Genomic DNA, 137,281 nt, shown 5'->3' on the forward strand with positions numbered 1-137,281 from the left:
GTGAGGAGCCAGCGGCGGGGCTTGGCTGGCGACTGCTCTGTGCTGTGCAAGGTCTGCAGAGCACGGCCGTGCCGGCACGTGGCTGGGCGATTGCTGCTCAGAAGGAAATGGTCAGGAGGGAACCTGAAGTTAGATGAGATTTATCTTACGAGTTATGCATTATAAAGGGACTCTGAATGGATTCTTCACTGAGCCTTGAGGTATTTGAATAAGGGTGTGAAGCCAGATATGTGTGTGTTTGCATGGCCTTCCCCCAGCAGCATGAGAAAAGCTTGATTTTTTTAGAAAAACTAGAAAGGCTTGTGTCTTCTTCAGGGTGATAACAGCAGCCGGGGGTTATTGATGGTCCTAATAATAAACACGGAGCCTGCGCTTTGTGGCAATTCATCACTCTGACGTGTCTCTGGTGTGATCCCCGGGAGGGGGAGGCGTTTTGTGCCAAGGAAAGAAAAGTCTCCCCAATTACAGCAGCAAACAGAAATCCATAAACCCATCCCGAGGTCCTGGTTGGGGATCACACCTCTGAACCCTCTGCTCAGCAAAGCCCTGTCTGGAGTCTCGTTACCTGTACTGGGAAAAGCTGCAAGGCCGGGGGGGCCGGGAGCTGCGTGGGCTGGTTTGAGGGCGAACGAGGGGAAATCGCTGCAATAAAGCTCCCGTCTCGTTTGTGGGTAATGGATCGTCAGGGAAAAATCATCCTCAGGTTTACTTGATCTGAGCCCATAAAGCTGAGTACACAGCCGCGTTCCTGGTGTGTTTCTGTTGGCCAAGAGGGTTTTGCTGCTTGAAAGAAGGAGGATGGAGGGAAAACAGCGTCAGTAGTCCAGAAAGAGACTCACAGGGTGCCTGGATGCACTGGGCCGGGGGGGGAGGGGATTGCACACTGAAACACAAGAAACTTAAATTAATAGCTGGCATAGTTGGAAGTCATTAAATAGTATTATCAAATGTAAGCAAACTAGAAGCATCAGAGAAATAGCTACTTTAATATCACATAGTTAAGTACTGTTACCATGTAATACCAGGCATTAATAATTTCGGCTTTGATCCAGCAGAGTACTTAAGAGTGCATTACGTTTGGGTCCCAGATTAGCCTCCCTGGGTGAAATCCGGACTCCGCTGAAGCTGGCAAAAGCCTCCGCTGGTCTCGGCAGCAGCAGGAGTTTGGCCCCTGGTGTGGGCAGAGCTGGTTGTGCACTGCCCGCCGGGGAGCTGGTGCAGGGCACTGGTGGCTGGGTTCTCTGGGGGCTGTTGTGCCAGTCACCTTTAACTGGAGCTGCTGCTGAACCGATGGGTCAAAATTACTTGGGTTTTTTTTGCTTGGTTGTTTTTTTTACGGAGCTTATCTCCCGAGCAGGTGGACCACAATGGAAAGCGAGGGCTCCTTGGAGAAGCCTGTGGAGCAAAGCAGTGCGAGTGCATTCAGCTTCGCACGGGGCACTGCAAAGCTGGCTGCACCCTCTTTCCACTGTGAAACGCCCAGGGCTGAGGCTTCGGTGAAGGCTCGATGCCTGTGCCATTCATCGGCCCCACGCTCACTTTCTGCTCCTGTTGCACGTGCTTGATTTAAGCCTCTTTCTCTTCTAAATATAGCTTTGTGAAGCTGAGGAGGTTTGTGCCGCTGCAGAAGTACGCGTGCTGCTAAGAGGATAGCTTATTTATTTGCACTGTTACAAGTTGCTTTGTAAATATGCCATTTGGATTCTTGCCTTCCTCTTTGAGATGCAGGTGCTGCGTCCGCCTGCTCGTCTTTCCATTGACATCCCATTTTGTATTCACGGGACGCTGCTGGCTGTGGGGTACAGAGCTATCAAAGGCTTGGAGCAATTTAAGTCCTTCAACCAACAGATACGGATGGAAGGGTACGAAACACCATCTGCAACCTATCAAGAGGGGAAGAGGTTTTCATGTGTGGATGGTAGCTTGTGTGAAGATGGTAGGGCTGCTTCAGCTGGTCCCCAAGGGCTCCGTGACCTGAAGGAGCGAGTGATAGCCCCGGTTTACAGGAGGGGTTTGCTAATGGTCCTACTGCAGATAGTCAAGCTGGGGAGCAGAGCCAAGGCTGCTGCCTGCCAGCTCCCCGCGCTCACTGGCCTGGCGTAAAAATAGCACTTGGCGATGGTGAGAGCCGTGCCGTGAAAAGGACCTGAAGGAATTAACGTAAGAACAGCCATCAGCGCGCGGTGGTGCCTTCTCTCTGCTCGGCTGGTGGATGTTGAAGGAGAGACCAGAAACATCAGGGCGAGGATGGTGTGCTGCTGCTGCGGCCTCCCTGTGAGCAGTGCCGTGGGCACTCCTTGGGCTTGCATCTGACCCGTCATTTTTAATAATGATCAGCGAGCTCTTTCTGATGAGTCTGACTTTGTGCCTCCACCATCAGAGCACCTAGTGACGAGTTCTGCAAATCTGATCGTGCATGGCCTTGAAAAGCACTCCTCCTTTTGGTGTTAAACTTACTGCACTCTTCATGTAAACATCTGCCGTGATTTTGTAGCTCTCCATCACATCTAGGTTCTCTCCAGTCCTTCCTTTCCAGATCCAGGCTGGCCCCAGGCATGGAAACCTTCCTGTACCTCTAGCCTACCCTGCCCTTCGCAGTACCTCTTGCCATTCTTTATTCTTTCTTAGATGAGCTGGCTGGGTCTTGGGCGAAGTATTTGAAATGTGGGTGTAGGATGGATTTATTCAGTGGCACAATACTCTCGGGCCTTGTTCCCTCTTTCTTTACCAAAATATGTCGGAGGATTGTTAGCATGTGTATTAATACCCCTTTGCCTAAGCAGAGTCCTTTTTAGCACGGTGTGTCAGGCTTTTCTGTAGTCCCCTCAACTTGCTCCTGAGTGCACACTGCTTTCCAGGTGGGTGGGGAGAGCCCGTGCCGGGATGTGCTGCATCCCCGTGGATGCACGGCCCCTCGCAGGAGTCCCTGCCGAGGGAGGATGATAGCCTGTGGGGAGCAGAGCCCTTCCCCTGCCCGGCTCTCCAGAAATACCTGTGATCTTCAACAAGGAGGAAGGTCACAGCTGCTTTAAACGCTGCTGGGTAAAATGCAGGGTGTTAGCAGGATGCTGGTGGCTCTGGAGGGGCCAGGGGAGAGGGGGACAGAGGAGGCAGATCTGGGGAGGGGTCTGTGCCGGGCTGGGTTTCCACGGGGCTACAAGGGGGAGAGGGGAACAGGGATGATGCTGTCGCTCTGAGGCTCTTTCCAAGGCCATCACAGCATTTTAATCGGTCTGGAGCGAGTCCTTCTTGCAAACAGGAATGAGGAGCTGAACAGCTTTTTCCTGGGCTGCAATCGAAGCTGCCTCAGCCGGGAGCCAGTGCTGCTGAAATCGCTCCTGCCGCTCTAAAATTAGCTGCGGAGCAGAGAGGCTCCCACTGCCTCCCGGAGTGCGATGGCCAGGGGCTCCGGGCACCCCCGAGGAGGGTCCGAGGCCATGTCCTCGCCAGCCTCCCCCCTTCCCCACCACCTTTGGGCAGCGTGTTTCTGCAAGCAGCCTTCGGTCAGGCTCGGTCCAGCCTGGGCTCGCTTCCCGAAGACAGCAGATGCAGCGCAGCTCTCGAGGATGCGCTAACAGGGAAGCAGCAAGAAGCCAGCCTGCCATGGCGAGATATTTTGGGTAGCAAAGGAGGTGCCGGGGTTACCCGGGGGCCGGGCAGTGCCCAGGGCCAAGCCCAGCGCCTCGGCCCCGGCGTGCAGCGGGGTGAGAAATTTTGCAAGAGGAAGTGGCAGGGCTGCGCGGTGCGAGGCGAGCGCAGGAAGGGGAGGCGATGCTGCACGGGCGCCCGGGGGACCAGACCGCGGGCGGTGAGCGAACCCGGGTGCCAAGAGCGGGAGCAAACTCACGGCTCTGCCCCTTCCATGCTGCCCCAGCGCTGCTGCGCAGGGAGGCGGGTGGAGGAGGAGAGGGAAGGGTTACCCGGCACGGCTGCCTGTTAAAGAGAAATAGCTCCGCTGGCTCTGGAGGATGAGCAGAAGGAGCTATTGCAGATAAGCGCCGGCGAGCTGAGGATGTGAGAGCGGGCTCGCTGCTGGTGCGGGAGCCGGAGCGGGGACCGCCGATGGTCACCGGCCCCCCGAGCCCACCGGCGAGCCCTGTGCGCGCTCGGCCTCTCGCCTCTGCTGGGTTTCGATGACCATCGGCAGCAGCATGAGCAGCGGGTACTGTAGCTTGGATGAAGACCTTGAGGATTGCTTTTTCACAGCAAAAACCTCTTTCTTCCGGAGCACGCCGAACAAGGTCCCTGCCAAGGTAACAGCTTAAAAACTAGTGAGAAGGGCTGTGCTGGGTGGGAGGTGGGGGGGGTTGCTGGCGAGGGGAGACGTCGGTGTTCCTGCACGTTTGGCTGCAGGTGCTGCCAAAATTAGCTTGCAGCTGGAGTCAGGGCAGAGCTGCTGGCAGGGAAGAGGGCTCTATCTGCCTCTTGCAAGCTCCCCGCTCCTGTGCAGGGGGTCTGCGCTGCTGCAGATTTTTCTCAGCCATGTCTCAACCTTCTGCGTGCCGGCTCGGCCCCTTCCCGGGGGATCCACGGTGGAGGGGCTGACTCCAAATGTGGTTTTTCAGCTTTAGGGGGGCCGGCAGCAACCCTGCCAGCTGTCATCCACGGGTCAGGCTCCCGGCCAGGGACCTGTGGTTTGGCTTTGTGAAATATGCACCACTGGTGAAAATTGCACCTGTGGGGTGCATAGGGAGATGGGAAAGTTACACAACTAAATTAATCTGCAAACTTATTAACACAGTGATGAATCTGGTCCTTTTCCGGGCTCTTGGGTGCATGTGTACCTGCCTTGGAGAAGGAGAGAGCGCTTGGCTGGGCAGCGTTTCACCTCAGGATGAGATTTCTGTATCAGTAACACTGACAAGGTTGCTTCATGTTTTAAAGTGTTTATTTAAAAAAAAAAAAAAAACATTCCCATCATAAACTTTAGGGCCCCAACCAGAACTGAGCACAAAAGGAGAAGGCGAGAAGGCGCTGCTGCGGAAGTGGGGGTTTTGCTCAGGAACAAGAGCCCTGCAGCGTCGAGAGATGAGATCTGGCCCGGGGAGCAGCTTTTTCACTTAGAAATTCCCCTCTAAACCATCAGCACCAGCGTGCTCCTGTTTGGGCTCTGCTGTATTTGCACGCCTGGGGCTGTTGGGCTGCAATCCTCAGCAAGTGCTTGGGGGTTCGGCTTTCTGCAGCGTGGAGTTGGGAGGGCTCTCCCGGCGACCTGGGCTGTTCTCCCTGGGGGGGCTTGATCTGGGGGAGAGTTTAAATCAACGGGTAATTTTATTTTAATTTCTTTGAAGAAATGCTCCCTCGGGTTTAACATGGGGTATTCACTGTTAGCCAGCAGCTCCCTCTCGCTATGATTAACCGACACGTACTGCTGGTTTTTAAATGTCATTTGATGATTCATTTGTGTAGGAGATGTAAAAGATCAGGGTGTTAGTGCACTAGGCGCTGCACCCTGCGCCGCTTTAACGCTGCTCTTTTTGAGCCAGGGCACTGCAGATCCTCGGCTACCTTTCAAAATCAGCCTGATTGCGTTCGTGCTCGGGAACTCTCCCTCGCAGAGGGGTCGGGGGCTGCTGCAGCCCCTTTTCGCCCGGCTCCTCGCCTGGATGCGGCTGGCGTGGGCGGCAGACCTCGCGGCTGCTGGAGAAGATGGAGCCTTTCGGGGGTTTGGTGTTACGGGGAGGAAATGGTTCCTGTGCATGAAAAACCACACACAAAATTTGCTGCTCAAGCAAATGATGTTGCCTAAGGGGTCTGTGTGCGGAGGTGGGTCCTCACGTTTGGCTGGCTGGAGGTGGAAACCATCCTCAGGCTTTGGTGGAAGAAGGTTTTGGGGGGTTCATGGCATGCTGGGGGTTGTTGGTGGTGCAGGTCCTGCAGAAGCATGAGGCTGGACCTCAGCTCTGGATGGAACTGGCCCTGGACCATGGTCAGGGGGAGGAGGAGGAGGAGGTGGTGGTGGTCTGGGGAGGCCGGGCAGGACGGCGGGTGGAGGGCAGCAAGGAGAGCGTGCGCCTGGGGAGCAGCCAGCAAAGCAGAGGGACAGGGGCCAGGCGCAGCCCAAGGTGGACATCTCCCTTGGATTCTGCTTCACTCCCTGTCCCCCTTTTTCACTTGGCATCTTAGTTCTCTTGAGCGATGTTGTTGAACGTGGAACATTTCCACCACTGCAAGAGCTGTGTGTGGCAGCAGCAGTGCTTTTCACCACCAAGTACGGTACCTGCTCCTGGCCATGGGCAGAAAACATCAGCTTGGACCCAAAAGTGAGCTAACCTGCTGGGCGTGCTTGGGAACAGCAACGTTTGTCCTTAGATGCCCAAGAATGATTCCCGAGCCCAGGACGCACGGTGTGGCCAGCACTGCGGCAGCCGCCAGCCCGTGGGCATGGCCTGCGCTGGGCAGGAATAAGCTAAGTACGGATGAGATAGGGAGGCAGGTCTTAAAAGACCTAGGAAGCAATCTCTGCAGAGGAAATGTGCTGTATGTGGGGTAGGAGGAGACAGACAGGCCTCCCACCATTTAAAAAAATAAAGAGTGGAATTTGATCACTATGATTAGAGAAACGATTTTTCTGATTGAAATAACTATTAGTCTGCAGAGCCTCTTTCTAGGAATTTTGTAATTCCTTTTTATTTTCAGAACCATCAGCACAATCACTCTTCATTATCAGAGAACTGGTTTAGATCCTGGATGTGACCTCATCCCTGGAGATCTATTCCTTGGCATTTTCATGACTCTTCAGCTGAATGGCTTCAGTGGCTTCTGCCTCAAGTGTGATTGCTTAAAACTCTGCAAAATTGCTCTTTGAGTCCTGCATCAGTGGCTGCCGGGAGAGCTGGCTTAGAGGAGGAAGGGGCAAGTTTCTGACCAAGAACAGAAAACAGAAGAGGGACAGAATGCAGTTTCACCTGCGCCAGGATCCAGGGGTGGGGGTGATGGGTCCAGTTCCGAGTTAGGGCTCCCTGAGTGATGTGAGCTGGGGTAACCCAGCAGGTAGAAGCCTTCACAGCTTCCCTCTTCTTCAGCAGAGCCATCGCAGAGGTGTTTGTGGTGGGATGCGCGGGCGGTGTTGCTGTGCTACCAGGGCTGAGAGCAGAGACCACTGCGGGGGGTGCGCTGTGCGGGAGGGGGCTCTGGAGCGGGCGGCCAGCGGGGAGTTACGAGATCTTGGGCAAGAGCCAGAGGACAGAGCAGAGGTGGTTTTGGCCCTGTGTCTGTTTTCTCCCTCTCTTCAGTGTGCGGTGGTGCCTGCAATGGGGGCTACATCCCTGGAGGTGCTTGAAACCCAAGCAGGGGCTGGATGAGGTGATCTCCAAGATCCTGCCCAGCCTTGGAGAAACCCCATAGTCCCAGAATTGGCCGGCCATTGGTGCAGCATCTGTGCTGGTTCGTGGGTTGCAGGTAACCAGCAGGCGTTTGTTGCCGGTGCTGGGTGGGCGAAGTGGGCATCGCTCTGCCTGGTGCAGCCCGTGGTGCAATGCAGAAGGAGCCGGAGCCGAGGGACCAGCGCAGGGTCCTGTCCTTGGCCCCTTGTCTCTGCCCTCCAAAGGACTGTCGGAGCACGGCGTGATTTCCAGAGGGGAGGCAGGTCTGCAGGGGGTCTGGCGCAGCTTGGGGTGCAGGAGTGGCCCTGGGGCACCTCTCCTGGGGGCAAGGGGCTCCTCCTGGCCCTGCGAGGCTGCGATCAGTTCCCAGATGTCTGCTCCTGAGGATCAGTGGATCTCTCTGATCCACCCAGCCTCCCTGATCCGGGCCGGGGTCTCGCCAGGCTGGTCTCTGCACACAGACGGTAGCGTGGGCAGGCGCCCATGGGGTCTCGTCCAGCCCAGACCCCCCTGAGATGGAGCTCCCTGGGAGGACCTGCTCAGTTCTTGCTGCTGAGCGGGGATGTGGCAGGAAAAACGGTTTCTAAGTGAAATCTCCATGGCAATCAAAACACCAAGCCTGTCTTCACTTGCCTTTAACCTCTCTGAAATGCAGCAACGGTCCCTCTCCCCTTCTCTAGAGATGCACTGCTCTCCTATCTTTTGCCTTTTCCTCTGAACCCCAAAGTAAACCACAGCATCTCATTTGAACTTCTCACAGGGACTGAAATATGTATTTTTATTTTTTTTTTCCAAATCTGTTGTATCATTCTTCCTGCTGCCCGTCCATGCTCGAGCAGTCGATCCTTTCCCCATATAGTGCTGTGAACCATGGGAGCGTGCGGTGAAGGGGGAGGCATCGGGTGTTTGGCAGGGATGGAGAGCTGTGCAAGAGCAGAGGTGTCCCAGCTCTCCGGTGACTCTGATCGGGCTGTGCGGTGCTGCCCTGGCCCCACTGCCCCCCAGCCGTCACCGCTCCCTGCTGCAGCTGGATTTACAGTTCTGAGCTGCCGGTTCTCATGTTTCTGGCTCAAATTTGAAGTGTTCACATTTCTCGCCAGTCTTCCGTGCTGCGGTGTGATGGTGGTTGCATGGCGTGAGTTCATGATGCTCCTCTGAACCACAGCTCCCTGGCCAGCAGCGCTCAGACACGCTTCTCCGGGCTTTGTTTTCTGATGTTTTAAGGCAAATCTTTCCTTAATTAGCGGAAGAATTGAGGATTGATGCCCTGAGGCGTAAAATCCCTTTAGAAGAAGTCTTCGAAATACTCTTGCAGTCTGAACATGGGAGCCAAAGGGAGAGCTTGGGCTGCATTTTTGGGAATGCAAATTGTCACAGCGTTCCTGATGTAAATGGTGATGGACCTGTGCCCGAGCACACCAGGGAGGACTTGGCCACTCCTGCCTCTCGATAAGACGGTCGTTGCCAAGAATGTGGTGATGTTGGGCCAAATCTATCTCTACCGTTCTGCTTTTCAAATTCATTAACTAAATAGCTGGTGAGGAAACTTGGCTGGGAGCGAGGGGGCAGGGAGAGTGTCTCTGAGGCTGGCTTGTGGCCGCGGGGAGGCGGCCCGTGCTCCAAGGAGTGTCCTGCGGAAGTGCACGCTCAGCCTTTCTACCTACGGTGCCTTTCCATGTCTGGTTTTATGGCTAGCAAAGCTGCCTGTCTTCCACCTCCTGAGCTGTGCCTCCAAGCCGTAACCGTGTGCCGGTTCCTTGGTGCCGACTGGGGCTGTGGTGGGACGGGGAGCCATGGGAGAGGGCACCATCCCCTCTGCACTGCTGCAGCAGCATCGGAAAGCTCCCGGGTCCTGCCAAGAGCTGTTATTCCCAGCAGAGAGGTCCGGCATGGTGCAGAGCTGCTGCCTTTGCTTGCTTTAAAAAGGTTTTTAAAAGTTGGGGGTTGACTTCTGCAAGGTGAGAGGCTGTAGGAAGGATGCTCTTCAGCTGGACATGAAGTGTGTCTCTCCTGGCATCCTTGCAAACCGATAAATAGAAAAATCTGTCACGGAGGCTTCGTTGTTGCCGTTCTTGGCTTAGAATCGCTCTTTTGAGAGTATGTCACCATAATCATGATCGCCCATGGGTGTTCTGCCTCCCCCATAATAGCCTGTCGCAAGCTCACGGCTCATTAGATGAGTGGTAGATTGCAAAGAGGAGGCCGGTGTGGCTAACGCGCCGGGGCCGCGGCTGCCCCAGCCCCGGGCCAAGGGCTTTGTGTGTTGTGGCCGCCTGCCTCTTCCCAGGGCACTTGTTCTGGGCAGCTTTTATCCTGCTGAGCATTAGCCCCAGTGCCAGATGAGGCTCAAGCCCTTTCTTACAATTGGTGTTTCTTATAATTGAGAAATAATGTAGGTTACGGAAGGGGAGCCCGTTTGCAGCAGGCTGCGCTGGGCAGGGGGAGGACACGGGCAGGTTCACCTCTCTGTGAGCCCATGGGTGCCTACGTCTTGCTGCAGGCCACGACTGCAAGTTACTTTATGGCAGTTTTGTAGGGGATTGTAAACCCCTCGCCTGCTGAATTTAAATGATGCCAGCAAGCTGACAGCGGTCGTTAAACTCTGGCATCCATAGCCATGCAATGTTCTGCATCAGGTTTTTAACAGGGTGGGAGTGGAAGCACCCTGGCACCTCCAGTCTCGCCATCGCTTTCCTTCCAGTTGCACGTGAGGGTGGAGGGCTGGAGGCGATGGGAACGTGCTGGTTTTGCAGGCTGGCACGCAGCCCTCGTGGTGTGCTGCCACTTGGCCAGGCCATCCCCGAGGGGGGCTGACGTGGCTCTTTCCCGGTGTCCAGCCAGGAGAGCCGTGGGTCCAGCAGCGACTGCCAGGGTTCAGGCGCAGGCAGAGGTACCGAGCTGTTTTGTTAACAGCTTGTTTCATCCTGTCCCGGTACAACAGGAAATGTGGCAACGGTTTATGGTTAATAGCTTCTGTTTTTCTTCCTTCAGCCAGAATTGCATATTCTGCACCAGAAACTTTGCAAAACCGGAGGTCCGGGTAGATTTGTGAAGAGCACGAAATAGCTGATCTAATCGTACATGACGGAAGGAGCAGCCCTTCTCTTTCCAGGTTGTGGCCGCCCTTCCCAGGGCTCCCCCCGCCGTGGTGCTGGTGCTGCTGGGCCGGTTCGGGTCCTGCTCGCAGGCGGGTTTGGGTCTGTGAAACAAAAAAGCAGAGCCTCCGACCGTGGGGCGTGCAGGGGGTTGGGGATGGCGTGGTTGCCGCTGCTGGCGGCTTGCAGCACAGCTCTGCCTGAGCGTCACTGCTATGAGCAGCAAGAAGAGGTGAAGGGGTGAGCCCTTGGAGCCCCAGTGCCCTTTACGGTGGCTCCCCCAGCCCTAAATAGCTGCCGGAGCCGGGACGGCACCGCACTGGGTCCCACGGGAGAGCCAGCCTGGGTGTGCGTTAGCTCTGCTCCAGCGGCCTCGCCGCTCGGCCATGGGTGGAGCGTGTCCCTTGGGTTTTATCTGGGCGCTGTCCTGTGTGCTGTGCTCGTCAGCCCCGTGCTGGGTTTGCTGCATAGAAAGAGATTAGTAAAACTTTCTCTCCCTTGAGTCTGAGGATTTAGGAGGAAGGTGAGCTGGCGGAGGCTGGTGCGGTAGGATTGCTCCCGTGCTGCCCCTGGGGTGGAAGTGATGAGCTTTTTTGCAATGCTGGCAGTGTTTTGTTGCAGTATTGGTCCAGCTGACTCTCATAACGTTGCAGTTTTCCTTTTAAAATCAAAGCTGCTGTAAGAACTGGCCTAGCTGCGTTTCAGGCCCACTGAGATGTTAGCACTGGGGAAGTGGTAACTTCTGGTTTGGTTTTTGCACCACGACTGATGTGTAAGGGCTGAGGGGCTTGGGAGTCCCATGCAGCTTTATGCCATACCCACAACCTGCTGTTTTGGAGACGCATCTTTAAATCCATGGCCGTGTTGCAGCTGCTGGCAGAGCTGGGAGCCCTGTGCAAGGTCGCTGGTTTTGTTTTCCAGTGCAGGTTGGTTGCTCTCTGCACACCTTAAATTGTGCTGCAATGGAAACAGTTAAACCATCTGTCACTGACACTGGGAGCTTAATAAAAGCAAATTAATTCCACACCAGGTGCAAGATGGCTTATAAAATAACCCTAAGAGAACATAATATGACCATTAAAACCTGTATTTGTCAAATTGCCATAATGCAGGGTTTCTTTTTCAATTACAATTGCTTGTGGAAGGGGAGAGAACAACCTGTTACCCGTAGCTGTGGCCGCACGATCACGTAAGTTGTCAGAGTTTTGACGGCCAAGGGTTGGAGTCCCGTTTGCTTGCGGCAATCCTGACATCAGGGTGTTCACTCCTCCAGCCGCAGACGAAGGCTCGGCATGGCGGAGGTGCTGTGCTGCTCTTGGGGCTGGGCCACGCTGGCTGAGCAGCGGGTGCAGGTACTGGTATGCTCCTGTGTGCGGTGGGATCCTGGGGTCTGTGGATGCTTTGGCTTACGTTTGGGTTAGGCAAAACAAATAGACGTGGGAAATAAATAAATTACGGGCAGCATTTCTTTCCTATGTGTTTTCCCGGACCAGGGTTTGAGCATCAAGAAGCTGCAGGATGGGCAGAGGAAGGCAGCGATTCGGGGAAAACCTTCGTGCAGGTGGGAGGTGAGCTGGCTCCTGCCTTCCCCAGCGCTGCCGGGGCAGGAGCAGCAGGCAAGAGAGGCAAAACTGCCCTCCTGCCAGAGCAGCGCATCCCACCCGCTGTCTGATTCCAGCTCCTGGGAGCAAGGTTTGATCTCTGCCAGCAGCAGCAGGGCAGCTTTGGGTGCCTCAGCAGGGTCACGCTGCCGTCGGAGCGCTGGGGAGGCTGCTCAGCAGAGCTCTGCAGCTGACCCTGTGCCCGACTGGAGGAGTACGAGCGTTTTGCGAGGATCGGGGTGTGCTGGGGGAGTCGGGGGGCTGAGCAAGCCGAGACAGCAGCAGGCACGGCCGATCCGTGCGGACACGCGGGTGGGGGAAGGCAGGGTGCTGGAGGCTGGGCAGGAGTTTGTTGATGGAGTTGTGTGGGGACGCGGTGCGAGACCTGTGACGTGGTGCCACCAGCACCGTGTTCCCAAGCCAGGCTTCCCGCTCCTCCTGCTGCGAGTGATTTAGGTTCCCTGGAGCATGAAGCAATTAGCGTCTGCCGTGTGCCTGCTGCGAAACCCCGGGGACCGGCACCGCTCCAGGCTGCTGTGGTCCTGGGTGCACCGTGCGTCCTCCATGGAAACCGGGCGGCATCAGCACGCGAGCTGCTCAGAAAGCTCTTAATTGCTGGCACACGCTGTTTTCTTCAGCTGGAAACATCACAAGAGGGGAGGGATTTTGCCCCGCTGGAGAGAAGCAAATTGCAGTGACAGGGACAGGCTGAGCCGCTCTGTTTGCTTTTGCCGTGTGTGTCTGGATGGATGCTGCTCTGCACCGGGTTGCGTTTGTGCCACGGATGAAGCGTAGCATCCGTGCACAGCATGCCTTAGCGCCGCAGCTGTGCCGTGCAGCTACCAGCCTCTTTGCGTGCAGGAGGGGACGGTCCCGGGGTCTCCTGGCGCTCGCTGGCTGGGTGACTGGGGTGGGGGCCGGCCCCGGTGGGTGGCAGCACGGCCGTGCCCATCTCCAGCGCTGTGAAATGGGTGCTGTGAGGAAGCAGAGGGTTTCTAAGTGCACATCTTTCACTAACTTGAAGTTTTTTGTTGGTTTTCTTTCTTCCCCCCCCCCCCCCCCCCCAGCGCTACTTTTGAAAATGTCTACCCCAGGCATTATTTTCAAAGACTCCCACACCAGCCCAGCACCTGTGTGCGGCCATGTAAGACCAATTGCAGTCAATAGATCGTAGTGAAGCATGTGCCTGAGGACTCTGACAAATTGTGGAGTTGAAATGGCCATTATAAGTTGATGTTTATGTGCAATGTTAAATACCCCAGGAAAGCTTTGCTTTTATTTTTTTAAGGCGCTGAACAAGGAGACTGTAATACCATGTCAGTGTTCCTCCACTGGGTCGCTGCTCCAGATCTGCGTTTTGAGAGGTCTGGTGCTGTTTGCCTGTCTCAAGCAGAAATTGTGAACTCTCACTTGGGAATTGCTTGAATGAATTTGGGGCTCTCCAACTCCCAGGACTGTAGCCAGGATTTCAGTTTGTCCTGTGCTTGATTCTGAAAACAGAATTTCCTAAAAGAAATACCAGGGGTAGCCGGGGCAATACTGGCTTATTTAGAGCTTGCTGCATCCTGGTCTCGTGTGCCGGGGGGCTGCCTGGGCAGAGATGGGCTTTGCTCCCAAAGTTGCCTTTTTTTCCAGTTTTCGTTCTGTACCGGCCTTGATAGCACATCCCTTCACGCTTTCTGCTCTCTGCTAATGCTAAATTCTGAGCAAGCCCACATAAAATATGGGAGCGCTGCTTGCAGTTTCAGGCAGCGCTGGTGAAATGTATTCACAGCCTGTCTCCGGGGAAGGTGGTGAGTTATGGAAAGGCAGCAGAGCGCTGCGCTGTGAAATACGGCCTGCTGAGCATAGTCCAAGACACATGCGGGCTTGTTTGCAGCAGGTCTGGATTTTGGGATGCTGAAGGCTGCGCTTTAGAGGAGACCTGCTCTCCTGGCTGGCTGGAAAGCCCCTCTGCTGAAGGGCTTTGGGTAACCCAGGCTAAAGTGGCGTCAAACCTTGAAGCACAAGATGAGCCTCATGTAGGGAATTTCCAATGGTCTTGTGGCAATGAAGTCATCGAGGCTTCTTGAATGCTGCTGTTGGCCCTGTGTCCCGCTGCCGGCGAGGCAAGTGGCTGAAGGAGCCGGTGAAGAGCTCCAGCAATCGTGCGAAGAAATGCACAGCACCTATTGCTGCAGGCTGTAATTCTTGCTGCTGGTTTGCATCTGGCGCCATGGTTTGACGTGATCAGCATCCCCGGGCTGGAGACGTGCTCGGGGCAGGAGTTCAGCTGCGGTACCTCGCAGGGAACGCTGCTCAGCCCTGTGTCCTCGCGAGCGGCCCGCAGACCCCTGGTGCAGTCGGCGCAGTCCTGTCCTTGCAGCAGGTTATTTCCCATGAGGAGACCCAAAGGTGGCTGCTGGGCTTTACCGTGCAGCCAGGGAACTCCTGGGTTAGTTTAGCTCCCTGTATTTCATTTTTTTTAATAGATTTTTTTCTTAGTTCACTTGTGAATTTGAATTCACTTCAGGGTCACACAAGTCCTTGCTTCCATCTCACTATTACAGGAGCCATTAACTCTGCAAAAGACTGCTCCAGATGGGGGCTGAAGGTGAGCGGGTGCTGTTGTCCTGAGTACGTGCTTTGGCCTTGGTGTCGCAGTGCCAGGGGATGGAGATGGGACACAGGGGGGGTGTCCCCAGCAGCGCTTGCTGCCTGCCTGGCCGTGGCTCGGTAGCTTTAGCTTTGTGCTCTGGGTTTCCCTCCCCTCCTTACTCTCCCTGCGTGGTGCAGGCAAAGCGCCAGCTCTGAGAGCCTCGAGGGGCTCTGCAGCTGCCGAGGCTGCACTTGAACTCTTAGGGTGGGAACACACAAAATCCCTGCCCTATATGCTGGCGCATCCTTTCCTGCCTTCCAGCAGGTTTTCGGAAAAGAGCTCACTGGTTCTTGTGTTCCCGCAGCGCCTGAGTGTGCCCGGGCTCTGCCGTCACGCTGGGCGCGATGGTGGAGGATCGCATCCTGACATTGCGTTTCCAGGGTGTCCGTGGGCCTTCGCAGCCTGTGCCATGGTACTCGGGCAGATGGGAGGTGGGAGCGTGGCTCAGGCGCTCGCTCGAGGCTGCTACAAACCTTCGTCTCTGCAGAAAACCATCTGCAACTGCAAGGTACCTTGTCAGAGCCTCCCTCCTGGCTCCCCTGGCACTGTTCTTGCTCTCTCTGTGTCTTGCGTGTCCCTGGAGAAAGGTGGCCAGCATCCCGTGAGCCTTGCTTGCCTGCCTTCGAGGCTGGGAGTGGGGAGGCTGCGTAGCCAGAGACGCCTCCCTGGGGCCAGGCGGGAGGAGGGGCAGGCAGGGCTCGGTGGTGGTTTGCATGTTTTCCCCTGGCGTACCCCAGAGATGCATGCTCTGGCCCTCTTCTGCAGAAAGCACCTTACTTTTCCCCTTTCAGATGGCCTATAGTGGGCACCGTGGTCCTGCTCCCCTCTAGCGCAGGTCTTGCAGCCGCTCCGACCCCATGGCAGCATCCTCCTGGCCTGGACTCTGCCCCCCGTCCCGAGTCGGCTCAGCCTGTCCTGCCGCTCCGGCACTTTGTCCAAACCCATTCATTACTTTTCTGGTTAAATGCTCTAAGCCCTGGGTTGCATTTGGGAAGCTCCTGTGAGCCGCCTCTCCGCGATGGGATCGTGTTTTCCCATTATTCATTAGCGACATTTCCACGTGTGACCTGCAGGTAAAGCCCACCTACGCGCCAAATCTGTCCTTTTGCCTCCTAAGAAGAAATTTCCCAAAACCTGGGCGAGCAGCAGCAGCCGTCGTCCTCCCGGCGAGCCCGCGCGTGGGCAGACGCTGAACGGTTTCCGACACGGGGTGGGATGCGTTGACTGGGATCGCAGTGACTGATTTATTAGTCATGCAGCCGGCTTGCTGCTTGTGTGATTTTACTTCTCTGAGCTATAATTTCCAAAGCTAAGGAGGAGCGAACCAGCAGAGATTCAACTTCAGGTTCTGCCTGGGTAAATGGGCTGGGAGCTGGTTGAGGAGCACCCCAGGTTTTTAAGGGGGTGCTTGGCTTTGGTAGGCAGAGACATGAATACTGGAAATAGGATGTGATTTTTTTTTTTTTTTTTTTTTTCCCCCCGACTGCATTGCAAGAAGCAAAGAAACGCTCAGCAGGTGCGGGTGGCTTTTTTTGAAAGCGGGTTTTAGAGGCTGGCTTCTTTGCCCAGCTTTGTATGGGGATGTCTTTACTGCTCTGTGCCTCAGTGTCCCAGTAACCGGTGGGTTTTGTGTTACCCTCCGCTGCCTGTTACTGGTGTACAGAGGTGGCTTGGGGCAGGGACGTGGCGTCCTGCACATTCAGCCTCTTGGCCGTAGGGCCCATCTCCGCCTGCGCCAGCGCTGCTGGCGGGAGCTCGGGATCCGCACAGCCTCTCTGTTCCTGCGTGTCCCAAGCAAAAGCAGAGCTGAACAGATGCGGTGGTACCCAACAGATAAAACAGCTAAAGCCTGTCTCTTCTGGTTTCAGAATGTAACGCAAACAGTCGAAGAAGAAAAACCCGAGCCTCCGACCATCCAGGAGATCAAAGAGAAAATCGAAAAATACAACGCAAAAGTGACAAACTGCCTGTTGATGAAGCTGGTACGTACTGGGCGCCGTTCGGGCAATACGCAGGAAGGCCGACGCTGGTTTCTCTGGGCTGTGAACGGAGCCGGGCTGTAGGAAGGCATCTCCGAGGCAGGAGGGCTTGTGGCTGTTGAGATGTTCTTGTCTTCCTTACCCGATCCGCTTTTTCTCCTGCTTGGGTTTCCTTAGCGTTAGTCACCGGCACTCGAGAGAACCCTTCCCTGCCTCCGTCCCCTCTCCACTGGGAGCACTGGCACAGTAATCTCTGGCCAGCCGGTGCTGCGAATGACTTGCCACAAATAGATGAGCCCACGTTGTGCTGGCGGGGATGAGTCACGGTAACGCCTGGGCTGCGGCACTGCAGCTCAGCAGCTGTCGCAAAGTGGATTTAGAAACACAGTGTATTTAGAAACACAAAGCCTTTCTAGAAAGAGATGCTTTTCTCCTCTCCACTGCCAGGCTTGCTTAAGCAGAGTCTAAGAACCACAGTGGGTGGCTTATATTTCGAAGCTTTGATTGCAAACTTGCTTATCACCACCTGTAAGTAAAGCCTTGATGATATGTGGTGAGAGGACAAGGAGATCGCCTCTTTTACAAACTGGAGTACTGCAAAGGTACAAACTTCACAGGATCTTACGCAGAGCGGGGAAAAGCTTCTTAAAGAGTGAGATAATTAAATTGTAGAACTTGGAGAACAGCAGCTGTGTAACTCCCTGGTGCTTGCTAACATCTGAAAATAAACCTGAAGTTTATTTAAAATGGTAGATCTTACAACAATTTGCTTTGTGAAGGCTGCACAGTAATTTCTGCCGGAATGTCTCGCCCATTGATTTTTATCAGCCCTTGACTTACAGGAGTCATTTGGGACCCAAGTGTTTAGTCTTGAGTTACTTTTCTTGAAGCTTAGTGAAAATACAATCTTGAGACTTGGTACAGCCCTGGGACTCGACTGGGCTCAGCCGCTGGTGGTGGCCCCTCGGTGGGACCACAGGCCAGCGCTCCTGGCCCCTGCGGTGGATCCCTTGGCTTGCTCCTGGCTGGCACCCACGGATGGATTGCGTGGAGCCAGGCTTTTCTCTTGATTTTTGCATTTTGGCAGAGCTGAGGGTAGGGTAAGGGACCCATTGTGAGACAGGCCGATCCTGAATGATGATTTATTACATGGAGATGTGAGAATCCCGTAAGCAGGTAATAAAATGTGGGGAATACGGTTGGGAGATCCTGCTGAACATGAGGGGTAGAGACCTTCCCAGAGGCTTCAAATTCTCACTTAAGTGCAACTACAAATAACGTGTCATGGTTTCCATAGCTGACTTGTAGCAGTTGGTTTTAAACAAGACAAGATCGCACAGACGCGAGGAAGGGATGAGTCATTACTGAGTGGAAGGAACAGGAGAAAATCAGTAGGGACTAACCCGTAATTACAGGTTACTTTTTACGTGATTAATAAGAAACCCTCAAACTTCTAGCCGTACCAAGGGGTGGAAAGTCCTGCAGTCCCCCTGCAGGCTGCAGCACTGTAGACCAGAAAGCCCCTCGCAGCGGGGGGAAGGACTGGAAAGGCTCCCTGGAGCCTGAACCCCTCTCCTTTGCTTTAGAACGACGATGGGACATACACGGGTTTCATTAAAGTGCATTTGAAGCTCTGCCGCCCGGTGACGGTGCCGGCGGGGATCCGGCCGCAGTCCATCTACGATGCCCTCAAGGAGGTGAACCTGGCCGATATGACGGACAAGAGAACCTCGTTCTACTTGCCGCTGGATGCCATCAAGCAGCTCCACATCAGCAGCACGACCACGGTGAGCGAGGTGATCCAGGGGCTCCTGAAGAAATTCATGGTGGTGGATAATCCTCAGAAGTTTGCACTTTTCAAGGAGATGCGGAAGGATGGGCAAGGTGAGTTGGTGCCCTCGGACTCGCCAGCTTTCCTGCGGCTGATCAGTTTGGCTTACAATTTTGTGTTGCAGAAACATACCCAAAGTATTCATCTAGCACTTGGTGGTGTGGCAGGCAGGCGATGTCTGAATTTCAGGTGAATAAATGGCCTGACCTCCACAAGAGGTGATGCAGCTTAAGTTAACGGAGAATTACTAGTTTTCAGAAAGGGGCTGAAGTCACCTAAGACCGAACAGAGATTGTTATGGTCTCTGACAGAGACTCAGCTACTTCCACCACGATCCTGAGCAGCATGAACCACTTTTATGTGCTCCAGTTGACCTCCTGAGCTTTCCTCTGCCCTGGCAGCCTTGGGCTGACTGCGGATCTCTGCTCTCCCCTTGCAGTGCTCTTCCAGAAGCTCCCTCTCACCGAGTACCCCCTGTACCTCCGGCTGCTGGCGGGCCCCGACACAGATGTGCTCAGTTTTGTGCTGAAGGAAAACGAAACAGGGGAGGTTGAGGTAGGTCGGTGACTCTTTCCCTTGGTTTGTACGTGAACGGTAACAGCGTTGCGGAGCACGTGGCAGCGTTGCAGAGCTGGGAGGTGTGTGGGAGAGGTGGCACGGGCTGAAGCGGCGCCGCGCAAGCAAGGCTGCTTCCCTCCGATGGGGCCGGGTTTACCATATGAAGTGTGATACCAGCTTTTCTCCAAACTTAAATTGTCAGCTCAATGGGCTGCTTGTACCTTGCTTTTCAACAAAACAAAACAAAAAATCATTTTTTGCTCCTCAAGTATGTTGATTTTTAAAAAATTTAAACTTGAGCTGTGAAAATGCTGAGGCCGGTTTTGATGGCCAAACCATGATCTGTTTACAGAACCAAGCAACGCCATCCCAGAGTTAACCCTCAATAATTAGATTAGCTCAACACTCTTATAAGTAATCCACTAATTTAAGTAGAAGCCAGGGAGACTCGGGTAGTAAAGTCGCAGTCAGTTTTTGGTCGCAATCTTGTTCCCCGCCACGACGAAGGCAAAGGCTGGGGGCCGCCGCATCCGGCGGGATTCTGCCTCCCGTGCCGGCAGCGGCTCCGCGCCGCGGGGTGGTTCAGGACGCGCCGTGCCGCCGGAGGAGCTGGGCTGCGGTTGGTGAGGACGCCGCAGGAATGCCGGCTTCCCGCGGCAGTGCTGAGCAGATGTAAAGTAATATTTATTAAGTGATCGCAGTCGTCAGCCCGTGGCCTGCCGGTTCCGCGCTGCCAGCCCGACGCTGCTGTAGGTGGCAGCCGGAGCAGCCAGCCTGCTGGCACCCCGTGCCAAGAGCTTTGCTGAAGCTCAAACAGTTTTGATAGCTTTGCAGTAAAATAAAGAGAACTGGCTGCTGCTGGGACCTCGCTCCCCCTTCGTAACGAGAAGTGCGGCTGAATGCTATGTCAAACATTTCCATATATATTTCAGTTCCTTAGGGAGCCGTGTCACCTCTTGCAGTGGGAGCTTCGATTCACCTGAGTAAAGATAATTTCTATTAAATCTGCCATCTCAGGGGCTGAGGACTGGGATAGTCCTTTATACTGTAGCCCGTTATCCCATCTCTCTCACAACATGACGCTGTGAGATTAAGCTACCTGGAGATCAGATATGTGTTTAAATGTCTTTTATTGTTCCTCTTCACAGATTCGGGGTGGGGGGGAACCCACAACAGCAATAAGGTGACTGGTGTGTGCTTACTTTCCCTCTGTTTCTGCTGTTTCTGCAGTGGGACGCATTCTCCATCCCAGAGCTACAGAACTTCTTGATGATACTGGACAAAGAAGAAAAGGACAAAATCCAGCAAGTGCAAAGGAAGTACGAGAAGTTTAAACAGAGACTGCAGCAGACCTTGAAAGAGGCCAGAGGCAAGCCTGGATAACTCCTCAGGGGGCACTGGGCATCAGACTAAGCTAGATATTATTTTTAAAATGAAAAGACACTTCTCAGGACACCTTATATTGGTCACTCTCCCTCTTCATCCTTCCATTAAGGACCGGCTCACAGCACCCATAAAATGAACATACGGCATTTTCTTCTTCTGAAACCTCTTATCCCAGGACCAGGGTCAGTGAAAGAATGGGAAGCCTGTTTTAAAACTGCGGCCGTCAGCACACCAAACACAGCCGCTGGTTCGCTTTTCAGCCATGCCATCAGATGGAGAAGCTTCGTGGAAAATGCTCCGCGTCAAACCCAACAGGAACATCTACTGGCTCATGTTTGAGCAGGGGAACGCTTGCTGTTCACACTCCTCTCAGCAGCTTGCTCGTTCTTGTTCGGAGGTGCTGCGGCTCGCTGCGTGTGCCCACGTGGCCGAGTCCTCATTTCGTAAGTAGAGCGCAGGAAGCAGCAGATAAAGCGGAGGAGGTTGTTGCACCAAACCACGTGGGCGTTGCAGCTGCATCCAGTGCCAGACGGCCTTGTTCAGGGCTAAGATGGCCAGGGAAATGTCAAGTTATGACACCGAGGCAGCTGCGACACCCAAACAGTCTGTTAGTAAGTGTTACTGAAACTTGGTAGTATTAATTCCAGGAAAAGTCATCCATTTTGATTCTAATTAACTTCCAGTTTTGGAAACAGATGTGAATTAAAGCAAATACCCCTGACGGTTAGCTAAGCTACCCAGTGTTTTACCAGCTTTCTACTCGGTAGGGACCTATGTTTTAACAAATTCTGCTTGAAAAGTGTAAAGATGATGGTTGAGGCATGGGCCGACGGTTCGATACTGAATGTTTAGCAATACATAGCCAACAAAGCTCAAAACCCCCTTTCACAAATCAAACCGCTTTTGAGCTACGAACAGGTCTGGCACCGAGGGAGAGCGCTCCGAGCGGGGCCGGGGGGTGGATGTAGCGCCAAGAGCACAGGCTGCCCCTGGGGTCGCCTTAGCAGCAGGAAGGGTAAGGGAACCGTTGGGCTCGGATGCTTCCCTCCCACCCCTCTCTCGTGCCGTGCTTCCTCCCGCTAACCCTCCTTGCACCGCTCTCCCTCCCGTGACGTGCCATCCTCTCCCTCCCTGTGCCACTCCGTACGGGTCGTGGTCTCCTTCCCTCCCCACTCGCAATCGGTGCTCTGCCTGCGTGCCCAGGAAGGTTACGAGGTTTTGCTCTCTATGTGGAGCTAGGAGAGGAGAGTAAATCTCTCTCTCCCTCTCTCAGGGCTCCCAGGGTCTCTGATGCACGCTCCGCACGTCCTTCAAACAAAATCCTTGAGCTGGAGCATCAGTTACTGCCATAACTCTAACCAGCGACCCTGATCTTGCTGAGGCCGCGCAGCGATGGCTGAAGGGCAAGGAAGGCTCCAGGGATGCCCAGCTGAGAGAGGATGGTCCCCACGTTTACTCTCGGTGCTTCGTACCGAGCACGCTGCACGCAGCCAGGTTCGGTCTTCCCTCTGTTTACACAGGACAGCGCAACAAAGCGTAAGGAGAAAGCGGAACGTTAACGGTAGCCGGATTCAGCCAGAGCGTGTGGAAGGGTTTATTATTGACTTGATGAACGAGCGTCCCTTTGAGCTCGCTGCAGACTGCTGTGACCCCACCTGCGCCAAGCGGGAAGGGAGGCAGCAGGTCACCGGGTAACAGTTAGCACGGAGACAACGCCGAAGAGTCCAAAATTTACCTCAGTGCCTTTTTTTTTTTTTCCTTAAGCGTGAAAACTTTGCATTTGGGCTAAGGAGCAAGTTGGAAGGGGCTTTTGTCAAGAGGCCTTGTCAGTCCTGCCCCCGTTTACCTAAAGTACTGTTGTGAGGAGGCTGCGTGCGTCTGTAGCGGGACAAGGACCTGTCTTGTTTCTCTCTTGAAGGCGACTGCGTGGTTCCCCCCCCCAGATTTATACTTGAGTATGTTTGTTTATAAACCGTAAGAGCGACTGCATCACTTAAAGCCCCTCGGTTTGTATCAACGCCACTTTCTGCAAGCTTAGTTCCAGCTCATGTTTTAGTCGGTAGTGTAAAGGGGTTGCTGCCAGGGCTGTGGCCGCTGGCAGGCGGTGCGGGACGGGCCTCCCAGCTGTACTGTACTCTACACCCAACGACCCTTAACAACATGGCAGCGGCCCAAATAGAGCAGCAGTTTTCATGCTCTGGGGCTGTTTGTTCATTTACAAGAATACTTGTTACTTCACTATGCACTTGTGAAGTAATTTAAATAACATTTATCTAGTGCTTTGAGTCTTGAAAGCACTGTATAAATACTTCTGTTCAGGCAAGAGAAAGAACACTGTAAAAACTGCCATTGGTTCTGAGTAAAATCCAGATGCTTGTTTTTAAATCCCTTATTTTTCTGGTTAAAAGTTGTAAAGATTCCTTTTTTTGTTGGTGTTGTTTTCTACGAGAGTTTCGGTGACTGTCTCCCTCCCCGCTCCTGGAACCCAGCATGTCTTTGACATTTTGTAGAAGGCATGGCTTCTTATGCAATTACCGTGAATGCTGCTGAAAACCTCCTGCAAAGGGGAGGGTACTTTCTTTTGGTTTTTCAAGATACGGGGCATTTGAGGAATTGGTAGGCCTTGAAACTCAAATTCTCAACGGTCAGTTGAGCTGTGTCTAGGATAGAAGTACTGGCCCCTTCCTTAAGCGCAAAATACTGTCGGCAGTGCCTTTGGTTAGTATGTTGTGTTGCCTAGTTCATGTGAATTTATTTTTCCAAGTCTATTGTAAAACATGTAAAGTGTATAGAATGGAGTAGTAGAGCTTCTATGGAAAAGTGAAATGCATTTTTGCAATGCTGTAATTTATTTTTACTACTCCCTAGTAACTCTATGGCATTTTTAAAAAGTGTCTCACTTCAGCTTTTCTGAAGGGTCTGAAATGACTTGTTCATATGCAGTGTAAAATACAATAATAAAACCATCACTAGTAAAAGAAATCTCTTCAACTTCTTTTTCTGGCGCCCTCCTATGGAACTTTCATTTATTAAGTCTAAAGGGAAAATGCAGGAATCCTTCCTAGAAGTGAATTTAAATTTCTTAGCCCTACTGTGAAGTGTTTAAGCTTCAGCTAAGTGGCACAGTACCTCTACCCCTGTGAAAGCTGACCAAAGTGTTCCATTTATCGTCTCTTAATGTTTTAGCTGGATTTGACAGAACTGCTACCCATGTCTGCCTGTGGTAAATTACAGTTAATGTCATATATTAAAATGTATTTATATATAAAAATAAAGCATAAAAATCCAGCTAATGGAGTTCATTCTCAGTGCTGAAACGTCTGATATTAATTCCTGGAAACGTTTAAAAGGATAAAATCTGAAACCAACTGGGTTTTACTTCTGACATACGCAATCTACGGCACCACATGCGGGCCCGCTCCAGGACAGTGTGTTCCAGTGTACTCTGCTTACATTTCCCTGAAGGTTCTATTACCACGCCTTTGCTAAAAGATGCAAAGCAAGAATGGTCAACTAGCTAAAAGCCACTGTAGCCAGAAAACGAGTGCACCATTAGGAACTTCTAGAAAAACAGATGGAAAAGGATAATGCTAGGGGGTTTATTCAGCTTTTTATTTTTATGAAAAACAAACAGCTGGAGCAATATTATTATTTGGGTGAATCCCAGACCTTGTAAACATCCAGGACTCATTTTTGAATGAACAGGGCCTGTACATTATCCTTGATTTGTTGGCAGAACACTTCTATAAATAATGAGATCTGAGTAATTCTTACAGTAGATTTTTGTCTTACTTCTTCCGGCCAAGCTTTGGAGCCTTCTCAAGGCCTTGGATGTATTTCCGAGGTAGCTGGTATTCTTCTGCAACATAACCAAGAGTCCACTTCAGGTAAGTATTCAGAGCTCAAGAGTTAAAATCTGTAGCTTGCTGTAACCAGTCCCGGACCAGTTCCGGAATAGACTTACCTAGCAGCATCTTGGCCAGATGATGGATTTGGTTGCCTTGGATCTGGACCTGAACTCTGTCTTTTGTTCCTGGTACTGGGGTGATGGTGGCACTGGCTTGTACTTTTTGTTGCAGAATGTTGGCCACGCACTGCGGGTCTAGACCATACAGCTCAAGGTTCTTGATAATTGTCACCTACAGGTTTTAATAAGTATTGAAAACATCGCTGCTGTAGGTATTAGCAAGTTACGTCCCATTCATCCCAGAAAAACGAGCTGCTAAAGCTGCTCAGAATCTGGGCTTCTGCTCAAACCTGATAATTTTAGTTCTCTTTTTACCTTCTTATTTGATGATCTCTGTGCTATGGTTATGTCGATGGGCTCAATGTTTCCTTTCCTCACAATAGGTTCTTGCCCAAAAAACGTCACCTGGTGTAAGGGCTGTAGTCGTTCAAGGCACCTGAACAAAGTTTATGTATCCAGTTAGTCTATGCAGTACAGCAAGGCTGATGTTAACTGTGCTTTTCCACTGCAGCCTCTCACAGGTTTTTGAGACTACGTGAAAGCCAAGATTCTATGTGTGAGAAGAATTTGTACCTTAAGACAATAATGCATGACGATCTCATGCAAAGATTTGCATACTAGCTATTATTTGAAGAAAGGGACTGACTTAAAATGAAAGCTAGTCTACTGATTCGCAAAAATTACAGCTTAGATTGGTACTGGTAAAATTGGTTCTTGTAGAGCAAAGCCTTCTTTAATTTTGCCTTTAAGCTATTATTCAGTTGTATTGTTCACAGATTGGTGAAGCAACTTCAGTTTAAAATTCAGCATAAACTGTGTTACTGTCCCAAGAGCAAAGGTGGCTTCAGAAATAAAGGAAGCTGCTGGAGGTGCCTCAGAAGCATTGTGTGATGAAGCAGCTCAAGGCAAAGTAAGACATTGGGGACATTTAAGCAAAGTTTTTCAGTATATGGAAACAATGGTCTGGTGTCAGATACTCAGGCATCTTGGATCTAAAAGGTGGGTTTAGGTTATAAATGCAGAAGTTGTGCTGCACATAACGAGCAGGATGACTACCATTGCGTAAAAAGGGCATGTTCAGCTACCTATTGCAAAGGACGGCTTTATAAATACGTACGCACAGATTACACACAGAACCAGGCACTGTTTAGGAAGCTTTCCCTGGTAAGTGGTTAGCACGTAAACAAAATAACCCAACAACAACAGTTAATGCTAGATGCTTGTTAATTGGTGAAGAACGAGAGATTCTTCAAGGGAAGGTCTCTGGATATATATTTTTTTTTTGTGTGTTACTAGTAGGAAGTTACAACTTGGGTAGCTCCAATAACAAGTGGCTTTGAGTTGCATGCAATAAATCTGTGTAATACTAAATACATTGGGAAAAGTCACCTGCTCAAGAGGTCATCCCATTTAAGGTTTGAGATTTCATCTTGTTCCGATTTATCTAACAGGCAGTCACACAGAATGGCATTCACCTTTACAAAGCTACAAAACAAAAACACGCCTTAGAAACAAACAAGTTCACTTTTTTCCTCTAACTTCAGCATCTCCTGTGGAAGCAGTGTAGGACAACTTCCATGTCTACTTACTTTTTGTTTGTTTCATCAACCAACTCATTAGTCTTCACATAGTTAATGATGATGTTTCTCACCTCACTGCTTGAGAGGATGCTGCCTTTTCTAAAGAGAAAGAAAACTTTTTAACTTACTACTTTAAGTAGTTCGGTGTTGGGTTCTGTCACTAAGAAAGAAGACAGCAAGTACCCTGACTACGTGTGATAGCAACAGCTCAATACTGAAATATATCTGCTAGGGAGTGATTTCTTGCTGCACCTCAGCTGCTGTATACCAGATAAAAGGCTCACAGCAGTAATTACAGACTCTAAAACCCTCGGTTTCGGGAGCCTAGTTTGGGAGAACGACCCCAGTGGCACCCTAACTTCAGGGAGCTGTGGATAACTTGTACAAAAGAGCTCAGCTGAAGGAAGGCTGCCACTGAGTGCTGTCTAAACTACATCAAGACAAGATGAGGGCACAAGGAGGCAAGTGAGTTCTTTAAATTACCTGGGCATCTTCTTTTCAGTAAACCATACTGTGGGTGGGCAGAATATGCCTTATCCAATGGCAAACTGAGACAATCCAAGTAAAATGCATCAGTTTTGACACTTGAGCTATCGCCTCCTTAGCTGTGGGAGAAGTGATGTGAGTACTTGCTGAACGCAGTTGTCACAGCCTCTTATCTTTCTTCCCTTTGTGAAGCAATTATATTCTTGATTCCCATCACCTTTCCTGACAGCATCGCAGGGCCCTCCCCATGAGGGCTAACAGAATGGTAGCAGCATAGGTTTAGTTAGTCTCTCTCGTCACCTAACAGTGGTTTTGTTGTACTTTTCTAGTGCTTACCTGTGTCCAGATTCCTGAAAGAGTGGGATCATTTTCGTTGAGACCCCGTAAAGCGGAATGATTTCAGGAGCGTGGTACACTTGTTCTCTGTCTTCACTCTTGCTGTCTTGGGCAGCAGAGCCTGAAGAAAATCCTTCGGGTACTGCAAACGCTCTAACGCTGAAACGAGAATTATTTGGTGTGAGTGAAAGGGATTGAAACGTATCACTCCCATTTCACTGAGAAACTAAAACCTAGCAGTCACGCACAAAGCTTTCTGGTCTGTTGTACAGTATGTGGGTTCCTCCAAATGCATTCCATTGCAGTGGGGGCCTGTGTCTGTGGGCTAAAGGACGGGATGAAAGAAGTATTTTGGAGCATTAGCTGCAATTGCTAAATTTGTCCTTGTACACGCTTCAAAGATACACATAAATAAGCACCTTAACTCAGGTGATAGTAAACACTTTTCACTCCGAGTAAAGCCCTATATGTTGGGGAAAAAGGAAGTCCCTCCAGCTATTCTAAGCATATTTGACTCTCGTAATTAGAGACAACTGCCATAATTCAAAGGATGCAGCCTCATTCCATAGAATCACTAGAATTAAATTAAAACAAAACACCAACTGCACACTCCACAAATGTACAGACATTTAAAAGCCAAAATGATTCTTTAGTGGTCACTGATAAAACACGGTTCTGGAAGAGAGGGTTAAGAACTGTTATCAGTGCAGGAGCTGGAGTCTCATTTCATTGACCAGAGCTGCAGATTCTATGCTTAAAGGTAAGAGAATTGATAAACTGAGTTTGAGTATGCCTGTCTCCTGATGATAAGGCCAAGTATAATGAGAGAAAAGTTAATGCAAGAAGTCAAAGTAATTCTGTTTCTTTCCAAGCGCAGAAGAGAAGATATGCTTGTATCTACAGAAATATTCTCCACGCCATTAGTTGCCAAGGAGATGTTATCTAACAGGAAGCCTCAGGCCCGCTGGGAAATTCCGAGAGAGCGCTAATGTGCCGATATGCAGCAGGAACGAGTAGGATGTTCTTTAAGCGAGGTAACTAATAATCTTTAGAAAGATAATGGAAACACTGATAGAAGAATCGAGGAATAAGTAACTGAAAGGGTAAGCGTATTTGTGCAAATCAATATGTGTAATGGTAAAGACAGCAATTTTTTTTTTTTTTTCATTTTTTTGAAATTATAACTTTTTGGCTTCTGATTTTTGCAAAGTGCTTGATTTGATCCTTTACGACATTCTGAGACTGTAGTTTCATGAGCATTTATTCAGTGGCAGTGTCATCTTTTTATTGGAGTTATTGTTTAGGCAGGTCTAAGTTCACTTCAAGGCTGAACAACAAGTTGTCCCAGCACACAGATAGAATGGAGAGGGGGAGACCTAGTTAAACTGGAAGGGCATAAAACAGACATACCATTATAGTCACTGATAAATAGATCTAAAACTGCCTGATGGGTTTCAAACCTTCTTGCCTCCCTTCCCCCAACAACAACAAAGAAACCCACACAAACTATCAAGACACTGTCAAAGGAATGTGCTTTTTAGTGACTGCTAACAGGCTTGATACTGTAACAACTCTTTTATTAGCATCCAAACTGGAAGCCAGAAATTTGTCATTGTAACACTACAACAAATTGCAATGAATTGAATCGTCCTTAACATTTTCAAAGCCGTTTCTCTGGAAAATTTGTACACCCACTACAAGGATAAAGAGCCATGCGCAGCTTTCAGATTACTTAACATTCCTTTCTGATCTTAAGTTCTATGGATGAACGCACAACTAACAAGAAATGAAAGGTGGAAATCACGACACTGTTATTAGACTTTCAGCCTGCGCAGTGCCACTGAGTAAAGAAGGAAGAGTATAGTTTACCTGGAAGAACTTTACAAGAGCAGGAAACATAAGCCGTGTTGTATAGAAGCAGGGCATAAAAACCCTCCACAGCATATTAAGATTAGGCAATTAGGGCTGCTACAGCTATTCAGAACAGGAATTCAAGCAGAGTGAAGGTAATAGAGCTGGAAGTAGCAGATTCCGCTCCCTTCTTTCAGAGACTACCCACTCTTTTAAAGACTGAAACATTCTACATACTCTGGATGTTTCCAGTCCACTTCCACGATGCTTTCCACACCTTTGTTCAGCTCCTTCACTTGTAAGATCTTCTGGTGCTGCATACATTGCAGGAATTTAGAGAACTGAAGGAAGCAACAATCAGAAACGTGGAGTCAAGCATTTTAAATTCCTGTTCATGTGTTTCTGACTGCCCCAAAGTTACTTGCCAAAAAAAAAAAAACAACCCACACGCCACACCTTTGCTTCTCTAAACACAGCAATTGTTAAGGAGCAGTGAGTGCCTCTGTCTGGCAACAGAGTAAGCAAGTGTTCCTTTGGCCACGTTTGCTCTGTGACCTTCTTAGCCAAATCACAGCACATCTCACATGGACTACTGCGAGATCTTTGGCAACGCACTTTGGTTTTGCTTGTCATCTACACAACAGGGACAATATCATCTCTCTTCTCTTCATTTTTGTTCGTTAACAGCTTTAGAAAAGGAATGGCCTCTCCTTGCAAGTAATTGCACTGTCCAACAAGATCAGAACCCTTTGACAGCTATCGCAGTATATAGTGGCAGATAGCATTAGCTGCGTTCAAAGCAGATCGATGCTTGTGCCTTCAGGACAATTACTTTTCTCCCTGGATCCCACAGGAGCAGAGAGTTGAGAAAAACAACTTGGCTTTTAAGAACAGCTTCTAGGTTTTTTTGTTTGTCTGTCTGTTTTACTAACACTTGAACAATTTTGACTTGGAACTTTTTCTCTCCTTCCATTTCTTATTTAAATTAATCCAAAAACCAATAGAAAAAAAAAAATCTCACCTTCTTATAGCTTGATTTCTTTATGTCCAGTTGTTGTCCAGCAGGGCTATAAATGGATTTTTTTAAAAGTCCTTTAGTTATAAGTCACCCTTCATTTCTTCTTAAATCTTGCTACTTATGCTAGAAGTTTCTTAACAGTGGACATATGAATCACACAGAGAAAGAATTACTTCGAACAAGCTAATAAATAGAACATGATGAGTGTCCTGTGGGTAGGCAAACAGCCATTTAAGTGACTAAGCAATCTTGAAACAAATGTCAGCCAACTCAAGTTAGCTACCAAGCGCATATCCTGATCGAGACAATCCTTACATCCAAGTATTTGATGTAAGAAGTGAGCATAAGCTTAGATAACCTTAGATAAGGACTGAATTCTATGTTTGCCTCAAAAACTTCATCCTAAATATCACACTTGATCTCCACAGTTTTCAAGCCAAAAACCCTGCATGCCAATCCAAAGACAATCTTCTTACCACATACCAGCATGAGAACATATGGCTGCGTAGAAATGTGCTGGTGAGCAGAGGGAGATCTGACTTCTTTACTTTGCATTTTAAGGCATGAAAAAAGCACTGATTAAATAATGCATCCATTTGCTCTGCAGGGAAAAAAAAAGGACAAGTAAGCCGTGAGCAGTCTGTCTTTCCGAGCACAGCACTCAGATCTTTCAGACCACAGGGAACTGCCTCTACCCCATTCTCGCAGTGAGCTGTCCAGAATGCACAGTAATCTAGGTCGTGGGTATGGGCTCCAACAAACCAAAGGGGCACAGTTTGGTTTCATTTCTATGCAAAAATACCTTGTGGAGTCCTACTGTCTTCAGCTTCCTGCTGAACCTCTGCGTTGGCATCTCCAGCTGTTTCTGCAGCTCTGTTCTCATTGAGTTCCTCCTTTCCCATCGGTATCACACAACTGTCTCGCTCCTTCAGGCTCAAGTCACCAACGTCCACGTGCTGCAATGGGTCAGTGGAGAAGCTGATAACAGGCTCTTTCCCCTCCATCTCTTCCTCATCTTCAGCACTCTCCTTTTCAGCAGAATCTGTTACCAAGGGAGCTAAGGTAGGAGGATAAGATTTGTCACCATATTCCCTATAAAAGGAAGAAAAAGCATAACATAGCTTTCTGTTTACTGCTTCGAAACCCATAGGACAATGAACAAATGTCACCCTGATAAAAGGCACCGGCAGCTGCATGGACCTTTTTGCGCATTCTCAAAACTATAAAATTTATTTTTAACTCATCTTCCTCTATAAACTCTGTGTTCCCCCCATGAATCTTAATTTAAAACTGAGCAGACCAGTTGGATCCAAATGCATAGCAACTCATTGATTTGGTTGAGACGGGTACAGTTGACCATTTTTAAGCAAAAATGATTCAAAGTTCACTTTTTATAGAACAAGAAGATTTTCTAAAATCAGAGTAACAGGGATGTTCTAGCTTCATTTCTGTAATAATTACTCTCGGGTTGAAGGAACTGAATCAAGTGAATAGTTTTATGTATCTATTTCCAATGCGTATATAATGGATAGATGTCAGGACAGACACCTGCTTCTGTCAGAAAAGGGTGGTCATCAAAAACATGTAGCTGAAACCTTAATAACGGTCATATCTAAACTGTACCCAAATAACGCAGTATGTTGAACTGACAGATTAAGCTTACTGGGGCACAGATCTTGATTTTAGTAAACATATGAGACTTGTTACACATTTTACCAAATGCCTGGCAATATACCCACCAGAGGTGATCCATGTAAGTATGCAACACAGCGAAGCCCTTCCCTTTCATTCCAGCAGCCAGCATCTCTGCAGTGGACATAGTGGCAACTGCAACTGCTACTGGAGCTCTGGGAAAAGAAGGGAATAGTACAGCAGGAGAGCACAAATACACTGTGCTACTTGGACAAAGACAGACTGTGCTGTTGTGATATGCTGAATTTCTTTTACGATGTCCTTGTTCTTTACAACCTGCTTTTTTAAAAGCATCTAGGTGTGATACTGAAGCGAAGGCTGTGCCAGTGACACATTCTTCTCTTTAATAAAGCACAAGAAGCATATGCACTGCCAAAAGAGACTGGCAGTGGGGGGAAAAAACCAACAGCTTTAGTGCTGCTCCCTCACCCTGAATTTCCTCATAGACAAAAAGACAGCTGTGTAGAATGCAATCTTTTGTTAAAAAAAATTATTCTGTTTCAAAACAAATCTACCAGTTGTGCCCCCACAGGCCCAAAAGAAGCAATTTGCAAAGCTGTCCACCTAATCTCAAACGCATCCTAACCCAGAAACTTAAGTGGATTTTTTTTTCCTGCTGTATTTTCCATTGTTTAGGTCCAGAGTGCACCAAATGCAGGAGAACAATTCTGCTTTTATTTCCTCAAAACTCCCAGAGTCTTCCTGTAAAAAATAGCTTCATTTCGTTTTTAGTTTCTAAGAAAAGATATGAATAAAGAGTCCCCCGTACCTGTTTCCCAAGAGGGTGACAGCACAGAGCGTGCCCCGCTCTACTTGAGGAAAGCCAGAAGATGGCACTACAACTCCTGGCAGCATCAGATCTGAAGAAAAGAATAAAGCACATCCATTTCTCAATGAAAGACTCACCCACTGCCTCCTCCACCCCCATCCCTCCTGTTACTCAGCAAAAACACAAGCCTGTTAATAGCTGAGCATGTGCCACATAAAACATGATTCTCTGTTTCTCCTAGTAAGGCAGCACTTCTTGCTCCCACCCTGTGGAGTAAGGGATCCAATTCACAAGGGTGCTGGGCACATCCCAAAAAATTGCAGAAGAGCTAAGCATGCTCAGCCCCTCACCCTGTCAGGCCCGAAGGGAGTACTGTTTGTAAGGGAAAGGTGTGAGCTCCCAGCCTAGAGAGCAAGACTCTTCATTAATGGCGTGGAAAGAGAAAGGAACAAGGAGATGTGTCTGGAACTACCCATTTGCTCTTCCCTGTCCCAAGGGGACATTATCCCAGCAGCTTTCTCCCTCAAGAGAGAATTGCCTAAAATTTGCCACTGCTGACCCAACCTTCCTGATCTGACACAAGAGCTGCGCTCAGCTGTGAGCTCTCCTCAGCATGAGGAAGCAGCCTTAACCGTCTCCTTGCTAATCTGGGCAGAGACAGTACCCCTTGTTGTGTCCTTCCTTCTGCTTTCCGTACCTGGGATGGACAGACTGGTACGTGAGTAAAGTTTTCCATGCCGCATGTATGGCATGATGTCATCACCAAATAATCTAAAGAGCATCTGCTCTCCCTCACAGCAGCTGTAATAGTCTAGAGCTTGCAGTCTCATGGACTGACCTGTGTTCCACAGTTTGGTTTTGAAGGCATCTCACTTTTTTCTCAGCATCATAGATTTAATGTGTATGCTGAAGAAGCCAACAATATTTTTTCCTCCCATTCACTGTCACAACTACTTTCAGCAAATCTAGAATGAACTCTGCAATTGCAACAAAGGCTCCACATCTCTGAGGACAGAAATCACATAAAGACCTTAACGCGACAAGGTAAGTAGCACGTGTATCTAAGTAGCATGTGTATATTACGTCAATAACCAGGGCAGATGGTAGACACTTGAATTCACAGAACAGATATCACAAACAGCACTACGTTGCTTCTCCTCTTTGTAACTGAATGCTCCCTAAACCTGCTCCCTCCCTCCACGTCTGCAGCACTGGATAGTCTCAAGCCTTTCCTCTTCTTTCTGAGACGTGGCTCTACCTCTCCCTCTGCCTTTGTTGGCCATTGTCTCAGTGGCCCCTTCTTATCTTTGGATCGTACCCAGAGGTAGCCTGGTTGCCATGGGAGATGAATGACCTGCAGCCCTCTTTCATCAACGTCCTTTCCCCATTAGCAAGACTTTTTTTTCCCAGAAACTAGGTCACTACAAGTCAGTAGCAAGGCTTGCTCAGATGTCTATCACAGCTACACATTCGAGCGCTTTATTCCCCCAAAAGCAAACAAAGCAAACAGAAGGACTTGAGTTCTACATTAGATACTGCGTAATGGAAAAAAGACATCTCTTCCTACACGTACACTTCCATTTACAGACTGAAGCCACAGTGGCTGCAATTGAATCTTTTTCTGGTTGAGCAGTTCTGCAATTTAAAGTTTATAAAGACCTGATTCTCCTGAGTCTGAACTGCATCCAAAGCAGGTGCCAGAAAATAGACTCCTTTCTTGTTACTCTTGATCCATAATTAGGTGGTAGAGCCAGTAATCCAGCAATTCAAATCCAACCTCACCTGCACAATCCACAATTTACTTGACAGCGATTCCAACTGTAGGTTCCAATATAAAGTCACTTATCCATAGGATAAATTAGTTCACCTCTGAAGTGACAGGAAGCAGGGTGGCAGCAAAGGAACTCAGCTGCCCAAGGAAAGTTATAAAAAAAACAGAGCAATGAAACGGGCAGTTCTGTGTCCCAATTCAGAGCTGCTGATCACCCTGAGAAGATAAAATCTGAGACTCCCACAAGGAAGGATTACTGCATTTAAACAGCTTAACCTACTTCATTTCATTCACAAACTTTTTCACAGCTAATTTATTTTCCTTTTTAGGACATGACCATGACTCACTTTGTGAGTACTTATTCTTTATACTTTTTGTTTGTTTCAGGTAATTTCAGGCCACTGGGAAAGATAACATCAAAAAAGTCCTGAAGGCAACTCCTCCTTGCCATGCAATGTGACAAAGTTGTAGTCCTCTTACCTGCTCCTCCTGCTAGTTTCTGTAGCACGGGGGGCCATGTTGAAAAAGCAGGGAGAAGATCTGGATAGACCCACAGTGTGTACACTGTCCCAAAACAGAAACAAATTTAAAGATGCATCATTAAAAACTTCCCTAGCTGTTGCTTCTTCCCATCTTTAAGACTAAGCAGTACAATACTAACCACAACTAAACACTCTCCTGTTACTCAGTAATCAAGAAATCCGAAGTCAGAACAATCCTACAATAATTAGTAGATGTGATGGAGAAAAATAAACTGCTAGTTAATTCAAGCTCCTGTGAATTGTTATAAAGGATACAGATAAATGTTTGCATTATTTTCCTTAAGTCAAGGACACCGAGCTAAAATGCTACTCCAATAGGGAAGAATTGCTGGGTATGGGAAAAATAAAAGCATAGAATATCAGAGCAACTCATAGCCTAATTCCAGGGTTGCCTGGAAGTGGCCATCGTGCTTCTTGGAATTACACCTTGCAGTGGACGAGAGAGAAAAGGGGCTAAGATGCTAAATTATGACTCAAAAGACTTGTTTCCTGGTTTCTAACCCCTCAGCACCTCAGTTTCATTTTTTGCAGAAGGAATCCAGAAATGCCACTGATTTCACAAAGATGTTGGCAGAATAAATGCATTCAAGATTATGACGTGTACCGATACTATAGTTATAGGATAAGTACTTAAGACAGACACAAGGAAATCTTTTGGGGAAAGGCTGGCGCCCAGTAAGTAAAGAGGGAGGATTATTCTAGTCCACTCCCCATACCTGTGGGATACAGAGCTTTCTCAATTTCAAACAGTATTGGGTTCCTGTTATTCACGTAAACAGTGACGGCCTCCCCTTTGTGAGAGTATATTTTGATGACATTAAGCTCTTCCTTGTTTGGAATAAACTCAGTCAATTGTTCAGCACTAAGGTTAGGAAAAGCTGCTGCAACATCAGTTCGTAGTTTTCTCCTGTAATGATAAAATCACAAACGTGTTACAAAGCTGTCTAGACCATCCTTCAAAATCATTCCTAGACCGGTAGTTACTATTTTGTTGGCTGTTCATGAGATTCCCGCTTTTTCACAGAAGATAATTTGAAGCATTTGTGTCCGGGTTTACAAATGAGATAGTGGCATGCTGGAAGAATACTGGGAGATAGGCCAAGCATGCTTGCCTGCTCGTATTCTTCCTTAAACAGGGGCTTACAGCTCTTGTTGCTGCCTTTGCCTCTGTTTCGCATTGGGATTTCATTACTGCTCTCAGCTCCTGAGCACAAATCTGGGAGCGTCAGACGTGCTCAGCCCAGCCTGTCACCTACAGACTCCTGCAGCTCCGGCACGGAGGAGCGGGGCTGCAGCCAGATTTCCCTCTCCCCCCAGTTTTAACCGATGTTTACGACATGGTGACCGGCACAAGGTGGGCTCGTCATTCAGAGACGTGTCAAGTGAATCTAAAAGATCAGCAAGTCAGCCTAGCATCCCTACACAAGAACAGAACAGTAACATCAGCTAGGCCTCGATATAATGATTCATTTAAGTCTAGTTTAATTGTGGCAGCACCTTCAAGCGAAAAGTGCGTTTCGTATTCAGACCGGTTGCTCACGTTTATCGCAAATCCAAGGCGCGGGCAGCCACCGCTCCCTGCCTGCCCCGAGGCCCCGCCGCTGCCCCCGCCGCCTCCTGCGCGGCACCGAGACCGACGCCGAACCGCGGCGACCTCCGGCCACGGCCGCGGGGACGCGGCGGGCCGGGCCCAGCGCGGGAGGCGGGACTGAGCCGCTCCCCGCAGCGGAGCGCGGCCTCCTGCCTCCGGGCCTCCGCCCTCGGCGCGGCGGGGGGCTCCGGCCCCGGCCCCGGCCCGGCACTCACCGATCGGACCCCTTGATGGCGGTGTTGGATCTCACCCGGAACGCCCTGGAGAACATGGCGGGCCCGCGCCCCGGCCGGCGCCGCGCTCCCCTCAGGCCGCGGCAGCCGCCATGGCGCCGTCCCGCGGTACAAAACCGTCCGGGTGGAAACCGCCTCCCCGCGGCCTCGCTCCGCCCGCCCGCTCCGCTCCCCCCGCGGGGCGAGGGCCGGGGTCCCCCGCGCCGTGCGCCTCCGCCTCCTCCGCAGGCGATGGCCGTGAGACCTCGGAGGCGCTGCGGGTTTTGCCCTAACGGAGCCCTTTTCTCTTCCCCAACGCTTGGGCTTTGTTCTCTGCGGGGTCCCCTGGGGCGGGAGAGGGAGGAGAAACGGGGCCGCGACACCCGAACGGCGTGGGTACGGATGTAAAAGCGCAGCGGCGCGCCGTGGGGAGGGGGCTCTCCCCGCTGCCGGCCGCCCCCCGGCCCGCGGAGGCCTGCGGGCGGCGAGCCCCGCTCCCCCGGCCCGGCCCGGCCCTCCCGCCTCTGCGCAGGCGCCGGCCGGCGGCGGGCGGGCCGTTCCCGTGGCAACGGCCGGGCCAGTGGCGGGCGGCCGCAGCCTGACCGGAGCCTCGCCGCCCGCCGCGGCAGCGCTGGACGGGGGAGCGCGGGCAGGCGGCGGAGCGGGGCCCGGCGGGGGATGGGGGCCGCCCCCCCCCGCCACGATGCTGCTGGGCAGGAAGCCGGAGGCGACCCTGGGTGCAGGTGAGGCCTCGGGCCGGGAGGGAGGGGGGCTGAGGCGGCCGCCGGCAGCCGCGGGGGTCCCGCGGGGAGGGCCCGGCGGAGGCCCGGGGATCCCGCCTCGCCTCGCCCCGCTCCCCCCTCGGTTTCTCCCCTTCGCAAAACCGCCGAGCCCCGGTGCGGAGCCGGGCTGCGCATTTTGAGTCCTTTAACAGCGTTTCCCAACACGCGCGGTGCAGACCGACGCGACCTTTTTTCCCCCCCCTTGCAGCCAATCTGCTAACTGTAATTCCCACATATCATTTTTAAAGGATAACCTACTTTAAAGGATAGTCCTATCAAGTATTTAAGTGTATGCTCGTTTTCTGTTGTTGTTCTCAATGAGGCTAGTTCGGGATTATCCTACTTAAGGGAAAATGGGGAGTATGTTGGTTAATGTCTCTTAAGGATATATTTGCAGTGCAAAAGTCGATCAACAAAAGAGAAGCTCTAAATTAAAAGAAAAGTATCACAAACTAAGATTTCCCAAGAGCTTTGCACTCTGTTGTGGTATTAAAATATAGTTAAACTCTAAAGATCACTTAATAAATGAACAAGAACTGATGATCTTACAGTCTAAAGTGTGCTGAGTGAGATACGTTTCAGCGTTTGTCTCTGTCTGTATCAGTGTGAATTGTTGTGACTAACTGGATTGTACGTGGGATGTTTCCAGCCAGGTTTGGAGATGGATTATATGACTCCTATATGAGGATAGATCAGATTAGGTACCAAGAGTCTACAAATGAAGAACACAGCCCCTCGGGACTTCCTTCGCTTGGAAGATCTAATGTGAGTATTGTAAAGTTGTCTGGGTCTTCACCGAGTTGTGTTGTGTGGCAGTGAAAACTGTCAAGGAGTTAGATATCTCACTATGGAGAATGAATTAAAGAAGCGGGATCTTGCAGCTTTGTAGTAGCTTATGAACGTTAATGCTTTTACTGTGCATAAAAATGATGTCGTATTGTGTAGAACTTGCTAGGCAGCCTCAGAAATCCTATCTTACTCTCCTCAGCTCCTGTTTTAATCAAGAAAGTTATTTTACAAATGCTTGAAGTGTTCTGCCGTGTCCCCTTGTATGTTGATAAGTATGTAAATCCGCACATGCTTTGCTTTAACTCTTGCACGTTTCCATTTTGGTTTCCCTCATGAAAATTCCAAGAGATAAGTACTTAGGAACAGCAGGAAGAGCAGTGTGGGTTTGCATGGCTGCCAAACATCTTACAAAAGTATCTTTCTCCTCTGAAAACTTTGGCATTATCTGCCACTACATTTGCTAGCAAAATAGCTCTTTATGGACTAAAGGTGTTAACGTGCTTCTTTATAAGTGCGGTGTTTCCTCAGCAGATGTGGAGTTATGAGATCTTTCCTTAACTTGGTTCAACTGGGCAGTAGTGAGTGGTCGTGTTTGGCTGTACAGTGATCTGACCTTTATATGGTTTTTAAATGCGTTTTGGCTCTTGTTGAATTCTGGCAGAAGTGAAGGAGCTTGAGCTTAAAAAAAACACTCTCTAGAATGTGAAAAAACACATTTCATTGAATAAGATGCATTTGAAAATCATCATCTTGTGGGAATTTATTGTAACAGATATTAGTCATTCATGTGGTCTGTGCCATTCACTGAGCAAACTCAGTAGCGTGGGTCATTTCCCTTTTTGGCAATATTGAGGGAGAGCGGAAGAAATGTTGAGATTTGTTGAGCAGTAGTGTTTGAAGAGTAGTGGGTTGGTTTTTTTGCAGGGGGTGGGAACTCTTAAACTGCAATGTTTAAGTCGTAGTGTAACTGCAGTTGTTCGTAACTGAACAGAAATCCATAGGATGGAACTATCCAGTTAAATACAAATATAACTCTATGAATATTTTGTTTCCCTGGTGTATCTTATTTTTCATCTGTATTTTGTCCATCAAGCCTGTTAACTACTTAAGACAAGATTTTATAAAATGCCTAGTTTCGCCGTAATAGCACATCAAAAAATACAACCTTAGTGGTATCTTGCGAGCAGGAACTGAGATGAAGCATGCAAGGATGAAAATCGAGATGCTCATTTTTAATGGGAAAGTGTCTGGAATTAAATGATATTTGGGTTCCTTCTTGCAAGATTTTTGTATTACGATGCAATGTTACACAAGAATTGAAAACTTCTGATGTCTGCAGCTGCTGTCCATTCTTTTCATTTTAGCTATACGAGAACATAAATATCTCTGCTTTGAGAGTTTGAATTTGGTTTGTTTGATTCAGTATTCAGAAAATAACTGATGCACTTTTGCAAAACCAATTGTGTAGGAACTGCGTTAACTGTTTCCTTCTCAATTCAAATGAAGTTTTGTAAGTATGTGAAAATATTCAACAGGGTGCCACTTGTGTTGTCCCTCTCATTTCGTGGCTGCTAATAGCACTTTATCAGTAAAACAAAACCTGTGCAGCCTGTGATTTGTAAAAGAAAGCCGTTGAAAGCAAGCTGATGTTACCCAGAAGTCATCTGACCTCAAGCGCAGCTCTTCTGAGTTCAAGTTAAGATTGATCTACGTTTGTGCCTGACCGTCACGGGGCCAGTGATTTTGGTAGTCCTCTGAGAATGAACATTTAGTCCTTACTGCTGAGTGGCTGTGGAGTTGGGCTTGAGATCTAAAGCTGTAGTTTCTTCACTAAGAAATAGTTCTAGGATAAATGGAATTATGAATTCCTTGTTTATTTAGGGGTTCAAAAGTACAGAATGTTTGCCACAAGCAGCATTAGCAGAGTTGCTGTTGCTCCTGAATAGGGAATATTTAGATGTAGCGCTGTTTGCAAGGCTTTCACACTTTATCACGCTGCTACAATTTATGACATTCAGACTGTTAACACCATTTGTTGAAAATCAAAGAGTGGAAAGAAATATGTGCGATACAGTAGCGCGTTTTGAAGTCTTGGGGCTTAATTCATTCACCCAGCCGGAGAAGGCTGCTCCGCGGAGCCTGCTGGCTCTGCGTCAGGGGGGTTGTCTGCAAAGGTGCAGTTGTGTCTATTCTGAACTCGCAGTGGTTTTATCACACTTTATTGTGCATACAATTGAAACCCATGCAGGAGGAGTATCGATTTTTGATTGCAAAGGTGAAACTAAGGCGTATACTGTAGAAGGACAGGCTTGTTTTGTTTTGTTTCCCCCCCTCTCTCCTGCCCCCCCCCCCCCCCCCCCGGAAAACTTCAGAAAACAAACAGGAGTGAACCTTGTTCTGTGCTTATGTTCTCTGTTTATTTGTAAACTTACTGTTTGAGTCTGCTGGGCCGAGTAGTCTTTTAGCCAGTTCTGAAAATATGTCATTCTTATCTCGGAGGTTCAGCCAGACTCAGAGAAAAAGGCATTTATTCCAAGTTACCAGGGCTGGGCTTTGTTTTTTTCGTTTAAGCCTTTCTGGAAAGGCGTGTCTCTTACAGTACACTGTATTTTTGGGCTGATAGGACTCAGAGTAGTGGAACTTAGTAGGGTATATCCGATGGCCCCTAGTCACCATTGATATGGGCATTTCCCGCAGAAGTCAGTCCTTTTTTTTTGGCTTGTGAGCAAGAGCTAACATTTCAAGGCAGCACCGACAAACAGACCCTTAAAAGAGACGTGTGTAGTTGTTTTTGGCGAGAACATTCACTTCCCTTATTTACTGACTGTGCTGAGATGTTGGATTGTATGTAACTAAAAAGGAATTTGGTTTTATTGCTGTGGATCTGCAGGTTTATTTATATTTTTTGTTTGATTCCTGTGTAGTTATTTTGGTTTTCAGGGATTCGGTTTGGCATGTGTCTCAAATCTTTATTTTTAGATTAAAGGACAAAATGGAAAACAGATGTTGCTACTCTGGTCATGGCTTCTTCAGTGTTGCACAGGATAAGACAACACTTCTCTGCTGTCTATCAGCATGGAGCAGCAGTGAGTAGAAAAGGGGAGTAACTGCTGTTCAAGTGAGGAACTGAACTCCAGGGAGTTGAGCATTTAATAATTTGCAAAATTGACAAGCTTGAAAAATTTCGCAGGGCTTTCCTCACCCTCTCTGCGTTCGTTTCAGATGTAAATATTTTAACATACGGCAATAAGAGGCAGTGGTTACAGACTACTGTCAACAAAGTCGCAGTGAGAGATATTCTTGATTATTCAAAGCTTCCAAGTCTGTCTTAAGATAGTTGTGCAGCTATCATGATTTCAAGGGGAGCTCTGGATATGATGGTATTTTCCCCTTCAAAGAAAAATAATAATTTTTTTTTTAAAGAAGTATGGTTTATCTTGTCTTGCTCTGTCACCCTCTTGCTCCTTGTTCAGCTTGGTTACGCCAGCCTTCTGTCACTTGCTGTCATTTCTTTGTCTGCCTTTGGCACACTCGCCTTTGCAATACTCCTAACACTTCTCTGCACGTTTTATGTTGCATGTTTCAGACAGGTGCACGTTGCATCTGTCGTTGCTTGTGTTTGCTGCACCCACGTTTAAAGCTAAACATAGCTGTTCCCCCGGCTGTTTGCTGACTACGTGCATGCTAGTAGAGATAGGTATTGTGTCCTTGTTTGAGCGTTTGGCTGTCTAGGGTTTACCCTTTATGGACTTAAAAATACACTACATTTGTGCAAGTGCATGTTTCGGTAAGTTCCGTTCTCTTTGTGTACCCTTCTATAACTATGCTTGTAACTTGCGTTAGTTTAGGTCCAGCATTTTATATCTGTTCCTAATAGAAATGCAAAACCTGGTGATGTCACTGGTTTTGTTTTATGTGGTATTGATTTTATTCTTAGTCTGTGCTTTAAAAGAGAAAATAAGGCTTATTTTTTTGTTTTTCCATCTGTAGGTTTCTAGCAACAAACTCACAATGAAGGATCACCCGCTGACTGGAAGTCAGGTCAAAGTGGAGCAATTATTTGAGGACTCTGGCAATAGAAGGAGTAGCGCTCTTCAGTCTGCAGGAATTACTGGCTCAGAACGCTCTCTTCCTTCCCTGACAAAAGATAAAAGTATAGAGAGCATAAGCACTTCTAAAGGTGGTGGTAGTTCCTCCAAAGCACACAAAGCCATTTCCCAAGCTCCAGAGCAAGCTGTCAAACAGTACAAACATCAGTTGTCTGCTTATGAGCAGCAAGAGATATTTAATTTTTCTGAAATTTACTTTGTGGGTCCAGCTGCAAAAAAGAGACAAGGAGTTATTGGTGGTCCCAACAATGGAGGTTATGATGACGACCAAGGCAGCTACATCCACGTGCCCCATGACCATCTTGCTTACCGGTACGAAGTACTCAAAATCATTGGCAAGGGCAGTTTTGGACAAGTTGCTAAAGTCTACGATCACAAACTCCACCAACACTTAGCCTTAAAGATGGTTCGCAATGAAAAGAGGTTCCATCGCCAAGCAGCAGAAGAAATCCGGATTCTGGAGCATCTGAAGAAGCAGGATAAAACGGGCAGTATGAATGTTATTCACATGCTGGAAAGCTTCACCTTTCGGAACCACATCTGTATGACCTTTGAACTCTTGAGTATGAACCTGTATGAGCTGATTAAAAGAAATAAGTTTCAGGGCTTCAGTATCCAACTGGTACGCAAGTTTGCTCACTCTATACTGCAGTGTTTGGATGCCCTTTATAGAAACAAAATTATACACTGTGACTTGAAGCCAGAAAATATCCTCCTAAAACAGCAAGGGAGGAGTGGAATCAAGGTTATAGATTTTGGGTCCAGCTGTTTTGAGCACCAAAGAGTCTACACATATATTCAGTCTCGATTTTATCGGGCGCCAGAGGTAATTCTGGGAAGTCGCTATGGGATGCCCATAGACATGTGGAGTTTTGGCTGTATTCTGGTGGAGCTATTGACTGGATATCCCCTTTTTCCTGGAGAGGATGAGGGAGACCAGCTGGCTTGTATGATGGAACTTCTTGGAATGCCACCTCAGAAGCTTTTGGATCAATCCAAGCGAGCCAAGAACTTCATCAACTCTAAGGGTCATCCTCGCTACTGCACCGTAACTACACATGCAGATGGAAGAGTGACCCTTAATGGGAGTCGATCGCGCCGGGGTAAAATACGAGGTGCTCCAGGGAACAAAGACTGGGTGACGGCACTGAAAGGCTGCGACGATCCCTTGTTCATAGAGTTCTTAAAAGAATGTCTCAGCTGGGACCCTTCCGCACGCATGACTCCGAGTCAAGCTTTAAGGCACCCCTGGATTTGTAAACGAACGCCCAAACCACCCAGCACTGATAAAACCTCCAGTAAACGGATTTCTAGCTATACAAGTTCTTTCACAGGAATAGGTTCCAAGTTGCCTCCTGTAGTTGGAGTAGCGAACAAGCTGAGGGCTAATTTAACATCCGACTCCAACGGCAGTATACCTCTATGTACTGTGCTACCCAAACTGGTCAGCTAATAGAGAATTATGTATTTCCAGAATACATACCTTGTATTTTAATTGTTTGTTAATAATGTGTAAGGAAGTTAAATGCAGAGGTTTTTAATGGATTTACTTTTTATTAGAGGCTAAATCTTGAATATAAAAACTTCAGTCAAAATGTACACATTTAAAGGGCTAACCCAGTTGTTTCACTCACAGTGTGGTGCATCTTACGTTACTGGGTAGGTCAGCTCAGCTGTTGAGTAAAATGACAGTTTGGCAGACGTGCTGTTTAATAATGCTGTTTTACAAATCAAGCTATTTCTTATCAGGACGGTTTAACAGATTCTTGCTTAAGAGAGCAAGGGAAATTGATTTAAAATACATATATTCAGTTAATCTCCAACTGAACTCTTTTTATTCTGGGGAGAGTTTTTACATCTGTTGTCAAAAGCACAAATGTGTTAATGTAATGCATTAGGAACTTACTGGCAAATTGCTAACGTGTGTTTGAAGAATTTTATTTCTCTGCACTGCTTTTCCCTTATCTATCCTGACTGAGAATTTTAAAAATACCGTGGGATGTAGACACCAAAGGAATTTGGTGTTGAAATTTTATCACCTGAATACTTTTTTTTTTTTTTTCCAAAGGAGCATAGAAATGCCACGAAACACAGGATATATCTAAATAAAACTACTAACTTCTGTACGCTTGCTATTTCCCTTAGAAGTCTGTGGAAAGCTGGTAGGGGAATTCAAGATCAGGACTGGTCACAAGTGTGGGCCAGTTTGTTCAGGGCTAATGAATCAATTATTTGTTTCTTTGGAGCTCAAATTCAAACCATCAGTTCTGCCAGGTGTGTGTGTGTTTGTTTTCCTGTGTTGTTCCCAAAACAAAAATGTTGAACTTAAAGAGCTGTTTTATATACATGTCATTTTCTGGTCATTTTAAAAATGTCTTTTTTTTGTGTGTAGAATGAATTCCATTGAATTACGTGGAGCTCTTTTAATAAAAAGCAAACATGCCACCCCTATCAGACAAGTAAAAGTTTTTAAGGCTCAGGACTGTAACTCGAAGATGGGGGCGGGGGCGCACACCTAATAATTGGAAGCGTGCTCTGAAATCTGAGCTTAATCTGTGAAATATCGGGGAAGATTGAAAAGGTGCGAGAACTGGTGCATCCCAATCAAAGTACGTTATGGGAAGAATTGCTTTATTTCTAATTGCATTCCTTCAGGTCTTTGAGAGAGAGATGCCTACGTTTTCTCATTCTTGAAATATATGAGCTTGTGTTTCCTCTTCCTTTATCTTCCAAGAACATGAAAAGGAGATGTGACCCGTAATGACAACAGCACGACTCGTTCGCGTTGTTACTTCTTGCAGCCACATGGCCCGAGTCCATTTACGAAACCATCTGATCTCTTGCCAGGTGCCTGACCACAATTTTAAATACAACTTAGAGCTTTTATGAACAGAAGGTTTTTCAATTTAATGAGTTTCTCTGTAGCAGGTTTTTAATGTTAAAACAAGGAGACGCTCAGTATACAAACCAGGGGATTATCGGGGTGGTTTTTAAGATAACGTGGCCGCCTGTTCAATACAAGACCCTCCCCCTGAGAAGATGGGGCTGCATTTTCTCCTCTGCTCTGTTTAATTACAGGACTGGGGAAATGCTGGGTGGAGGCCTGTATAAAAGTCGAAAAGACAGAGGCAAAGCTCCAGACTTTCCAGGACTGTTGTTTAAAGTGAGGTTCTCATGTACTTGCCTTTTCGGAGTTCTTTTGTTTTACAAGTGTAAATTCAATAAGCTTAGTAATAATATTAAAATAACAGTCTAGCCTTTATCTGTAAAGCTACAAGTAATACCAGCGTGTATGGTATGTTTATGGTTCACTTCATAATAATGCGTGACTGGTATTTTTTATTTTGCTCGGCTGAGTGAAGTTTTATTTGAATGGAGAATCAGGGAAGTGGATTTTGGGGGGAAGTGGCAGAAGATCCCATCGATTTTAGTAGGATCTCTAATAGATGTGGCATGTTTGGAGAGCCAGAAACATTCTTCTTCCTCCTCTGCCCTTTACTCTATGCATTTTTTTACAAAATATACCTGGTGAGTGAGGAGAAAGGAACCTTTCAGGAGCAATAGCTTGTTAGGAAAGATGCATAGAAAAGCACTTTATCTAGAGACTGTAAAATGATGGTGGTGGCCGGCGCCTGGCAGCAGACAGGAGTGTTGGTGTGCTAGGAGCTGTACAAACAGGTCTTCTCCTAGGAACACAGAGCGGAATCTTGGTTTGAAACCATTTTCATCTAGAAAATGCCAAACGTAGAATAATCATTCTCCTCTGACTGCTGGGAACTGGTTACTATGAGGTAACTTCTACTGTAACAGCCTCTGGCGTACACGCTAATCTCACTTAAGGCTGGTGTTGTAAAACGGCAGATAAAGTGATTAGCTGGCAAGAACATTGCTTTTTATCCAGCAAATGTGTTCAGTGTGACCTGACTGCACAGGGTGCCCGTTAGGAGTTGTGTATGTTTAAGACTGGATCTTACGTGGGCCTACTATATTTTGAAATCAAGTGCATAGTTAACTGCCTTGCTAATTTTGGGTCTCTTGTCCGTATAGCCACAGGAGGTGAGAAGGAAAAGCAAGCAGCCTCAGCAGATTTTTACTGTCTTGAAAAGGACTTTTTCATAACCCGGGAATACAGCTGAGAATATTTTGGTCTTGTTTCCAATTACTAAGCCCCATTTTCTTTACAAAATCTTTGCTTTCAGTGAGGAGCGTGACACAGTATTCCCAAACTGGGAGAGCCCTCCAAACGAGCTAATAAATCTGGGAGAGAGCTGAGGAATCGTCCCTGCAAGCGCTTGACTCGTCGAGTTGCCCGTGCCTCGGCAGCCCCGCGTGGAGGGGTGGGCCGCGGGCCGCCGCCGCGGGCCCGGTCGTTTCTAAAGGGTGGTCACGGTCCCCGGGGCCGTCTTCCCTGCGATACAGTCGAATCCCAAACTCACACCTTGTTCTGTGGAAAGCTAAACACGAGTGAGGTGTGAAATGGCCAGAAGTCCATCGTTTTCGTTAGTTGTGGTACTGGTTAGAATGTTAAAAGTAGCCTAAAACTAAACTTGTCTGAATAGATTAACCAAACAGCTTTTATTTTTGCGTAACTCTGCTTTGCAAGTTTGTTCGTCTGCCGGCCCCAGCAAGGTTCCACTGGAACTTCAGTCGGGTTCCTCTAGGAGAGAACAAATGCGAATTACTGGGGTTCACAGCAGAACAGACATCACGTTTGTCAAAGTCACTTAAACCTGTTTTAAAACGTTCCTTGTAACGTTCCCTCTGTTTTGCCACGCCGTTGGTCTCTGTGTTGTAAATAACATGCTCTGGTCCTTGTCTGCATTTTTACCTGTTTGGGTTAGCAATATTTTTATACAAACGAATGACCAGGCGGGAGCATCACACCTGACAGATACATGTTGCTTTTACACGGGGGTCCAAGCGTTATCTGCCTGTCCAAGTTGCAGGAAAAACGTGTTTTTATTTGAATTCAGTGGGGCGGTGCAGTATTCCTCCCTGCGGACCGTGGTGCCCCGGACAGACACCCACCCAGGCTGCCTTTAGTTCTTTACAGGTTTGATCTTACCAAGGCCAGCTGCTGAATGTGACGCTTGTTTTGCAGCAGTGACCCGATTAGAGATCTTCTGCGTCCAGCAGATAACCTTCACGAGAGTTTTCTATCCTTCCCACCCAGCTTGGATAGGAGCTCTGGTTGTCCGGTAAGCTGAGGGTTCCGCACAGCCTAACTGGGAAGCTTTAAGGTGACTTTTGTGGAAGAGCGAGTGTGTTGCTCAATCTGAAATTGTTTACAAGCGTTGTGACCTGTTAGGACTTTCACGCAGCTGAAAACTTTTAAAGCGGCAATTTATCAGCAGAGGTTCTTTGCGATGGTCATCCTCTTTAAAACTACCTCCGAAATAAACCTAGGGTCCTTTTTAAAGGGACATTCACTGCAGACTACAGCTGCTCTTTTTTTTTTTTTCTTGTTTAACGCTAATAGCTGTTTTGGCTGTGAAACGTATACGTGATGATCTCAGCAATGTCTTACTAATCCTAGCCATACAAGCAAAAGGCTGATTCTGCACCCGGAGATCTCTGCTGAAATGATTGATACAAATCCCCCGCCTGCCAAAGTTTAATACTGTTGTGGGAGCGGAGAGCCAAAATAGCATGGGAAGATCTGCAGCACCCAGCTGAGGCTCCAAACTGCGCCGACAGACTCGTCCTTAATGAAAAGCCTGCCGCTTGTGCAGGTGCTGAGCACTCGGGGCTGCGGGGACCTGGCGGTTTTGCAAACTGGACGTCATGTTTTTATATTTAGTGTTTATCACAGATACCGCCGGGGGGGGGGGTTGGAGGGTTTTTTGGTTTAATTCGGTAAGGGTTTGGGGCAGTGTATACACTTCATATTTGCCTTGTGTGTTCTAAAACTCCACGGATACCTTACAATTTTTTAACTCCCGCTGTAACACGTAAAATCCTTGGGTCATCAGAGCAGCCTTGGAGAGGTGCACATTGTCCCTGTACTCGGAGGGCGCAGTGACTCTAATCCAAATCCAGCCCTTGCAGATGGGCTAAGGAGGTCGGTAAGCCATCTCGCTCAAGGAAGACCCCGTGTTCCCTGTACATAGCGCTGTGCCTTATTATTTTACCAGCCTACATCTGTCTCGGTGCAATCAACTTACTCTTCAGGGTTTCTTATACATCGCAGATGTTCATACTAAATGTCGATGTCTAAAGGTTAGCCTTTTTATTATAAATATTGTGATGAGGTGTAATATGGTGGAGAATGTAGAAAGCATATAAGGTGCATGTGAATATAACTCTCTGTGAAGGAACGCTTTGGAAATAAGTCAGTCTCAAGCTATGTATCTAAATGTCATGAACAGATATTTCCTGAAGTTGTATTCTGGTTCATTTTTAAAAGAAAATAAATACATAATTTTCTTTAGCAACAGACTGTGCAAATTCCTAAGACACACTTGATTGATTAAAAAAAAAAAGCATTAATTATTTCCAGACGGTGTAACTTACCTTGTATTGCCAGGCGCTACCTGCTGTGGAATCTAACTAGAATCAGTAGAAAATTTTCAGGCTCAGTGTGACACTGATAGGTGATTTCAGTGTGTCCGTGCCAAACCTGATGAGTGCTCTGATCGGACAAATGTTCTTCTCGTTAGCGGTGCTGTGATTAGAACCTATCGAAGTTTTGCCGTGGCATTCTTCAGTTGTCACTTTCTTATTCAGGCCACTAGAGATCTTTTTAAAGCCCAGAATCCTGCTTATCCCTAGGCTGAAAGGAGAAATCCAGTAATAGCCACTTAAGGAAGATTTGCTTTTATTAGAAACCTATAAATGGATAACCTACTGTACACGAGTGGATATTGGAATAGTTTGAAGATGAAATCATGCTGCAATATAAAGGTCCCAGCGATGACCTATGCGATTAAACGATGCGTGTTACATGCAGAAAGTCTGCAGACGCCGAGTGAATTTTTACCTTGTTTTACTATGGGTGCGTGGCAAATGTTTGACTAAAAAAAGTTAACAATCTGAAAACAGTAACAAAGTTATGTACGTGCAGACATGTAAGTGTCCTCTGAATGTCCGTGTTTATGGTATATGTATATACGGACGTGTGGCTATGTAGCACAGTGCCTGCTCGCTCTGCCAGTTACTGATTTTCATGGGACAGTCTCTATATGAGGATTTTGTCTGAGTGGCGTTTTCTCAGGCACAGCGCCTCGTTTTGAAAAACCAGGCTTATATTGCCGTGCCGTAACGCCTGTTGATGTAATGCGATAAGGTACCGTATCGCAAATTCCGCCGTTCGGAGCGGCACCGTGCGCTGTAACGTGAGGCGCTGTTTAATGCCAGCCAAGGAGCTGGGGAATCCGACGCTAAAGCTGTATTCACAGAATTCTGCCTGTCTCAATGAGGGGTGTCGATATAAAATCTGCTTCTCTGCACAAAGAGCTGGGTTGAGGGGCAGAAGCCTGGAGTCTGGCCCGCTGGTGCTCATGTGGTACAGGCCATCCATTATTAATTATTGCCGTTCATTAATTAATGTGGTTTCTTGACGGAAAACTTAATCAGGAGATTCCTGAATCCTTTTGACAGGCAGAAGAAGAGGGTTACTTGCATTTAGCGATATTCCTTTCGGTTCGCTGGGTTTAACTTTTAAAGCTTTGCGTAGTAAGAGGGCGATGCCGTTCCACATAGCAGATTCATTTAGCACAAAGCACTTTAAAAAGCAGCTGCATCAGTCTAGCAAGTGAGTTGTGGCTTAGCACAAATTTGTCCGGTTTAATTTCTGCCTACTGACATTTTAAAGACACAGGCCGAGGGCTTTTTTTAAGCTGCCTATCTAATTTATACTTGTAAGCCAAGACTTTTCAGTGGTGGCTAGCTGTTTTGGAGCTTCTGATTTGGGTCTTCTGCTTGATATGTTTTAAAGGGAGCTGATTTTTCTGAAAATAAGAGCCAGGAACTTCCTAGAGCCATTCCAAAGGGCCTCAAAACTACCAGACAGAAAACTTCGGACATATCTTCTAGTAACAGTAATGGCATCAATGAGTAACGATGCCTGGACTCGCCACGTGCCCTCCCTTCCAGGGGAGTGCCGCGCTTGAACCTGCCGTGTACGCAGGGTTACGAGACGGTACTGAACACACCAGCGGCTGTGACGCTCAGTCTGCCAGTAGCCCTCCTGCTCACCGGGCTGGAACGAAGGGGAGGGATGTTCGGGAACTCTCCCTCGAAGCGGCGAGGCTGCTGCGTCTCCGGTGACGAGGAGCCGGTGGGAGCTCCTGGGGCTGGGCTGGGCTGCGCCTCCTGCTTGCGCCGCCGGGGCCGGGCTGCCCGGCGGCTCTTCGGGTAGCCCTCGGGTGAATTGGCTGCTGGAACGGGTGGTATCGATGAAACGTCCGTCTGTACGGGGAGTCTTTCTGAGCTCCGTCTTCGATTCTTACACACACACGCTGTTCTTACGGGTGTGGGTCAGCGTGTGGCTTAAGGCTGTGCGGACCGAAGAGGTGAATTTTGCCCATAATTAGGTTTTCTTTAAGCATCAGCTAGCAAGCTAGTGCTAGTCTTCGTATGATTCATCTAATCCTTTTTATAAACTAAGCTCTTGGCTGCACAGATGATGAATGAATGGTAGGCAGTGTTGGGTTTGTTTTCTTTCCTCTTGTCAAATTAGCCTAATGGGCTTTACAAACGCTTTTTAGGACAGCCACACGCACAGATGCTCAGAAATGTCTTTTCCTCTGAAGATTTTCTTCTCTTCACGTGAATGCCTGTTCTTTGAACACAGCACACATGATGTACACGAAATGTTTTTCTGTGGTACCATCCCTGTCTCTCCCCAGCGTTTATACAGACATAATAAATGTGCAGGGATCTGCTTGCTGCGGTTGCAGCCAGCAGCGGCAGACATCCGCGCCCCAAGCCATCGGGGAAGTCTGAACTTATAAGGAGTAGAAGGAGGGTTTGGGGTCTGGCTCTCGGCTTCAGTGCAGAATTGCAGGGAGATGGGGTCATCGGCAGGAGCGCTCCACGGCTTTTCCCTCGCCTCTTGCGACGAGGGTTTAAATGAACGGTCCCTTAAGTGTGCATCAGCTTGTTTGCTTTGTCTGCGGGGATGAAATAGTTGCCTGAATTAAGTCTGCCCATTCTTAAGTGCTGAGAGGAGCTTTCTAAAGATGACGGAGAGTCAGCCCCAGCCCCTTGCTGAGGAGCGGAGCCATGTAAGGATTTGCATTCCTCCCGCTAGCTCGGAGACTCTGCTGTTTGGCTTCACGAGCGGAGGAGAGGCGTATCGGAGAGAATTGTTTTCCTGGGCAAGTGGGCTGTAGGTAGGAAGGCAGAGGCCATGATTACAATAATTAAGTGTAATTTAGCATAGCTGAGAAGGGATTGAAAGAAATAAAGCACATGCCTGATTAGCCCACAGAATTTACTGTGGGAGGCTGTTGTAAAGACCAGTGACATTATTTTTAAAACAGGTTGAATTTAATATGAAGGTCTTCACGATTTTAATTGCATTCTGAGAATACCTTGGATGCGCTGCTTTAGAGAAGGATGCTGTTGAGCAAGGGGATCTCCAGGTGAGAAATGCAGCCAGTTCTTGCCCTGGGCGGTTTTCTGGCTGCGGGGAGGCTGCTGTGGACACGCGTCCCTGGAAATGCAAGAAGTCGTAACCAAGAAGGAGCTGGGAGAGCGGACTGTTGCGCTCGGCTGATGGCCTCCGAGGGCTGTGCAGTGGGCAGCCGTGTGGAAGAAGATCTTGTAGGGCAGGAAAAAGAATTGGAAAAATAGGATTTCCACCGTGCCACGCTCAGCGGGAGCCTCAGCAGCTCGTGCTGCTCATTCTGGCATGGGCAAAGGATGAGAAGGTGTGGACAAAAGAAGTATTTTGCTCAATGCTATCACAGGTCTGACCGATAACGCCCAAGGTCCTCATTCGTGTCCTGCACCGCCCAGGGCTGCGCAATGCAGTGATATCTTCCGAGCCTGCGTGCGTGCCCACCTTCTGCCCAGCCGCTGCCACGACGCTGGGTGACAGCAGCACCGCCAATGTCAATGACAGAAGCCGCCAGTCTCTCCAGCAGGGGTTGATGATGGATGGCATAAATGAAATTATATTTGAGGTGTGGGCAGCCAGCTGTAAAGTCATCAAACAGGAAAGGTCATGCAAGTCATTTACACCAGAAGTTCTCTGCTCTCAAAGCCATAAGCACATAATAAATATGTGCAAGCAAGCAGAGAGGGATATTTTTTCGTCTGAGGCTGAATCTCAGATGTGAGCTGTATATCCCCTGTATATCCCCTGTATATCCCCTTCACAATTCCCTTCATTGCTGTTGCCTTGTGCGGAGCTCGGGGAGCAATGAGCCTTTGGCATAGCTTGGGCTTGATGCTGCCAGGCCTCGTCGGCCATGGGATAGGAAGGGGCTGGAGCCGGGCAGCCCCCGGGGCTCGGGCAGCTCCTCGGCCGCTGCCTCCGGCCTTGGGCTTCTGAAGGTGCCCGAAGCAATGCTGCTCACCTTTTGCTCCATGCCAATAGGATTTAGGTGCTTGATTTCCTCTTTAGATGTAAATAAATGTGGAAATAACAGGGGTGGCTTAAGACGTTTTTGCCTCTTTGCTGGAGGTGCCCTGCAGCACAGCCTCCACACGGGACCCCAGGCACTGGGAGGGGGTAATTGCCTTTTCCAACACTTTCCAGATCCTTACACCCTGGTGATCTTCAAAAATGCCTCTTTAATCCGGTCCCTTCTAGGGGCATACTGGAGGACCGGGCTGGGCACGCTGGCTGTGCCAGCTCCCGCTGGTCACTGAGTTGCTGGGGAAGGTGGGAGCCTGTGTGCTTTGGGGGGATGAGTATAGGGAAGCCGCTGGTTCTTTTGGGAGGTGCAAAAGGGGAGCAAACAGCCCGGCTTTCATTTTCCAGCCAGCTGGTACTGATTCGAGATGTTTTTGCAGCGACAATTGCATGGAGCTGAGCCACTGCGGGCTTGGTTACACGTTTGGGCTGCAGTTACATGTGCAGCAGCATTTTACCTCCCTCATCGTCTTATTTCTCACTGCGTGGGACACTGGTGGTGCTTTTAGGAGAAGCAATAAGATGGCAGGAGGGTAAGAAAAAGCCAAGACCTCCAAATGGGATTTTCTTCTTCTTTTCCCCAGCCTAGTGGGATCACATGCTTTGCTATAACTATTTCCAGACCCCTCTTCAGCACTTGCAGGACTAAGCATGATCCGTTGACACATCCCCATGTGATGGGAAATGCACAAGAATGACACAAATGTTTATAAATATTCTTTGATGATTCTTTTTTTTTTTTCCATTGAACTAAAACCAGAGCTTCATGCGTCGTTCACACTGTTGGGTCTAATTACACACAGCAGATAAGATGGCCTTCATGAAACGCTTTCTCAGGTTCTGGTCTCGCTCCACGGCCCTTTCTGTGAGCTGGCAACCTTACAGAAAGATGCTTTACTTTCCCATAGGGCCACAACAAATGCAGCTTTTGGTGGACCCCATTTCGGGCGTGCTCCCCCCTTCCTTTTCCAGTCTCTAACCTCCTTGATGCCATTTGCAGAGCTCTCCCTGCGTGGCACTGCTGAGGGATGAAGCATCCCTGTGCAGCAGCAGGGATGGCAGGCGTGGGAGGTGGGCGGTTTGTCCCTGCTCTGCCCGCAGCTGCGCGGTGACCTCGTGCTCCGCTCGCCTGTCTGCAGCTCACGCAGGAAACCGCAGCCCTGGGAGAGCTGCCCGAGCAGCAGAGCAGAGGGGCCCTACGCTTGCAGGATGGTTATTTTCTTAGTTTGTATTCATTTATCAGATCATCTGCCTTATTTTCTGTCTGCCTGCTGTGGAGCTTGCTCCTTCCACCCGGATCCTGCCACCACAGGGAGTGCGTTGGCACAGTGCTCGGTCCCAAGTCCATCTGAAGAAGCCCAAGTCGCTTCTCTGACTCCCTTTCCCTGTCCGTAAGGTGGGGATAACAGCCAGGACGGGACTAGCACGCAGCAACGTAGGTGATGTCTTCCGAACACTGGGGTACAGCCTGGTTGAAGCCTGTATCTGCCTCCTGCTAGCTCTGGTTTGTGCTGTACCCAGCGTCTCTCAGTGTACGCCAGCGTCCAAAAGCCTGTGGTACACGAAAGGGCGATGCAGATGTTGCTGGGGCTGGCGAGTCCCGGACCTGCACGGAAACACCCGCGCTGCTGCTTGCAGCTCGGGGAGGCTCCGAGGCACAGCCTGGGGAGCTCACATCCCAAGCAAAACCCCTTTAAAATGCAAACTAAGCTCTTCCACCCAAATAAATAAATATTTCTGGCCTTAAAAAAAAAAAAAAAACAAAAACAACAAAAAAAGAGAGATACACCTCACCTAGCTCCTGTTGCTATTTTTTCAGTTGCTACACAAACAGTTTTATTTCTGGCTCGTACCGCATGCCAGGCCCCAGCCTGCTGCAATGTAATCTTGTGTTACTGGTTTAAGCGCGCTGGGGCGGATACGGCGCTCTCGGAGCAAAGCCCTTCCAGCGCGGCCCCCGGCAGCTGCTCCGCCTGACCCCGGGCACTTTTAGCCTGTTGCTCGGTGGCCCAAGTGTTTTTCCACCACGCACAGAAACCCAGATAAAGCCCCGTTAGCATCCCGCTGCCACCGGCACCCGTGCGAGGGCCGAGCCAGCGGGGTGGGAGGCTCAGGGTGAGCCACCGCCAGCCCCTTGTATCGGCCCCCCAGCCCTGACCCCGGCCGTGCCCAGAGCAGGGGCTGCGGGGTCCCTGCGCCAGTGCTGACCCTCAGTCTAACCAGCTCTCTGGCCGCTCTGTGTCTTACGCTGAGGCATCCCTCACAGCCTCTCTCAGCCACCTTTTTGTGGGGTTCAGGAGATCACACAATTTTTACCTTCTCATGGGTTGCACTCCCCTTTCCCCCCTCCCTGCAGGCAGCGCTCGTTGCTCCCACACCTGGGTGCCTGGGGTTCAATGAGGCCCAACTGCTGATTATTGGCAATTAATGCTGTTAATTGCTATGGGAGAGGCTTCCCTTCAGCAGTGCTGGTCCTCCCTCCTAGCAGGGAGTGACTGTGCTGCTGCGGAGGGGTGAGGATCGAGTCTCTGCGTGCTCTGCAGCCGATGCCTGTGAGCCCTTCAGCGCTTTGCTTTGGGCTCTGCTTGCAGGTAACTTGCGCTCCCAACCTCAAACCTTCTGCGGGTGAAAGTCAAGCAGTGGGGTGTAAAGAGCTGTTCAGTTTGGGATGCATAACTGCCCAGGTTTGCGTGGAAACCTGCAGAGAGCCATTGCTGTCGTGTATGTGGGGTGTTTTTAGGTTATAGCTAGCTAGCACTGCCTTTGTTTGCTGTACAAAGCACCTGGAGAGGCTGCATTGAAAAACGCGGAGGGCAAACTCTGCCCCGAGGACCATGTCCTCATGTTAGAGCAACCACTGGGCTGAGAGGCAGCAGTGGGAGCAGAAAGAGCCATCCCAGTGTGGCCATCCCGTTAGCAGGGGCTGGGCTGAACTGGGAGCCTTTGCGGGGTCCCTGCTGGCACGCAGTGCCCACTCTGACACAGAGACACTGGTGAAAATCGTCTCCTCCAGCTCACGCAGGTCCTTCAGGGAAGGCAGCGAGTGGTGGCGCATGGGCTACGTGTGTCCCTCTGGATTAGGGCCAGCCCAGGAGCTGCTTATGCTAACGGAGCTGATCTCCATAATCTTGTCACACAAATGCCTCCTCTCTGCTGGCAGACCAGCAGGGATTTGGGTTATATGTGGATGCCAGCGGATGTAAGTGCACTGGGAGGTGGCACAGAGAGCAGGCACATCTGGGGCTCGTGGGGGCCCTGCCAGGTTGGGTTCAGGCTGGGCTGGTGTGAAGACCCCTCCCCTACGCCCGGCTCCGGGGTCTCGCCCCGTCGTCCCTCTGCAGCATGGGGTGAGCTGCCGTCCAGGGGCAACGCGCCTCGGGATGCTCGGTTTAAAAGCAAGTCCCTTTGCCTGTAACCCCTGCGTGCTGCCGTTCCTCTGGCCTCGCATCCATCCCGTGTCCCTTTCCACTTTATGCCGCGTTTTTCACCTTTCCTGCTGGCACCCCAAGGTGGCCTCCAAATCCCTGCGTGATCCTGCAGCGCATCCTCCTGTGGCTCACCTGCCCTTGGCTGATGGGCTCAGGCTGGAGCAAGGCTGGGGAGGTTGTCAGTCCGTCTCTGGGTCTGATTTAGCTTATTTCCTTGTTTCAGGCCCCTGGCAACCTTTTCAGGTCACAAATATTGCTCACTGGGCCCCTGTGAGGGGTCTCTGTGCTGCACAGGAGTGCATGGTCCCTCCTGACCTTAAAAGTCTGACCCGCTCCAATGCCACCTCTTGCTGACGAGGAGCCGAGTCTGTTCAAGTTCATCTGAGTTATTTCACACTCAAAAAGAAGCCTCTGGGCTCCCTATCTCTGCTCCAGAGCTGCCTGTTAAATTGCACATAGCGATAGGTGATGTGGCGGCACGAGGCAGGATCTGCCTTCCTGCCTGTCATCGAGGCAGCGGGCAGCGAAGCAGACAGCTCCGTCCTACAAAATGTGACGCGTTTGGTTGGAGACCCCCAGGGACCACGGCGGCCACGTACGGGCCCAGGAGCCGCAGAGAACTGGGTGCCTCTCCGACGGGATCCATGGTGCACGAGGCACCCCTTTCTAGTCAAAAGCTGGGATGTTCTCAGTCTGATCGCTGAGCTGAAATCCCATTCCCTCTCCATAGTGGCATTGCTGTGGATTTTCTTAGAAAATAAATAAAATAAATTTGCATTTGGAAAAAGTGATGGGAGGGCTAAACATGAGATGCTGCTTGCTCCGAGGCCACGGGGCTGCTCTGCCGCTCAGATGTGCCCTAGGCAAGAACTAATATTTGCTTGCAAGCTCAGTTTTCCCTTGTGTGGGATCTGTGGTTTTGCTTGTCAGTTGGACTACATCCCTTTCAAAGCGAATTATTTTAGAAGATATGTATTTCTGCATTTCTGAGTAGCGGTTTTTGTGACTGTGAGTTCAGGAAGTACGTTTGGCATCATCTTGTGGGCAATGAATCAGGATACAGTTTCCAGGTGGAAAAATCACCCTGTGTTGAGAAAAGCAGCGTAATGGGGAAGTGCTGGGGGCTTCTGTGTGTTTTTAATGTGCTCTTTGCCTGGGCTGGACGCTCCCCAAGGCGGTGGGGATGCTGCCTGAGGTGGGAACATGTAAGATGCATCCACGGCACGATGGTCTGCCCCGTGCGTCTCGCTCAGTGCCGGTCCAGAGTCCAGCGACCATGCGGTGTGCATCTTCCCCTGCGCTCTGTGTAGGAAAATCCTCGTGCCCGTCAATCAGACAGATATAATCCTGACCAATATTTCCTGACATGTCTTGCAATTATGGGCTCTGTGTGTCAGCTAGAATATGTCCAGCGGGAAGGGTTTGCGGAGCCGTCCCGCTCCGGTATGTGAGCAATGCCGGAGCCTGCCGGGTGCTAATCTGCCAGGGGAAGCCCAGCCCTGGAGCTGCTGCCTCTTCCCACCGTGTGCCAAGGGGCATTTTTCCTTCTGCCACAGAAAGGTGGTGTGGGGGGAAGACCCTTGGCAAGGGACTGATATTGCCAGCTAGAAACATCCCCTGCTCTGGCAGGGTTAGGAGAGAGGGTCTCTAAATGCTATTGCTCAGGCTTGTCTCGAGACAGGCAAATGAAGGGTGAAGTGGAGAAAATTCGTGGTTACTTTTTGGGTAATAAGTCTAGGATATAATAGCCCCTTTCATCCTAAAGGATCCCACAGCGCTTTATAAATAGATACACGAACCATGCACAAGGATCACTTCCCAGCACTGAGACGCAGCCGCTTGCTGGGAGCGCGGAGCAGCTGGTGGGAGCAGAGCTGGAGCTCCCGGAGCGATGCAGCTCCGTGCGAAGCAGCCCAGGGAGCTGGGCTGGCCGCTCGGGCGGCAGCGGGGGGGCAGCTCCTTGTATCCCACCGGGATGGCTCATCTCCCTCGCCGACATGGAGAGCTGCGCTAGGCTCCCTTTGCGTGGAAAAAAACTTGCAGTGCTACCTCCCGACCTTATTCCAGTCCTCCCATTGCTTTACGAATGACATTAATGTCTGAAATGGGGATTAACAATATCTTGTCAATTCAATTACCCCTATCCTAAAAGCATGCAGGATTATTTAAAGGTATTATCATTTGTTAAGTGGGATAGCTTTTCACCAGCCTCATGCTCATACAAATCTACCCAGGGAGAGGAACAGGATGCATACAGCCTTAATGATCATTACCCCAATCTTCACGGTCTATTTTTCCTGGTAACTCTGCTATAATGAAATAACAATCATCTAGTTTATTACTTGCCAGGGAAAGCGGGTTAGCAGATCAGCTGCTTGTGTCACATAGATGCAAAGGCTGAGCCTGCCGCTGGCTGTTGCTTTTTTCCCTAATGGAGATGGGAGTGGAAGGAGGGAAAAATCGCTTCTCATTCACATCCGGAAGAATTTTCTTGTGGCCGAGGAATGGAGGTCACTGCTGCTGGGTTTGGTGTTCGAGGCAGGGTTTTTTTTGCTTTTTTTTTTTGTTTGTTTTTCTTTAAAATATTTATTTATTTATTTATTTACTTATTTAATAGCAAAGGCTGAAGCAGCCAGATCGGGCGGGCTGTGCAGAAGGGGTTGTTCCTGTGCTGGGTCCCCTGTGGTGGTTCTTCCTCCGCTGTGCAAAGCTGTGTGATGTGCGGGGAGGGGAGTGGGTAGGTGGGTGGCAGAGGATCTGGCTGTGCTCCATGCTCGCATCCCTCTGCCTCTGAAAGATCGCAGGGGAGATGGATATCTCGTTGCTTCTGGGCCAGATTGTAATCGGTTAATGGAGAACCTGGAAATAGGTCCCCAAATCTGAGGAGCAGCCTGTTTCCAGCCCGTCTGCAGGATTAGGAGAGAGGGTTTTGCTGTGAATATGTGTGCCAGCAGCTGGGTGCTGCTCACCTCGGTGCTTCCACGTCCAGCCCAGACGATCTGCAGAGCGTCTGGCAGGTCCTTGGCAGTAAATCACGGCGTTGGCCTCCTTCCGAGTAGGCCTGGGGAGCTGCCGTGGGAAGGGGTGCACAGGGCTGGTTTGCAGCACGTAGACACCTTCTCTTCTCCTGTGACCTGAGGAGAGCAACCGGCCACGCAGCCCACCGGGACAGGCCCCCTTTGGGGGGGGACGGGCCCCCTTTTGGGGAGGGGGATGGGTCGGGGGCAACATCTGGGTCCCACCCTGGACCGGGGCTGGGGACCCCAAACCTGCCGGCCGGCTCCACGGGGAGCCTCGGGGCTCCATCCAACGCCCCACGCACCCTGCCGAACCCCGTGTGCGGACCCGCGGGGCTGGCAGCAACCGGACCCCCCCGGGGCGGGGCGGGACGCGACGCGACGGGACGGGGCGAGCAGCGGCTGCGCAGGGACCGGGGGCCACCTCGTGGCGACTCGGCGGCGGCGGCCCCGGGACGGGGTTCGCCATGTGCTGGGTGCCCTCGCCGCCGAGCCCCGGCCCCGGGGGGGACTCGGCCCTCCCGGGCTGGGAAGCGGGCGGGAATGGGTCTTTCGGGGCCCGGGGAGCCCCGGCTCGGGGGGGCGGGCGGGGGGTGCCCTCTCCTGCCTCCGCCACAGCACCGGGCCCTCGCCCCGGGGAAATAATGGAGGAGTTTTCCATGGGAAAGCCGGGACACGGGGCTCCCAGACTGTGCCTCCTCCGGAGCCGTGTTTATCTTTGAAATAGCTGAAGGGTCGGGTTACAAAGCAAATATGAATGAAACTAAAGGAAACAGAGTAGCGAAGTGGGTCAATCGTTTTCCTTTGACCAGATTCCTCTGCAAAGAAAAAGCTTGGGCTTAAAGGCTCGTTTCCCCAGACGTGCTGAGACCAGCCCAAGCGAGGGGAGGCAAATGCTGGGAAAACCCCACAGAGCTGCTGGCAGCTTTAAAGCATCCGTGACCTGTTGTCGCAGGGTCTGCTGGCGCTAACTGACCCCCCGCAGCCCCTCGTTAATTGGGGCGAAGGACGCAGGCTCAGATTCTGGGAGATGCTGCAAGTCCCAGAATTAATCCGCTTTCCCAGTAGGAAATTTTCTCGCTGCGAAGGCTCAGGCGGCGATGTGCTGGGAGCAGGGGAAGGCCTCCTGAGGAAACTCGGGACCTGTGGTGAGAGGCACCGGCAACTCCGCGAGAGTTTTATTTATAAAGCTGCCAGCGCATGGTGTAGGTTTGCTCGCTCTCCCATCTGGTGCCTATCGCTGCCACCTCCTGACAGACGCTCCGTCTCTTGCCGCTAATGACGTACTTCGATTAGCTGGATCTGCTGCTTCCCTCAGCTATTGATCAGTCGCTGCTTAAAAACTGGTTTTTAAAAACATGAGCTGTTGTGTTTTTTTTTTTTTTTTAACGAGGGGGTGGTTTTATTGGCTTGACTAAAAAATCCGAGAGGATATTATTGATCACAGAAGGTGCTGGGATGGCAGACGTGGACCAGATGCCTCCTGCTCCGGTGCAAGCGGCCCTGCCTGTGTGTAGGGACCGGTAGAGGTTACGGCCTGCTCTTCTGGATGTTTGCTTTCTTCTGGAGGCAGCTATGTGGTGAGGACTTGGTGTGGTTCTTGTGTACTGTGGGCCTGGTGTTCCCTCTCCCGAACACTGCAGTCGCTTTCTTTTGCTATTGCTTTCCTTTAGTTGCAAATAGAAGAGGGAAGTCCCGCTTCCATGGCTTGCTCTGTCCTTGTGACACCAGCGAAACTGCTGACACCAGCGTGGGTGAATGGGGACGGCGGTTTCTGACCGGGGGTGCACCAGGACCCTCCATCATTTCAGAGGGGCTTCCAGAGCTGCTCGTGGTGAGACCGGAGCCCACGCGTGGCCTGGGGCTGGGGCTGCCTGTTGCATCGCAGCCCCGTGGACACGGCTGCCGGGTCGGTGGGGCCTGGGAGCACGTCCTGCCCCTCGCTGCCCCGGTGGCATGCCAGTCCCTCGGCTGTGCCACGCAGGGTGGGCTTGCGTGCATGGCTGGATGTGTACCAGCCTGCCAAAAAGCAGTGGCCGGGCCTCAGGAGATTGCTCCAGGCTCTGCCGTTTGCTCCTGATATGGCTTTGGGCACGTTTCTTCATCTCTCTTCCCCAGGGCACACTCACTGCTTTTTGTGGGACAGCTGGGTAAGAGAGGGATGAACGTCAAAAAAAACATGTGTCCTTTACTTAGGAAACAGGGATTATCAGTGACAAGCAGGCTGTGCTTTTTATGTCCATAAATGAAAAAAAATCTCGATTCCCCATTGAGCTCCAGCTAAAGAAATGTTCCTTGGATTTTCCTGGTCGCTGAGCAATTCAATGGCACATTGTACCTGGCACAGATCCCTTCCCCCTTAGCCTCGTCAGTGTCTTTGTGGGATTCTGGACTGAGCAGGGAAATGGGGGTTAATTCGTTACTGTCAGGACGGCCTTTATTCTTTTTGGACTGGTTTCGCATGCCCTGTCTTTGCCCTGATGCTCTGCGTGCTCGTGGTGGTGTTTCTGTCTCTCGTCTTCCTGGGAATTGGTTACAGACGGAGCGATCGGGGAACAGGGTGTTTGGGCTCCCGCAGTTACCGGCTCCAGAGCTGTCTATTGTCACGGCAGGGATGCTTTTGGGACGCCGGGAAGACGCCAGATGGGTTAGCTGGGTGTTACTGGGGGGCACTGGGAACGCCAGGACCTGCTGGTGTCCCGCGGAGGGTTTCACTAGAGCGGGCAAACGGCCGGTTCTGGGGCGGGGGGCTGAGACCCGCGGCCGGCCTCTGCCCCCCGCGGTGTCCCGCAGCCCCTCTCAAGCGCTAAGCCCCCCCCGGGGCAGCCCCCTCGGGAGCGCAGGAGCCCCCCAGCCGCCCCGGGGGAAGCGGCGGGGCCGGGCCGCGCCTCCTCCCCCGGCCCCGGCGGGCGCAGGCCCGGTGCCCGCCCCGCCCCGTCCCTCCCCCGGCGGCCGGGGCCGGCCGCGGCGAGGCGCTGACATCAGAGCCGGGCCGCGCCGCGCCGGGAGGAGGAGCCGCCGCCGCACCGGAGCGATCGCTCTTCTCGGGGCCGGGGCCGGGGCGCACCGGCGGGGGGCGGCGGCGGCGGCGCTGCTGCTTCACCCCCCCCGCCCCATCCCGCTCCCGCCGGGCTCCGCCGGCCGCCGCTCCCGCAGCCCGCCCGCCCGCCCGGCGCGGCCCGCCCGCCGCCCGCCATGCTCTCCGGAGCGCCGCCGCCGCCCGCCGCCTTCCCCAACCCGCCGCCGCCCCAGCCGCCGCCGCCCCCGCCGCCCGCCGCTCCCCCCCACGGGCCGCCGCCGTTCCCGGTGAAGGGCGGCCTGCAGATCCGGAAGAATGCCATCACGGACGACTACAAGGTCACCACGCAAGTGCTGGGGCTGGGCATCAACGGGAAAGTTTTGGAGATCTTCAGCAAGAAGAGCGGGGAGAAGTTCGCGCTCAAGGTGCGAAGGGGAGCGGGGCTCCCCCCGCCGGGGCTCCCCGCGGGGGGACGGGGAGCGGGCGGGCGGCTCCGGGCTGCCCCCGCCCCGCCGCCGGGCTGCCGAAGGGGCCGGGGGAGCGGGCAGGGAAGGCAGATGTCTGCTGGGGGGTCCCGGGGGCCGGGCACGGGAAAACGGGCAGCGGCAACCGGGAGCGGGGCGTGCGGCGGAGCCGGCCGGGACAATGGAGCCGGTTGCTGCCCGCCCGACCCGCCATTCTTTAATTTATTTTTTTCCCCATTAAGAGCAGCGAGGTGTGCGAGTGCGTTTGTTTTTTCCGGCTTTCTAATGTGGAAAGAAGCAACGTGACGTCTCGGTAGCCCACTCTGAGGGGTCCGGAGCGGAGAGGAGCCCTCGGCCTGGCCGCAGTCACCCCGCGGGGTTTGCATCTCAAAACGCGGGGTTCCCTGCGCGGAGCCGCTCGTAGCGCTTTGCGTAAAGGCGGGCGGCCGCCCGGGTGTCCCTGTTTGGTGGCAGGGCTCTCCTGGCTCCGGCCGTACCAAACGGCGCGTAACACCGGGCGGCTGTCGTCCCCCGCTTCAGACGGGGAGTATTTCAGAGTTGTTGTGTTTACCCCTTGCCCGTAACTTGCTTCTGTTTGAAAGACGCGTAGATAAATAGTGGCTGCAAAGGTGTATTTTAGCACGCACTAGGTGATGCGATGGTTTCCTTGTTTTCAAATGGGCTTTGCTGAGGGAAGGGGGGAGCGTGTCTCCCTGCCGGAGGGACTTGGGAAGTTTGAATGGATTCGCGACACGCCAAGCGCGGCGCTGGGTGACGTGGGTACAGGCAGTCTGCTCGGCGGGAGCGCCGTGTTCTCTAGCATCGATGCAATTTGCGCCCACACATGAGCTGTTCAAACCCTCAGCGTTACCCTGAGAACTGTGAAGGCTAAAAAACCCCCACCTCAATCCGGAACCCCCACCTCTTTTGTTTTTAGAGCTGCCCATCTGTTGGTATCTGGGATTCCAAACCTGAATGAATGAATGAACAAGTGGCTTCGGAGGCACAAGTCACGCCGCGGGGGTGGCGGGGTCGGCAAGGGATGGTGCGGAACCCCTGCGGTTAAGGAGGGGGGGTTCAGTTGAACCATAAAAGTTTGACTTTTCCTTCGGAAACGCAGGCATTTCTCATGAGCAGCGCCGCGTTGAACTCCGAGACGACATGTATTGTCATCTCGTTTGGTTGGAAATTAGTGAAATCCTCTTCTGTTTTGACAGACGGGCTCCTCCTCGCTTCTGCAGTTGACTCAAGTATTTAATGCTCAGATTCCAGCAGTTCCCTTTTGCAGCCCCGAAAGGGGAAGGATGGCAGAGAGACCGAACGCCGGTGGTTCCTCTCTGCCCCAGCACGGGTGGGATGGCGGGGGCCCGGGGTTCGTGCCGTTACCATGCCCGTACCAGAGCGCGGTGCAGCAGATGGGGTCGGGATTTACTGCCACGGGGCGCGTTGGTTCCTTGGCCGTGTTGAAAAGCCTCTTGGAGCAGAGGACTTCGCGTTATAATGTAGGAGGGTGGTGCAGAGCGTCTGCGCGGCTGTTGGAGGGTGAGGTATATTTGATGCTGAATCTCTGTTCTGGAAAAGCATTGGTAGTCTTCCCCGTCCCCTGCCCCGGCCTCTTCACACATCCCTGCCGGGGAGAGAGGAGTTCAGCTGAGCGGTTGGACGCGTCTCTGGCTTTTCAAAGAGCAGCACAGCTGCTACTGTAAGTGATTCCTTCCCGCCCCTTAAAAACTGCTACGCTGTGAGTTTGGGCCCTTGGACAAGCCGGCGTGTACCCGGCTTGCCCCGGTGAGGGTGACCGAGAGGCTTGGGTTATTTGATTATTATATTTGGACTGAACTGCCGAGCCCAAACTCGGCGGGGGTGACTGCCCTAGACGCAATGCGAGCTGACTTCATCCCCTCCTCTGGTACGCAGCCGGGATAACGTCTCTGTTAGAGACCTGCGGAGAGGTATTTGGATCTGAATTACTCATGGGCTGCATCAGCGTGGAAAGATGACCTAAAGCAGGATCCGCAGAAGTGATTGCATCGAGTTGTCATGCTTCAGATGATGCTTAAAAGAATCCTGATGGCCCATCGCCAGAAGCCACAGCTGAAATCTCTCTGTGCTGCCTGCTTTGGTCGTGGAGCAAACCTTTCCATTTGGAACATTGCTCTTTACATTTGCTATTCCAAAATCTTGTATAATAACGCAGTCCTCCACTGGAGGGAAACAGTTGTGTCTCTCCCTAATATTAATGGTGTCTCCTGGTTCTGTTGTGCGTCCTCTTGGATTATGAGCAGCTGTAATGGTGTTAAACCTCTTTCTCCCTAACAGGGAGGTGCATTTAGGTTCGGGTTTTGCTGAGAGTCACTTCGCTTAAGCGAACTTTTCAGTGCTCTGGGAGAGTGTGAGAGCTTGGAGACACCATTCCAGCAGCAGTGAAAATGTTACAGCCAATTTTCTTCTCCTTCCAATGCAATAGTCCATGGCAGAGACGCATCATTAAATAAAATGTGTGCAAGTTGATGGATGGTAATTTTATTTGCGGTGTAGTACCTAGATGAAAAGAGGAGATATTCTTTTACTTTTCGTTATTGTTTATTTTACTGATTTCCCACCCCCAATTTTATTTTATTTTTTGGTATCGAGCAGTACCTGAAGTGTGGCATCCCTGAATTATCTGGTGGGAAGCAGGCCACCGACGGTCCCAGTCACCCATGACTTGACCCTGTTTGATGCGCGGTGATTTACTGCAGGGTGGGAACATGGAAGTCCATGGAGAGATGATGAATGCGGTTGAAATGCAAGGTCTAGGTCATTTCTTACCCCTTTCTTCCTTGTACCTTAGTGTGATTTATTATTAGGCAAAATTAGGCTTGTAATTTCTGTAAAGCCTGCTGTATGTAGGTCACTGCTGACCTGACTTGGCGTTGTTCGTTGTGGTCAGGCTGTTGGCATTAGTGACGCAGGCTGTGACGGTGGGGCTGGGACGAGGTCTGTCTCGCCTGCTGCACATTCTACTTTTAAGAGTAATCTTTAGGCAAGCTACTGGGTTGGTGGCTGGCTCTCTTAATTTGGCGAGGAAATCGCAGGTAAGCCAGACCAGAGAGCGGGGGCCACTAATAGCGGGTGGCGAGTTTTTCTCTGTACGTGTTGCTTGATGGAGCTCTTTGTGGAGCAATTTTCCTTTAAAACAAATTAACAAACCTCACCCCTAACCCCAGCTTCAAAGCAGGAAATCCTCACCTGGACTGGTGAGCTTGGACGAGCTGGAAGAGCTTCGCAGGGCCGTGGAGACGGCTTGCAAACTGGCCCCCTCTCTGGCAGCCCTGTTTCTGGAGCATCCTTGGTGCTTCGGGGCATATTTGTGAAACACTCTCAGTCTCGCTCTCAGCCTCATCAGATAATCTGTGAGCAATGGTTCCTCTGATGGAGAAGGAGGAAGGAGCCCAGTACTTTTGTGGTTTATTATTCTTCTAAGATGGCTGTCGTGGAAATAGGGCAGGCGCCTCGTAGCTGATAACTGAGCAGCTCTGTGGATGAGCATGGTTGTGTAGCTGGTGGCCTCGTGCTCTCTCTACCGCCGTGGCTAGGGTTCTCTACCGAGGCGTTTAGAGGAGCAAAGCACCCAGTTTCCCCTGGCTTCCTGCAGCTTCATTTGAAATCAAATGCTTTGCTCCCCAGAAAATCCAGCTGGAAAAATAACCCCTAAATGATGGAGTAGATAAAGACCCTGGGCTCACGCTCCTGGGACAACTCGCTGTGTGTCTGCTGCACTTCTGCTGCTCTCTCAGTGGGGGGATTTTTTTTTTTTTTAAACTCTACTATGTTATTTTTTATAACCAGAAATGTCTTTGCTGTGGCGTTCTGTGCAAGCCGTGGCTGAAAAGCTGTGGAAAGTGTAGTGACATCACTGGGATTTTTCCAAGGCAGTGGTTTATTATCTCATTGACCAAAGGAGTCTACTGACTTGGGGTTTGAGTTTGTTTAAACAATTTAGGATTTGCCTTAATCTCTTCTAAATACATGACATGTTCTGAGCAGTCAAACCTACGACTGAGATGGGCTGATAACGGCCCGAGAGCAGGGGCTTGGTTTTTGCTTTGGCACATGCTCAGGAAGTGGTAGGGTTCTTCCTCTTAATAATAATCCAATGCCATCAGTCATAGGTCTTGCAAAAGACGACTGGTGTTTCCCCCGTCTTCAGAGGTGGGGAACTGAGATGCAGTGATTTACTGGAGGTCTTGCAGCCCATCAGAAGCGGGAGCGGGCTTAGGAGCTGAGCTGCTTGCTCCAGGATGAGTCCTTCACGGGCAGCCATCCCGCAGGATGGAAATACGGCCCCCGTGTGTGTGATTTAATAGCCAAATACAGGTAAAATGCTTAATTTATCATTCACACTGAGCTCCCGCTGGCCTTCAGCGAGGTTTCTGCCATCTGCCAGCGCACGCATCGGGAAAGCCCGATGTACAGGAGAGCGCTTGCCCGCTGGGCTGCGGAGGTGCTGGCTCTGCCTCCGGGTAGCGAGCGGTGGAGAGCGGGCGCTGAGCTTTGTCAGACATGTGTTGCCTATTCCAAAGCACTGTGTGTATTTAAAGCAGTGTATAAATAACAATTTGAAGCTGTGCAGCCTGAGAGCCGGGTCTCCTAGCGCGTTTGCTGGAGGATGGGTAGGTGCAGGTGATGAAAACTCCCAGAAGGCTCCTGCCTAGGAAGCCTGAAAGAGCAAATTGGTGGCTTCTCTCCTCTCGGAGCCCTCCAGGATGTGCTCTGGAATCTGATGGGATGAGCTCCTGACGGGCTGGCAGGGCGGTGCGGGGACGTGGGAGGCATCCGGAGGAGCGGCCGGGTTGGAAGCGGCCGTTCAGCCGTCCCTGTGGCATGGGGAGCAGCGTGGCTCTGGGTTTGGCATCTGGCATTTCCTGAGCCATCGTGGTGGGCTCACGTGCCCCGCGCCGGGGTGGTCCCAGGGCTTTGCAGCAGTGACAGTAGCTGATGCTATTTTAAAACCCATCCCTTTGCTGGGGTTTGCACTCTCTGCTGAGAGCCTGGGAGGAAAGAGCCTTCCTTCATTAAGAAATCCTTTCCTCCTGCTAGCCCCAAATGTAACTGGCTTCCCAACCCGCAGACGGCCCTCGCTCGGCCGCCCGCTGCAGAAGTCAGGCTCCTCTCCAAGCACAACTGGCCCCGTGCGTCTGGCCTCAAGTTGCAGCATTCAGGCAGCATGACCTCACCTCCTGGTTTCCAAGAATAACGCGCTGCCTCCCCTCCGCCGCGCCGGGGCTGTCTGCAGCAGGCGAGGGCGGCTGCCGCAGCCCGGCACGGGCCGGCTCTTGGGGCCCCGCTTTTGCCAGGTGCCCCCAGGCAGCCCCATGTCTGCCCCATGCCGTTCAGCTCCTCTCCCCTTTGCGGGCAGGGGTGCAGGCAGCAGAGGTGAGGCAGGAACTGGGACAGAGCCTTCAGGACCCGGCTGAGCTTGCAGGCTGGGTTTGGAGGAGGGAGGGTTTGGGGGGACGGATCCATGAGGACCAGGGCCATCCCTCCACCAGCTGCAGAGGCTGGCACGGGAACTCAGCTTTACCTGACTGCTCCACAAGAAACCTGTTTCAAGCCCAGGCAGTCATGTCGAGTCAGCATTTCAGCATGGTCCAGAGCTGTTGAGCATCATGGTCATCTCTGGTCGTGACATTGGTGTCGGATTTTAAAAGCCCCTGAGACCCATATCCCACTGAAGGTGGGTCCCATCCCCTCCGTGGATGCCCCTCATGTTTCATGGCTGCAGGATGCTAAAATATATTCTCCTTTCAGCTCTGGCTGGCACGAGGACTGCGTGCGTGACCGGTGCCTGGAGGCTCGTTTTGGAGAGGGCTCTCGTCTCTGCGGCTGGCTCCCCTACGGAGGAGGACGGGGAGCAGCGCGCGGGGGTTAGAGCAGGACACGCAAGAGCGAGTCTGAATGCAGGGAGCTTTAACAGCCTTTTAAGCTGTTGTTTCTTTGTACCTCATGGCTGAGTCATTTCAAAGATTTCAGCTTTTAAGATCTTACTAGTTTGAGGTAGGGATTATAGCAACTGGCAGGTTTAATAGTTGCATTAACTCGCTGTTTCCTTTGTGGATTCAGGAAGGGACTAATGGCCACGAGTCCGTGAGCGCTGGTAGATCCCCCTGACCTGAGAGGACCTGAAACAGGAGCTTTGCCGGAGATGCTGTCATTTGGAGGCTGTTGGGACGGTACCTGCCGTCGGGAGGGGGACCCAGGATGGGGTACCAGTGCGGCTGCTCTCTGAGCACTGCTGGGAGCACGCGGAGCTTCGCTGCGGCTCTGCCTTCAGGCTGATGCTGCTGGGGAGGACGGCAGCATCTTCCCGCGAAGTAGGGCGTTGCGTGGGTGCGCTGCTTTGCTGTGACAGCCTACGCTCTGCCAGCGGAGAGGGCAGGTGAGCACGTTGGCTCAAGCGGTCTGCAGCTGGCACGGTGTTTGCCGTCATATGTAATGAGATTATTTAAGCTGTTGGCGTCAGGGCTGCATGTGATTATGTGCCTGGCTGTCCAGCAAGCCATAGCCTAAACTAGAGATAAAGTTCAAAATGCAAACCCAGATCTGAATGTTCCTGGGGCGCCCAGCCAGGCTGGGACTTTGCAGCTCTGCTCTTGCTAGATATCCTCACCCGGTTTGGGCTCTAGATTTGGGGTCAGCGGAGGGATGGGCTCATTTCCTTCGTCGTCATGATTAACTTTGCTGCCTCACTTTGTGTGCCCCTGGCTGCAGCCAGCTCCCCTGAGTGCTCCTCTTGAATCCAACCTCTCCAGCTCTGCTGGCCCCAGAAGAGGGGGTTAAATTGGGCTCTGGGTCATCGTTGCCACACGCCTCTCGTGCTGGAACAGGCTAAATCTGAGTAACAGCAGGTCTGGACTCTGTGCTGTCCCTGTCCCAAGGGGTACGGCACCTCCTGGGTTTCTGTGGGGCAGACACGGGTGGGAGCATCTTCTGCTGAGCGTTCAGAAATGGCGCAGCAGTTCTGTCCGTCTGCTGTCCTCCCGGTGTCCTCTGGCCCTGGTACGCGGCACCGAGCTAGGGCAGCCTCTTGGAAGGCTCCTTGGTCCTCCTGCCAAATGTGTGTTTTCAGGGAAATGTGGCTGGAACACAAGCTGGGGCTGCTGTGGAAATTTGGCAGCGCGTCCCGTCAGCCTGCAATTCCAGTAGCCGCAGCTTGTCGCTTCTCGCACCCATAGGTGCGAGTGGGAGCCGGGTCCAAGCGGCGCTGCTCGGAAATGGGGATGGCATCCTGGGCATCTCCGCTGGGTTGGGGGGGAAAGCAGATGCAATTAGATCCAAACAAACCAGAAAGTATGCATGTTATGCTCAGCCTACTTTAAAAAAAATAAATAAAAAGCAGGGAGCTGGTCTGGTAACAGGGATATGTTTTTGTTTTCAGTAGTAATGATGGCCTCATTGCATCTACCAGCTCAATGTTTAAGACTGCTTCAGAACAGTTTTAACGTATTATATTTCCACTTGTTTTAGCAAAAAGGCAGGGGCTGTGCTCGCTCGCAGGCAGCCCCGCTGTGGGTGTCAGCGACCCGTCGCCCACAGAGCGCTGGCTCCCATGGCCCCGCAGCTCCCGTAGCGGCTGCTTTCGGATACAGCTGGGCTGCGGGAGCCATCGTCACCTGTAACAGCCTCCTCCGCCAGCCCGCTCCCCGCCGGGCTCTGGGGTGACTCTCTCTTCCTCTTCAGCCATTTCGCAACCTCGCTGCCCATTGCACTGGGCAGATTGCTAAGAAAACCCAGGTGGCTCTTGCATAAGTGGCTCTGCTGCGGTGCTGGGAAGGGCGGGCTTGCCAGGAAGTTTAGACCCGGGTTATCTCCTGGAAGTCATCAGAGCTGCGAATCCAGCGTTTTTGGGTGGGTGCCTCCCATGCCGCAGGCAGAGCAGCACCGGTGCGGGGGCACAGCTGTTTCGGGGAGCCTGAAGCCTGTTTTCGGCTCCTGGAGAGGACATCTTCCCCCTTGCTGGCCCAGGAGCTCAGCAGAAGCTTGCTGAGGCCTTTGCTTTTGTCCTCAGTGCTTTTCCATGCAAGGAAAGACCATATTCCCAGTGTGAGGGTCCGTGCGTTTGTGTCGGAGCAGGACTGCTGACGTTTCCCTCCCTGTCTGCCTTCCTGCCCTGCTTATTGCACTTTGGGGAAGAATCTCCAGTATCTTTTGTTGTGAGGAAGAGCGACTGATAAAGAGCAGGTCCCTGCCAGGATGAGAGGTGCTGTGTGGGTGGTGGGAGTCGGCAGGGAAATGCTCCAGGCCCTGGGGGGTTTGGAAGCGTCCTGGTACTCCCATTCCCCAGCTCCAGGCTGCTGGAGGAGATGACCAGCCTGGCCTCGTGTGCGTGTTGTTTGAGATGCAAATGCTGGGCTGATGAAGCCTGGGTGAGTAAGATGCTGAGGAGTTTATGAAGGGATTAAAATGTGGTCTTTGCAAGCTGCTGAGCAGCAACTCCGGCACCTCCCGGGTGGGAGGGCTGGGAGCTGGAGCTGCTCCCCGGGAGCTTCGGAGCAGGTCTACGGCTCGCGCCCTCCGCCATGGTCTGGAGGAGTTCACGGAAGATGATGTTCTCCGTGTGCCTCAGCGTGCAGTGCTTTTGGCTGCTATTCATTTCTGGGCTTCGCCTCAAGGAACTGAAGGGCAGGGAGGGCTCTAGACCTGCGGGGTCCAGCTAACGAGAGCGAGGAGAGTTTTCTGGCTGCTCTCGGTGTAGCCGGTTAACTCGGTTTTGCCGGGCCCTGGCAGTAAGGGCAGCCTGTGCTTGGCAGGTCAGGCACCTCTGGCTTTTGCCAAAACACCCCTTTCACAAGTCTTTCTCCCCAAAGACTGCACTGAAACAACCAGGCGAACGTCACTGGAAGGAGGATTCGGCTGGGACGTGGTGGTGATGCCTCGAGGGTTTTAGTGACTTACCTCCTAACCAGCGATGAACATCTGGATCTTGTACCCACCTCGAATCCAAACCCTCCCAGCAGCCTTGGAAAGAGCCTTAAACTTCATTGCGGGAGAGATGGGGGTAATGCAATGGGGTGATATTCATACGGGCTGTTGAAGACTTAATTTCTTTCTCTTGCTTAGGAAACGGAGGCTCTGCTGACTCGAGGCGTTGCTGCTGGCTTTGCAGGGGCAGCTGGAGGGGAGCGGGGCCACAGGGGCAGTGGCAATGCCAGCGCCACTGCTTACCAGCGTGCTCCAGTCTGCTGCAGGGGCTGCACGGGGAAACGTGGGGGCTGCTGGAGCCCTCGGGTGGGTGGCTGGCCGAGGCGCACAAAGGCTGGCCTGTCTGCTTGTTGGCTCCCCCCGGCCCTAAGCCCTTTTCGTGAATAAGTGGGATTGAAAAAGCTTAAATTCATACAAAGCAGGATCCGGGAGCCCCCGGCCAGCCCGGAGAGAGCAGCTTCCCCCTGCACACCCCGTGCCCCAGGGCTGCCTCTGCTCCCGGGGGGCCCCAGTTAACGTGGCCCCGGATGAGCTGGCCTCTGTCAGGCTGTCTGTGAGGTTTCTTTTTACAGGCTGGGTATGGGAATGCCCAAGATGAACAGCCCAGCCTGCCAGGGGAGCAGCAGGAGCTGCAGGAGTAGGCTTTTTTTGTTAGTTTGTTTAAAAGTCCTTGCTTTTATCCTTTTATTCCCTTTCCGTTCTAATCTAACAGGCAAAATGTGTCCAAAGCGCTTGCTCTCTGTTGTATTTGGTAAGAAATCAAGGAGCCTGCTGGTAAACACTGTCTAGCAGTGGGGTACTGGGCATCCGTGAGAAGATCGGTGAGGCTTTTCCAGAGTGCATGCGTTTTTTGTTCTGTATTGAAAATATGCAAGAGCATAAAACCTCTGCTATTGAGCCCTTGCTCTGTGCTGTTTTCTGTTGGGCAGGACTTCTTTGTGGGAGCAGCCTCTAAGACCGGCATTTCCCTCTCGGTAATGCCCAGGGGGAGGAGGTTTCTCCTCTGATGGTGTTTTTGGAGGTGTCTGCACCCAGGTGCTTTGTGATGAGTTTTGCACGCTTGTTGGCTGAGGTATTTTGAGGTTACGGTGCTGACCGGGATGCTGGTGGTCTGGGCTCCGTCTGGGCTTCACCAAACCTCCCGGGCTCTGCGGCCGCGCGGCTGCTGCCAACAGGTGCCGCGGAGGCTCTCGGGGCTGCCGAAAGCCTGGAGGGAGCTAATAATAGCCACCGTGTCCTGAGAGCTTTAATGAGGTGCCAGCAGGATGCAAAGAAGGGCTTTTTTTAAATAGAAACACAACTGTGTTTTCCTCCCGGCTGAAAGAGTTTAAGGGCGGCTGGTGCGGAGGGAAGAGGGGCTGGTGGAGGAAGAGCGCCCTGCTCGGCCCCTCGGGCTTGCGGGGTGGCAGGAGGCCCTCGGCCTTTCATGCATTGCTTCAAGGTCCAGGATTTCCCCTAAAATACTAACTGCCGTGGTGGGTAAAGTGGGAGCACGTGAGCATAGGTAGTGTTGGGTCTCAAGTCTGGAGTGTTGCTTGGCTCTTAACCCAGGTGGGTTCACTGCAAATGCGTGGTCCCACCAGCTCTTCTGCAGGTCCTGGTAGGCGCTGGGGATGCGCAACAGCCGTGCGGTGGGAGGAGGAGGAGGAGAGCAGCCTGGGGTGCAGGGACAGCCTCACCAGGGCAGGGTGGCTGTGGCGAGCAAGAGCCACAAGCGGCCCTGGTTCTTGGTGAGCAGCTCTGCCTGGGGGTGTTTGGGGAGACGGCAGAGGGGAGAGAGGGTGGTGGGTGATGCCTACCGCTGAACAGCTCTTCATCACCCGGTGGGTGCAATCCCTCCCCTTTCCCTCTGCGCTTTCATTAGTGTCGCTTCTCGTTACACGCCGTGCCGTGGGTCAGCTGCAGCAGCCCGTCTCCCTGCCGCGCGCGTGCCGGAGCACCGTCCGCCCTGTGCATCCCCGGAGGTGGGCTCCTGCACCCGACTGCGTCGGAGCTGATGGAGCTGGAGGCTTTGTATCTGTTTCGCTGTGTGAGAGGTGGAGAGAGGAGGGTGGTTGGCGGCCGCAGGGCCCCTGCCTCCACACGTGCCTGTGCAGACAAAGGTGTGTTACGAAATCCCCGTGTTGCTCTTGCCCTGGCCTTTCCCTGCACAAAACAAACCCCGCTGTTAACAAAAGCGGTAGCCACCCAGCACGGGTGCTGTTTGTCGCGTGCAGGGAAGAGCCACAGTCCCAGCCCCAAGGCCCTGGCAACCTCCAAACCGCTTTGGCCATCGCGTCTGGCGCAGGTTCCCCCTGTGGGTGCAAGCAATGCCATCCCCTTGGACTGGCACTGCTCAGGAGCCTCCAAGGTGTCATGTCCTGGGTCCTGGCTGTCGGGGGGATGCTCCTCTCTGCAGCCCTGCAGGGATCGCCCGGCGAAGGCAGAGCTGCCACCTCCGTGTCCTGCCCCTGCTTCCGGGGACTTGTCACCTCTGGGGTGACCTGGGGTGCATGGGGCACCCCTGTGCTGGGGTGTGCATCCCTGGCCTCATCCCAGGGAGGTGTTTGCTGTGCCCCGGTGGTGACAAAGCTCATGACGAGGGTGAAACTCTACTAAACAAACAGCCAAGGAAAGGGCAGAACGGTGCAAAACGTGCTGTTGTCACTGAGCTTCAAGGGCACGTAAATGAAACCCCCTTCAGGCTTGGCACTGGTGGAAGAAACGCGGCCCGAGGCCATACTGCTTCCAGTGCCGGGGGTGAATGGTGCTGCAAGAGTGGTTGGCCTCGATGCGGCTTTGTGTTTTGTTTTGGTTTGGTTTATTTTCTTCTTTAAATATATATTTTAATATGTGTTTACTTACACTGCTTTAAGATCTGTGTTGAAAGGCAGCAGGCGGAATCGTTGGGCTGGGAGGGGGTGGCAGCTGCCTGTCTGTCCCGCAGGGTCCTGCCCTTGGGCCCAGCCCTGAGAAACTTCATTTTTGGGCAAGCATGAGCCCAGGAGCGTGAGGCCGGGCTGTTGGGAAGCAGTGGGTGTTTGTGGGGCTTCTGGCAGGGCTTCATGGCTCCTCTGCTTGCAGGCGTGGGTCTGGGTGGTCCGAGCCTCTCCCCTAAATCACTTCCAGCTTATAAGCAAGCAGTTCTGGGATGTAGGTGTGGGCGATCCCCCGAAAGCTGTCCCTGGGGTTGGAGGTAATGGTGGGGTCGGGCAGGGTTGTCCCCAGGATTGCTGTGAGGCTGATGGAGCAAGGGACCCAAAAAGATGCTTTGAGTGCCTGGTGCTGTCTGTGGGCTGCATGGCAGAGGCTGAGCTGGTCCGTCTGTCCGATGTGCGAGGGAAGGCCCCCGGCCACGGTGCAGAGGGCTGGCCGAGGCGGCACCGTGCCGTGCCGGGGGAGCGAGGGTGCTGGCGTGGCGATAAGGGCTTTTTTCAAGCTGTGCCTGCGGGAGGGAAGTGCAAAGGACATAGGTCAGCGCTAAGTTAATGGTTTACATTAGTGTTTACTTCTGTATTAATCGTGCCTGCGACTATCAACCACTTCCTATCATAAAAGCACATATGTGCGCTTTTCCGTTCACGAGCTCAGCAGCTCCGGTAGGAAATCTGGCAAGGAATGGGGCTTGGGGAGGGGTTGGAAGGAGGAGCTGACCCCGGCCCTGACGCTTTGCAAGGAGGCGGCCGTAAAGGGGCTGTGCGTGGAGCAGATCCGCTGGCCGCAGCCATGTCTCACGTCAAGATATCCGCCCCTCCCATGGCTTCGTGTTTTCCTTTCGCTTTGTATTGTGCGGATAAAAGGCCGCGGCAGCTGCAGCGTGTCCTTGGCGGGGGATGCAGCGGAGGCATGGGGGGATGCAGTGGTTTGGTTTGCGGAGAGGGGTCCCTGAGCATCCCCCCGCCCCGGAGCAGCTGCCTCCCTTCCCCGCTCAGACCTCCCAGCCTCGCGTCGCGGTGGCTCCTGGTGGGAAGTGACATCTCGGATGCCTGTAGGAAGGGATGGGCTGGGTTGGGGCATTTTAGCCATTGTGACCCCCTTCATCCCCGTTGGATTCGCGGGGAGGTCCTGGAGGTCCTGGCCAGGATGGTGGCTCCATCACTCCAGCCAGGTCTGCTCCCTGGGACCTCCTGGGACATCCCCCTGCATGGCAGGACACGGGGGCCTTGCTAGCCACGGCTAATGCCTGGGCTGAGATCTTGGCTCCTAATGCCAGCCCCGGTGCCTCCTGGAGAGATGAGTATCGGGTGAGTCACCAAAACCCGGTGCTGCTTCTGATGTACGGGGAGAAGAGGGTGATCCCAAAACAAAAACCTGGGACCAAATGGGCCCCTAATTTTGTTTTTCTCAGATATGTGAAGCCGAAATGATTTATTTATGTTCATTAAACACCAGCTCCAGCCCGCTGCTGGTGCCGTGAGTCAGCGGGGATGCTTCGTGCTGCCGCCTTGTTGCCATTTACCTGCTTTGACTTTTCGCATGAGTTTTGCAGCCCCCTCCTGCCCGCCACCTCCCCGTCCCCTCCCTACGCCTTCGTCCCTGGTGTCCCCACCGTGCTGGTGGCCCTTCCCTCAGCATCCAGGGCACTGCTCCTGGACACCCACTTCAGAGCTTCATCTTCTTGAAATCAATGTGCCAAGAATATTTTTGCTGCTGGGAAATGGGCTCTGCAGAGCGGGGCTGGCTGGGGGGCAGCGCCCGGGTTGCAGGGGGGGCACGGGCCCATGGCAGGTGGCTCTTATTTAAGCCCAGGCCTCTCTTCTGCTCTTTGCCTTTGTGTGCCTGGAGAGGCTTTTGTTGCAGCCTGAAAAGGCTGAATAGCTGCTGCATCTGTCGTGGGGTGAGGAAATGCTCAGCAGATGCCCTAGAGAGGAGGGGGCTGCGGGTCGGGGGGTCCCGAGCATCCCCCCGCCATGGGCACGGTTTCCCCGCGGGAGCTGCGGGCAGGAGAGCTGGCAGCACATGGGGCCCGGAGGGTTGTGCAACCATTGCGGGCGAGCGGGGCCCCGGTGCGGTGCAGCGGGTCTCCTTGTGAAAGTGTAGTGCAATAGCTGCCTCTTCCCTCGCCCCGTTTCCATCCTCCGCCCCATTTCCATCCTCCACCCCGTTGCAAAATCGTCCGCAGGAGCAGGGACGAGGCCGCCCGCTCTGACATCTGCCTCTGTGAGCGCGCTGGCTCCTTCTGGAGGGGTTTTTAGCTCACCCGTCGTGCACACAGCCTCTTCGTGCCTGGCTTATTGCTTGTCTCTGGCCGCGCGGTGGGAAAGCTTTCCCTGCACTCGCCGCGATGGCTCCGGGTCTTCCTCCAAGCACTCCAATAATTCAGACTCGGAGAATGCGGCCGAGCAGCTTGAGCGTGTGTCAGTTTGTGTTTGCTTGGCCTGAATTGCATCTCCAGGCTTGCTCCCCGTTTGTAGCTTTGTCTAATCTGAATAATTCTCTCTCGCTGGGACGCTTTTTCCAACCTCTCCATCTTCCCTGAGGCACATGAATGTGGAGGATGACCTTTTGTTCATGGCGGTGAGGGATGAAGCCACTAATGCACGGAGCTGGCCGTGCTCGCGTCCTGCCTGAAGGGTCAAAGCCTCAGCATCCGCCCGGGCACTGATGGCACCAGCCACCATCCCTCTGGAAGGCAGGTAGCTGGTGGCTGGTACTGTCCTGCCTCGCAAACCGTGAGGCTCTGATGAAGCCATCTCCATCGGGGAGCAGCAGCCACCCTTCTAAATTGCCACTCCGGCGTGGCAGGCTGGGGCACGCTGGGGGCAGGACGCTGCGGGACCCATGCGCGGCTCCTCCTCCGGACACGTCACCTCTTCTCTCTGGCTTTCCCTGGGTAAAGTGAACATGAGGATGAGGTTTTTGGCTGGTCTATCGGGGCTTAAAGCTCTTCAGGCAGGGACTGTCTGTGGCTCCGTGTGCGTGGGCAGAACAGAAATGATCCCCAGTTGAGGAAAGCCCTGTTGCCTCTGTCTGAGCGCTGCTGGTCGTGGTGCATGTAAGTAGTGGGGATGGGTTAATGTAAAGGTTTGTAGAAGAGCCACGATGATGGAGGGGGAGCTGCATTTCATCGTTACTGCCTTGTGATTGAACCATGAATTTCCCTGTGTTTGGTAACATAATTCCTCTTATGGGCTTTGGGATTCATGATTTTATTTCTCTTCTGTAGTTCATAAACAGTGAAAGTGGAACAAAGCTTTGCTGCTTCCATGCCCTTCTGCTGCTTCCAGCAGAGGCTGGAGCAGCTTCAGGACTGTGGGGCGATTTACCTGTGGGCTCCCCACATGTGCTGGCATTAAAGGCAGAAAAAAGACCCACGGGAGATGATCAGCTTAATCCAGGTCCCCCAGCGCTGTGCCTGGTCGCGTGGATGCGGGGGGCGATGGGGTTTGCCTTCCCGGCGCTGCAAGGTGGGAACAGCATGTGCAAAGCATCCAGCACCGGCTCTACAAACGTGCTAAGCAGCTGACGCCAGTTGGCAACCAGTTCACATGGAAAGATTAGAAGAGGCAAATCCTTTGAAGAGAAACTCTTTTGCTTTATTAGGAAAAAGTGCTCCTTGCCGTGTGCTAGCCTGGTCAGGGGAGCTTGGAGCCTGTGCGTGCAGTCCAGGCAGGGAAACCTCTGCTCTGCTTCCCTGCTGATAACTCGGGAGGGTGACAGCCTGCCTTTCTTTACTGTAGGTTTATTTCTATTGCAATTGAAGAACAGTTTATTTTAACCCCTGTGGTGCAAACAGGTCCCGAGGGGAGCTCCTCGGGGCAGCGTGGGGCGTGGGCACGCTCCTGTGGGTCCTGTTGCAGGAGGCCGTCGGAGGGGTGGTTGCCGCAGAGGCAGGGCATGCGGTGTGTGCTGCTCTGCTGGGAGCCGAGGTGAATCGGGTGTGATCAAAATACACACGGAAATAAAAATACCCTGCCTGCAAGAGCAGCTGGAGTGCCTGGGGTGAGCATGGACCCAGAGCAAAGAGGGGCAGCCTTGGAAAATGAACAGCTTGGCATGTCGGCATGTGCCTGATCCTCAGTTTTCATGGAAATTTCCTGTGGGAGGTGAGTTTTCCCTTGCAAGCTCTCGGACAGGGCTGTCTTGCCAAGCCGAGCAAGCGCAGCGTGTTCTCGTGGCTCGCCGAGGGGCTGCGCTGGTACCCACGGGTGTCATTTGGGACCTCCTGCCGTGCCGGTGGAGTAGGGAGCTGCTTGGGCGAACCTGTGATTCATGGCCCATCATCCCAGGAGGAGGCGGTGAGACTGAATCAGTGAATCAGTGGTGCCTGAGGACACGTGCGGGTGAGGGAACGTGAGTGTGGGCGGCCCCTTGTTTTCTCTGGCGTCTTCCTTCCTTCCGCACACCCACCCGCCTTCGCTGCGCTTGGCGTGAGATGATGGGGGGGAACTTCAGCTCAACATGGTGCCGAGCGAACAGGACAGAGCCCCCAGCCCTTTCATTTGAAGCTCATTTTTGATGACCGTGGGGAGCGGCAGGGCTGGCTGGAGCCCGCTCGGTTTGCAGCCCCGTTTCTTGCACCGTGGAGGTGGCTTGCCCAGGTTTGGGTTTGCTGGGTGGGTGCCGTCCCCCTGCAGACACCCTGATGAGCTATTTTGTTTTCTGGAGCTGCTTCCAAGGTTTGTCTTTCAAAGGTGGTGAAAAACCTGGAGCTGCTGCGGGAGCCCGGGAGGAGCCTTTGCTGCCGGGGGGGTCCCAGGCGCGTAGGGGCAGGGGCCGGGCTGTGCCGACCGCTGCCGGGGCTGGCTTCGGAGCCCTCAGCTTGAGGGCTTTAGTGAAGCTAATGAGTGTGTTTAGCTTTGCACGTAACTAATTTCTCTCGCAGCGTGTAATGGCTCCTGGGGGAGCTGGGCTGAGCCAAGGCACAGGACGGCAGCAAGCGCCGTCTGCCGAAGTCTCGGAGGTGTCAAGCTGCTGCGAGGAGAGCTGAAATGCGACTGAAAGCTGAATTTCCTCCCTAACTGCGATGAGGGCGGAGTGGCCCTGTCCCTGCTCTCCCTCCTTTCCTGCGGGCAGGTGCCCCAGTGGGAAGCGGAGACGGGACGGTGCAGGGCTCCGGGGTGGCACAGCTCTCCCAGCTATGCCCTGTCCCACACAGTGTCAAAGGGACACCTGGACATGGAGATGGGCTCTCGCGATGAGAGGAGGTTCGGAGGCCCATGCCAGCTGCAAAGCTAACGTCTAAAGCACCTAACCTGTAAAGGGAAACGCACGCGGCTCCTCTGTGAGTGAAACCTTGTTTGGCTCAGAGGCGGTGGCTGAGCCCCCTCCGCGGCGCTGCCCTTGCCCCTTGTCCCGGGGACGCTTGTGTAACGCGGGGATCCGGTTACTGCCCGCCGCCGTGCCCGGGCTGCTGGGCTTGGCTGCCGCCCCGGTGCTGGAGCCCTCTGCTCCGGTGAGAGCCGAGCAGGTATTGCAACGCTTCCCATCTGAAATAATGCAGAGTTTGATCTCTAAGGAGCCTTCCCTTGGGAGGGGAACAGGAGATAACAGAGATGGAAAAGCTGAACTGAGAGCAGCTGTGGGCTGTTGGGGGTTTCCAGGGGATTGTCTGTCTGCTGCCATCTCCCCTCTGCAAAGAGTTAGCTCTGGGTTGTGCTCTGGATTACTGTGGTTGCAAAATCGCCTGCTTCTGAAGCTGCTCTGAAGCCAGTGGCAGGGCACAGTGTCCCCAGGCTGGTACCCTCAGCTGGGGTGGGATGGAGGCAGCTCACCCTTGCTGAACCTCAGGGAAACACGAGGTGCTTTTCCCATTCCAGCCTCCTCGTTACAAGCCAAGAAATATAAATCTTTCTGCCCTGGATACCAGAGCTAAATTAGGGACCTGGGCAGTGTTACCACACACACCCAAATACATTTGATGGAGTTCCCGTGACCGGAGCAACGCCTGTCACACCAGGATGTCACCCACCGGTGGTTTCAGTGCTGGCTGGGGCCGAGGAGCGGAGGAGGGAGCGGGAGGGAAAGTCATCGGCTGCGGGAGCTGTCGGCTGCTGCCTGAAGAGGAGAAACCGGTGGAAGCGCTGCCCTTGCCCTGCCTGCTCCAGGAGCAAACGGTGCTTTCCCACCCCTGCACCATGCTCGGCATGTCCCCAGCTGCATGGGGTGCAGGGAGCTGGTGCTTTGTGCCAAGGCAGGACAGAGGTTGTGTGGGTGCAGTGGGTGATGCTGGGCCCATGGTTTGCTTCTACCATGGTTTAGGCATCGCCATGTCCCTCCTGCATCCCCCTGCAGCAGTAATGGCCTTCCCCACACAGCCTCGTTGCATCTGGCCTTCACTCCCCATCATGCTGCTGTCACCTGCCACCGGGAACATTTCCTAAATAGACCAAATCATCCTCCTAACGAGGCTTAATCTGCTGCTCTCCCAGCCGGGCGAGCAGCCTCTCCATCGCCTCTGCATCCCGCGGCTGGCAGGGGAGCGGAGGGAGGCCGGCTGGTGGTGCGGCTGAATTGCAGCCAGGGCGTTTTGAGAGCGCCGGGGCAGCTGTTTGCTTGCCCGCAGGTGCCCGAGTACAAAAGCAAACGTCAGGGCTGTGCTGGTACAGGTAATGGAGGCTGCTGCCTCCTAGTTCATTACAAATACAATTAAGCTCCTTTAAAAGCGCTCTGAGTGACCTCTAAAAATTGGATATATATTTCTGTACATCTCCTGTTTGTCTTGTGCAGAATGATGTTAACAGTCTGCTTCCTGCTGTTCAATTTTCCCGGCGTGTAATTACAAATTGTTTTTTTTTTCCCTTCAGCTTCCTGGCTCCCCGCGCCGGGCTCTTCGGAGCAGAGCTGCAAGTAACCCAGCTTTTCTCCAGGCCCTTTCCCTGCATGTGCGGCTGCTGGGGGGGCTGGTGCGGCACTTGCTTACGGCTTTGGCGGGATCCGGTTTTTAGGGTAATTAAGCAATAGAGGAGAGAGGAGGGGCTGTCCAGCCTCCTGCCCTGTCTTCCTTTCGCCCTGAGGCTGTTGGTGCAAATGATGTCAAACGGTTGTGCAAGGGCAGCTTGGCCACTTTGGTCTTCACTGAGCTTCCAGATGGTTTGATGGCAGAAGCCACCCCGCGCCCCGTCCACCGGCACGAGTTTCCTGCGCCTCGGGAAGCAGGAGAGCTGAGGAGGTGGGAGAGGTGTGACCAGACACCCCAGTACTGGGGTTACGGGTGGGTGGCCGAAGGGCACGTCCTATTTGTCCCTTTCCCTGTGGCAAAGGGCAGGCGCTGTTGCAGGCAGGAATGCAAATTGCCGTTACTCTGCCAGGGCTCACGCGAGCGCCGTCAGCGAGCGTTTCCTTTATTAAAGGCAGTGTGCATCTCTTGGGGCTGCAGCAAGCATTAACCCTTGTTCCTGTGAAAGCCCCCCTGCAGCAGAGGGGTCCTTGCCATGCACTGGGCACCGTTTCGGGTCCTCCCAGGCCAGTGAAGCATCCCAGGGGCTGATGCTCCTCTACTTGCCAGCTGGGTGCTCTCCTTCACCGAGCAGCCCCAGGAGTTTGGCTGGGAGAGGGCAGAGGGGCAAGAAGTACATTTCTGTGTCTGTCTTGGTAAAATGACCAAACCTGCTGTTTCCTTCCGATGCACGGGGGAGTGGGGATGTGTTTCCACGTGCTCCTGCCCGCTGCCGCACCGAGGTGCAGACCTGCTCTGGGGTTCTGCCGAGCCCGGCCCCGAGAGCTGCCGGAGACAGGAAGGAAAATGAACTGTGCTCAAGATAGACATGTTTGTTGCTCTATATTTAGGAGTATAATAATTAAGGCTGGTTGTTTATCCTGACAAACATGGTAATTAATAGTCTGTGGCAGACGAGCAAATCCTTCCTGCACCTGGGAACTGTGAGTTGTCTCTGGGAAGGGCAAGGGCCTCATTAAAGAGCTGCTGCTGCTTGTGAGAAAAGCTGCTATTTAGGGAACATCTGGCTGTGTGCTTTGTCCCCTCCCCAGGCACGTGTGGCTGGGTGCTGGTGGCCTCTGAAGCTGCGGTGAGGGTGCTTTTGTGCTTGGCCCTTGTGTAAGGACACAGAGCAGGGGGGTCCTGCCAGTCCCACGGAGCAGAAGGCTGATGTACGGGAGGTGATGGGTGCGCAGCGCTGCCAGGGGTCGCACAGGGGAGAGCGAGCATGCCTTTTGGCACCCAGGGGTGCAGTGGTATAGGTGCCAGTGTGCAGAAGCTTGTTCATAAATGCAGTAGGAAGTCTTGTTGGTTGGTGGCACAAGCTGGCTGGGCACTGGCGAGGCATCTCAGAGGGCAGGGAGGTGGCAGGCGGCTGGGTTAAGCTTTTACCAGCCTTGGAAGGGAGGGCAAGAAGCTTATGAGGACGGGTGGCTTCACACTCTTCCCACTAGATGGGGATGGAGGCATTGCACAGAGCGCACCGGAGCTCGCCTCGATGCCGCCCACAGAGAGCACCCGCGCTCGGCCTTCGCCCCTGCGTCTTCTCCGGGTGGGCACCATGGCAGCAGCCCGGCTCTCCCGGGGGGCTCAGGGCTGACGGGGTCTCGCTTCTCTCGCAGATGCTGCAGGACTGCCCAAAGGCCCGCAGGGAAGTGGAGCTGCACTGGAGGGCATCACAGTGCGCGCACATTGTCCGCATCATGGACGTCTACGAGAACCTCTACCAGGGGAGGAAGTGTCTGCTCATCGTCATGGAGTGGTGAGTCCCCGGTGCCGCCGCTGCGAGTGGGCTCTCCTCGCCGGAGCGCCCGCAGCCCTGCGGGGCAGTGGGGTGATGCCAAAAGCAGGGTGAGCACCTTTCTGCACCCCTGCCGGGGTGCTGGGGACCCCAGGGAGATGCTGTGCTGGGAGAGGCAGCCTGTGAGCCGTAGGGATGCAAGCCCTGGAAGAGGTGCCACACCGCTGGCGTTGGAGGGACGGCGGGAGCTGCGCTGGCTCTGAGTCATTCTGAAAACTCGCTTGGCTGTTGGGAGGCTTCGGGCCTGTGGTTCTCACTGCAGATAGATCATAACCAAACTCGCTTTGGCCATTGAAAGTCGGGGTAGTCAGCGGGTTCCTGGCACCCCAGCAGCCTGTGGTGGGGACTGCTGGGCAGCACGCAGCCAAACCGAGCTGACACATCTATTAGCGCCGTTGCACCTCTTGCAGCAGCAGTTGAGCGGCTCTGATTCGGGTAGATGTTTGATATAACCTGGGGAGGAGGAGGAATGAAGGGGAAAGTATTGAAACCACATCCCAACCGCAGCTGTGATTTGATGCAGCTTCCTTGCCAAAACCTCTCCTCTGGCAAGCCGGTAGGTTGCCTGGGGGGGCAGTGGGTGCGAGGAGTGCCGCGAGCAGCGCCGGCGCAGGCGGCACGGCAGTTACCCGAGTGGCTCTTGTGTGGGAAGAGGCTTCTGAGAATGGTGCCAGAACGCTGGGCAGCCGGGGATGGGAAAGGTTCGTGCAGCGCATCTGCTTGTGTGGGAAGAAAGCAGTAGCTGAATGGTAGGAACCGAGTCCCCGGGGCAACGACAGCTCGCCGCAGCGTCTCTGCGATAGCTCCGCGCTGTCCGAGGGATGCGCTGGGTGTAACGCCTGTCAAGAGGCACCGTTTGACTTTCAGCGTGAGCGCGGTGTGTCTCTTTGTGCGCTCCGTGCAGCGGTCGGCCCCGGCAGCTGCGTGCTATCTGTATTGCAGGTGTCCAGCAAATGTCAAGGGCGCTGGCAGGAGATGTTATCTGCGCTGGGAAAGCCAGAAACCATTTCTGCTCAAGTTAGATAAGGCAGGGACAGGAAGCACCGTTATCCCTGTTCTCATGGAAAATTATCCCTGATCTCACTCCTGGTCTCTCTGGGAGCCGAGTTTTTCCTTAGGCTACCTGGGGAGCCTTTGGCTGGGGAGGGAACCACGCCAAGGTTTCTGTGGTCCTTCTCCAATGCCTTACATGAGAGCTTGCTCTGCTGCAGTGGGGTTCAGTCTCTGCCTCCCCCATCCCATCGTGAGCCCATGTCAGTGCTGCTGACACCGTGCCCGTGCCATGATCTTTGCTCAGCACTTCTGCACGGGGTTAGCACACCGGCAAGGTGGTTGGCTTGTGAGCTAAACAAGGTCAGGTGTGCCGGGAGCGCTCTCGTCACATTCGAGCCACGTTTGCTGTCTTTACTGTAAATGTGTTTCTGTGGGCTGGTGGGGAGACCACGTCCGCTTGCACCCGGCATCTCTGCTGCCAGCGCGAAGCCTCTGCCCTGCTCATTTCTGGAAGGAGGAGGCTCTGAGACACCCTGTGCCCAGATGCAAGGGCTTGGATGGAGAAGGGGTTCGTTTCTTGCTGAGCTTGTGCAGCTCCTGGCTGAGCATCAGAGGTTTTGGTACTGCTTGCGCCAGGGCGTGAGACGGGCGCCGCAGCACCTAATGCCGCCTGTTTCTCTTCCAGCTTGGACGGCGGGGAGCTCTTCAGCCGAATTCAAGACAGGGGAGACCAGGCCTTCACAGAACGGGGTACGGAGCCTGTGGGGACCTGGGGTTTTGTCTTTGGACCATTTCTTGCTGTTCATAGGAGTGTCTCTGGTCCAGCTCATTCCCTCAATCATTCTTCTGAATCTCCAGCAGGGTTTTGCTCTTGGGGAATGAGGAACGTGGGTGCAAGCAGCCCTGCTTTTCACGCTCACTTGAGAGCAGGGTTACGGGATGTTTTCTCAACTGCCCCTGCTCTTTGTCCATCCCACTCCAGCACAGGCAGGAGCTTCAGTGACCTACAGAAACACCCACCCCCCTCCAAAAAATGGAGACCAGGTCCTGTGGTTCTTACAGATCTCATTAATCTCATCCCCTCTGCTCCTGTGGCCAGGAAAAGTGTCCACACAACCCAAACCCCGAGCCTGTTGCCCCCACGTCCCCCAGGGGACAACTTTCCCAGCTGGTTTCCCTGCAGATCTGGGGTCCCTAGTGGTGCCAGCCACCGCAGAGCAAGCCCCTCTGTGGGGCTTGTGTGGATGGGTATTGGGATCAGCGGCTGGAGCCTGCTCCGTCCCTCCTCCTGGGAGTTTTTCTCCCATTTGCTGCAGGCTCCAACCCGGGGGTGGGTGCTGGGCAGGGGGGCTCCTGCTTGGAAAGGGGGCCTTCAGGTGGAGGGAACCCCTTTGGCCTCAGCTGTGCTCTTTGGCTTCTGGTCTGTAGAGTAACCCAGGGAGTGGTGCTCATTGTAACTTGCTTATAAAGGCTTCTGATGGTGGTTGTTTGGTTTTTTTTTTGTTTTGTTTTGGTTTTTTTTTTTATTTTTGCTGCTTCAGAGGCTTCAGAGATAATGAAGAGCATTGGGGAAGCCATCCAGTACCTACACTCAATCAACATAGCACACCGGGACGTGAAGGTACTGTGCTGCATGCTCGCCTGGTGGTGCCAAGCCCCACTTGGCTCGTGGCAATGCCGAGTCTGCTCTGGCTCTTCTGCTCACTACTTCTTCCCTGTGTTTTCACAGCCGGAAAACCTCTTGTACACCTCCAAAAGGCCCAACGCTGTGCTAAAGCTCACGGACTTTGGCTTTGCTAAAGAAACCACCACGCACAACTCCTTGGCCACTCCGTGCTACACGCCGTACTACGTGGGTAAGTGGCTGGGTGGTCTGAGCTTGCAGGTTTGCAGGGCTGGAGGGCAGAGCTGGGGAGGTTTGGACGGTGCCACGCGCAGCCCATCACCTCTGCATCCAGCCCGGAGCCTCAGTCTCAGCGTTGGGTGCGACTCCTGTCTGGGATGCTTGGGGCTGGGGGCTGCTTTGGGCGCAGGTGGGTGCTGTGTTTGCTGCTCAGTGGTGCATGCAGGACGGGCTGCTCTGAGCATGGTGTTGGTGTGTGCAGCCGATACGTTCATACCCGTGCTGCAGCCTCCCTTGTGCTGTGCTCGAGGCTGTGAGGTGGCACCACCCTGCACCGCTCCTGCCTCTGCTGCCTGCATGGCCACGCTGAAGCCTGTGCAGCAGCGCTCGCGCTGCTCTGCGCAGGGCTGCCGAGACGGCACGGAGCTGCAGGCAGCTCTTTGGCCGCTCCATGGGGTGGTCAGATCCTTCTCGCCTGGCCCTGCCACTTTGACTCAGGACTTTGTTTTTCTCTTTACCAGCCCCGGAGGTGCTGGGCCCAGAGAAGTACGACAAGTCCTGCGACATGTGGTCCCTTGGCGTCATCATGTACATTCTGTAAGTCTGTCGGGTCCCGCTCTGTCCTGCTGGGGTCAGAAGCGGGGATGCAGCTTTTGAGCTTGTCTGCTGGCTGGCGGGGCTGAGCCTTTCCCAGCTGCACTGCTCCTGGCACTGCCCCGTGCCCCGCAGGCGCTGCTGGGGAGGGTTTTGGGGTGACGCATTGACTCTGCTCCCTCCCCTGTGCAGGCTGTGCGGGTACCCCCCCTTCTACTCCAACCACGGCCTAGCCATCTCGCCCGGCATGAAGAAGCGAATCCGAATGGGCCAGTACGAGTTTCCCAACCCTGAATGGTCTGAAGTGTCGGAGGAAGGTAAATGCGGTCCCCGTGTTGGCTTGTCCCTGGGCTGAGGTCTCCCTTTGGGGTCAGCCCTGCATCCAGCAGCGCTGCAAAGGCTGGGGGAAGCCTGGGCACGTCCTGGGTCACCTCTCAGGGATGCAGCAGCTTCACCTCTTTGCTCAAGAGGGTTTTGCTGAGGGGTCTGACGAGGGTGAGGTCTGTGGCACAGAGGGGACGGGAGGCACGTGCAGGCATTTTGGGGCTGCTGGCTTGGGTCGGAGACTGGGGAGAGCCATCCTGGGACCTGCTAACGCCCAGTCCTGCACAAACCCTTCCAGTTAAGCAGCTGATCCGCAACCTGCTGAAGACGGATCCGACCCAGCGCATGACGATAACGGAGTTCATGAACCACCCCTGGATCATGGTGAGTGCAGGGTTGATGAAGCAGCGGGATGGGATGGGATGGGATGCCTGCAGCTCTCGGCCAACGCTCCTCCGCTCTCTTGGCAGCAATCCATGCAGGTGCCCCAGACCCCGCTGCACACCAGCCGCGTGCTGAAAGAGGAGAAGGATCTGTGGGAGGACGTGAAGGTAAAACCTCTCTCTGTTGCTGTCTGAAACGCTCTGTGCCCCGGGTGCCATCTGGGGACTGTCTGCTTCTGCCTTCTCACTGCAAACCGGGCTAATTCGGGCTCGGTGCGAGTGTGCTGGCTCCTGGGGAGATCTGGGAGGGGGCTGGAAAAATCGGTGGTGGGACCCTCAGCCCCTGCTGCAATTTTGTTCCCGCTGGGGGTTGGAGGGAGGCAGCTGCCCTGGGGGTCCTGGGGGGCTGCGGGCTGTGCCCACGCAGGGCTTTGCTGACGGTGCTGCCTGTGCCGCCTGCCTGCAGGAGGAGATGACGAGCGCGCTGGCCACCATGCGAGTGGACTACGAACAAATCAAGATCAAGAAAATCGAAGATTCCTCGAACCCTTTGCTGATGAAGAGGCGGAAGAAAGCAAACCCCACCGAGCCCGCCGCGCTCCCCCACTGAGGGTGCCCCGTGCCCACCGGCCCTTGAGAAAGCAATAACTATATATATATATTTTTTAAGAAAAAAGACAAAAAGAGACAGACTGTTATATCAAGCGCATGGAATTCAGACATTTATACCAGACTAGTTATTTTTAGCTACTCACCTGTGTTTCTGACCTTGCTGGAGCAGGCGGTAAGATCCCCCCATCAGATCCACATGCTGTGGCCGGGGGTTTGGTCCTGTAGGTGAACGCCGCTGATAATTGGATTTCTTTTCTTTTGTGAAACAGTTTTGATTTTTATTTTTTTTTCCTTCCTTCCAAAGACATGGAAATTCCTGTGGTGACCTTTTTAGGGTATATGACATATAAATATTTTTTAAAAACTACTGTAGAACTGAAACCGAGACAGTGTGTTTCCTGCGTGGATGCTGGCTAGAGATGGGCTTGGGAGCAGGTCAGGGGGACAGGGAGGGAGAGCTGCCTTTTCCTCCGTCCCGCTGTGCATGGCAGGGCTGGCGCGGGGGGTCCCTGTGGCCACCGTGCTTCTTCGCTGGCCTGGAAAACTGCTGCTTTTAAAGCACGGTAGCCAAAACCACCCCCAGTCCCTCCCTGACCTGGAAGCCTTGACTCTACCCGGTGGCACGCAGGGCTCCCCGCGGGCGCCGTCTGTGTCGCTGTCTGTCTGTGCGTGGGGTGTGTGTCGTGTCCGTGGGCGAGGAGCTGCTCGTGGCTCCCCCCTCGCCGTGGCCGCTGCAGCCTGTACCTGTGCCTGGAATCCAGTTCTGACCTCAGGGGTGCACGGGGGGGGCTGCGGTGCGAGCAGGAGGCCAGTGCCCCCCGCATCCCCCCGGCTCTGCGAGAACGTGGGGAAAAGATGCTTCCCGCCGCCTCCGCCCGCTCCCGCAGCCCCCAGCTCCAGGGAAGATGCTGTCCTGGGGGTCCCTGGGGAAAAGCGGGGGGCATGGGGCGGGGGTGGAGATGGCGCGGGGCCGTAGCTTGAGCTGGGACAGTAGCACTGCCCCCTCCCTGGCCGGGGCTGGGGGTCGTGCAGCCGCCCCTGTGTGGCTCCTGCCACCGGCTCCCCAGGGACTGGAAGCGATCCTCCGCTCCCACGAGCAGGATGGCTGTTCTGAAGTCTTTAGTCCATGAATTATTATTATTATTATTATTTGTCACAATGTTTCACTGCGTTAAATGTGTTTGAATGGGAAAAAAATTTTTTTAAAGCAATGTTTAGTTTTTAGGTGATCTTTTAGACACTGTATGGAAACTTAATTTGTTTTAAAAAACGGTTTTTATCTTTTTTTTTTTTTTTGTCTGTTGGCTTATACTAATCTTCCCAGTCTGCTCTTCAGTCCTTTGGATTAAAGACACTTAAGGCGTCACCTGGTCTCTCCTCCTTGCTTGCGTGGCTGCAAAGGAGCACGCTGGTGCTCCAGGCTGGGCGGCCGCTCTCCTGATGTCTTGAAATTGCTCCTTTTTTCCAGCAAGGAGGCTGAGCTCCCCCAGGTTGTTCTCTGGGGATGCAGCACTTCTGTCCTTGCAGAATCCCTTTGCTTGGGGACAGTCATTCGAGATCTTGTGGCCGGGTCTGTCCTGGCTGCTGCAAATAGGATTCCCTCCCTGGCATGTCTGCATCCTCCGGGGCTTGGGCTTTGGGGACGTGGGACATGGGACGTGGGTGCTGCGCCTGGGTGCCGGCAGGGGGAACTGCGCATCCGGCATCGCGGCCCGGCTGTGGGTGCTGGGGCACCTGTGGGACTGGGGCTGCCACCAGCCCTGCCTGGTCCCCGCTGTCACCTCCGCGATGGCAGCCCTGGGGTGTGCAGCGGGTGCTGCGCCGGGGTTTATGGCTGCGGGGCTGCTGGGAGCTGCTGCTGCTGCTCGTCCTCGCGCTGGGCTGCAGCATCTGTGGGAGAGGAGGAAGTGGTGAGATCCCCAGGTGCCTTCCTCCTCCTCCTCCTCCCGGGGGTGAAGAAGCAGCGGAGGGGCTGGGGGGGTGGGCAGCACAGGGGTGCGCAGGTACAGCAGCGGGGGCTGCAGAGGGACTTGATGGGTCCTGTTGGGCCATTTGACTCCAAAAGATCACTTTTCTGCTTCCGATATGCAGGGCTCTTCCTTTGGGGGGGCTCAGGCTGGGGACTCCCGAGCACCCCCCCGGGCGAGTTTGCAGCCCCTGAGCTGAGCACTGGGCAAGTGGGAGTACAGGAGCGCTGCCCATGAGCTTTGCCAAACCACAGAGCAGGAAGGCTCCGAGCGTGTGATACAAAGGGCTTTATCTGATTATTTGTTTCATTATTTCACACTTGGAGCTGGGTTACTTTTCTTTTCGCTCCTACCGATGGAGCTGCATTTTCCAACAGCACTGGCTGAACGAGCCTTGCGCTGCTGCTGCCAGAGCTGCCGAAACCTCTCCCCTGACCTGGCTGCAGGTTTTTGCTTCGCCTGTGGCACCTGGGTACCTTGGAACTGCACAAGATCCCTGGGCCGCAGCGGCTGGCGGTTCTGCCCTGGCACGTCCTGGGATGGGGCAGTAAGTGCTGGGGCTGGGGGTGTGGGGAGGGTAGAAGCGGGACCTCCCAGCCTTTCCTCCCCTTCTGGAAAGGGTGCCAGTGCCCAGGTGCCTCTGGGCCTTTTGGGGATACAGAAGTGTGGGGTGGGATGCACACCCTGTAATGCGGGTCAGCTGCAGCCGGGCTGCGGTGCAGATGGAGGTTTTGGAGCAGCTGGGGTCAGCTGGAGGGGGTGCCCTGATGCCCCCTCGGTTACGGGGGGCTGCTTTGCTCAAACTGCATCTTCAGCCCTGGCTCTCACCTAATGCTGGGTTTAATGGGATGGATGGGGTGCAATAGGCTTTCCTCTCCCCACCTGCAGGAGCACCCAGAGGTATTTTCAATCTACATTTGGGCGAAATTCAGCCTGAACCTGGTCCAAAGCTCACTCCCGTGCCGAAGGGTTTGGAGCGCTGCACCAGACCGGGGGCTGTGTCCGGCTGCTCGTGCGGGACCCCTACTGCTGGCAGCAGAGTGGGGCCGATCCCGGGGGCTTCCCCAGCATCTCCCCAGTTCTGAGCAGCTCATCGAAGCCATCACTTCGAGCATTTCTTGGCCTGGGAGGATCCTGTATTGGCCCAGGTAAGACCCGCTTGCCCTGCCAGACTGCCCGGGGAGCCGCGCGTCTGTGCAGCCCCTGTCCGTGGTGCAGGAGAGCTGCTTCAGACGGACAGACCTTTTCCGTAGGTCCTATTACATTTTCCTTCATGCCTTTGCTTTAAACGCCTGTCCACTGAAGTCAGCCTTGCGACCTCTTGCTGCTGCTGTTTAAAATGTTTCCCTCCAGCTTACGCAGGGCAGATTTGGGGCACAGGGACAGGAACCCATGTGCGGGTGGTGGGGAGGGGACAGCATCAGCTCCAAAATGGACCTGGAGCTTCGGCCTCATCCAGCTGCGAGTCCCAGGGCAGTACGTGACTCCACTCCTTTCTTGCAAGTCTTCTGGCCCTGGGAGCTCTGCGTTTCTCCATGTGCCTCAACTCCTGGTGGCCTTGAAAAGCTAGGTTTGCCAGGGGCTTGCTGTTTCTTGCTAAACTGGGTTGGTTTTAGTATTTTCTTTTCTTTCTTTCTTTTTTTTTTTTTTTTTTTTACCCCCTCCCTGCCGTGCGTGGGGTTTAGCTGAGCCCAGCGTAGGGTGCTGCCAGGAGGGATGCCGGCAGGAGCAGCGGCGGCTCAGAGGGAGAGTTGTTTCCCCGCGGCAGCTCTGCAGGTCCCGTGCGGCAGCTTCCAGCCGTGGCGGTGCGCCGGCAGCGCAGTAAACTGTCGGCACATGTTGTGGTTTGGAGATGCACTGACTGAAAAGCTTTTGTCTTTTCAAGAAGTTAGCAAAACGCTACCACCGTGCCGCGGCGTTTGCACAAAGCGTAACGTGAGAGGCTGAAAGTGGGAGCTGCCGGGGTCCCGAGCTGAGCTGCCTCTGCCTGATGCAAATGTGTCCCTTTGCACTTATAAGTGCTTAAACAAGCACTTTTTACACGCTAGTCTCTGGCAAATGGCTTGATGTTTTATCTGTCAGGAGGAAATGTTTGAGTTGTCTTAGAAAAAAGCCTGGCAGGCTGCATCTATTTATGGTGCTTTTAACACATTTGCAAAACCTGATGTCGTGCTGTCCTTGTGCAGGTTTGGAAGAGCTAGGGTTTAGTGCAAGTTTGCCTGTGTAATTGGTGGGACGTGGCGTGCACCGGTGGCCCCAGCCCTGTGGGACCCCTCGCCCCGAGCATCCCGTGTCACCTCTGGTGCTCTGTCCCCGAGATTTTTATGCTGTGACCCCCGCGATGGCCCCCAGTCGCTTGCAGGCAGGACAGGGCAGAACAAGCCCCACGATGGGTTTTCTGGCAGAGCAGCCTGGTCCCGGTTAGGCAGTGCCATGTCCGGCTCTGCGGCCGATGGGCCTCGGACCCGAATGCCTCCGGGTGCTCCCTCGCTGTCCAGCTGTCCAACGGGTGGGGGAAGAAATCGGGCTGGAATTGCGTGTCGCGTTTTACAAGGTGTAAATGATGCTGAGCTGCAGTTACAGGCTGGGGGCTGTAAACCGGGCTGGGCTGTTGAGGTGTCGCCTCCCCTCGCCCCTGCGGGTGTAAGGGAGGCGGGAGAGGCTGGAGCTGCGGGGTCTGCGTGCTGTGCCGAGCAGCTGGCGCAGCACCCCAAAACCAAAGTCCCATCTTTGCCTTAACTGCAAGGCTGCGCCTCATGGATGGAGGGTGCAGGATGGCACGTTGCCGCTTGTGCTGAAGAAGGGGTTTTAACGCCGGGGTGTGAGCAGCGGTGGCACCGAACGTGTGGCAGTCGAGCCGGGGAGGCTCAGGAGCGTTCGTCCTGTTCCTGGCAGGTACGCGGGCTGCTCCGAGAAGTGCCGCTGCGGGATGCTGCCGCGCAACTGGGCAGGAGGGAGCAAAGTCAGCTCCCACAAAGGTGCTCCGAGATGGGAGCTGGAGATGGACGAGAAGAGGAGCTTCGGCGACCTACTCCAATCCCGCTTGCAAAAGCCAAGCAGGGAGGAGTCATTTCTTTAGCTATCAAGTTCCAAAACAGTGAGCTAATACCCAAAACCCTAACAGTAAATCATGTCTGTTTGCGCCATGCTGTTTACTTTACCGAAGCGGAAACGCGGACTGTACAAACATGCACAGCACTGAGAGGTGTGAAGCACAAGGCAGATTTTTCCAGGGGCTCAGCCCGCAGCCACTGTCAGCTCTGATAGGCTTGCGCAGGTTCAGCGTTTTGGAAAAAGAGATTTTATAAACAAACGTAATCCTAGTAATAAAACCTCGAGGTTGTCTTGAGGGCAGGGGGCTGAGGTTTGGGTTTCCTTTATTACCGAGAGCCTGTTCTGGAAATCATGGTGCTTACTGACACAAATCTACACTCCGGTGGGAAGATCTGCGGCTTGAAGTGTTTTCTGTCTGTTTGGGGAGGGAAGAGCAGAGCGGAGCGGGCACCGATGGCCACCCAGCCGCCCGCGCTGCCCACCCGGGGCGGGGGGTTCCTCCCAGGGCTGCACAGCCCCCCCATCTCGGCGCTGGCATTGAAGCCAGCAGCGGAGAGCAGGCATCCCGGGGTGGCCCTGCCGCAGCTCCCGGGGCTCTCCCGCCTGTGCCCGCTCCCAGCTTTGGGAGAGAGAAGGGGTGGGCATGGGGTCACCCCCCTCCATCACCGCTTCTCCCTCCCTCCCCAGCAGAAATCTCTCTCACCACAGCACACCAGACTCTTTCTTTCTGTCACCACTTTCATAGTTTCTGTCTAGGTGGATAAAAACAGAGGTCTGTTTTCTGTAAAGCTGTTGATACTAAAAGGAATAGCTGGGTCAGTGTAGGCGTTGGGTGAGAACAGAGACTTACCCGTGCAGGGTGATATTTTGTTGCTTCAGGTTTGAAAGCAAAATTTTTAGACAGATTTGTTCAGAAAGCGCTGTAAATAAATAGGCTGAAGAAGAGAGGAGAGGGCAGCTGTGAGCTGGGGGAATGCTCAGTGCCGTTTGCTCACTGGTGTCAGGTAAGGATGAAAAAAGCAGCGTGAAGGAATCCAGCTTTGTTTGGAGGAGACAAGACTGATGCTGTGTATCATGCTTAGGAAAAACACTCAAAGAGGAGCCAGGATATAAAATCTTTGAATAAGGCACTGATCTGGGACAGGTGAGAGATGGCGGCCACGGCTCCTTGCGAGCCCTGCCAGCTGCGGGGGGAGCGGAGTATGGAAACCTGGGGCAGGGGCAGCACGGGGATGCTCTGGGCAGAGCTGGGCGCAGTGAAGCAGGTTTGGATTTACGAGCACCCGCTGCCCCCCCACGGGTGTGCGTGCCCCCCACAGCTCCCCATGCCCCCGATACAGGTATCCCGGGCTCTCCGGCGCTTTGCTGCAGGGTTAGGTGCTCACACAGGATCTGTCTGAGCCTTCTGATACGGGTGGATCCCTGTTACCTCGTGAGCCTGGTAAGTACTGCCACTGTTGCTGTTTCACAGCGATATTTCCAGTTCCCTTGGCCCTGTTTAGCAGATGGGGTTTTGCAGCCCCTGTGCTGCTCGTGCCAGCCCCAGCTCCGAGGCTCCGGTGCTGTGAGCAGCAGTCACTGCCGGGCTGGCAGAGAGGGTGCATCTGGATGGGGAAAAGCGGGTAAGCTGCTCTGCTTCCCCGGGCTTCACTGCATCAGAGCTTCCTCCCCTGGGGAGTCTGCGGTTTGTCTCTGCAGCAAGAGCTCCCTTGGGGAGGGAGGATGCTGCAGCGATGGGGTGGCCGATGGGAGGCCCAGGGCACCGGCTGCCGTGAGTCCGAGCGCCTCTGCCAGCTTGTGTGCCAGAGAGAGACTAGAGCTTTGACTAAGGCTTTTTTCTTTTCCCACTTTTTGCAGTGGAGATGCTCTGAAACTACAAGTTATTTGGAAAGAGGAAGGAAGTTGACAAGAACCAAATTTGTGAAGGTCTTAATTTCCTCCTCGGTAGCTCCAGCTGGTAAATAACACCACCGCAATCTCCATATACCTGCACTGATGTTGCCTGGTTCATCCTGACCTTTGCTTGGCCTTAAAAGAAGACATAGATGGCTGATTTCAACTAGAAGCTGAAGATGAGCCACCAAGATAAAGCGCAATGAGATAAGCATGCGAAAGTCTCTCTTGCTAACTCTTTTTGAAAATACTTCAAGCCTAACTGGAAACCAGGAGTGGTGGTGCAGACAGCAAAATCCTACACCCACCATCTGGAGCCTGGTGACAACTGTCAGTGCTTTTGGGTGACAATGATGAACAGAGGCTGCTCTGGCGTGCCAGTGCCTTGGCAGCGCAGGCACGCGTGCTCCTCCCCAGCCCAGAACGAGGGGCCAGCTGGCTCAGCTTCCACCAAAACGTGCCCCAGTGTCCCTTCTTTCGGCAGCAGCAGGCTCCTTGGCCATTGCTCTTACTCCTTCCCAGAACCCAAGAACCCAGACCCACAGCTGGACACCATCCCCAGTGGCTGCCCGTACAGTCCTCCTCCAAAGACTGCTCTCCCATCACCCTGGATTTGTCTTCAAAACAAAGAGAAATGTCACAGAGAGACTGCAAAGGGCGTCCCTGGGCTTTGAAGGCTGTATTTTGTAGCTCTAGACACAGAAGATGCCTGGGCCCAAGCAAAATGACAAAAACAGCATGCAGCATCCTTCCTTGAGGTTTCCCACCATCCAGGACTTGCCTCTGAACTTCATTTAAGGTCTTCTGGGATTGTTCAGGACTGTTGCCCTCTTACACATTTGGGTTATGACTGAGCTCCTTGATGCCTCTCTTGTTGTTATGCCCTGGGCTGTTGTGGGACCTCTGACTTTGCCCTCGCTCCTGGGATGCTGGCACTGGGCTGGCTTTGCTTTGGCCGCATCCTCGGGAGCCTCCTGCCGTGGCTTGGACCCAGGCTCGGAGAGTCTTTGGGCAGGTTCCTCTCCACACCTTGTGTCCAGGGCACGCTGAGCCAGAGCCGGTCAGGAGGGCTGACCTTCGCCTCCGGGCAGCCCCAGGTGAGCTGATGCTCACCAGCCCTCCCTTTCCCCTACGCCACAAGGCTGGATGCCCTGAACGAAACGCAGCCCTCCCGCCTGACGAGCATACTTTCACAATTACAAATGAAAGCTCTCAGGTATCCAACTGCATCCCGTGCTGCTGTAGACCCTGAAGGGATGTGGTTTGTGCCAATGGTTGTGTCTTGTTTTGGAGCTGAAGCTGCAGAATTCAGCTTGAAGTTAAATTTAATGTAACCTTTTAGCATCCTCATCCACCACGTAATCCATGTACGTATGTGCTATGACGTAGCCGCCCAACGCTTCACACAAAATCAAGGGACTGTACGTGTGACCTGCTGACTCTGAAGGAATATGTGAAAGATTCACCGCAGCATTTTTAATTTTCAGTAGTTAGTAGGAAAATAAACCCTCTCTCCTCACCCCACCGTCTTATTTTTAGTAGCAAACTTCCTGCTAATGAAAAAAAAAATATTTCCCACTATCAAAGGGATTAGTTTTGATCAAAAGTCTGGCTCTGCTCCAGGTAGATGATCAGTGTTTGCTACCACCTGAGAGATGAATCACAAAGATGTGTTTCCTAGCCTGTCAATGCGAGAAGCAGCCTCTGCTCTTGCAAGGAGGGAGGCGAGGCCTGGAGAGCTGACAGCGCTGCATCTCCTCCTCCTCGAGACGCGGCTGCAGCGGCGGTTTGCTGCACTCCCACAGTGTTGGTCAACCCTGGACAGCCCCAGGAGGACGAACTGTCCCCAGGGCCCCGGGGGTGTGTGGGACAGGAAGGCACGTTGTGCAACTGAGACCAGAGGAGCACTGAGCAGCCGTGCATCGTTGCTAGTTTGCTGGTGCCCTTAGTTTTCTAATGGCAGGGATTATAATTGAGAGTAGATGTTTTTCCAGGCATGGGCTATCAGTACTTGCAAGCCTTCTCTAAATCGAATGGAAGCTAACTGCAATCTTCTGTTGGCCAAGCAGGCTTTGACTTAGGTTGCATTTCTGTCCTAGGTCGGTTTGTACCCCAGGTACAGCTGATGGGAAGCTGTACAATTTAAAAAAGCAAAACTTTCTGTGAAAAATCAGACGATTGGTTGTATTTTTCTAAGAATTGGGATCAGGTGTATCAGAGGGTTGTCCGGATTTCCTGCTGCAGAGCTTGGGATGAAGCACGCTGGCACAGCTAAACTGCTTAAATGCTCAAAACCGCCAGATTAGTAAAGGACCTGTTAGCATCAGGCTTGCTTGAACCTGGGGTTAGAGGGATTCTGCTGAGGGGCTTGCTGGAGCTGACGGTAAAATGACAGGCGGTGATGACTGACAATTTAAACCCAGCTGTAAAAGTAAGGTGCCCAGGAACAAAATGTGTCTTTCACTAAGGTGCTCTCCAGAAATTGTCCTATGAGGTTAGAACAGGCCTATAGGAATCCTGCTCTAGACTTCTGCAGCACTTTTTCCAATGCGAAAGGCAAAGCTGATCCTTGCTGCTCTGAAAACCGGAGCAGCTCTGGCTGACCCAGCCGTGGGAAGCTGTGAGCAGGTTACGGAGGGGGTGTGCAGGATGTGCCGATCGCAGCAGCTGGGGTCAGCATTGCAACAGATTCAGGAAATGAAGTTTCAGCTCAGGGAAAAAGAAATTTGGCATTACTGCCAGGAAGGGAACCTCGTAGTCCAGCTCCATCGTCTGGAGCGAAGAAGAATATTTTGTTGCTTCAGGGTGTGATGAAATGGTGGAGAGACCCTGCCAAGAGGCAAAAGGCAACAGATCACAGAAGGCAGAGGTGGAAAATGAGAACTGGCTGGGTTAAACCACTGAATTGCCATCCCTATCCAACTGAGGATTTCTACCTACGTTGTAAGCTGGGATCTCCAGCTCCTCTTCCATCAGAAAGCCAGGGAAGCGCTCTGATTTAAGCATCTGAAGAGCTGGCATGAAAAGGAACCAATTCAACAAATTCCCTTCTTTCCTCTGCATCATCATCTAATTGCCCCAAGAGCGAGTCAGTGCATCTGAACCATGCTCTTTCACAAATTAATAGATTGCCAGTTGGGATAGGACCCAAAAATGTCACCGGGTTCGTGCATCTGTGTGGCATCGCATTGTCAGTCTGCTGCTTCATGCTCTGCAGGCGTCTTGTGAACCACTCTGGGGCTGAGTTTCAATATCAGGAGCTGAATCCTCCCCAAAGCCTCAGGATGTATCAGGATAAAGCGATTTAGCGCAAAGGGGAAAGCAAGCGGCTGCTGTTCCTGTTAGGTGGCTGCTTCTCCAGCCTGCCGCAGGTCTCTGTATTGCTGAGGGTAACCAGTCCTCAGTCATTGTGAAACCGCTCGCATGCGGAGGAGACGCAGGCAGGAGGTGCTCGGCTCGGCTCCCGGGCGGGCGGTGGTGCGCCGGGGCTCGGCGGGCGGCAGAGCCCAGCACGCTGCATGGGAAAGGAGCTTCGCTGAAACCAGGCACCTTTCTGAGAACCGGCCCGTTCCCTCCCAAATGTCTCCGCAGCCCCACACAACCCCCATTCACCGGCTGCAGGTGCAACTGGGGGAATTGCTTGGCTTTGCTTACTCCATAGCCCCTTTTATCAGTTTTGTTTGTAATTCGCTTTCTGCTCTAAACAGTGTCTGTGGCAGCAGCAGAAATGGTGCAATGCTTCCTCAGGGTTTGTGTGCCGGGGCTGAATCTCTTCCACCCACCTCGAACGCATCCCGCCGGGATGCCCGTCTCCACCGGCTGCGTGCATAACCCGGGGGATTCGGCGACGGGGAGCGTGGGGTGCAGCCGTGGGGCTGCTTGGCTCTGATTTCCCATCCCTGTCTTGCAGAGAGGGAGGTGGGTGGCTCCTGAAGCTCTGCACTGGAATGCTGGACTGTTACTGGTGAACAGCGATGGTGAAGCAGGGTGGAAATGACCAGGTACAGGGCCTTGCTGATGATCAGTGTGGTTGGTTGTTGTTAAGGGCTTTTTTGGGGGGGGACTGTTAACCTACACTTCTTTTTTCTACTGCCTTGCATCTTCCCATGCTGTTGGAGAGTAGATGAGTTTGTGACAGGACCCTGCAGAGCTCAGAAAAGGGCTAGGACAAAATCTACTGCACAGTGTTAGAGAAGAGAAGAAACGTTGATGTTGGGTCAGCTGGTGAAATCCTTTCTCCTGAATAATCTGCCCTCGAACTTTAAAGCCTGCGGAAAACTGATGGTTGGACTTATACAGGGGACAAAGTGACAGCAGAACAGTTGTTTGACTTCCTAGAGGAGCAAGGCCTGTTCCTGTATAACCTGTAGCTTTGCGGGGTTCCCACCCTGCAGCGTGCAGTGCTCTGGGCTCTGTCCCCAGAGAGGGGGCAGGCAGGACCAACGCTGCCAGCACCTGCCTGCCCTCGCTGGGCAGCTGTTGCTGCTCCTTGAAAGCAAGAGCACTTGCTCAGCAGCCTCATGTGCAATCTCTGTCAGAGCCCTGCTTGCCACCCCCACCGATGCTGAGACCGAAAAGGCTCCTGGCAATGCCGGGAGCGGGGCAGGGCAGCCCCCGCTGCCCCACGTGTGCCAGACCCCACGCCGTGGGGGGAACCACGCACGTCCCTGCGTGCCTCTCGCTATGAGACAGCTGGAGCTGCCGCTCCTCCACCTTACGGGTAAAGCCAGAGCACAGATGAATAGGTGTCGAGCTTAGATTTCACTTGCTGAAATACTGAAAGTGGAGCCCTGCAGGGAGGGGCGGGATCGCTGCCTGCGAGCGGGATGCGCTGGGTCCCCGGGCTCGAAGGGATGCTCAGGCTGGTGTCCTGCCCTGCGGCCATGCCCTGCTGGGTCCACGGGATGGAGATGGAGATGAGCCCTTCCCAGAAACCAAGCCCCTCAGCACCAAAAGCGCGGCTGTGGTGAGCGTGAATGCTCCCGGCTTTACTAATCCTGCGCTCTCCCACACCTGGTCTTAGTCAAGCTCTCGCCACCCAGTTGCAGCTGAGATAAGAAAGTGGCAGCCTGCGAAGCCGTGGCCGTGGCCGCTTTCCCCGGCTCCCCTTGGGTAACGCGTGCGCCCAGCCGGGGCACGCCACCCTGTTGTCGCTGCTCTACCTGACCTGTTTCATGACAAAAGTCCCAATTTCAGTCACGTGCTGCTAAAATCTAGGACACAGAGAGGCACGAGCTGCGTGGGGCTGAGTGGTACAGCCGGTTAAATAACAAGCATTAACTATAACCACAACTGAAATCAGGAAAGTTCTGAAAGCGTTTGCAATTTAAAAATGGTTAAAACAGAGTTTACTTGTTTTGATTTTGCCCCGTTAGTGCTTGAGGTCCCTTGTACCACTAAAAGCTGGGTCCCTGGTGCTCATGGCACCCAGGGAGGCTGAAGGGTCCCAGAGAAGGTGCTCGTCTTCCTTGTGCCAAGAGATGGATTTTGGGTTTTTTTGTTACAAGAAAGAGGCCAGTGGGGGTTTGTTCCTTGTGCCCAGCCCACGAGAGGAGACGTCTGTGTCTGCCCTGCTGTGTTCAGACACTTCCACGAGTTCAGCTGGGATCAGCTCATCTGCCCTCCCCGTGTTGGCCAACAGGAGATGACTAAGAAGTTTAATTGCTTTCTTGACAACCAGTACATACTGTCCAGCACCAGGGTGCTTATGGCTTTCAGGAAAGTTTCTAAAGAGAAAAAAGAAAAAGCAGAAACAGCTCTTTCAGGCAGCAGAGGCTCTCATGTGCTGCTGCTCTTGGCATGTTCCTTATTTGAAGTGAAACTTGCTTATGTACCAGGGAGCAGCTGATGCTCGGGCTCTTCTGGAGTCCTCAGGAGTTTTGGCCATGTGCACGTGTGCTTGTGCACAAGTTGCAGCAATTAAACTAAAGCACTTGTGAAACCACTAACTTTTTTCCTGTGCAAACCCAGCATCCACACTCTCTTTTTGTCTGGCTGGGTGTTGCATCTTCCCATGAGCCAGGATTCTCTCCGATGGAGGGGGAAAAAAAAAGTGGAAGGAGTGACTGCCTGCACCGCAGCACCTTGCGAACGCCATGCCACTGGCAGCAGGGCTGATCGCCAATGCGCCTGCTCCGGCACTCGCTGGCAGTGATTCATCCTCTGTGGCTCAGCCGGTTTCACCATGAAAACCCCTGCCTGCGTGGCGGGGCAGTTAGGCAAGCCCGGACTTTGCTGGCCGCAGTGGGTTGTCCCCGTCGGCCGGTCCTGTGCCACAGAGCCCACTCGGGGCTCGCTGCCCCACACCGGGCTGTCAGAAACGTGCGGCTTCAACCACAGACAGAGCTTCTGCCGAGTGAGCACCGACTGGACTTTCTAAAAAGGAAAATGAAAATCAGGCGGTGGTTCTTGGTGTTACTGTCCGTAGGCAGCAGCAGGGGCACTGACTGAAGGGGCGTGCTGGGACGCAGAAATGGGATTTTTATGTAGTGTTGGCTGCATTGTAATGGGCTGGACTGGCCACGCCGTTCCCAGTGGGTTTGTTTCTGGTCTGACGGTGATGCTGTGCTCTTCAAGAGCAGCGCAACAGCCCCTCGCGAACTGAAGGGCTGATAAACCTCCTCTTCCTCTGTGTTTAGACCAAATCTCCAATTCTTTTCCTCTAGGGTTTAATATTTAAGGTTTTTTTTTGTTTTTGTTTTTTTAGCTTAAAAAGCGGCTTAACCACATGCAGCCCATGCCACATGGAAATCTTTGCGGCACTAGCACCACCCGGTTGAGATGCAGCGTTTGGCCTGGTGAGAAGCTCAGCCTTGCTTAGGCAGGCAGCAGTGGCCGAGGCCGGGTGAATGACTCAGGCTCCCAGGTACCGGGGCTGCTGATAAGGCAGCGGGCTGAGCTCTCAGGAAGAAGATACCCAGTAAGGAAACCATTTGCTTCTGTGGGATAAAAAAACAGAAAACCACCATCTCTGATCTATGTGACAGTCTTGTGCTGTTACTGTAACACTTAGACTGACACTGAGATTGGCAAGAACTGCATCAGCACTAAGCGACGGGGGATAATGCACCGCGCCGGTGCATGCAGCCTCCCTTTGCAGCAGTTTTTGGCGTTGCGTGAGAAGCAGAAGGTTGCACACGGAAGAGGGGTGCAGGGGAGCACTGTCCCATTTTGTTTTGCAGAGGGGACGCTGTGCCTGGGGTCTCCTGTGGCTCGCACGGCCCCGGGGGGATCCAGCAGAGCAGAGGCAGGGCCGAGCCCCAGCCCAGCGCTCCGGCTCTCGACTCGGCTCACCTTGCCCACCGCCGCTTCAATCGGCACAGAGCTCACGCTGCGGTGGCATCACGCTACTGTAGTAAAAGACCTTTTTTTATTGTTTCCCCCCCCCCCCGAACACTGATGTTTTTGGCACATGGTAGTTGATGTTGGGACCCAAGGGGGTCTGCAGAGCTGCTGCCTGCACCCGACACGTGCAGCGGGCGTCAGGGCGCAGCCTGGCGAGACGCAGGGAGCTGGGTGATGCTGGTGCTGTGATTCTGGTTTGAGGTAGGTGTCACGAGTCACATGGGTGACCTGTAACGGTGCCTTGGGTCTCTCAGCTCTGCAGGCTGCCCTTTGGGTTTGGGTTTTTTTTTCCTTTTTTTCCCTTTTTTTTTTTTTTTTTTTTTTAAGCAGTGTGTCCTGGCAAGGAGGGACTGTTGTGGCCGGGACTGCTGTGGCCAGGACTGGCCTGGTAATGGGAAAAAGGCTGCATGAGGACATGGCCAGAAATGAATCATGGAGATTGCTCCTCTGGTGGAAATGTCATTTCTCCATGGTAGATGCTGCCTTTGGTTGCCCAGACGGCTTCTGCTGGGATTTCCAGAGCACCCTTCCTAAAACTTCTTGGAGATGATACGTATGTTTAGTCAGAGGCATGTTTGCATGCTTTTGCCCACCAGAGCTGCATCATGATACAAATATCCCCGTGTTTTGGTGACAAATGGCACAGATTTCTTTGCAGGTGGCTCATGTGGTGATCTAGCACGACATGTCCCCTGGCTCTTGCTTGTCTCTTCCTCGAGTGAACCTGTGCCCCTGGCCGGGAGCCCTGCAGCACCTTTCCGCTGTCCTTCCACCTTCTCAACCCAGTTTTGGAGGAGCGGAGCTGCATCTCCCCTCCGTGCCAGCTCCTTTCCCACGCTGATGGCCCTGCGAGCAGGCAGCCGTCCCGTCCAGATTGCTGACTTGCTCTGTCTCCATTTTCTTATGAATCAAACGACTCCCATAGCATCAGGTAACTGGAAACCTTCATTCTCCGTACAGCAAGAGGCATCCCATCTGCTTCCTTCCTGTGGTTACTTTAACCAGAGTGACTGAGCTTTACTGAAAAACTCACCACAGCTGAGCTGACGCTGCCCTTTTCTCCACGCAGGGCAGAGCCCAGGCACCGGTTTTGCTCACGAGGGTCCTTGGGCTCCTACCTCGAGCTGGCGACGCAGGCTCTGAGAGCTGTTTCTTGCCTCCCTATGGAAGAAAAGTTATATAAAAGGGATGAAAATAGGTGCAGAGGGGTCAGGGGAGCATGCGGACCAGATCTGCCTGGGGCGAAGCTTCCAGCGGTGCTCATAAGTGCAGGTTTTACTGAGAACACAAATAATCTCTTGGGGCAAATTCAGCAATTCTACTGACCGACACCAGGCTGAAGTCTGGGCAGAAACAGACTTAGAAATTGTCGTATTAACTGAAAAAAATTTTGTTTGTAATGCAGCGAGGAAAGAAACCCCAGCTGCCAATAAACACCCGGAGTCTGCTGGACTGGCAAAGAAAGGGCTCAGAGCGGTGAACACCAAAGAGGCTGAAAAGTGAAACAGAAACTTGGCCAGGTGGGTACTCCCCAGCAGCGGCCCCGGGCTGTCGGTGCGAGCTGGAGTTTGGGAATGGTTACACTGGTTGAATTCGGGGTTTATCAGTAACAGAGCTGTAGATTCCCACACGCACGCCTGCTCGGTTTTGTTCAGGATTCAACTGCTGGGCATACGGATCCATGTGCATAGATACATAATCCCCAGCCAGAGGAAAAGCAAGCAGTTGTTAATTTATATTAGTCTAGTTTTTAGCTAGTATCTACTATCTGATCTAGGATCAAGACCTCATCCTGACTGAGAACAAATGTGAAAAAACAACTCAATCGATAAACAGAGGCAGCAGTGTTATCTCCTGTAAATCAGGGGAAGGGAGGCGTAGGGATGTTAAAGCCCTGGTGATTAGCGTAACCAGTTTAACTATAAACGCTGCTCTGAGAAGGACGATGGCTGAAACGCTTGCTAGAGTTAGAGGCTGAAGAGGCTGGAGTAACCCATGAAGGACCTTGGGGCCAGTGTTTCTCTACTGTAAGAAATCACTGGCAGGTACTTTGTTCCAGCAAATTTTGTCAGAAATTTGCATTTAAATGTAAGGACCTCGGGTCTTCTCACTTCCCTGGCCATTAATGCATGCAGCACACTTTCGGGGGTCCTCCTCACCTGGATCCGTGCCTGCTGGGCTCTTCCCCAGCACAGTGACACTGGGCACAGCATCTATGCACTGGTGCTGATTTACAGACCTATTAACAGCTTGGAAGAACAGAACAGAGGCTTTATTCGTTAGGAGGTCTTTATTAGCAAAAATAAAAGACTTCTTTTCATACAGATAAACATGCAAAAGTTCACGCAGTGACAGAAGCTGTGGCCAAGGCACGGTGCCCCCACCAGCGCAAGCCGCCGGGAGCGGAGCCGCTGATGCTCTTGGCTCTCGCTGCAGCGCCGGGGCCGTCCTTGCTTCTCCTACAACTTTGAAGTCAAGATGTTTGGTGGAAAAATGAGTACAGAGCTGGCTCAACAGGAGCTCAGTGTGTCCTGGTAAGAAGCTTAGATTAAGTTTTACAGTGTTTGGCTCCCACGCTGCCCTTGAGTCGATGCCACCCGATTGAGCTCAGCGGAAGGAGCGACCCAGCGAGCAGCATTCCTGGGATAACCCGTTCCCGTGCGGGCAGGCTGCCAGCAGGAATGCCCTTCTGTCACCATAAATGTACAAATAGAATAAACCAAGTATAAATAGCCCCTCTTCAGTGGTAACTTACAAAGCCAACAACGAACTGACTGTGTTTCATCATATCGGTGCCCTAATACTTCTAAATATTAGAAGCAAATGCCTCTGGGTTATGGCATTTTCCTCTGGCTCGGCGTCCCGTAGCACTCATGGGGGCACACGGGAGACCGGGGCAAGGAGGAAGGGGAGCCTGAACGCCAGCAGCTCTTGGGGGCACCGAAGCTGCTCTCGCTGCAGCCTCCCCCCCGCAGCGCTCGGCTGCTGCAGCTCCCTGTCTGCAGGATTAGAAATAACACAAACCCGAATATTGTCCGTGCTGTGTGCAGCTTTATGGATTTGAATGCAAATTACCCAAGCCACCTTAAAATGGTGGTTAATTAAATATCCTCTAACTTCTGAAAGATAGAAAACCCCAACAAAACAGTGAGTAAAACCCAATCAAAGACTGGAAAATAGCAAGATTAACTTTCAAAAGTGCAGAGTGGCCGACCCAGCAGCTCTGGAAGTCAGTCGTTAGCAACATTTAAGTCAAGTTCTATTAGAACCAAACATTTTTTTCCTACTACTATTTTTTTCTTTAACCTGAACTAATATATAGGCTGAAGTCTAAAGGTGGGGTCAGCTGGTCTGTGGCTGTGGCACGATCGCATGCGGTTCAGTGGAGTGCGGGTCCTCCTCCACTTTGCTTTCCATGCACAGGAGAAAAAAATGCCCTTGGTTACATTTATAGTTATTTTGCTCAGTGCAAGGCCATGGAATAATTTTGAATATTTCAGTGCTTAATTCCAAGTGCAGAACGGTGACATGGTTATGCATAAAAACATTTGATTGCATAAATAAATAGAGGGATAGAACAGGAGGAGAATGCTCAGTTGCTTAAAATTAAATTTTGCTGAACTCAGAGCTGGAATTGCTCCTGATCAGGCAATGATGCTCAGTGAAATTGCACTTAGGATAAGCTCTGCTCATTATCTGCTCCCCAGAAGAATGCTGCTTTGGGTGTTTTGAAGCTATGAATAAAATAGCACTACCATAGAAAATATTAAAATATTGAACAATAAATAGTATTTTACAAGCTTGTCCCACTTTTCTTCAGAACATACTGTAAACATAAACACTGAGGTATTAGAAGTAATAAATATTAAATTCAGTTCTTAAAAAACCCACTTTTAAATACAATACTAAACTATGGACCTGTAATTCTTGACTTGAACCCTAAGATAACTTATCTCTTGTGTGCCCTTGCAGCCTAAAGTGATTTCTGAAAAAATAGGATTTTGTGCGAAAGATGCAGACCCGTGGGCGTTTTCACTTCCTTTTCATCAGCAAGTACTCTTCGATGTAGTTGATGAAAATGTCAAACTCTCCCATGGCCTTGTAGATTCCATTCTCATTCATCTGCAGGTGAAAGCCAAGTCTGTTTAAGACTGAATGTGATCATACACATGATGTACGATCGCTAGATATATTCTCTTTCCACCGACATCTCCAGCTTCTCTGCCCCACCCCTCAGGGGAACCCGCTGGCTGCTCCTTTGAGCATCGCTCTCTAGATTTTTCTGCCTTAGGTATTTATATTATTATAAATAATAATATAGCAGCGGGTTCCTCCCAACCTCAGTGCAGCCACGCGAGCGGGGACCTTACCTTATCAAACGTCTCCCTAATGTGCTTTATGGTTTTGCTCCTCTTTTCGCACGTGAAGAATCTGTGCTGCAAAGGGACAAGAACAACGGCTTCAACCACACGGGTTTCCTTCCCGGGGCGTGCGGCAGCGGATCTCCCTTCGTCACTGCCGCCCCGCCGTCACCTTCCCCTTTCCCGTGTGCGGCCATGGGGCTCCCGGGCAGCGGCTGTGGCTGCTCTGCACCGTGCACTGACGAAACGAGCAACGGCACGACCCCGAGCACGGACCCCAAGCACTTTCCCAGCCCCGTGCCCATTGCCACCGGCCCCGTGGTGCTCTCGGTCCGGGGCAGGGCTGGCCCCGTCTGAGTTAGCCTGCGGCAGGTGATGGGGTCACGGCCACACCAGGCGCGGTTTCGGGAGGCATCGTCGCAGAGCCACGCTGCTCCGGTGCCCAGGTAAGGGACGGCCCCTCTGCCCTCCTTCCCCTTATCTCTTCAGCTTGGGTGAGACTGGCTGCAAATAAGTGGTGCTCCTGAACAGACCCTCTGAATCATCAGTATTTAACTGATGAAAGCCTGGAGAGCAGGGGCTAGGAGAAACCCCATCCTTACGGGGTCTGCCTGCCCGGAGCCCTGCTCCTCTGCACCATCCCGACACCCATGTTCCTGCCCCCTGCTCCTGGGGAGACCCAGCACCCGCTCCCCACCCTGCTGCGGGTCTGGGACTGGCCCTGCCTTGCCGGAGCACTGATTTCATCCCCTGCTGTGATGCTGAGCCCCACTCACACAGCGCCTCATCGTTGCCTTCAGGCTCATCAGCAGGTTGCCCAGGTCGCCCATGCTCTGCTGGTGGTTCGTGCTGGTCCTCATGGCGCTGGGCAGGACCTCCTCCATGTAGAACCGCATCATCTCCGACACCGACTGGCAGCCGAAGCTCCCCTGGGGCGAGAGGAGGTAACCGTGTTGGGGCTGACCACCAGCACCGACATGCGTGGGTGTTTTTAAAAATCAAAATCGTGGTGGTGGTCAGAGCGCTTGCAGCATGTTAGGAGCGCTCGCTGTGGCTGCCGTGTGGGGGGAACCATGCGTCAGCCCTCCCGCAGACACCTGTGTTACTGCTTGGCTGGAGAACTGTCCTTGTCTGACACTGAAAATGCCCCAAATTACAATCTGCTTCCTTTCTTACAAAACACTGGCTGAAGGATAAGGATATAAGAATCATAATTCTTTCTTACCTTAAATTCATCCAGCAGTTCGGAGCTGAGCAACTGGATGCTAAGTTCATCATCTTTTGATTGCTGTAGAAAGATGCAATGGAAGCGTGAGCTTTACTTAGACAGGCAGTCAACACTATTTTTCCCTTTGCGCTACCGAACGATCCTTTTCCTTGTTTGCATTTATGGTCTCAGCGAAGCGAAGGCAAAGAGCACCCAGCACATTTGTGTGCACAGCACAGTAACACCAGATTCAGGAGTCACCCATTCTTTGATCCATAATCTTGCAGTGCAACTACCGTTAGGTCAAGACAGCAAGATAATGAAATCACAAACTTCAGTACCATCGATTTCGTTCATGTGAAACTCCTCCCGCCGCTGCCAGCGCTGCACGCTTGCTTCAGCTGCAGAGGGTGTTTATGTAAGAGTGCTGATGCAAACTGCACCGCTCTTCGGATGGGTGTCAAGGTCATGGCAGCCCCTGGAAGCCAGGCATCCACCCCAGCCCGTCTGCCCACGGGCTCGCCAGGGCAGGAGGGTTTAATCCCCCCGTTTTTGTTATCTCTGCAAGTCTCCAGTCAACAGGGGAAAAGGGATCTGCAGAGGGTGTTTGCTCTTGCGGTGCCTCTTGCACCGTCAGCTCTGGAAGACCAGAGAGCTGCAGCAGGTGAGCTGGCGCCAGCCGAAGCATCACCCCATGGCACCAAGGTACCAAAGCTTTCCTGAGAGGTCAAAAATATTCCTTCCCAACATTAACTGGGAGATTTACAGCAAGCTTTAAATCTAAAGTCTTGACTGTGTTCATTTGATAATAAATACAAGCCATGACGTTAGCCTGAGATTTAACCTGGAGATTTATCTTGTTTTATTGCTAAAACACAAACATTAACTGAAACAGTAACACAGATGCGACCAACCATCTCTGTCAGTACCGATGCAATGACAAATGCTCTGAGGATACCTTGGGCTGCTTTCTCAGCGACCCCGAGGCTCCTGTTAGCTGCGCGGCAAAGCGGTGACCTTTTCCAGGCACCACAGCCAGTGCTAGTTACTGTACCTTTTCTCAAGTCATAAAGTACCATGTTCAGGCTTTTGTGGTTCTGTCAAAGAAAAAGTCTGTAGCAAAAGATTTCCCTTTTCATCTAGCGTTGGTTTCAGCAAGGCTGGACCTCATTGCCCTGGAGAAGGGACTATTTCCTTCCTATTAATTCAGTGAATAATTTGGTCTGCAACATTTAGGGTGAAGTCTGGCTAGTAAGGGTCACAAAGATTCATTATGAAATCTCTTGAGTTCATTGTAACTAAAACTAGGAAGAAAACCCTTACGTGTTGTCTCTCAGCGAGCAATGAAACTGAACTTCTCTTGCTCACCCCCGTCAGCCCATAGCACAATACTCAACCAAATCATTTCTGCCGGGAGGAAGCTGTCTTCCCCCTCATCCAAATCACCGAACTTTGCAAAAAAAAAAAAGCAGAACGAGAAGCAGGAGAGACTAGCAGAATTATACTTACAAAATAATCCTTAATTTCCTCAAACTTGATCCTCAGCTCTTTGAGCTTTGCAGGCAGGAGCTCGGAGAAGTGAAGGCAGCCGGGCTCGGCGGGCGAGCACCTGGCAGGCAGGGTGCTGGCAGCCAGGAGCAGCAAGACCAGGGCTGAGCAGGTTTGCATGCTGTGAAAATGAGCTGCTTGCCTCTTGGTCCAGCTCTCGGTTGAATTTCACAGGAGGGTAAAAAGCAGATCTGCAGCCTTCACCTTGATGGAGCCCCTCATTTATACTCTCAAAACATCGCTCAATTTCCTCTCCCCCGTTTCCTGGCGAGCAATATTGGGGTTTTAAGTCATTCATTAAAACCAAATGTCACTTGGGTTTCCCGTCAACTTGGGTTTCCTGTTCTCTTGACCCCCCTCCGCTCCTCACACCCCATCAAATCTTTTGTGCTTAGACTCTGCATTTTTTTTTTTCTCATTGCTTGCTTCTTGTAAATTTAAATGTGGCTGAAGAGGAAAGCTTCAGATATAATGCGAAGAAGAAAAGATGCTGTGTAAGGTTACTTCTGCATTCTCACAGTTACTTTTTATTTTTAGATGAATGAGCTATTGTTAGGGGAAAAAAAAATATTTCTATTTTTAACCTCCGTATCAAACCTGCACTTAGGATCCCCAGCACCATGCATAATTCAGCAGCATTGCTTATAATGAACCTGCACAAATACACTGTCACCTCCTTTGGCATTCTAATGCTATCCTGCAAATCCACATACTAATCTTAAATCTTAAGTTTTAATTTTTTTTCTCAGTTACACGTACGTCTGCTGAAGTCGATGTGAATTTTCAGTGCCTTCAGCAAGCTCAAAGACTATGCTCCCAGACTTCAGCTGGTGTGTCTGAATGCCGACGGGATTCGACGTGTGATGTGCCGGGATGCGGTGGAGGAGGCCCAGCCGACCGGGACGCGCTGCTGCTCAGGTCCCCCGGGGCCTGGGCACGGCTGCCTGGCTGCCTGCCCCCGGCAGCCGGGTGGGAGCCGGGCTTGTGCCGTGGGAGCCACTACTTATTTTAACATTGGTGTGTGGTGTTAAAGTGTATAAGCAGGTCCCGAATAGTCATGTTTCCAGCTTTTTAATCCTATTTCGTTTCCTAGAAATGGACTTTAGCCCCATCCAAGCAACCCAGTGCTGGCTCTGCGAACTGGGTGTACTGTGTTAACTGAGACTTATTGTCCCAGCTCTGATAAAATTACCATTTCAGAGCTGAAGATAATTCCTCTGACGTCTCTCTTGTTTTCCGCTTTCCTCTCTTTCATGTTCTCTTTCTATATATACATTTGTACACACACACCCCCCGCCGGCTTCCTTGTGATAAAGATTTCACTGATGAACTTAGGAATCTGTTATCCAAGAAAGAGAAAGTGAAGATGAATTTGGCCTTCCTGAAATCAGAAGGTTTTCTTTGAAAGCTCCCATCTTATTTTGAAATGGTGCATTCTTCCCAGCCTGCCTCCAATACATTGCCTTGGCTAAATCACTTCAATTCTCATTTCCTTCACTGCACTGAACCTCTTTTAAGTTGAATTTGCAAACCTCTGTGAAGGAACTTGTTGCAAAAAAAATGCTGGAAAAATGCAAAGTATTGTTTGTTACCGTACATTTAGATTTTCTTGTTTTTATTATTTTTAGGAGCAAAAGAGAGGAATGTTTGGTTACGTATGTATGCGTAAGAGTAAAGGGGATGAAGTAACTGAAGGTGTTGGGGCAGAGGCAATGGGATTTTGTGTTCTGATTTGTTTTCCTTTTGTTGTTGATGTTGCCTCTTCCAGAGGAGATGAGGCAGCCTGCTCCCAGTGAATCACTGCGGGCACACTAGTGTCTCTGAATCACAGCGTGTGTCATGTATTTGGTGACCCATTTTTCTTCCCCTGCTCTATCGCAGCCATGCGGTTTCTTCTCTTGACCTCCAGCAGAAGCTATCAGAAAAGAGAAGAGCGAGCAGCAGCAGATCGCTCAGCCAAAACCGAGTAGTTTTAAACTCAATGCATTTCCATGAGTAGGATCCCAGCTTTCTCTGCTTTCCCCCTTGGCTCCCACCCTGGGAGATTTTTGCTTCTTTTGGGTTAACTCGAATCTGCCATGGGTCGATAAAGCTTCACTGCCAAGACCTGGATGGCTGCTTAAGTTTCATCAGGGCATTGAAACTGATGTGGTGAGGGCAGCGGGTGCGATGCTGTCAGGAGGCAGTGCCCCGGAGCGGGTCCGCAGGCAGCCTGGCCCTGGACCAAAGCCCGGAGCGAAACCCGCTCCCTTTGGTGAAGGATGCACTCCAGGCACTTCTCTGCAAATCGGGTCCCCTGCAGCGGAGGGGTCACTCTCAGCCTCAGCTTTAGGTTTAGGTACCGGTATTTTTGTGGGATGAAAAGCAAAGGGTCTTTGGGCACACGGGAACCTCCTGCGCCATCAGCGGGAGCCGGTGCAGCAGCGGCACGGTGCCAGGAGCCCTCCCTCCTTCCTGCCCAGGAGCTGAGCGCTCGTTTCCAAACTTCTCTTATTTTGAACAATCTGTGGTCTCCATGAAGTCATTTCAGTTTGACACCCAAAGCATGCAGAGTGGTTCTCAGTCTTGTGCAATTCCCTCCTCCCTGTTTTGGAACCTGGTTTGTATTTTTTTTGGTACGAGCGTAAGCCAGATGCATCCATTCCACAAAGGAAACTCTGGCCTGCGCACGGATGCTACGCCGCTGTGTTTACCTGTATTTCCTTTGCCGTGTCAGAGATCTTGACGGTGCAGTTTCGCTCTGACTCACTTTTGCTTACTGCTGTGGAAACGCATTGACTCTGCAGTACTACGGAGTGGTTGCATGAATGAATAAAGCACCTTTTCCTAAAGAGTGTCCAGGGGACGTGGGTGTATTTCTAAACCTTTAGGAAACAGCTTTCGTGTTTGCCAAGAAGATCATTTCAGGAAGGAAAGTGTGTTACTCAAAAGCTAATCATACACTTTTACCCCACCTCCCACAAATTTCTAAGAGCTGCACGTTCACAAGAAATACTCAGCAGGACAGCAGAACTGCGTTTCTGCAGTAAAACAGAGGCATTTAGGCAAATGCTTTTCCCCCACAGCGTGGCATGCCGAAAGGTTTTTCCTAGACATGGTCCTGGGCAACCTGCGCTGGCTGACCCTGCACAGGCAGGGCTCGGGCTCGGTGGTCTTCAGAGGTCCCATCCTCTGGAGCAGGGTGGCATCTCATCATTAAAGGGGCTGTGTATGTGTGTAGCTTTTCTTATGTTGGTAAGCTTTTATGTGGGCAAGTTTTTACATTTTTGTGCCTTCTTGGTCTCTGTCATCGCTTTCGGACAAAGGAACATTGTGTATTTTATGCACTGCCTATTCTAGATATAGCTTGGAGGATCCCCTAGATTTCCAGGCTATCATAAAGGTGTGTTTCTTTCTTTCCTTTTCAAAAATTCCCCATTTCTCATCCCTTCAGATTAGGGAGGTCTGCTGTCAGTGGTGCTCTGGGGGAAGCAGAGACTTGGTGGTCTTTCGTTCACCTTGGGTGAAGAGCAGTTTTGAAGCAATGGCATTTGTGCTCTCAGCAGCCCCATCGCTGATGACTAACAGTTCCTGATGGGTAAAGCATGAAGTGGACTGCCCTTTTTTTTTTTTTTTTTTTTTTGTCTTTCAAGAATTTTTTTTGCTGGCAAAGCATGACGTTGGATTTTTTCACTTCTGGAAATCCGCTTTATAGAACCCTTGTCAGAATTTTCAAATGTGACTCATATCGACCTCAACAGGTAAATCCCAAATTACTCTTTGGAAATTTAACCAATGTCATTATTTTGTCTTGTAACATCTCAGTGATCATGAATAGGTTACTAATCATGAACAGAAGACGTTATTGTGACCTCTAATGTGACTTCTAATATGACATAAGAGAGCCTTACATAAGAAGTTCTTAGCAGGTCCAGAACTTCCATTTGCTCTGAATCAAGCTGGAATCATCACTTAAAAGCATCAAGTAATGGAGAGTTCCTTCCATCTGTAGAGTCAATGTTTTGGTGATTAACTTAACGGAGAAATATTTGCACTTTTTTAATTGCATACATAAAACTCCCTATATTTGGAAGTCTGCTGCAGATCCCTATTTAATACCCTGCCCTGGGATTTCAGGGTGCCCTCTGCCAGCCTAGAAGAGCGAGCTGTGCTTTTTTTCCCCAGGTTGCATGTACTTTGCCGTTTTAAGCCACTCTGCGAGGGGTGTGCGGAGTCGTGCGTGAGGTCGGTGCTGCTGCAACACCCTCTTGTCACTGGGTCTTGTAAGGAGCCCATTGATGCAGCGTCAGGCCATCTGCCAGCTGAATGATGCTGCCCTCATCCATGTGAGGTTATTTGCCACTCCGCAGGGGAGCAGTTACAAACAGAGGGGTTATTACCTTTCTTTGCTTTTCTCCTGAAATAAGTCATTGGCAGGGATTTTCTGATGCTCACAGCAATGTCCTGTTTCTGTCCCTATAGAAACTGATGAGTTCTGGGTGCTGGCGTTTCAGGGAGCAGGGAGCGTGTGCTCCAAGTGAGCAGGGAGGATGAACGAGGTTTTCTCAGAAGAAAGCAGTATGTTTGCAGGTAAGCCAAGAAGGTAAAAGTATGCAAAATTGGTCAAATATATGTTCTGTCTTAGAATCATAGAATCGTTAAGGTTGGAAAAGACCCTTAAGATCATCAAGTCCAACCATTAACCCAGCACTGCCAAGCCCACCACTAAACCATGTCCTCAAGCACCACATCTATCCATCTTTTAAATACCTCCAGGGATGGGGACTCCGCCACTTCCCTGGGCAGCCTGGGCCAGGGCCTGACCGCCCTTTCGGTGAAGAAGTTTTTCCTAATATCCAACCTAAACCTCCCCTGGCGCAGCTTGAGGCCGTTCCCTCTCGTCCCATCGCTTGTTCCTGGGGAGCAGAGACCGACCCCCCCGGCTCCAGCCTCCTTTCAGGCCGTTGCAGAGAGCGATGAGGGCTCCCCTCAGCCTCCTCTTCTCCAGGCTGAGCCCCCCCAGCTCCCCCAGCCGCTCCTCCCCAGCCTTGTGCTCCAGCCCCTGCCCCAGCCTCGCTGCCCTGCTCTGGCCACGCTCCAGCCCCTCCATGGCCGCCTTGGGGTGCGGGGCCCAGCGCTGAGCACAGCATTCGAGGGGCGGCCTCACCAGTGCCCAGCGCAGGGGCACCATCACCTCCCTGCTCCTGCTGGCCACACCATTCCTGATACAAGCCAGGATGCCATTGGCCCTCTTGGCCACCTGAGCACACTGCTGGCTCATGTTCAGGCGGGTGGCAACCAACAGCCCCACGTCCTTTTCTGCCAGGCAGCTCCCAGCCGCTCCTCCCCAGCCTGTAGCGTTGCATGGGGTTGTTGTGACCCAAGTGCAGGACCCGGCACTGAGCCTTGTTGAACCTGATACAGTTGGCCCCAGCCCATTGATCCAGCCTGGCCAGGTCCCTCTGCAGGGCCTTCCTGCCCTCCAGCAGATCAACACTCCTGCCCAACGTGGTGTCATCTGCAAACTTACTAAGGGTGCTCTCGATCTCCTCGTCCAGATCTTTGATAAAGATATTAAACAGGACTATCCCCAGGACTGAGCCCTGGGGAACACCACTTGTGACCGGCCGCCAACTGGGTTTAACTCCATTCACCACAACTCTTTGGGCCGGCCATCCAGCCAGGTTTTTACCCAGAGAAGCATATGCCCATCCAAGCCATCAGCAGCCAGTTTCTCCAGGAGAACGCTATGGGAAATGGTGTCAAAGGCTTTATTAAAGTCCAGGGAAACAACATCCACAGCCTTTCCCTCATCCACTAAGTGGGTCACCTTGTCATAGAAGGAGATCGGGTTGGTCAAGCAGGACCTGCCTTTCATAAACCCATGCTGACTGGGCCTGATCCCCTGGTTGTTCCATATGTGCTGCGTGATGGCACTCAGGATGATCTGCTCCATAACCTTCCTCAGCACTGAGGTCAGGCTGACAGGCCTGTAGTTCCCCGGATCCTCCTTCTGGCCCTTCTTGTAGATGGGCATCACATTTGCTAACCTCCAGTCAACTGGGACCTCCTTGGTTAGCCAGGACTGCTGACAAATGGTTGAAAGTGGCTCGGTGAGCACCTCCGCCAGCTCCCTCAGTGCCCTTGGCTGGATCCCATCCGGCCCCAGAGACCTGTGTGTGTCCAGGTGGTGTAGCAGGTCGCTGACCATTTCCCCTTGGATTATGGGAGCTTCATTCTGCTCCCTGTCCCTGTATTCCAGCTCATGGGGCTTGGTACCCCAAAGACAACTGGTCTTACTATTAAAGACTGAGGCAAAGAAAGCATTAAGTGCCTCAGCCTTTTCCTCATCCTTTGTCACTATGTTTTCCCCCACATCCAATAAAGGATGGGGAGTCTCCTTAGCTCTCCTTTTGTTGTTAATGTATTTATAGGAACGTTTTTTTATTGTCTTTTATGGCAGTAGCCAGATTAGGTTCCAGTTGAGCTTTGGCCCTTCTACTTTTTTCCCTGCATAACCTCACGACATCTTCGTAGTCCTCCTGAGTTGCCTGCCCCTTTTTCCAAAGGTCATAAACTCTCTTTTTTTTCCTGAGTTCCAGCCAAAGCTCTCTGTTCAGCCAGGCCAGTCTTCTTTCCCGCCGGCTCGTCTTTCGGCACATGGGGATGGCTGCTCCTGTGCCTGTGAGATTCCCCTCTTGAAGAATGTCCAGCCTTCCTGGACTCCTTTGCCCTTCAGGGCTGCCTCCCAAGGGACTCTGTCAACCAGGCTCCTCAACAGGCCAAAGTCTGCCCTCCGACAGTCCAAGGAGGCCGTTCTGCTGACCCCCACTCCTTACTTCTCCAAGAATCGAAAACTCTATCATTTTGTGATTGCTGTGCCCAAGATGGCCTCCAACCATCTTGACTTACCCAAATATCTCTTGCACTGCCTTTTTTTTTTTTTTGAGCATCCTACAGGGGCAATTTTGAGCAACTCCTGTCTTGAACAGGTCATTTCACAAGTACTGTTTTGATGAGTCTCTTTTTTCTAGTTTTGATATTACTGGGATGTGTGGATCTGCTGGAGAATATTGTCTTTGTCATGATTTAGCATCAACACCCTGACCAATAATACAAATACAAACTATTTGTAGTTATGAATGGTCATAAGACAGAAACTAGATATGGTTTGGGAAATCAGATAATGCAAACCAGCTGCTCGGAAGCATAACGTGACCGTCGGGGTGAATTACAGAGCCAACTTCACTCACTTTCTACAGCAGCATCAGGCCCTTGGCCTGAAGCCAGACATCAGGCTGGGTCACTCACGTGGTGGAGTTTTGGGGTGGTTTTTTGCATGGCACAGAGCAGCTCACGCTGCACATTGAGAAATTCTGGGTTTTCTTTTCCACCCCCCAACACACAGATAAGCATGTGCCGCGGCTGGTGATGCCGCACGTGACGGTGGATCATCCCTGGTGCCGCGAGGGATGCTGCAGCATCCCTGGTGCTGCCAGGGGATTTCCCGCGTGCCCCTGCCACAGCTTTCCGCTCCAAAATCACTAGTGTGATAACTCCATGGTCCCTGGGACTCCCCTGCGGGCCATTCTGTACAGGGTGAAGGCTGGGGTCTGAGCCAGTGCGTTACTCAATCAGAAAAGAAATAGTGATGGCCATGCAAGGTTGTATTCAAATCTGACATTTCAGGGGCCCCTCTGAGAAGCCAGGGCAAGGGGAACAAATTTTGTGATGTGGATTCCCAGAATAATGAGCCCAAAGGCTGCTGCTGACACTGCTGCCCTTTCAGAGAAAAATGCAATAAATTAGAATTGCTAGAAGGTTTTTTTTTTTTCCATTGAATTTGTTTATTTTAAGTTGAGGAATTTCTAATTAACAGCCTCAGCACAGGGTGCGCGTCCGGCTGTGCCACGGGCAGGGGGAGGAAGAATAATCTTAGCTTGACCTCACCTATGTAAGCAGAGATTTTTTGATTAAAAAATGATCCATAAGATGTGCGTTTCAGAGGGTTTTAAATATTTTGTTTATAACTTTCTACCTCTGTGTGTTCAGATCCCCCTTCTGTTTTCTCTTTTTTTTTGTTTTAAACAGAGAGAGCAGGTGATGCAACCAGGCTGTTTCTGCTGCGAGGTTATCTTAATTACAGAGACCCAAAGAAAAAGCGAACTTGAGTTATGAAAGCAGTAGAGCTCAGCAATTGAAAAGCTATTACTGAAATCGCATTGCTGCCAGGGGTATGACCTGCTTCCCTCCGCGGGAGCTGGGCCGTCTGCTCCGCTTCTGCTCAGCACGGGTCTTGCTTGTGCTTCTTAGACAATTTTCTCAAGATTTATCTTTTCGTGGAAGTCTGAGGAAGGTTTACTTCAGTAATGGGAGCAGGCACTAAAGTCCCTTTTTGGTTATTGCTTTCCATGTAGGTTTTGAGGGCTATAACTAGGAAGTGGAAGATGAATCTGAATGGTGGAAAACCCCTATCACTGAAAATGGTGTTTAAAAAAGAGAAAAAAAAGAAAAAGGAAGAAGAAGAAAAAAGATCTGAAGCAAACTTCCTCTGCTAGCTGTCTCCTGCCTGTCGGGAATGGAGAGATCGGCAGTTCATCACCCGCTCCTCGGAAGAGGCTGGCAGTGTGTTTGCTGAAAATATAAAGTCAAATGTAAGAGCTGCAATCCTTCTAACGCCCCTGATTTATATTTATGGCTAAAAGGGGTTTTGCCAGTCGCTTTGTGCAGCAGGGAGATATGCTGCAAGCAACTGAGTCTTCAGTTTTCCACCGAGATCAGAGGACACTTTGGTTAGCAGAGGGCTGAGCCTGCCTGCGTGGGTCTGCCCGGGCTGCGGTGGGAAGGCTGACGTCCCGCGGCCAAGCCGGCGCTCCCGTGTGTGCTGGGGTCGGGGCAGAGCCGTACGGAGGGGGTTGATAACAGGATAAACCTCTGGAAGAATTAACCTTGCCTTGTAGCATGATTTTCCAAGAATTCATACCTAGAAGCAAATGGTGGTGGTAACGGATGGTGAAAGAGGTGGTTCTCCTGGTGCCGAGGACTGCACAAAGCTGCCGTTGGCTTGGGGTGGGACAAACTCTTTGGTGTTTTTGGGATGCACAGGTCTCAGTATGGGCCTTGCAATTGGGGGTCGTGTCCTCAGGGGCTGGCGGAGCCCTGGGGCAGCCGGCACGGCAGCTCCTGCTCATCCTGGGGCCAAAACCGCGTCTGTGGGAAATCCGGTGCTGTGCGTGGCCGCGTTGCAGGGTGAGTTCGCAGCGGTGGTGGCTCTGCCTGCATGCCTTCTGGAGAGCATCTTGAATTGAACAGGACTCTTCCCTTCCATCTCCTCAAGCCACCCTGCAGAGCTCAAAGGAGAAATCATCCTGATCGGTCCAGGGAAGACTGTGCTCTTACCCTGCAAGTACAGCTCATGGGGGCCAGCTTTCACCTCCCAAACCCTGCCCCTGGTGCCCCGATGGTTTTGCTCCCTGGGACATTTGCTTGGGGCACCGTTTGTTGTGCCTGAGCTCTGTGTTGGTCCTCGTTAGCTGAGCCATAGCTTCCTTCGTTAGCCGCCTTTCTGCATGAGGAGGGGAGGACGGCTGTGCAGCTCCAGCATGGGGAGGGATGCACGTCTGCCAGCCTGCATTAAAGGAATGATGCAAACAGGAGGTGGGAAAATGGCACAGGAGGCTTTCCAATGCGGGCTTGTCCTCATCCCTGTTCCCAGGGAATGTGGTGCTGATTTGCTTGTGTTCTCTCATTTCCACAGGACACGTATTATCAAATAAGGTAGGAAGGAAGGAAGCCAAGCGGCTGTGACTTGCCAGCAGGAGCTCTTTTTGCTGTCCTTACCCTCCCGTCTCTCTCTGCCCTCCCAGGCCTGCCCGCCACCGGGGTGCCTCTGCATGGGTTCGCATGCATCCAGCACCAACGAAACCAGCTTTGGCCCCTCAGGGTTGTGAAATTGAGGCTGATTCAAGTCCCGCGTTAATATGTACTCAAGGCAATATTAACCCAGACAAAACCGAAACCTGTGTTTAAGAGCTAGGTTATGTACAGAATCCACAGCTAATTTACTGAAACATAAGTTTCAGTTTTGGTGAAAGCTAAATCTATGAGTGCTATGACTGGCTATTGGGGTGATTCATTTTCTCCCCAGCTAATAAAAAATTGAGCTGATAGCAGTGCGCTCTCAGTTTCTCCTCTATTAGGCATCATTTATTGCCTGCACCATCAGCACATTTCACCCTCCTGGGCAAACCCAGGCGTTGTGTGGGACAGCCAGCTCGATTGCTTGCTCAAATCCCAGGCCAAGCTCAGTTTTCTAAAAAATGCCCTATGTGACTTTTGCTATCACATCATTTTTTAGTTCTTCCAAAAATAAGGATGGGAGGACCACGAGAGCTGGGTGATAGGCACAAGCATTTCAGCAGACCATGGTCTGGCATCTGCCATGCTGCTGCCTGGAGCCCGCTGCTGATGGATGTTTCTCTTCTCACCTGGGCATCACTGTGATTATTTGAAAAACCACGCCATTCAAAGCTCTGGCTGAAGCTTTGGAGGAGGAGGTGGGGGTGGTTTGATATTTCAACAAGAAACAGTCCCTCTGCCTAGCAGTGACCTTGCTAGCTGTGCCTGGTGTATCTTGAGGCTGTTGCTCTGCTATTGCTTACCTGGGAGTGCAGACGATTAGCCCTGATAACTCTGGGCACGTGCTGTTGTTCTATTTTGTGCGATTATTTTTCTTTTTCAATCTCTATGTGCTGCAGACAGCTCCTGATAACTGATGCCATTTTCTGTGACTGTTCATGTGAACTTTCAAAGTAAAGAACTTCAGCTTTGGTTTTCTAAACATTAATGAACCTTTCCTGAAGAAGAGCCTGTTGTTGGGACCACCCCAGAACCAGAACTGCCTGCACAAGCTCTTCTGTGAGGCATGGGAGCATCCACGGGCTTCAGCTGGGGATCCCCAGGCTCACTATGGAAAATCACTATCCTTGGAATGAGCTATTTTCTTCAATTTTGCCTAATTTTATTTTTGTCTCCTCTTTGCTTCTCTGTCTCACCTCTCTTTTAGGTTGCCCACTTTCCAAGGTGCAAACTTGCTCTGTCAACAGCATAACCCCGTCTCCATGGGAGGCCCCCAGGACTGCAGGAACAAGGGAAGGGTCGCGATGGCTGGTAATGCGAATTATGATTGTAGCGCTAATTGCAAGAGAGAAAAAAGTTTAAAATTAGAAGCAAGGATAGTAAACAAACCTAAATTCTGCAGGGAAGATGTGCATGGGGGCTTCTTGTGGGTTTTGAAAGTGGAAGTTTGATTTGCTTAGATCATTTTTCATGTTCACTGATCACAGCTCTCTCCCTCGGAAAGAACTTTCAAGAAAGTTTCGTTTCTCTGCGAGATATTGGTCCTCCCAGCAGCGCGCAGCCTTGCAGGCCAGCCAGAGCACTTAGGCAGCTCGAAATCTTGCCTGTACTTCAGCATTTTCTTTATCTATACATTGGCATTCCCATTTGCTTAGAGAAGCCCAATTGCTAATATGTCAGATGCCCACATCAAAAAGCTTCTGAAACCTCCTGGAAACTGAAAAAGCTTCATTTATTAAGCCTGTGTTTCACCTTGTTGGCAGATTTGAGTCTTTGAAATACATGCACATTTGGAGACCGGTGCTAATCTCAGCATGGGTGTTGGGCTTTACGCTGTTCTCTCGTGGCGCTTCTGTTCATCTTCAATGGCAGGGCAGTGCTTTTCAGGCCACTTTACCTCAATTTTTGCTGAAATAGCCCATTTCCTTAACATGGTGGGGAAAAAAAGAAAAAGAAAGAAAACAAACCATTGAAATTCACTCTCTGACCAGGAAATCTTGCTGAAATGATCACAAAAGAGTGACATGTACCCAAGCAGGGGGACTGCTAAGCCTTTCGCATAACTCCTGAGCTGTGGCAGTTTGGGGGTGAAAATTTCCCAAGAGGGAATTTGATTTTCCAGCCGGTTTCTGACATTAGCAGGAATGTGTTGGACTCCCCTGGGCTGGTCCCTAGCATCACACACAGCTCGTGCGCTTGCCTGATTTTGAGCACAGCAGCACTTTGGCCGGACTTGTGACGTTCTGAACCCGGGCTTTGCAGGGAGAGGTGGCTGCTGAAACCCAAGTGATGGACAGTTGAAGAAAAGCTAGCAGGAGCTGCTCTTTAGCTGTATTATTAAACTGTAAAGACCTGAAATATGCATTTCCCTTTGGGGAAGATGCCATTTATGATAACCAAAATATGAGTTCATATTTTATCAAAACAGGGGAAGCAAGTATCTAACCTTCAACACCCCCCACCCTGGTGACTAAAGTAATGGTTTTCTGCAGAACAGATATGTCAGTGTACAAGATCCTCCACCACGCTTTTCCCTTTCCACAAAGGTGAATCTTAGAGAAGGAGGGGGAAAAAAAAGCACTCTTTTTTGCATTTCTTTTTTTACCCTTTTGGGTGAAATCCTGGCTTGGCGGCAGCGCTTCCATTGGTGAGTCACGCAGATCGGTGTCACATCTACTCCGTGAAGGCGGTGGCTGAGGCAGTGTTATTTTCTGTGACGTGCAGCCCTGTGCAGCCGGGCAGCGATCGTGACCCGGCCGAGGACAGGCAGCGAGGACGGGGTGAGCCCGGAGCCACCCACAGCAACGGGGTGATGCTCCCCGGGGGAGGTGGCTCTGTCTCCTTTCTGATGAGACAAGCAGCTGGGGACACCCCGGGCTGCCTGCAGGTAACGGGACACGGCAGAAACAGCCCCAGAGGGACAGTTGTGGGTGATGCCCTAAATCAGGACGATTCAGACATCATCTTGGGGTTGGGGACACTCTCCAAGGCTCTCTGGAAGCCCTGAAGGCCCTCAGCACTGGGAAAGGAGCTGCTCTGCCCGTGAGGGGAGGTCCTAAAGCTGCTGAGAGCCCCCTGCACCATCAGCTGCTCGGGAAGAGAGCCTGGAAAACAGCCTGAAGTTTTGCTCCCTTGACTTTGGACATCTCCTGTGCTGGGCTGAATAAAAGTTGCTTTTCATTGAGCCGAGCCACGCTTAGCCTGTCACTCCCTAAAAGGCAGTACTCAGTGTTTGATTTTCAGAATTATTCAAGTGGTTATGGTTAGAAACGTGACCGAGAAGAGGGCACACAATGTACCACACCTATCAGCCAATAACTCCTTGCAGATTTTTTTCTGAGTCATTTGATGAGTTTACCGAGAAAAACAATTTTTTACTTTTGTCAGCAGCATTGCAGAGCTGGGGCTGAGCGAGCGGCAGGGCTGGCGACCCTGCAAGGTAACCGGCCCCTGGTTTCTATCGATAATGAACTGCACTAATTAAGAGGGAGAAGAGCAGCCAGATTTTTCGGAGGCTGGGAGAGGGTGCTGGCAGCCGTGGAGCACGTTTCCATCACAAAGAGCAAAGTGCGTCGGGTGCAGAAGCTAATGGAAAGAGTGACAACGGGGCGGGTGACACCCATCTGGGTGCTGGTGTGAATCCCTGGGTTTCAAGAAGACTGCGCCAAATTAGCACTTGTTCAAATGCGATTTGAACCGGCCCTGGACTGGAGGGCCAGGTGATTGCCTGACAATTAAACCTCTGCTTTTTAAGGCACTGAAAACTACTCAGAGCTGCAGCACAGCACCACTGCTACAGTTGATCTTCCCATTAGTGCCCAGCTATGATTAGGATAGGGTCTGACAATTTACACCACTGCAAATATGTAAGAGATTATTCTAGTGCATAAAAAACAAGGGGAAACATTTTCTTCTGCCTGTGGAAACAAAATTATGTTTCTTTGGCAAGGCGTTTGGTGAGCTACAGTATTACCAGGAGAGATGTAAAGTCCTACAAGCATTTTTTTTCCAGGTGGCCAAGTTGGTTTTTGATGGATCTTTTACTGAAGGGCCTTCCTGAGTTCAGATACTGTTGCTGGACTTTGTTATTAAGTCTTGATTTTTCTTTTATTAAAATTCCTGGAGGCATTTCTATCCTTCACATTGTCTAGTTCTGGGGATCTGTGTACAAACCATTATCAGCTTCATATCTGAAATGCTGGTGTACCTAAAGCTGCTGTAAAATATGAGTAATGACAAAGAATGGCAAACCAAGAGTGGTCTGTAAAGTATTATCAGATCTTCTTACAGCATGAAACTACACTGAAATGCACTGTTGAAACTGGTACCTTATGACTCTGAAACACTTTACTGGAAATCCAGTGTTAATGTGTGCCTGTGGTCAGTTCTTGACAGCATGGCTCCTGCAGATCAGAACAATACGATTTTTTTTTTTTTTTAAGGATTTTTTTTAGGATAAAACAAAAGCTTTTGGATATTTGAGGTGAATAAACGTGGAGTTGGGTCAGCAGTGGATCGGGTTGAGCAGGACTGCAGTAGCTCATGGTAAGTGGCATGCACAGGGCATGGCTCTCCAGCGACGAAGCTGGAGCAGGGCCAGGCGCTGCTGCTGAGTTTCCCCGACATACCCGGCCGTCGGTGAGTAGGTGTCTCATCTCCTGTCATGCTCCCGGGCTCTCCAGGCACGTCTGCTTCGTTAGTCATTTCAACAAGCCATTTGTCTGCAGCAGTCTGGTGCTTTCTGCTGTTATTGAGATGTTTCCATTACCATAGCAATGATGCCAGCTCTGCGGTGGTGTGAATGTGGCTGTCTGCATGGCAGGGTGAGGCTGAGCATCGGTGCCGGCAGCGGTTGGAGTCTGTATAAATGACAGGCTAATGATATGCAGGGCTTAGTTTTTAATTCCCTAGCATGGTGGCAGCCAGCTAACAACCTTCTATGCTGCCTTTGCTTGTTATTTGGCTTGTAACTACTTTTAGTGTGCCCTGTCACAACGTGCCTACCATAAAATCCCAAGGGAGGAGCCCTCCCGTTACCTGGGAGTTGCCTGGCAGGGCTCCTGGGGAGAGGACCGCTTCCCCGCTCCCAGCGCGCTCCCCGGCGCTGCAGGATGCAAAAGGCCTAATTACTCTGAGAGCGCCTGGGGGAGTCCGTTCCCATTTTACTGTCTGAGCTCATCTGCATCGTCACGCTGCTGTGTTTCAGAAATCCCTGTTTCTCCTTTTCCTCTTCCTTCCCAGAGCCTATGAGAGGCTTGCTGTTTTATTGAGGATACCCCCTTAGACAGGCTGCCTGGGGAAAGATGAGCCTGGGTGATTTGCTTCCTTCAGGACTCGGTCCAACGCATGCCGAGATCCCTGCTGATGCCATCCCACCTGCTCCGAAAAGCGAGGGTTTCGGACCTCCCCCGGGTCCAGCACTGGGGGTAATCAATCGCCATCACTGCACACATACTTAAAAACAAAAAATGAAAAACTATCTGGATTGTCTCCCCCCCTCTGCCACGGTTATTCTCCTCCCTGCCCTTGCGGTGAGGGTCACGCTATTGCCTCTGCTTTGCAAACGGTCAGTGAGAGGACAGAGAGGCCAAGGGACGCCCGCCCAGGACCATGCAGAGGTCCGTAACGGAGCAAGGCCCTGGACCCCGATACTACGACATTTCACTCCTGTTCCCGTATCAGCCCAGCAGCTTTCCTCCACCAGCCTGGCTGGCAATTTTTAATCCATGACTGTTTCTTGCCCGCTGGCATTTGGCTGACCTGTCTTGAGCGTCAGTTCAGTTACCAAAAGGAAAAAAAGAAATCCCTTCTCATCTGCAATTTACATAATTAAGTAAGAACTCATTGCCTTTTCCCTCGTTTCCTCACCAAGGCTGGGTGTGCACCGGGCTGCCTGGGAACGCTGCCGGTGCCGCTTCCTCTGCTCCAAGAGAAACTTTCGCTGCAATCACAGGCAGCAGCTGGGAATTGGGGGAGGAAGGCAGACACTATCAGCCATGGGCTGCTGAGGATCCTTCCAACACCTCAGCAAGGGCAAATGCAACCTGCTGCAGATTTGGACCTGCCTTTTTGGCTGTTTTACAGTGTGAAGGCACAGGGATGAGGGAGGCATGTTTGGTGCATTGGGGTAGTTTCAGCAATACTGTGTGCAATGCTATGACTAGCCTGGGCATAAAATCTATTTGCCTAGTCTTCCCCTGATGACGGATATACGCTTAAGATTGAGCTTGGTTATCAATAAATTACTCACCCAGCAAAACTTTATGTAACAGCCCTGGCCCACAGGCAGTGGCACACAAGAGCGTTGCAACAGGCACACGCTCAGGCTGCTGCTCTCACCCAGAGCATCGCGGCTGCTCCAGAGGCTGGCTGTGGGATTAGAGGGGTGTCTTTACCACCTCCATGCCCTCTAAGTCTATCTGACCTTCTCTATCGGGTACAGGTAGTCCAAGAAGTTTTTTTAACTGCTCATTTTTGTTTGTAGACTGAACTTAGCTAACTCCAGAGGGGTTACAGAAACAACCAAACTAGCCTTGGAGCCAACACCATGGTGAACCAGCCTGTGTTTTGCACCAGTACTGCCACGTTCACGTGATGGCATGCCCCAGCTGGCAAATCCTGGTTCCCTGGGGACAGTCTGGATCTGAAACCTTGCTATGAGAACGTGCCTGGTCTACTTGAGGACCTGCACCAGTTTTTCTCAGCAGCTAATGCTTGCAGCAGGGTAATCATAGACTTTGCAGTCAAAGTCTTTGCTTGTGGGTAAAACTTCCTTGCTGCCACTGGGATGGTGGACTTTTAAAGGTTCGAGTGAAATTTCTGTTCTTCTGCAGGGTGGTAGCTTTGGACTGTGCATAATGATCACCTCAGTCACCCATGCTCCTGAAAACCAAGTGACTTCTGGCACCGAGGTAGGAGCTGTGTCATCGCAAAGCCCTGCCCTCTCATACCCGGGCGTCTCCGGTCCCCAAGTACCAGGGATGTGCTGATGGAGATAAGTGTCCACCCACCTGAGGAGCAAGCCTGAGAGCAGGGTCCCCCGTACCCGGTGGGTGAAGGCCCTGTGTGCCAGGACAGTGATGGAGAAAGGTCTTGCCAACTTGCTGAGTCACGCTACTTTTACTAGCGTACCGTGTCCTATTGCCAGAAACCCTCCCACCTTGGGGGGTTTGGACCACTGGCATCCTGGGGGTGATGCCTCTCGGCTTCCCACACCCCAACGCCTCTGCGGGAGCCGGGAATGGTCCCTCTCCAGGATGGGCTTGGCAGCGCGGCTGCGTGCTGGGGGGAGCCCCCGAGCTTGGCATTTTGAAGATGTAACCCCCATGATGGTCCCTCCTTTTGGTCACGTCCTTCTTCCCGAATGAAAAATGATACAGCAATGCCAAGATTTCCCGCCTCCGTAGGTTAGGGAAACACCTGTGGGTGAGAGAGTTGGTCCCTTGCGCTAGCTCATTAATTCAGTAAATTACAAAAGGAAATACATGCTGGGAAAAGCAAGAAAAATCCCAAAAGTTAATCCAAGAGTTATTTCCTCCTGGTACCTGGATAAAAACACATTCTTCGGAGCTCTTCAGGTCAGACGTCAGCGAGACAGGTGAACCCACATCAAAGAACAAGGTAAAATACTGATTTTTATCCTTTCACTCTATTATTTTTCTGATGAAATTTTTTCAGAAGATCTTTGTCTATTTACATACAATCTTTTACTGTTTTTTTTTTTTCTTTTCCATTTTTGCTGCTTTTGGGATCGTCTGTTAAATATTTGGTTTTATTTGATTTTTTGCCTTGCACTTAGGGAGTAAAGAAGAAATGAGTAAGAGATACTATTTAGTGTAGTTTTTTAAATACACGTGTACAGGTACAAGTACTATATAAAATACGTATGTTTTCATAAGCATTACCATTGTGTCATTTAGGAAAAAGAGAGAGGCAATATTGCCTTCCCTGAGCAGGTCTCCCAGGCAGCCGGCCGTCTTTGCATCCTGCGGCAGCATGAAGGGATCCCACTTGTTCCTCTGCCTCTTCTCCATGTCGTGCTGGTTGAATTTGATGCCGACAGCTGGGAACAAAATCTTCCACTTTGGACTCTGCAGAATTTCAATGAGCGTGACTGAGATTAGGTCTGGTTTCACTGCAATTAAAGCCAACATCGTAAGTATTGCTCCGGGCTCTCGTAGAGCTGGGGAAGCTCTTTAGTTGGCTGCTCCCGAAGCCCCTCTGGACCCAGCAGGTACATCACCGTCTCTGTCTTCTCTCATGCAGCAAGCCAGAGACCCCATCAGGACTCTGAGCATCTTGTCTTACCCACACTCCCTGCACAAGGTTAAGGTAGGTGTCCTTACCGTGTCTCCAGGTTTTCTCTGAATAATTTTGACCAGCTAGCATCCTAACACCAATCGTGAGATGTACCAGCTCAGGGCGTCCGGGGAAGTTGTTCAATATCACAACTTCTTCTAAGTTCCTGCGAAACACAGACGCTGGCAGGCAGCGCGGGTCAGGGAGGATAAAGTGATGCGGGTCACGTAGGCGAGAGCAGGTGGGTGTCCCACTGCCGGTTCCTGCACCGGGCTTTCACCCTGACTGTCTTTCCAGAAATGGTGGGCAGAGATTTTTCTTTTTTCTTTTTCTTTTTTTTTTTTTGTTGCATGTGATGCTCCAGTTACGGGAGCTTTAGCTGCGGCTCCCCACCACCTCGGTCAGTGGAGGCATAGTGAGGTGAATCAGGATTTGGGTGGAAAGCTATTAAAGAATCCAAAGGCAGGTGAATATGATCTCGGGAGGTGAACTATATTATAAATCAGTATTTTGCAGTTCTCTTACGCTCTGAAGCACTGGACATTGCCACTGCTTCAGGTTTCAGCCTCTAATACCCAGCTACAAAACCAGATATTTATTTTGTTGACTTAATGAGACTTGCTGAGGATGGATCTTCTGGAAAATCAGTCTAAAATAATTTCCTATATATTTTATCATTTTACATCAAGCATCACTAAAAAAGCTTTATATGACCCAAAACATCCCGCAGTGCTCAGCTACTGCGCTTGGTGTTAGAGATGGTTTATTCTAGAGAGAAAGGCTGGTGACTACAGGTTTATAGCACTGTGGAAGACCTTTTAAAAATGAAATTTATTCCTTCAGTCTTCAGACAGATGCTGCATCACCCATCAACTCTTCAACTTCTACGTGGACAAAGTCTTCAAGCACTGCAAGACCGAGGATTCGTATGTCAACCGAAAAATCAGCAGCATAGCCAACTCCTTCCTCAGCGTGAAGAGGAAACTCAGGCAGTGTGTAAGTCTTGGGTATTGCTACAGTTTAGTGTCACCTGTTAGTATTTGGTACATAAATAAACCTAAGCCTAAGTTGCAAAATCTCTATTTATAAAAATGGTTTTAACAAGAATACAAAGAAGTGTGATGTGGAGTGTGTATGTCTGCTGAGAAATTTTTATACTTGCCACTCATCAGCCAACTCCCACGTTACTTCTCAAGACCGGTATTTATCCTGTCTCTCTGTCTCTCAAAGTAAACTCTGTTCTTAGCTGAAGTCTGATTTAAGGACCTGCAACCTTTTACAGAGTTTAACAAGGTCTCAGTCTATACAGCAATTTCCAGCATAATTAGAAACCAATCTCTTATTTTTAAAAATTAACCCTGCCCCAAACTAATGAATTCTATCTTATTTTTCTAGCATGAGCAAAATAAGTGCATGTGTGGACAGGAATCCGCTGAGAAATTTAAGCAAATACTTGCTAACTACGAAGGGGTAAGTTGACGACTAAGTCTAGTCATTAACACAGTTATTCAGATTATCTTCACATTGGGCCGTACTCGCTATCTTTGCTTACAACTCGTTCCTTTATATCATTTCAGCTGAATGTCACATCTGCAGCAATTAAATCCCTGGGGGAGCTGGACATCCTACTAGACTGGATGGAGAAATCTCATTAGAGAGCAGAAGGTGTTAACGACCCACCAACGGCCAGGACTCACGAAGCTGCTGGGACATTGCACGCACCAATGGTGAACAGGAAAATGATGTCCTGTATCAGTGCAGTTTCTCACTGATTGCAGCTGTGTTTGATCAGACACCAAGTGTTTTGCTAGCCAGGTACATAGGCGACTGCATCAGCAGAGTCTTGCATTAAGACGGAAATATTGAGTTTGATCAAATCAGCATAGCACTTGCTTAGCTGACTTCTATCAAAGGATGCTCTCCAAGGGAAAATCTAAAAGGGTTTCTCTTGCTAGCAGACATAAGCTGTGATCATTTAATAAAAGTATTGTTTAAATTATAATATTTTTGTATAGGGAATGTATATTTGTGAGTGTTGAGTGCCTGCTGGAGCTACTCTGGTGTAGTTAACGCTGCAGAGCAGTGCTCATAAATCTGGGCTCAGTCTTACGTGACTGCTAGCACTGATTGCTCTGGCTGAAATGAGGTGCACAGGGTGAGACATGCTTCCAAGAATAGGTCCTAGCAGGTATGTCAGGCCTTAGAAATCTGTTTTTCCTTTTGAGATGATATTTTCTGCCTTATCAGTAGAGGAAACTTTCTATGCAAGATATGTGGTTGCTGAATAGAAAAAGGTTCTTGTATGTATTGTGTAATTTACTGACACTCAGTAGTAAGTTTTGTTGCAATTACTGTAAATAAACCCCACTTGAAACTGTGCTGAGTGTGTCTGTCAAAATTCTGAGGAATTACATGTTTCTTGTTGGGGAAACTTCCCTAATTCGCCATGGTGCCCTTTCATAGCAGATAGGGTCACTCCTGGTGATGCTAGCATCCCAGAGGTGATGCATCGTTCCGGGCATACCAGAGACCAAAGTTTAGCCCCCACTGTTGCTAAATTGCCCCAGCTTGCCCACAAGACCATTTTTATTGTGCATAATGTATAGTTCTGGTCTGTTTTCACCCCTTTTGGGCTCTTTTAGCTGCCAGTGGCTGCATGCACATTGCTGGTACCCACTGGTTTTGCATGCTCTAAATCCCTTTTCCACTGTGTTTTCCCATAAGGTGTTAATACACATATCGCTGCAGTATCTGACGATGGCAGAGGACTAATGTGTTAGTAAACGAACCAAGACCACCCAGGTCATCTCTCCAAGCAGCCAGGAGGTGTTATCTATCTCTGGTGTCAGGGCCCAGGTAAACGCTGCTTATTAGCACAAGCTGCTCGGAGAGCAGTTGGATGTTTATGTCCCTGGTAGCTCTCTAGTCCTAATATTTCAAGTGATAAAGTTGTACTGTTTCATTCATTAGACAGAAGGCTTGAGTAAGACCGGAGGGTAGATCTCTGACTTGGTGCATTTTGCTTTAGGGATCAACTAAGCTGAGCAAGGTGTAGCAAAACTCCTGCCGGCTGTGGTGGCACAAGCAGAACCAGGGCGCTGCATGCTCTCCCCTGGCTCTGAGCAGCTCTTATTGCTGTTAGGGTCAAGCCATTGCTTCTAGGTCTGAACCCTTCAGGCCTGCACAAACCTCTTCTCAGCACCTCTGTTCCCATGGGAGAGTCCAACACTCGCCAGCTCTCCCTTTCCTGCCCATGGGCACGGGCAAGCTTCAGCACCTGGGACGGATGGAGGGCTGGCTGTTCCCAGCTGGGCAACTTCTAATGATGCTACAGAGGTGACACAGGGAAGGCTTTAGCTGCAGAAGAGGCTCTTTAACAGGGTTTTGTTATTATGGAATAAGGTCCTTGTGTCCTCAAGGAGAACCTAGTTACTGCTTTGGTTTCATGTCCATCACAGGAGGACACTGGTCAAGAGCTCCGGCAGCATACCGGCATCACCGGAGCCTTGCATCAGTCCGGTGGGCGCTGCGCGTTTCATCGGGTGTCAGCAGAAGGAAGAGCTGCAGAGGAGGAGGAGGAGACTCCTTGTCCCTTCCCAAAAAGGCCTGGTTGGTGACCTGGCTGGGTGAGCTCACCAACATTTGCCTATAGCGCTTATGCATGTGCTTCACGCTGAGCGGGATTTGGTGATTCACTCTGAAAGGAAAGATCTCCTTGATTGCTCACTATCCTTCCTCAAATATTTTTTTATGCCAAAGGAAAGCCTCTCGGGGCTTTGATTCTTTTAATTTACTTTCTCATGAGTTTTTGCAGTATGACTTTCATTTGTCCTGGTGCCAGGGCATGAGCGGGTGAATAAATGCTCTGCCAGTGTTCATGAAAGCCGATCTTTCAACACCATCACCCTTGAAATCAACCGTTTAAGAATGACATATCTTGCACATACCATGATTTGCTGTTAAAGAGAAACCATTAAGAATGAAGCAGTGACGCAATGAGATACCACAGCACGTCGCTGACCGAAGGGAATCAGTCGGCATGTTTGGCGAACACTCTGGTGAAGGGGATGGGGCTGCTTGGGGAGGAGCCCACCATTGATCCTGGTGGGCTTTGGATCACAGCTTGAGTGAGAAGTGTGGGGTTTATTCCGCATCCTCAGCTTACGCTGTCACAATTATTATTATTTATCAGATTTCATTAATTTTGTATCCTGTGCGGAGGGTGCCATACCTCAATCCATGCATGTTTTATTGCTTTCATGTCAAACTAAGTTCACACTTTCCCATCCATGGCAAAGCACTGCAGCAGCCCAGGGACGTGCCCCGTTGGAAATGAGGTGCCAGATGGAAGTGTCAGCGGTGGGAAGGAGCGGGAGCCGCTGGCAGGCAGCTGCTGGGGCTGAGGGGTGCAGGCAGAGCCGGCTGGCAGGATGCTCAGCCCACCCACGTTTCTTGCCCTGTGCACCTCTCCCGGGAGTTTAGCTCATCCTCGCTGCTCCCAGTGCGGTGCGGGAGGAGCGGAGCTGAGAAAAGGACGCCGGCGGGCAGGCTGAAGAGGAAGCGGATTTGCGAAGGGAGAGTGAAAGGGGTTTTCTCCTCTCAGAAATTTCCGAACCTTAGCATTCTCCCGCAGCTTTATGACTGCTCACCCCCGGGGACACTTTCCAAGCGCACGCCTTCCCTATTGCACCAGAATAATTCATTCACTTCCAGCAACTCCAGGCAGGCGTGGACCTGTCCTGGCCCCTCCTCACCTTTTCCGATATCCAAGCCCCTTCCCACCGTGCTGCCAAGGGGATGCAGCCCAGGAGATGAGGCAGACGAGCTATAACCTGACATTTAAGGTCCTAGCCTTGATGTCGGTAAGGTGATGACTATTGCAATGTGGATGTGAGAGCAGCCCTGAAAACAAAAATGCAGGGCTGGGAGGGGAAACACAAATACCATGGGAGCTGCTGCCCTCCCACTCACAGCGAGCAAAGCTCGTCTCAGCGCTTATTGTGGGGAAATCCATGATTCAGGAATAATTTGGGGTTTATCCTTGATGAAAACTCTGTGTCTGTAGGCTAACACAATCAGCCATTGCCTGACACCTTGCTGAGTTGCCATACTGTTTTCATTTTAAAGTATAGCTAATATTTTAGTAAAACAGAAATATACTTGTGGTGTTACTGTAAGACCAGCAGCTCAGGCTCTAGCCAGGGTGATGCTCCTCATTCTTTATATTTTATGCCTTGCTATCAGAGCTGCACGAAACCAACACAGGCTCAGGAATTTGAATTTATCTGTGCAGTTTCTGCCCCTTCTCTCCCGAGCAGCTCTGGCCCTGTCAGACACCTCCGCAGCCCCTCTCTTAGCCAGGCAGGCACCAGCCCATCCCGTTCCTAGTGTTCAGGGAAAATTGCTTCTCTGCTTTGTCACTTCTTCATCATTGCTGCTTCCTACATTGCTTTATCTGCAGGGTATTCAGCTCTCTGTACTCTCATCTAACTGACAGACAGCAGTGCTGTGTTGCTGTTTGGAAATCCATGCATCAATAAATTGCTTTTCTCTGTTTAGTCATCCGCTCTTGAAAATAAGACCAAGAGACAATGTTTAATTACAGTCATCCTCGTTTCCACCTGCATAAACATGAAGTCAGCCGGGGAAAGCGTGCGAGTGATGTGTGGCTCAGGTCTAAGCCACGCTCCAAGCGTGGGTTTTCAAGGCCGCCCTTAGCGGGGTGCCTCCGTGGCAGAGGAGCATGGATTGGGCTCAGCTGTTCCGACTCCAAGTCAGAGATGGGAGACGGTTGGTTCCGGTGCTCTGGGGAATTTGGTCTGTACTATGCAAATACAGAGCCAGCGAACACCGGTGCCTATTGCTTACTTGGCTATATAGGCTGCTGATTGGTCGTCATACTAATTACTGTCATTCTGGGATCAATACCTGCTGTTGATGAAAATGTACATAAGATTACTCAAAGCATTTCCTGTTTATCTCCATTAATTGTGGGTTTCTTCTACTGTCCTGTGTTGTTTGCAACACCAGATGTGATGCTGTAATGCTGCCGTAAGAGGAGGAGAAAGCCCCCCCGTCCCAAATGCACCCTCACCGCGCCTCTTTGGGTGTGCTCTCCCCGTGCCCTCCCACAGACTGCGAGTCCCCCGGTCTGCTGAAAGCCAATGTTATTCTTTATTGCTTCTGCACGAAAACATTTCAGACCACGTCTGGTCTGCAGGTACTGCCCTCGGGATGAGAAAGCTTAGAGGAATCAAAAGCGCGAGTTGTTCTAGAGGGTTTTCCAGCTGCCTTTAACAGAAAATGAGAATTTTTTAAATACACCTTCTGGCCTTTGAGAGCCCACAGTGTTGGAAGAGCACTGGTGGGGCTGGGGCTGTCAGTGGGCTAAGCCACTCAAGCTCCTGCCATTTCCCAGTCCAACTTGCTCGCTCAGACCTGCACCTCCAGCCCAGCCACCCCTTTTGGCATCACACGATTCCTCTAAATCACCGCTTGAAGCTGAATTTAAGCAAAAAAAGGTCAAGCTATAGCAAATTGTGGTATCAATAAACAGTGCTGCTTGCTGATGTCTTCCTCTGATCCTCAAGGTAGAGCCGGTCCCAGTTGCTGCTGCCTCTCGGTCCCTCGTCTTCAGATCTAGCCCTCCCAGTTCGGGGGGGACACGGCCGGGGCAGCGCTGTCGCCCCCGGAGCTGCCCTGTGCGATGCTGCTGGAGGTGAGGAGGAAGGCGGAGTAGGCGAGGTCAGCATCCTCCTTGGAGCTCTGGGGAAGGACAGGAGGACACTGTTAGGTGGCCGGGGACGGACAAGGTAAAGGGCAGCGTTAGATGGGCTGTGAGCTTCTAGGGATGATATGGGCAGACTGGATGAGTGGGATAATCTGGTGCGTCATGCCGGTGCCGATGCAAGAACATCACGCCTTTGTTTGGACCTGGGAAGACCCCAAACATTTGTGGGTTTGGGGCTCCACGGGATGCCTGTCCCTGCGTGTCAGCATCCAGCTCACTGTCCTAAAGCTGCTGGATTTTACTGGTTCCCTGACAGTTTCCTTTATTGGTCCGGTTCAGCTCTTGGCACTTACAACACCTAGATATCGCCTTTGGTTAGGGACTTTTCAAAAGAAGGGCTTGCGTCTGGCACCTTCGGTTACTGCTGAGTGGTGCCACTTGACCATGACCGTACCCAAGGGGGGAAGGCAGGGAGAAGGCAGGGGGGAGGCAGGGAGAAGGCAGGGGGGAAGCAGGGGCTTGCCAGGGCCACCAGAGCAAGTCACAGCCCTTGTAATGGCAGAAACCTCCCTGCCTACCTCTGCCCCTGAACCGCTGCCCGCGTGGGAGCACAGCGCTGGGGGAAGGCTGGGAGGTGGGATGTGCTCCGGCCTCTGGTCATCTGCTTATCCCAGTGTTTCACATTTATGGTAACAACCCAATCCCAACCTTCATGACACTACCTGGGGCTGACTTGGTGTACCGTATTATTGTCTCTGCTAAAACGTGAGGTCAGGAAAGGGTTAAGGTCCCCCCTATGGAGGCTGATCTGCAGCAGGTGGCCTGACCCAGGTAAGATGGAGAGCACCTGGGTATAAATAAGGCCCCTGGGAGAAGGCACCTCCTTCTGCAGAGGCTGGAGAGCTGTGATGTGCCTCCCAGGTCAGTGGGCTCTCTCCTGTCTCCTCTTACCCTTTTTGCCTTCTTTGTCTCAGCAGTGCTTTCTGGGGTGGCCACGGTGGTGATAAACTCTGCAGGGAGAGAAAGGGAGGTGTTGGGGTGTGGGAGCCATTGGTGGGCAGGTATTGCTGTGGCTTTGGTAGGGTCCTTCTGCAAACCCCTCCCCGGCACCCCTTGCCTTGGGGCTGGGGATGGAGAGCAAGCCCATCCGTCAGTGACCTACCGTCCCCTCCTATCTGAGTCTCCTGGGTCTCTTTCACACAGGCGTTATTGCTTGCGCTGTATTCCTTCACGCTTTCAAAGTCCGACATGCTGATGTTTGTCCTGTAGCTCCCGATGGACACCAGGTCTGTTAAGAGGGAGGAGATAAATACCCTCAGTCGGTGCAAGCGCATTGGCATCCGAACTGCCTCCGTGCAAGGAGGCACGGTGCAATGCCACCCACAAAGCCTGCGGAGGGGTGGTCTCTGCGTCAGCCCGGGCAGCCTGTATGCTGGGCGTTGGAGCCGTATGGCGGGGCCAGTGGGAGAAGCAGGGTCCCTTGCCTGCCCATGGCATCAGGGGGTGTCGGGGAGCAGCTCAGCCCAGCAGAGATGGCAGTGTGCACAAGGTATCGCTTTCACCTTAATGTTGCTGACATTTCTTGAGAGACTAGAAAAGGCAGGGACTCACCGGATCTCCTCAGCTGTCTGTATTTAAAAACGGCAAAAGCCATCACGATGATCAGGAGCAAGGCACCAACAGGGCCCAGGACAAAAGCAAGTACATTGGGGCCACCATGGCTTCCATCAGAGCTGGAATGGAGGGAAAGAGACCGCTAAGCTGTGAAAGACTTTTTTTTTTTTTTTTAATTATTCAAGACTGAATAATGCATATGAATTTCCAGCAGTCTGAAATCTATATAGGATGGTGAATCTGAGTGAGCACGGTGCAATTCAGTTAATGAACTGGATCCCAGCACATCACAGGGGAACAAATGAAAATGTGGCCAGAGGTTGTACAAAACCAGCTACATCAGCAGCTTGGTTACAAATGTGTGAAGGAAAGTGCTCTAATCTCGACAGAAGTATTTTCAATTAGTTTTTCTGTACCTGGAATCTCTAATTGTTCCCTTCTGGGACTGTATTTTCTTGAGCTAGAGATTAATTTCAAGACATCTTGCCTTTTGCTGTAACTTTTTTGCTTCTTTTCCTCTGATGTTTTGAGCAAAGTTCTTTGGGGACAGGATTTTTTCGTTGCTATACCACACACGCAGTGTGCAAACACAGTACCAACAACAGGTTTATATAAACCTCACAAAAATGATAAAAACAAAAATGATAAAAGGCAGAAGCTTGGAGAGAACTAACCTTTCCGAGGCAGCTGCACGTTGCACATCAGCATCGCTGTAGGCTCGCTCTTGGGGAATAAAGCCACCCTCGGCGCGGCTGGGGGGCTCGGCGCGGCTGGGGGGCTCGGCGCGGCTGGGGGGCTCGGCGCGGCTGGGGGGCTCGGCGCGGCTGGGGGCATCAACGTGCAGGAGATCTAGGTTGTGGCTGGCACTGCTTCCTACATTTCCCAGGGAAGAAGGGTGGTTAGTCGTGTGAGCGGCAGCACGGAGATGGTGACACAAAAACTAGTTGGATATATTTGGTGCATGTGGAACTGCAGTGGGTTTTGGCTGTACATGAGAGGCTCTTTAAAATGCGGTTTAGGGATCTGAAATAATCTCATTCCAGATAACTTATTGCAAACATCTCAAGTAGGCTCTCTCTGCCTATATACTTTTGAGAAGTCTTGCGTTTCTAAGTTCTGCCTCTAGTATTTCATGAATAAATTTTGAATACTTGGTTTGCTTTTATTTCTCGCTCTTTGCCTGCCAAAGGCAGTGAAATGAGGCTGTTTCTCTCTGTTCTCACTTTGACCATCATCCACTTAGGATGGTTGCATGTGGGCTATTTAGTGCTATACTTTTTCTCTGCTCTGCTCCTAACAATATTCCTTCCCAAGAAAATTAAGATACTGCACCAAAGCTGAGACTAAGCCCCTTGCTGTCCACGGGGAGCTGGTGATAGCCCTTCCTTTCCTGCTCCCTACTGCTTTCCTGTTTGTTAAGATAACATGCTCCCTGGAGCAAGATGTGTCTCTGAACTACATGCAGCCCTTCACCCAACAGGTGTCAGATGTTGCTTAAACTAAATGATGTTACAAATATAATAGCAATAATTAGTAAGGACAGGGGTAAAAAGTAAAAATGGTGTGGAATTAAGTGATTTTTAGACTGGTGGGGTTTTTTTTATGACCAGGAAGCAGAAACCAGTGAGTGGATGAAA

At 51.7% G+C, this 137,281-nt stretch overlaps 7 protein-coding genes and 1 long non-coding RNA gene across 10 annotated transcripts in view; 5 read left to right on the top strand and 3 right to left on the bottom strand.

The window, feature by feature from the left end:
- The first annotated feature begins 3,795 nt into the window (after window positions 1–3,795).
- RASSF5 (Ras association domain family member 5) lies at window positions 3,796–23,272 on the top strand. Its single transcript, XM_082330112.1, has 5 exons — window positions 3,796–4,253; window positions 16,528–16,641; window positions 18,225–18,522; window positions 18,909–19,024; window positions 20,258–23,272. The coding sequence occupies exons 1-5, from the start codon at window positions 4,134–4,136 to the stop codon at window positions 20,408–20,410; spliced, it is 801 nt and encodes a 266-aa protein (XP_082186238.1). The 5' UTR covers window positions 3,796–4,133; the 3' UTR covers window positions 20,411–23,272.
- Window positions 23,273–24,033: 761 nt separating this feature from the next.
- Window positions 24,034–36,749, bottom strand: EIF2D (eukaryotic translation initiation factor 2D). Its single transcript, XM_082330271.1, has 15 exons — window positions 36,232–36,749; window positions 35,142–35,332; window positions 34,364–34,447; window positions 32,113–32,203; window positions 31,391–31,498; window positions 30,454–30,743; window positions 30,135–30,252; window positions 29,655–29,700; window positions 28,871–28,974; window positions 26,783–26,941; window positions 25,970–26,059; window positions 25,770–25,865; window positions 24,696–24,816; window positions 24,378–24,552; window positions 24,034–24,272 (listed from the first exon to the last, which is right to left on the bottom strand). Exons 1-15 carry the CDS (start codon window positions 36,285–36,287, stop codon window positions 24,202–24,204), a joined length of 1,800 nt encoding a protein of 599 aa, XP_082186397.1. The 5' UTR covers window positions 36,288–36,749; the 3' UTR covers window positions 24,034–24,201.
- Window positions 36,750–36,830: 81 nt separating this feature from the next.
- Window positions 36,831–47,656, top strand: DYRK3 (dual specificity tyrosine phosphorylation regulated kinase 3). The gene is made up of 4 exons (XM_082330272.1): window positions 36,831–36,971; window positions 37,660–37,775; window positions 41,790–47,106; window positions 47,445–47,656. The coding sequence occupies exons 1-3, from the start codon at window positions 36,932–36,934 to the stop codon at window positions 43,359–43,361; spliced, it is 1,728 nt and encodes a 575-aa protein (XP_082186398.1). The 5' UTR covers window positions 36,831–36,931; the 3' UTR covers window positions 43,362–47,106; window positions 47,445–47,656.
- A 14,462-nt stretch (window positions 47,657–62,118) lies between these two features.
- MAPKAPK2 (MAPK activated protein kinase 2) lies at window positions 62,119–89,157 on the top strand. Its single transcript, XM_082330273.1, has 10 exons — window positions 62,119–62,382; window positions 82,864–83,003; window positions 84,721–84,785; window positions 85,577–85,656; window positions 85,765–85,891; window positions 86,400–86,475; window positions 86,665–86,789; window positions 87,095–87,180; window positions 87,267–87,347; window positions 87,646–89,157. The coding sequence occupies exons 1-10, from the start codon at window positions 62,134–62,136 to the stop codon at window positions 87,787–87,789; spliced, it is 1,173 nt and encodes a 390-aa protein (XP_082186399.1). The 5' UTR covers window positions 62,119–62,133; the 3' UTR covers window positions 87,790–89,157.
- A 16,924-nt stretch (window positions 89,158–106,081) lies between these two features.
- On the bottom strand, window positions 106,082–109,442 carry IL10 (interleukin 10; the record flags this gene model as incomplete). The annotated part of the gene is made up of 5 exons (XM_082330187.1): window positions 109,127–109,442; window positions 107,636–107,698; window positions 107,187–107,339; window positions 106,420–106,485; window positions 106,082–106,171 (listed from the first exon to the last, which is right to left on the bottom strand). The coding sequence occupies exons 1-5, from the start codon at window positions 109,283–109,285 to the stop codon at window positions 106,082–106,084; spliced, it is 531 nt and encodes a 176-aa protein (XP_082186313.1). The 5' UTR covers window positions 109,286–109,442.
- On the top strand, window positions 106,620–112,704 carry LOC309599065. Its single transcript, XR_014230173.1, has 3 exons — window positions 106,620–106,856; window positions 107,211–107,354; window positions 109,915–112,704. It is a non-coding gene; the product is annotated as an uncharacterized lncRNA (long non-coding RNA).
- Window positions 112,705–123,500: 10,796 nt separating this feature from the next.
- Window positions 123,501–129,082, top strand: LOC309599150 (interleukin-20-like). Of its 3 annotated transcripts, none has more exons than XM_082330366.1 (8): window positions 123,501–123,547; window positions 125,487–125,726; window positions 125,836–126,622; window positions 126,922–127,156; window positions 127,268–127,333; window positions 128,144–128,296; window positions 128,696–128,770; window positions 128,878–129,082. In XM_082330366.1, exons 4-8 carry the CDS (start codon window positions 126,998–127,000, stop codon window positions 128,953–128,955), a joined length of 531 nt encoding a protein of 176 aa, XP_082186492.1. In that variant the 5' UTR covers window positions 123,501–123,547; window positions 125,487–125,726; window positions 125,836–126,622; window positions 126,922–126,997; the 3' UTR covers window positions 128,956–129,082. The 3 variants fall into 3 exon arrangements, with proteins under 3 accessions (XP_082186492.1, XP_082186490.1, XP_082186491.1); XM_082330364.1 differs by lacking the exon at window positions 123,501–123,547 and adding an exon at window positions 124,355–124,428; XM_082330365.1 differs by lacking the exon at window positions 123,501–123,547 and having other exon boundaries at window positions 125,029–125,726.
- A 4,857-nt stretch (window positions 129,083–133,939) lies between these two features.
- PIGR (polymeric immunoglobulin receptor) overlaps window positions 133,940–137,281 on the bottom strand; it is a gene marked incomplete at both ends in the record, with an annotated part of 6,871 nt that continues 3,529 nt past the window's right edge. Inside the window, 5 exons of the mRNA XM_082329922.1 lie at window positions 133,940–134,065; window positions 134,982–135,040; window positions 135,193–135,318; window positions 135,642–135,763; window positions 136,319–136,517. Coding sequence (XP_082186048.1) covers window positions 133,940–134,065; window positions 134,982–135,040; window positions 135,193–135,318; window positions 135,642–135,763; window positions 136,319–136,517 — 632 coding nt within the window. The remainder of the gene's footprint in view (window positions 134,066–134,981; window positions 135,041–135,192; window positions 135,319–135,641; window positions 135,764–136,318; window positions 136,518–137,281) is intronic.

The sequence above is a fragment of the Platalea leucorodia genome (assembly GCF_965183815.1).
Source record: "Platalea leucorodia genome assembly, chromosome: 19".
Taxonomy (NCBI): domain Eukaryota; kingdom Metazoa; phylum Chordata; class Aves; order Pelecaniformes; family Threskiornithidae; genus Platalea; species Platalea leucorodia.

Bases quoted from the DNA above. Each gene is read 5' to 3' on its own strand.
- MAPKAPK2 (XM_082330273.1), top strand. From the start codon at position 62,134: ATGCTCTCCGGAGCGCCGCCGCCGCCCGCCGCCTTCCCCAACCCGCCG. The intron at 62,383-82,863 runs GTGCGAAGGGGA...CTTCTCTCGCAG, and splicing joins GGGAGAAGTTCGCGCTCAAG to ATGCTGCAGGACTGCCCAAA. The intron at 85,892-86,399 runs GTAAGTGGCTGG...TCTCTTTACCAG, and splicing joins CTACACGCCGTACTACGTGG to CCCCGGAGGTGCTGGGCCCA.
- EIF2D (XM_082330271.1), bottom strand. From the start codon at position 36,287: ATGTTCTCCAGGGCGTTCCGGGTGAGATCCAACACCGCCATCAAGGGG. The intron at 34,448-35,141 runs GTATGGGGAGTG...GTTTTGGGACAG, and splicing joins GAAAGCTCTGTATCCCACAG to TGTACACACTGTGGGTCTAT. The intron at 25,866-25,969 runs GTAAGTAGACAT...TTTGTTTTGTAG, and splicing joins GTTGATGAAACAAACAAAAA to CTTTGTAAAGGTGAATGCCA.
- DYRK3 (XM_082330272.1), top strand. From the start codon at position 36,932: ATGCTGCTGGGCAGGAAGCCGGAGGCGACCCTGGGTGCAG. The intron at 36,972-37,659 runs GTGAGGCCTCGG...GGATGTTTCCAG, and splicing joins GGAGGCGACCCTGGGTGCAG to CCAGGTTTGGAGATGGATTA. The intron at 37,776-41,789 runs GTGAGTATTGTA...TTCCATCTGTAG, and splicing joins CTTCGCTTGGAAGATCTAAT to GTTTCTAGCAACAAACTCAC.
- RASSF5 (XM_082330112.1), top strand. From the start codon at position 4,134: ATGACCATCGGCAGCAGCATGAGCAGCGGGTACTGTAGCTTGGATGAA. The intron at 4,254-16,527 runs GTAACAGCTTAA...TTCTGGTTTCAG, and splicing joins CGAACAAGGTCCCTGCCAAG to AATGTAACGCAAACAGTCGA. The intron at 16,642-18,224 runs GTACGTACTGGG...CCTTTGCTTTAG, and splicing joins ACTGCCTGTTGATGAAGCTG to AACGACGATGGGACATACAC.
- LOC309599150 (XM_082330366.1), top strand. From the start codon at position 126,998: ATGAAGGGATCCCACTTGTTCCTCTGCCTCTTCTCCATGTCGTGCTGG. The intron at 127,334-128,143 runs GTAGGTGTCCTT...TTATTCCTTCAG, and splicing joins ACTCCCTGCACAAGGTTAAG to TCTTCAGACAGATGCTGCAT. The intron at 128,771-128,877 runs GTAAGTTGACGA...ATATCATTTCAG, and splicing joins TACTTGCTAACTACGAAGGG to CTGAATGTCACATCTGCAGC.